Consider the following 143312-nt stretch of genomic DNA (forward strand, 5'->3'; position numbering starts at 1 on the left):
AGATTCCACAAATAAGTGATGTCATATGGTATGTTTTTTTCTTTCTGGCTTACTTCACTTCATAAGAGAGTCTCTAGCTCCATCCATGTTGCTGTAAATGGCATTGTTTTGTCTTTTTTGTAGCTGAGTAATATTCCATTGTATATATATGTACCACATCTTCTTACTCCATTCATCTGTCGATGGACATTTAGCTTGTTTCCGTGTATTGGCTATTGCGAATCGTGCTGCAATGAACATAAGGGTGCATGTATCTTTTTCGATGAAACTTTTGTCTGGATATATGCCCAGCAGTGGGATTGCTGGATCATATGGTAGTTCTATATTTAGCTTCCTGAGGTACCTCCATACTGTTTTCCACACCCTCTCCAGCATTTATTATTTGTCATCTTGTTAATGATGGCCATTCTGACATGTGCAAGGTGGTACCTCACTGTAGTTTTGATTAGCATTTCTCTAATAATTAGTGAAATTGAGCACTTTTTCATATGCCTGTTGGCCATCCATATGTCTTCTTTGGAGAAATGTCTATTTAGGTTTTCTGCCCATTTTCAATTGGGTTGTTGTTTTTTGTTGTTGAGTTGCATGAGTTGTTTGTATATTTTGGAGATTAGGCTCTTGTCTGTTGCGTCATTGGCAAAGATTTTCACCCATTCTCTGGGTTGTCTTTTTGTTTTTTTAATGGTTTCCTTTGCTGTGCGAAAGCTTTTGAGTTTGATTAGTTTTCTTAGTTAAGTGCAATAGTGAGAAGGAGGGAATAAATAGAATGAGGAGTTCCACCTGTAACCGACTGTGAACAATCACTTGGGATAGCTCACTACGTTCGGACCAGCCTATGTGCACTTTTAAAAAGCTTTTTTTTTTTTTTTTTTCTTTTCATTTTCAGGGCAGCACCTGCTGCATATGGAAGTTCCTGCGCTAGGGGTCAAATTGGAGCTGCAGCTGCCAGCACTCACCACAGCCACAGCAACTAATATCCCTGTGCCATAGCTTGTGGCAATGTTGGATCCTTAACCCACTGAGTGAGGCTAGGGATGGAACCTGCATCCTCATAGAGAGGCAGGTTCTTTACTTGCTGAACCACAATGGGAACCCCTGAAAAACCTTTTAAAAGTTGAAATACAGTTGAATTACAAAGTTTCACATGTACAACAAAGTAATTCAGTTATACATATTATTACATGCACTTTTAATTAAACCTTTGATTTGGGGGTCATTATAGATTCACAAGTAGTTGTAAGAAACGAGACAGAGCCTGTGGAACATTTATCCAGATTCTCTCAGTAGTAACATCTTGCCAAAGTATAGTACCATATCAGAACCAAGGTCTCTACATTGGCACAGGGGAGGTGCAGAATATTTCCATCCCCACAAGGGTCCCACTTGAGATACTTCTATAGCCACACCCACTTGCTCCTGCCCTGCCCCTTTCCTGACCTCTGGTAACCATTAAACAGTTCTTTATCTCAACAGTTTTGTTATTTTAAGAATGTTATGTAAGTGAAATCATATAGTAATTGGGATTGGCATTTTTCTTTTTTCTTTTCCCTTTTTTTTTTTTTTTGTCTTTTTAGGGCCACATCTGCAGCATATGGAGGTTCCCAGGCTAGGGGTCCAGTGGGAGCTGCAGCTGCCAGCCTATGCCACAGCCACAGCAATGCCAGATCTGAGCCGCACCTGCGACCTACACCACAGCTCACGGCAATGCTGGATCCTTAACCCACTGAGCAAGGCCAGGGATTGAACCTGAAACCTCATGATTCCTAGTTGGATTCATTTCCGCTGTGCCACAACGGGAACTCCGGGATTGGCATTTTTCACTTAGCTGAATTCAGTGGAGATTTCACCCAGGTTGTGTTTATCAACAGTCAGCTCCCTTTTCCTGCTGCCTAGTGTTCTGTAGCAGGGATTACCACGTTCATTTACCTTCACCTACTGAAGGGCACCTGGGTTATTTCCAGTTTGGGGCCATTACAAATACAGCTGCTATGAACATTCATGTACAGGTTTTTGTGTGGACAGAAGTTTTTATTCCTCTGGGATAAATGCCAAGGAGGGCAATTGCTGGATCATATGGTAGTTGCATGTTCATATATATATGTTTTTGTTTTGTTTTGTTTTCTTTAAGGAACCACCAAACTGTTTTCCAGTTGACACCACTTTATACTCCTACCAGCATCATTTGAGGGATCTGGTCTTTCCACATTCTTGCCAGCATTTGTTTTCGTCACTATTTTTTAGGCCATTCTGAGATGCCTGTCAAGATATCTCACTGTGGTTTTAATCTGCATTTCCCTAATGGTGAATGATGTTGAACATCTTTTCATGTGCTTATTTGTCATCTGTATATCCTCTTTGGTGAAATAATCCATTCATGTCTTTTGTTCATTTTTTATTTTGCTTATTTATTTATTTATTTATTTATTTTATTTTCCCACTGTACAGCAAGGGGGTCAGGTTATCCTTACATGTATACATTACAATTACAGTTTTTCCCCCACCCTTTCTTCTGTTGCAACATGAGTATCTAGACATAGTTCTCAATGCTATTCAGCAGGATCTCCTTGTATATCTATTCTAAGTTGTGTCTGATAAGCCCAAGCTCCCGATCCCTCCCACTCCCTCCCCCTCCCATCAGGCAACCACAAGTCTCTTCTCCAAGTCCATGATTTTCTTTTCTGAGGAGATGTTCATTTGTGCTGGATATTAGATTCCAGTTATATATTTATTTATTTTTAAGGCCACACCATGGCATATGGAAGTTCCCAGGCTAGGGGTTGAACTGAAGCTACAGCTGCCAGCCTACGCTATAGCCACAGCAATGCAGGATCCAAGCCACATATGCAACCTACACCAGAGCTCACAGCAACAGCTGGATCCTTAACCCACTGAGTGAAGCCAAGGATCAAATCCGAGTCCTCATGGATACTAGTCGGGTTTGTTAACCACTGAGCTATGATGGGAACTCCTTGTGTACGTATTCTTTTTCAGATTCTTTTCCAATATAGGTTATTACAAGGTACTCAATATAGTTCCCTGTGCTATACAATAGGACCTTGTTGTTTGTCTATTTCATATATAGTGGTTTGTATCTGTTAGTGAATATCCTAATTTATTCCTTCCCCCTTTTCTCCATATGTTTGTTTTCTATGCCTATAGATCTGTTTCTGTTTGGCATATAAGTTCATTTGTATTATTTTTTAAGATTCCATACATAAGTGATATCATATGATATTTGTCTTTCTCTATCTGACTTACTCTTCACTTAGTATGATGATCTTTAGGTCCATGTATGTTGCTGCAAATGGCATTATTTCATTCTTTTTATGGCTGGATAATATTCCATTGTATATATGTACCACATCTTCTTTATCCATTCTTCTGTAGATGGACATTTTGGTTATTTCTATGTCTTGGTTATTGTAAATAGTGCTACAATGAGTGGGGTGCATGTATCTCTTTTTATTCATCTTTTAATTGAATTTTTTTTTAGGGCCACTCCCGCAGCATATGGAGGTTCCCAGGCTAGGGGTCCAGTCAGAGCTACAGCTGTCAGCCTATACCACAGCCACAGCAATGTGGGATCTGAGCCGAGTCTGCCACCTACAGCACAGCTCACCGCAACGCCAGATCCTTAACCCACTGAGCAAGGCCAGGTATTGAACCTGTGGCCTCATGGATGCTAGTTAGATTCATTAACCGCTGAACCACGATGAGAACTCCTGGATTTTTTGTTTTTCTTTACTGTTGCATTTTGAGAATTCTCTGTATATTCTTGATATTAGTCCTTTGTCAGATATATGGCTTGCAAATGTTTTTTCCCAATCTGCAGCTTGTCTTTCCATCCTTTTTTGCAGAGTGGAAGTTTTCAACTTTGATAAAGCCTACCTGATTAATTTTTTTTTTCTTTTAAGGATTGTGCTTTTGGAGTTCCTACTGTGGCACAGTGGGATGGGTGGTGTCTCTGCAGTGCCAGGATGTAAGTTTGATCCCTGGCCTGGTGCAGTGCGTTAATAGATATGTCAGTGCCACAGCTGCAGCATAGGGTTGCAACTGTGCCTCTGATCTGATCCCTGGCCTGAGAACTCCATGTGTGGCAGGGTGGCCAAAAAAGAAAAAAAAAAAAAAAGTGTTCCTTTGCTATCATGTTTAAAAACTCTTCGTTGCGCACTAAGTCCCTAAGATTTTCTATATTTTTCCCTAAAAGTTTAAAAAGTTTATGTGTTACATTTCAGTTCATGACCCAGTTTTGAGTTAAATTAGTATGAGCCATGAGACTTCGGTTAGAGGTTTATTTTTGTCTGTCTTGCCCATGGATGTCCAGCTGCCTTGGCATCATTGTTGTTCCTCTGTTAAATTATTTTCACCCCTTTGTCAGCGATCACTTGGGCCTTGTTACTGTGGGGGAGGGACTGTCCTCTAGACCCCCGCATATGGTCTTCATTGACACTGCTGATGGGAGGCCAAGGTACTGGCCAGTGGGGACAAAGGTCCAGCTCCCATCTTGGCCTTCTCTGACCCCCCACCCCAACTGAAGAGTTGGAGCCCTCCTGTCTTCCTTGGCGATGGCAGACGTCTATACTCACTGCTTAGATTTTTGCTGGGCTTGGCAGGTGGCAATGGGGGTCCTCACAGCTTTTTCTACAGTGTTTGACTAAAAGTGTTTTGACTTGCTAGGCTGCCCCTTTTCCCAGTCCATTGACTCAAGAGAGCAAGCTCTTGTTGGAGCTTTATTTTTTGTCTGTGCTTAGTGGTGTTTTTGAGTCACTAGCTTCTTTAGCTCCAAGTCCAGGACACATGAGGGAAAAGGAAAACCCAGGGAACCCATCAAGTTGTCATTCCTCAGGTCCTGAGGTCCAAAGCTCAACTACCTTTTTCTCTCCACCTTTTAGAGTTTTCTTATGGTTGTTTTGTATGTAATAGCTGAAGTATGCAATTTTATTTAGCAGGAGGAATAGGGAAAAATATATTTAGTCCACCTTTTACCTACATATTTTAATTTAAAATTTTTATTGAAATATAACATGCATGCATAAAAGTCAACAACGTGCAGCTTCATGAACTTTTGCAAAGTGAATGTATCTATGTAACCACTACGCAGATCAAGAAAAAGACTATTATTAGTACCCCGGAAGCCTCCATCATGCCCCCTCCCCACACATCTCTGCTCTCACAAAGGAAAGAACTATTTGGATATTTCGGCAAAAATTGGTTTTGCCCATATTCAAACTTGATTAAGTTGAGTCAAACAATATGTATTCTTTTGCATCTCTGGCTTCTTTCATTAAATATTGGGTTTGTGAAATTCACCCATGGTGTTGCATGTAGTAGCAGCTGATTCATTTTCAGGGTTGTATAGTGTTCCCGTGTGTGAATATATCCTTTTTTTTTTATTATTTTTCAAATGATTTTTATTTTTTCCATTGTAACTGGTTTACAGTGTTGTCAATTTGTACTATACAGCAAAGTGACCCAGTCACACATACATATCTATCTACATTCTTTTTCTCACATGATCCTCCCATGCTTTGTCATAAATGACTAGCTATAGTTCCCAGTGTCATACAGCAGGATCTCATTGCTTATCATTTATTTATCAATGTATTGTAAAGGGACATTTCCGTTGTTTTCAGTATTTGGTTATTACAAATAGGGCTGTTATAAAAATACTTATATTTGCTTTTTGGTGACTATATGTGACCAACATAAATCTATATTTCTTCTGGCTATATGCTTAAGTGTGAAATTGCTGCACCATAGAGTATGTCTCTTTTCAGATTTAGTAGATATGTCCAGCTTTCCAAAGGAGTTGTACCAAGCACCAGTGCTGTATGAGAGTTTCAGTATTTTACATCCTTTCCCATCCTTGATACTGTCAGCTTTTTAGTTTTAGCTATTCTGGTGGATCTGTAGTGGTTTCTTACAGTAGCTTTAATTTGCATTTCTTTGGGGCCCAGGAAGGTGGTTTCTTTCTCTAAGGAGGATTTGCGTTTGTTTATGCCAGGCATTAGGGAATCCTAGCAAACAGTATTCCCCTTAATCTAGTTTCAGAGCCTGGGATGATTAGGAGCTGGGATGAAGTCACTGTGAGAGCAGGTATTCTTGTCGTCCACACCCATGACCAGGCTGCACTTTCTTTGGGTTCTCATCCCAGCACAAGGCTCTCTCCTTTGGTGGGTCCTAGACGCCAGCTTTCTACCCCATTCCCTTGGGGCTAACCAGAACACTACTCAGGCTCTCCGCTGACTTGTCCAGAATTAGTAAATGCTCCCGGGGCAGAAGTGCTCCAAATGTTGGGTACACCTCCCAGGAATCCCATTTTCTCCAAGCTCAAGGCCCACACCTTCTTTACTACTCTGTTCTGTCTTCAGTATCTTCAAGTATGTTTTTAAAAATGGTGCCTAGGAGTTTCGGTCGTGGTGCAGTGGTTAATGAATCCGACTAGAAACCATGAGGTTGCGGGTTTGATCCCTGGCATCGCTCAGTTGCCGTGAGCTGTGGTGTGTAGTTCACAGACGTGGCTCGGAACTGGTATTGCTGTGGCTCTGGCATAGGCCGGTGGCTACAGCTCTGATTCAACCCCTAGCCTGGGAACCTCCATGTGCCTCGTGAGCGGTCCTAGAAAAGGCAAAAAGATAAAAAAAAAAAGTGCCTAGTTTTGTTTTTTTTTTTTCTGTCCCCAATGAATTGCCTAATCTTCTATCAGAAGAGGCACAAGGTTCTTTTTTTATTGCTTCTTGTTCCTTCTTCCTTTTACTGATATTTTCCCTTCTATCTCTGAATATAATCGGTTACATTTATTGTACTTGTTAAACTTGTTTTGTACAGTTGATCTGTCTGTGGTCTGCATTGCATCCAGTTTGTTGTGGTGGTTTTAATCCTCAGGTCTCCCCTGGTTTTGGCCTGTGAGCTCACATGGCCTTTGTGGTTATCAGCAGTCCAGTCAGATAATAATAAGGGATACCATGAGGTCTGTTTTTGTTCCTCTTGTATGAAGGGAGGAGGGGGGATGACCCTGGGAAGGAGAGCCCTGGAGCCAGAATCACTACTCAACTGCCTCTCTTCTGTTTCTCAGAGAAATCTCAATGGTCAGCAATTCTAGATTCTCAGAAAAAAAGCAACACGGACAGATGACAAAGTCTTTAGACAGTGGAATCATCCACTGTCCTTGAAACCATCATCGGCCACCCATGAGGGTTTGAAGGAGTGGATGCCTGGGCGTCTGGGCAGCCTGCATTGGTTTTTATCAGAATCCCAACTCAGCGTGGCTCTGATAACCCCCTGCCACTCCTAAGCAGCCAAGCTGTTGCTGCTGATTCCTCCAGGGTCAAAAGCCACAGGCATTTTCCAGGAAACACTGAAGGGAGAAATGAGTAGAACCTAGCATCTCTCCACTGCGCTTCCCACCTCCGTACCTGTCCCACCCCCCCCACCTCAGACTGCTACTAACTTTTCACATTAATCACCCAGCTTGGTTTCCCAGGGGTTAGTCACAGGGTTTATGTTAGTTCCTCCATCTCACTTCTGTACTTTCTCTACCATTCACTTTTTGGGAAGCAACCAGGGCTCGTTCACTATCTGGCACCTCCTTTTCTCCTCCTTGAACTCCTATCATCATTTTTAAGATCTTCTTCTTTTTCCTCCTTCTTCCTCTTTCTCCTTTTCTCTTTCAACTTTTTAAATTTATTTATTTTGCTTTTGAGGGCCGCACCCACGGCATATTGGAGGCTCTCAGGCTAGGGGTCTAATCAGAGCTGTAGCCACTGACCTACGCCAGAGCCACAGCAACGCCAGATCTGAGCCATGTCTGCAACCTATGCCACAGCTCACAACAATGCCAGATCCTTAACCCACTGAGCAAGGTCAGGGACCAAACCTGCAACCTCATTCCTAGTTGGATTCGTTTCCACTGCGCCACAATGGGAACTCCTCAACTTCAGTTTTGATTGTAGTTTCCTTATCTCGACTTTGTAAATGACTCTGCCAGAGAATATTTATTTATTTGTCTTTTTAGGGCCACACCCGTGGCATATGGAGGTTCCCAGGCTAGGGATCTAATCGGAGCTGGCCTACACCACAGTCACAGCAACGAGGCATCTAAGCCATGTCTGCCACCTACACTACAGCTCATGGCAACGCAGGATCCTGAACCCACTGAGCAAGGCCAAGGATTGAACCCATATCCTCATGGATACTAGTCAGGTTCATTAACCACTGAGCCATGATGGGAGCTCCTGCCAGACAATATTTAAATATTATTTTTACTTCTATGCTCTTCCTCTTGATTTGTTGTGGCTTGTGTTTTTCATGAATCACCTTGATCCAGTCATTCTAGCTGTGAATCACTCATCTGAACAAGAAACTGTTCTTCTCTTCCATCATGTTTTTACTGCGATCCATTGAAGTGGTGCTTCCCGGCTGCTTAACCTCCATTGGAATTTGGGCTGGGGAGTAAATGTGTAAATTGGCAAGTCACATTCTGTGCTGGCTGGCTGGCAGGCCAGAGGGCTAAGCGGTGGGTGGGTTGATAAAAGGTTGTGCTCACAACAACAAAAGTATCAGGCTAATGTTGGAGGAGGTCTAAAGCAGTCCAACTATGGGCAAAAATTCTGCTTCATGGTCTGCTGTAAACTTTGCTGATGACTCTTCAATAAAGAGTGGGTTGGATTAGAAGTTTCAGTTATTGGGGAGATTCGAGGGCTCTGTGTTTAATAGATGCTGTAAGATCCATAGTCTCTGTTGCAAAAATTTTCATATTTTGGACAATTAGGGTAGGAGCTCACAGACCTCCTTATTATGCTCATGAAATGTTATGGTTTCTTGATGAGTGAGAAATGGAATGAGATGAAAAAGGAATCTTAGGAGGAGAGCGCTTCCCATTCTATGGAAGGTCTGAGTTTCAGAGTTATCAGTGACTGGATAAACTGAAAAACTGATTGAATGAACAGATGAATTAATAGAAAGAATATAAGGATCCATGGGAGCTGGAATGGACAAATTTTTGAATGGGTGGCTTTGTGAGTGAATAGATGAATAGATGAATGTCTGGGGGAGTGAATGTATCTATGTATGGATCCATGTAGACAGATGGGTGTTGGAGCAAATGAATGTGGTTAAGTGGATAGATAGGTGGCTGGAAGGATGGTGGGTGGACTGACAGATGGAATAGGGGGAATGTCTGGATAGAAAAATGGCTACATATATATGCACGTAAGTTTGCATCATATGTGTGTGCAGGCAGTGATGAAGAAGTAGGTAGATGGATGTTTGATGGAGGGACGAGGGTAACAGATGGATAGAGACAGGGTACATAAGTGGGAGCAGTGGATAATGAGTGATATGTAAGTGGTTGAGGGCAGTAGATAATGGAAAGATGACAACAGGATAAGCTTTGAAATTAGGCCTGTGTTTGCATCTTGACTTTGTATCCTGGCTATTTGACATCGGGTAAAATCTTTTAATTTCTCTCTAAGCCTTGGGAAATTTTTAAATATTCATGAAAAAATAATTTACAAGTTAGAGTGAAAAGTTTAAAGAGAAATATTGTTGAAAACAAGCACTTTTGAGAATAAAAACATTCAAGAAAATACATGTTATCAGAGAGAGGTAAAGGTCCTACTTGAAGTTACATTTCTATAATTCAAAATGAAGAATTCAGGAGTGGAGGAGCTGTGTCAAGAGCTGGATGAGTTCCCTGATGACCTAGTGGTTTCAGGATTTGGCATTGTTACGGCTGTAGCTCAGGTTCGATCCCTGGCCTGGAAACTTCTGCATGCCATGGCACAGCCAAAAAAAGGAAAGAAAGACTTGGAAACATTTAACTATGAGATGAGATAATACAACACATTTTACAAGTTATAGTTATAAATACTATTATAGTATAAATACAAATTATAATATAATGCTGTGTATGTAAAAATATTAATAACACAATATACGATGATGTGAGAGAGGGGAAAGGAAGCCTCTGGATCTGATGACCTCAGCTTTCATATCAGGGAGTCAAATAATAATGCCTACATTGAAGTATGGAATGTAAAAACCATTACTCTCATCTCAATGGAATGGAGATTCCAAATCTCTTTCTGTGATTATAGAAAGATCTTTTGCAGAAAAACTCACTTGAGGTGAATACACATTTATTTGAAATTTTATAATTCTTTCATGTTCCTTTGATTTCTTTTTCAGGTTTTAACTGCAAATGAATTGAAGTACAATAATATTTTGAATGATGTATAAAAACAATCACATATTTATTAAAATATTTCAGTATATCTACACTTGTTCTTAGCCAAAAGGCTGAGAAATGATAAAATATTTCAATATATCTAGTTAGCTTTTCTGGAATACATGCATGAAAAGATGTCTAGAATGATACCATCCTACTGTAAATACTAATTATTTATGAGCAGTGGCATTTGAATTTTTTAACCTCTACACAGTGCTTGAATAATTTATAAATATGCATTCTTTTTACAAAACTCAAACTGGTTTTCCTTCATATAAAAGAGAAAACATTTTTAAATTATTTCTCTCCTTATTCAAACCTTGTCATCATTACCTTAAGTAGTTTATTTGTAGGAATGTTCTGTACCATCTCTTTTTTTGGGGGGGGATTTTTCTAGGGCCCCATCCTTAGCATATGGAGATTCCCAGGCTAGAGGTTGAATTGGAAGTGCAGCTGCTGGCCTATGCCACAGCCACTACAACATGGGATTTGAGCTGTGTCTGCAACCCTCACCACAGCTCACAGCAATGCCAGATCTTTAACCCACTGAGCGAGGCCAGGGATCAAATCTGCATCCTCATGGATGCTAGCTAGTCAGATTCATTTCCGCTGAGCCACGACAGAACTCCTAAGTTTAACTCTAGGCTTACTGTTAATTCTCTTTGGAATGTAACCCTTAATCTCAAGACATCCAAACTGCTATGCTTGTTTTATTTTGTAAGTTTGTTAGAGAAAAGTGTTGTTATTAAGATACTCGTTATAAATTTTTTGCAGACTATATTTGTGGTATGAAAATGAATTTGCTCACAACCCTTTGACAAGCAATTCTTGACTGTGTCCCTCTGACCTTGTTATAATTAATCTGAGAGCCTGTAAACTAAGTAGTCTCCAGGGAATAAGAAATGTAATGGTAAGCTTTCTTTTCTAAGAATATTTATGCATAGTGACTTTAAAATAAAACATAGAATCTCTTCCGTGACAATCGTGAAGTCGCAGGGCATGGTGGGACAGGACGCCCAGATCCCAGGCATAGGGCTTCATGGGGTGGTGGGTGCTGTGTGCACACAGCAAATCCCCTACCAGCCCACAGCTGAGAGGAGGCTGATTATGCTTTACAAATGTTAAGTTGTATATAGAAAAGAAATGCCTACCTGAAAACCAAAATTTTAGACACTTTGTCAAGAGGAAGTTTTCTTTAAGAGTTTAGCATTCTGGCTGAGGTGTGGTATACTAGCTTCCTTTGGCTACTGGAAGGAATTTGTTCCTTTGGTCAGAATTTGTTCTAACTGATAGAAAACAAGAGAAATTTATCCTGACAATTCTAGAGGCTGAAATAGGATCACTGGGCTGAAATTAAGAGCGCTCCCTCTGGAGGCTGTAGGGAGAATCCATTCCTTGCCTCTTCTAGCCTTTGGTGGCTGCCAGCATCCCTCGTCTTCTGGCCGCTGCAGTCTGGTTCCTGCCTCCGTGGTCCATTGCCTTCTCCTCTTCTAGGTATGAAGTTCCCCTTCCTCTCTCTTAGAAGGACAAGTGATTGCCTTAGGGTCCACCCAGGTGACCTGGGATAATCTCCCCATGTGAAGATCCTTAATTACAACTGAAAAGTCTTTGCTATAAAAAGTAACAGGTTCTGGGGATCAGGGCAAGGATATATGTTTGGGGCCACCATTTAGCCTCCCACAAATTGTACAACTGAGAAAGAGCTAGCAAAGTTTTCCTCTTCTCACACTGTATAAATTAAGGCTTCCATCTGAAAGCTGTGAACGTGTGAATTTACTCCGATCTGAATCGTGAAGCCCCAACCTGGGAGGTTTCCATCACTGCCCCAGACCAAGGCAGAGGCCAGGCTCCCCTTAATACTCCCCTGGCGCCCACCGACCTCTCTTCCTGAGGTCTCTCTGCAGCTAGAGGATGAAGCCTTAGAGAATTCGCCCACGCAGGTGGTCTGAGTGCTTGTTGAGGGTTTGCTGTTTGGGATCCTGCATGAGGACAGGAAGGCAGACGTTTTTTGGGTTTTTTGTTTGTTTGTTTTTACAGTTTCCTCATTATTAAAACTTTCCCAAACCATTTTACAGATGAGTTAATTGAGGCATTCAGAATATAAGTAAAAAGGAGTCTCCTGGTGGCCTAGTGGTTAGGGATCCAGTGTTGTCATTGCTGTGGCTTGGTTTTGGTCCCTGGCCTGGGAACCTCCACATGCCATGAACACAGCCAAAAACCCTCCAACAAAAACAAAAACAAAACCCCAAAACCAGGCGGTAAATAATAAGCAAAATTATACAGTGGATTATATTAATTAAGTCTAGGCAGTCTGGCTTCAGAGTTCAAACTATGAAGTTTCAAATCAACCTTCCTTCCTTCCTTCCTTCCTTCCTTCCTTTCTTCCTTTCTTTCTTTCTTAATGGCTGCACCTGCAGCATATGGAAGTTCCTGGGCTAGGGGTCCAGTCTGAACTGCAGCTGCTGGCCTATGCCACAGCCACAGCAACACTGGATCTGAGCCATGTCTGTGACCTGTGCTACAGCTCACATCAATGCCAGATCCTTAACCCACTGATTGAACCCACATCTCATGGAGAGTAGCTGGGTTCTTAGCCCGCTGAGCCACAGTTGGAACTCCTGTGTTTTTATATCCTCTATTTGATAGATAAGGAAACGGAGACCCCAGGTCCACAACCACAGAGCTAGTCCATGCCAGTGCCCGCACCTGATTTGAACCTGAGAAGTCTTGTCATGGTAAGCAGCTTCATTTGACCCTCCTGCTATGAGTCTCAATTTCTTCATCCGTCAAAAGGGGCCTCCTTCACCCACAGATGGTGGCTCTATGGGCTTGTTTTCGCAGGAGTCAGTTCTGACCACACGAGTCTCTTTCCTTTTCCTAACTGCCCCCCGACCCCCTGGGGTGTTCATTCACATTGAAACAATGGGCCTACAGTTTATGAGCCAGAACCTAAAGGCCGCACTTGCTGTATGAGTGTTAGGATGCGTCACCCCTCTCTGGTTGTGTGCCCTCTGCTTTGCACCCCAGGACATCCCCAAATTTGATGAAGTCCTGGCAGCATGTGTGGGTTGAGAGGGCCTCCTAGCACCCCTTGGCTGCACTCAGCTTCGTTTTTCTTTTGTTAACCTGAAAGATTTCACGTGGGTCAGAGCTTCCCCACCCCCACCCCCCTTTAAGATTATGTTAAACTCTGACTTTGTCCAAATGAGTTTACTTCCACTTTCAAGTTTTAAGCAATCATATTTTCAACGTATATATTGTATTTTTTAATAATATGACGACCAAGATTTTTATCATGTTAATTTTTCAGCATAGTTGTTCAAAATAATGTAATCCTTAAAATGATGCGTATTGTTACACTATTATTAGCTTGGCTTTGATAAAATCAATATCCATTTCATTGTTAAAAGTATTTTTGTAAATAAAGTAGCTGCGAACCTTTTTTAATTCATGTGACAATGAGGATACAACACATCATCAGCTAGCTTGGGACGCGCCACCTCACTGGCTCTTCAGAGACAGCCCCATGATTGTGCCCCATTTTGCTGACACAGAAAAAGGAACTGAGGCTCAGCCTAAGGTGGTGCTATGGGTCTGAAACAGGATTTCAGGGAGACGCAGTGTTCCTGAAAGGTGGGAAAGGGGCTAAGAGCAGAGCCCTTAATTTCACAAAACGAGTGTCAGCGGAACCAAGACAAGGGAAACTTAGTGGTATAGCTCCGTTACAGGGTTATAACTCTGTTGCTTTTTTTTTTTAGGGCCACACCTGTGGCATATGGAGGTTCCCAGGCTAGGGGTCCAATTGGAGCTGCAGCTGCCAGCCTACACCACAGCCACAGCAACACTGGATCTAAGCTCCATCTGCGACACATGCTACAGCTTGTGGTGATGCCGGAGCCTTAACCCACTGAGCAAGGCCAGGAATAGAACCCGCATCCTCAGGAACACTGTCAGGTCTTAACCCGCTGAGTCACAACAGGAACTCCTCTGTTCCTTTTTAAATTGTGAACGGTGTTCCCCACAGACTCCCGCAGTGAGGCGGGAGGGGAGAAGAGGGTGTATCTCTGCAGATCCTCTCACAGCACGTGTGAATCAGGCTCGCATGAGGTTATCCATCCAAAGACGTGGCATAAGATTCAGAGGTACCCAGATAGACAGTACAGGGATTTATAGATTCCTGACTCATTGCCTTGACAACCAGACGGTTGGTGAACATTTTGTTCTGTCCCTCTGCCCTTCCCGTGCCCCTGAGGACTGCCCGTCAGCAATCACATACAAAGCCCAGTGACAGAGTGTGATTTTTAAATTCTAAAATGTGTGTAAGCATACTAAATGAGTTAAGAAAATTCATGGAGAGAGGACTGGACTTTATAAAAAAAAAAAAAGTTTTTTCTTGAAATTTTATCTTGTGAGTATAAAATTAAACTATGTATTAATAATGAAGCTCCCATTTGACAAGTAAATATTGTGCTCTGACAGGAGAGAACAAATATATGCAGATATTTGGGGGTAAAGAGCTATTAAGGAGAACATCTTAAGTTCCAGATGAATTTTGAAGAATAAAGATTAAAATTTATTATAATTTATGCTGAATGTTAAAAGTGATAATCCTATTTTTCTCACATAATATGTTCTCTTCCCTATCAGACAGTGCAGACTGAGAAAGCGAGGAATAAAAAAGTCACTTCTTTCCTTTATTAAGTTAAAAAAGTCAGACTTTTGGCTTGAAGCCATCTCTGTCTAAAGTAAGTGGCAGGGCAGGTGGTCCCTTGTAACATGATAAAATCGGTCCTCATTTTTATTTTTATTTTTTTACTTTTTGTCTTTTTAGGGCCGTACCACAGCACATGGAGGTTCCCAGGCTAGGGGCTGAATCGGAGCTGTAGCCACTGGCCTACACCACAGCCACAGCAATGTGGGATCTGAGCCATGTCTGCGACCCACACCACAGCTCATGGCAATGCTGGATCCTTAACCCACTGAGCAAGGCCAGGGACGGAACCCTCATCCTCATGGGTGCTAGTCAGGTTCGTTAACCACTGAGCCACAGTGGGAACTCCTGGCCCTCATTTTTTAAAAATCATAAATATAAAGGTAAACTGGTGAAAATACTTTACAACTGGAAATACTTTCAATACAAGGACCATCTATTTAAAAAGATAGTAACATGTTATCATACAATAAAACCATGAATTTTTTTTCTTTAGGCCACCCTGCGGCACATGGAGTTCCCAGGGCAGGGATCAGATCTGAGCCGCAGTTGCGACTTACAGCAACACCTGATGATCTTTAACCACTGTGCCGGGCCAGGGATTGAACCTGTGACCAGGTACTGCAAAAATGCCACCCACCCTATTGTGCCACAGTGGGAACTCCTGAAACCATGAGCGTTGATTTTAATCTAAAATTTACTCAAAACTTGGAGTTCCCTTTTTGGCTTAGCGGTTAACGAACCTAACTAGGATCCATGAGGACGTGGTTTCGATCCCTGGCCTTGCTCAGTGGGTTGAGGATCTGGCATTGCTGTGAGCTGTGGTGCAGGTCGCAGATGCGGCTTGGATCCCAATTGCTGTGGCTGTGGCATAGGCTGGTGACTACAGCTCTGATTGGACCCCTCGCCTTGGAACCTCCACATGCCGTGGATGTGGCCCTAAAATAGCAATAAATAAATAAATAAAATAAGAATTTACTTAAAACTCCTACTTTAATAAACCTTTGGAAAATCAAATCTTAGGTGTGAGTTTTGCATTAAGGATGATTGTGTTTCATCCCTGGGGCAATAGTGCAGTTACAATGGTGCCCAACAGAGATGCATGCAGGCCATTTTGGCACTTTATCCTGTGAACTGTAATACCTAGAAGCACAAAACTAGGGCTCAAGGAATTATCACTAAACAATGAACCCTCAGGAGTTCAAGAAGTAGAACATTGTTACAATCACAGCTGTCTTCTTCCTGCCCTTCCCAGTTACTAAGCCTTCCTTTCTTCCCAAACCTACCACTTTACTGACATATCAGGGCAGTTTCGTTTGCCTGATTCTGGAATCTTTGAGTGTAAATTCTTTAGTGTTCCAATTTTTCACTCAAAGAAGTGTTTGTAAGATTCATCCGTGATGCTGTGATGACTACATTTGTTGTGTATGTATCGTATATGCAGGTGTGTGCTTGTGTATGTGTATGGTGTGGTTTCCATATGGGGCTATTATAAGCGACATTGTTATGAAACATCTTGCCCATGTCTATTGCACACAGGCAGTGTTTCTGTGGGTAAATGCCTAGGAGCGAGTATTCTGGGTCAGATGATATGCATGTGTTCAGCTTCAGAAGGAAATGCCAAAATGCTTTCAAAATTATTACAGCAATTTATACTCCTGCCAGCAACATGTTTTTATTCTTGTCAACACTTAGTATCATCAGGCTTTTGTTTGTTTGTTTGTTTGCCTTTTCCAGGGCCGTTTCCTGTGGCACATGGAGGTTCCCAGGCTTGGGGTCGAATCGGAGCTGTAGCCACCGGCTTGTGCCAGCGCCACAGCAACTCGGGATCCGAGCTGTGTCTGCGACTTATACCACAGCTCACGGCAACACCAGATCGTTAACCCACTGAGCAAGGCCAGGGATTAAACCCGCAACCTCATGGTTCCTAGTCGGATTCGTTAACCACTGTGCCACAATGGGAACTCCTCATGAGGCTTTTTAACTTTGGCCATTCTGGTGGAGATGTAGTAGAATTATGTTGTAGTTTGAATTTTTATTTCCTGAATGACTAATGATATTAAGTACATCTTAATATATTTATTGGCCATTTGGATATCCTCTTTTGGGAAGCATATGTTCAAGTCCTTTGCCCCTTTCTCTGTCGGTGCATCTTTTTCTTGTTTACATGCATAGGAGTTTTATGTACAGATTCTGGATACAAGTGTTTTATCAATACATGCTGGAAATCTCTTTCTGTTCTCTGTGGCTTGCTGTTTCATTATTTTAATGGTACCTTTGATGAAAAGAAGTATTAATTTTCATGTAGTTCAATTTATCCATCTTCTTTATGGTTAGTGCTACTTGTACCCTACATAGGACATAATTACTGGGGTCTTCCACTTCCATTTCAACGTGGGAAACAGGCATTTTCTTTTGCAGTTACACATACACATCTCCTTTGATCTAGCAATTTTTACTCCTAGGTTTTTTCCCCAAGAGAAATGAAAACATAGATCCATAAAAAGGTGTGTGCACAAATGTTCATAGCAGGAAAAAAAAAAACTGTAAACAACCTAAATGCCCAGGTGAATGAACAAATCACCGTCTACTCATCCAGCAGAATACTAACCAGCAATAAAAAGGAATGAACTATTACGTATTCACAACCACACGCATGAATCTCAGAAATATTATGCTAAGCCAAAGAAGCCTGACACAGAAGAATATGTATGGTGTGATCCCATTTATATGAAATTCTAGAACAGGTCAAGTTATCTGTAGAAATAAAGCATATTAGTGATGGTTGGCATGAGGAGGGGGGATGGGCTAGGGAGGTGAGGGTAGTATTGACTGCACAGAGGTGTCAAAAGCTTTTCTGGTGGTCATGGAAACATTCCCACATCTGGATTAAAACAGTGGTTGCATGCTTGTATTCACTGGTCAAAACTCACGGAACTGTCAGTAGGCTTAAAATTAATGCTTTCTGTGGTATGCAAATTATATGTTAATAAAGTTGATTTTTTAAAAATATATTATTTTCTATTATCTCCAAGTTTTTGGTCTAAATCACTAGAAGGCTGGAGTGCCATTAAATGAGATGGGAAAGTCAGCAAAAGGTGGTTTGGGGAGAGAGCTGGGAGTTCAGTTCGGACTTCCTTCCCCAGAGGGCCCGGGACGCCACCTGCAGTCACCACCATCCCTCACAGCTTCTGCCTGGCACTCACCTACCTGGTGGTTATTTCTCAAACACAGCCTTTCACTTCTCCTGGCCCCAGTCCTGGACTGGTCCTTTCCAACAGTTACCTGAATTTCTAGTGTTTTAGATTGACTCTTTAAGACTGTGGCTATGTCTGAAAATTTAAACACCCACAGGGGCTAAGCAGGTGATTTGGGGACCACAACAACCCTAAGAGTAAAGGGACCACTTGAAAGGGTGGGCTCTACTCAGCTCCAGTCCCTTTTGGTGGGGCTCGAATGCTGGCTTGTCCAAGAAAAAATTCAAGATTCAAACTGTCCCAATATTTGCAGCTAATTTAAAAACACAAGTGTCGGAGTTCCTGTTGTGGCTTAGCAGGTTAAGAACCTGACATAGTATCTGTGAGGATGAGGGTTCGATTCCTGGCCTTGCTCAGTGGGTTAAGGATTCAGTGTTGCCACAAGCAGCAGCGTAAGTGACATATTAAGCTCGGAACTGGCGTGGCTGTGGCTGCAGGCTTGTAACTGCAGCTCCTGTTCAGTCCCTAGCTGGGGAATTTGCATATACCATAGGAGTGGCAGTAAAAATAAAAATTAAAAAAAATTTAAAAATAAAAGCGCAAATGTCATGTGGGCCAATTAGAGCCCATGTGTCGAGCCCAGAGACAGCCATTTCCCAACATCTGCTTTATAACAAGGCACATTTCGGTGCAGGGACAAGCCCTGGCAGCTCTCATGCTAATCCTCAGCACTCTGGGCAGCTCAGCTGGCACTGGTGAGCCTGTGGGTACCTGGGAGGCTTCTGCTGCCCACTGGTCCTGCCCCCTGCCCTGCCCCACTGCAGCATCTCAGTTCTGACCTTCTCCAGCACCACTGCCCCCAGCAGTCACAAAGACAAGAAGGAGGCCTCCTTCCTAAAAACCTGCCTTTGCAGCCAGGGTCCCTTAACCAAGTGTACATGCAGCCCAGCAGCCTTTAAACCTAGAAATCTGCTTGCATCTTGCCTCTTAAAAAGTGGCTTCCCATTACCCACAGGCAGCATTCAGCCACTGAAGGAGGTATACACGGAACTCTCCTCCAGTAAAGGCTGCCTTCCGCTACACTCGGCTTCTAGCCACTTGTAACTGTGCTACCCAGCCCCTGTCCTCCAGGCAAGCACATCTCAAGCTTTCTCACCTCTGACTCTTTACTGCTGTTCCCTCTGCCCAGAACACCTTTATTCTAAGGCCACCCATTCAACAAACTTACTCCTATCCTTCAAGATTCAGCTGGACTTCACCTCCTCTATGCCTGATCCCCACTCACTGGAGAACTGGCCTCTGTCACCTTCGTGATACCTCCACATACCCTCTTCTCCCCCTGCATGCCTACTCAGGCCTCTGTCTTGTCTGCTTGCCCTTCTCCCTGGTACTATTGAACTTGTAATTGATTACTGGCCAATCACAACCATCCAGTTTGTGCGCCTTCTTGGTTATGTCTGTCTTCCTTCCCAAGTTGTCAGTTCCATGGGGGGAGAGGTTCTGTCTGTCTTGTTCAGGCACAAGCCTGGTGCCCAGCTCTTGCCTGAGGCCCAAGTTTGCTACAGGATGGGCAACTGGACACTCCCCAAGATGGACAAGGGCCCTGATACAGACATAGGTTTCTCTCTGATGCCAGCTCCTGTCTCAAAGCAAAGCCCCCAAGAGGTGCTCCAGGAACCTGAGGGAGGGGGGAAGGGAGCTTACCTGAACGCCACAGAAAGGTGGTTCCCAGGCAGCGGTGATGTGGGGAGAGTGTGACCCCACGCAGCGGGCTAGGGTGCCCGCCCTGCCCACGAGGTGGAAGAAGCTGTATCTGTGCTCACGGGCCCTCTCGGTGCTTTCTGGTAGCTTTTCTCTACTTTCCTCTTTCTTTAATGTGTTTATGCCACCTTGGTTCTGAAAATACAGATAAACAGACTAAACGTTGCTTTACTGCGGGGCGCGAGAAGGAAATCTCAAGACCACGCGGGGCGGGGGACCACGGGCAGGTGCCAGCGGGATCAGACTCCCGGGGCTCCCGAATGGCCATCGGGGATGCACGCTGGGAGCGGGGTGGGCAAGAGGAGCCCGGCTGGCCCCGGGGGTGCCGGGGAGGGGACGCTGGGCTGCTGGAGGAACGCAGAGCCGAGTAACGGGCGCCCCTGGGCCTGACGCTCAGTCAGGACGCAGGGCTGGTACCCCTATGTCTCTCGGACGGTCGGGGCCTGGTGTCTCCAGCGTTTCACCGGAGGGCTCCAGCGAGCGAGCGACGCCCTCTAGTGGCCATCTGCCTCTCTGCCTGGCTCGGGTGGCCCCAGCGAGGGCGGCTCTGCAAACCCCAGCGCCTGCCCACTGCCGCCTTTGGTGGAAAGAGAAAAAAAGGCCCTGACCACGGTCCGCTCCTCAAGTTCCTCATAAGAACATGGCATGATAATTGCATCTCACTGGGCTGTGGTGACGATTAAAGGTGCAAACGCACGTGATGCTCTTCGGGCAGTGGTTAGGTGCTCGACACACCTGAGCTGTAGAAACGCTGGGCTGCAGGAATCCTTCTGGAATCTGGCTGTGCACGGAGAGGTGGCTGGGGTCAAGAAGCGAGAAGAGATCAGCGTGAAACCTGCCTCGGTCTTTCTCAGTGGGGACGCAAGGGAGAGCTTTGGTCTCATCTGGACGCACTGGTTCCTCTTCTGTAAGCGCTGTGGTGAGGTGTAAAGAAGCCCAAAGCTTAAACAAATGTTGGGCCCCATCTGGGATCTCTGAGGTCACGTTTATGGATTTGGTGTCTGTAGAAGGGGATGCCTGGCCTAAGGCATACTGATGGACCATGACGTGAGCAACACACTGGGAGCCTGAATGGATGCTCCTTTAAACCAGCTGCCTCATTCTGCCCCAAGACTCAGCCTTTCTGACTCCCAGCCCCAGGCCTGGGGTTTTAGGGCACAGATGGGGAGAGAGAGGAGGGGAGAGGGGAGGGAGGGAATAGAGTGGCTTCCACCTCACCCTGTGCAGGGGCCTCCATGGAGCTCTGGTCAAGAGGGAGGCTGCAAATAGGAGGTTCCAACAAGCACCAGACTGGGGGCTCCCTGTGATGTGTTGGGTGGGCCGTGTGGGCTGGAAGTACAAAGAGGACCACTCCCGGAGAGATGGCAGGGCCCATCCAGAAGCCCCTTCCCAGGGCAGACAGAGTCCAGGTGGGGACCCGAGCTAGGAGGACCTTCCTGGGATGGGTTGGCTGGGGCTCTGAGGCTCTCCTCCAGGCCTGGGTGGAAAGAGGTGGGCACAGGCACTGACCTAGGAGCCTGCTGTAAGTCCACCCTCCAGAGCCTCCAGGAACCTCTAAGCCCAGACCTGACCGCCTCTCCAGAGATTCTCTCTGCTCTCCTTGATGCCATCTGTGTCCAGTGAGTTCTCAGGACTGGCACAGATTTTCCCACTTCCTGACCTCTGCCTGGAATGTCTTCTCCTGCACCTCTTGGGGTACCTTGAAATCCAGTCCACTCCATGAGGATGGATCAAGCCCCTTCTCTGACCTCTCTGCTGAATGACCACGCAGTGTTTGGACTTCGTTAAGGTCTTAATCTCGCTCCTAATTATGTGTCCTTGAAGAGTAAGCATCATTTATGTGTCATCAGATACAAAGGGAATATGTAAATGAATAACAGCTGGGAGGGGCCTCCTGTTCTCCATCTGGAGGGTAAGACTGGTTGTATTGGCTTCCTTAGAGCTGGTGGAAGCTGTGGGTGAGATTCCTCCCCTGGGGATCGGCTCAGCCTCACCGCCTCTTCCAGGCCCTTCTCTTTGGCTCCGCCACAAGACCCTTTGCGCCAGCAAGTCCCTCCCATCTCAGGAGAACCTGCGTGTCCTCTGCCACTACTCCATCTCTGCTTCCTCTGAGCCAGCCTTCCCCTCACTTCCCCGTTCCTCTGCAAACTGCAGACAGGCTGCTCAGCCTTGCCTGGAAATCATCTCCTCAGCTCTGGGGACCCAGCATTGATGCTGCCTCCTTTGGAGAACGTCTCCTGGCTCCTCCCCCCTCCTCCATCTGACAGTGTTGGCTTAAGTGTCTGATGAACATCTATGTCCATCCTGGTTCTCCCTGGTGATGGAGGAGGCTTGAGCTTGTCCCTGTTGGTTTTCTGCCTCTTCTGAAGTCACAGACGTTTTCTCTTTCCCCATCCCTGTGGCCGTACGGCAGGGACACCGACTAGTTCTGGCCAGTGGGCTGGGAGCAGAGGGGAAGCATGTTACCTCTGGACCAAAACGTTTGCTTATCAGTGCATGGCCTTCAAGGACTCCCTGGGCCTGCCTCGCCCATCATGACATGGATGGATGGAGCCACCCCTTGGAGGTCACTGCCCCAGAGAGTCACCCAGACCCACAGTGGACTTTAGGTGAGCAAGACACGAACTCCTGCTGTGTCATGTGACAGACTGGTGAGGTTTGTTACCATAGCACAGCCATGCCTGTCCTGACTGAGCTTCCAGTTAAAAGAGTTTGTTAAATGAATGGATGGCTTTGTGAGCTGCAAAGATCTGCACATATTCTAGGTATTGTTGTTGTCATCAAGCTGTAGCAGGTGCCCCAGGGGTGGGCGCAGGGACTTCAGCAAGCTGCAGTGACACCTGCGTAGCATGGTAACAACACTGCAGGGGTAGGGAGGGGGGTAGAGAGTGGATAAATGGGCAGGGTGTGTCATGGGAGAAAAACTTTCTCTCACTTACGGTTTGCCAAGGGCTTGCCCAGGACCTGTTTACATATTTAATCTCTGATGAAAGGTTATGATGAATTCTGTGCTGTTGGCAGGAGAAAAACATTTCTCCCAGGTATTTATTTCCTATGGTTGTAAAAGGAGGTATGTCTCTCTTGGATTCACAGGGGTTTTTGTTTGTTTTTTCCTCTTTGGCTCTGTCTCTGTCTCTGTCTCTGTCTCTGTCTCTCTCTCTCACACACACACACACACACACACACACACACACACACACACACAGAGCCCCTGCCAATTTCTCTGGGAATCTGTGATATAATATTTTCATATCAATTTGATACTGTCTGGAGTCAGTCTCAGATGAACTGTATCTCTCCATCTTTGAAAGCCATTGAAGAAAATCACCATTTGGCTTTGCTTCCTGAGCAAGACTCTGCTAACCCATCAGCAGGTGGGGGTGTCTCCTTGAAGGGCTGTCTGTGTGCCGCTCTCTCAGGGCCTTTTCTGCTGAATGCCTTTTCCTCTTTGTCCCTTTTCTCCGTGACTCTCCTTTAACTCCTGCTGCTATGGGGCTGACCCAGCCCTGGTACATGAACAGTTGTAATGTTCTTGTTATTTGAATAGAAATATTACCTGGTTCTCTCCACCTCCACTACCCTTGGTAGATTCCCCCGCCTCCCTTCCGTGCGTCAGTGAACTTCTGTGGGAACAGAGGGGCCTCCCCCAATTTCAGAATGACTCAGAAGGGGAGGTGGAGCAGACAGAGAGGGCTGGCCAGTTGTTATTTGCATAAAGTTGACCATAATGGTTACGTCCTTGAGGTCAGATTCCTCATTTTCAAATGGGGCCTAAGATTGGTCTGGCCTCCAGCACGGGGCTATGGGAAAGCTCAGCCCGGAGGGCGCTGGCTCAAAGGATACTGTGGAGCTATGGCGTTGAATGCTCACTGCATTTCCCCACTCCTGTGCCAAGAAGCTCCAAGGAAGGATGGGATTATAAAGGTTCCCGCAGACCCTTCCCTTCCTGGCTTTTTTGTTCCACCCTTGAAGGACTGCGAGAGGAAGTGGAGCAGAGGGGTGGGCTTCCTAGGACTGGTTGGAGCTCAGGAGGTGGCTCTAGTCCTGGGATCTGGCTTCTGCACGATTTCCAGGCTCAGGGCGAGGCAGGGCTGTCAGGGTGCTTCGGACTGGGAAGGGACCCAAGACCCACAATGGCAGGACCCAAGGGCCTGTAGGTGGCTCTGGGAGCCAGACCCAAGGCTGGCTGCTGTTGCATTTCCATCCAGCCCGCAGCAGGAGGCTTGAGGTCAGACACAACGGATGTAAAGGAATGACTGTTTCATGTTTTGCACTCTCAAGCTTGCAGAGGTAGAAGTCCATCCCAGGACCAGTAAGGATCTAGTATAAATGTAGGCTCTTGCATCACCTGCCATGCCCACTAGCCCCTGACTGCAGCCACCCAGGACATCTCATTCACTTTGTTCTCTTCCACTCACGTTTAAACTGACCAGAAACCTATTGAGAGTCTGCTTTTCAGTGGTCTAAGCACCAGTGGGTGCCCCATAGCTCTGAGGACCCACCACACAGGGTTTGACAACCATCCACATCAGCCCTGCACGAGGGGCCAGTTAAAAATGCCACTCCTGGCCTCCCCCATCCCCATTTAAACTGTCTCTGGGGCTGGGTGGAGAGGGTTGGGAATGTGCATTTATGAGAGTCTAACACTCAAGGCAGCTTGTCCAGCTTTGCTCCAGAAGTGAAATGAAGGTGACACCATTATCATCCCTGCTGGCAGGTTTGCTGTGGGAGCAACAGTACCAGCTGTGACCAAGGGATCAGTAATGATTTTGGCATTAGTTCTCTTCTGGGTTATGGACTTATTTGTATCCAATCCCACTTCTGCAGATAAACTCAAGGGGAGTCCCCTGGTGGTCTAGTGGTTAAGGATATAGCATCGTCAGTGTTATGGCTCAGGTTCGATCCCTGGCCCAGGAACCTCCACCTGCCATGCATGTGGCAAAGAAACACAAAACACAAAAGCAAAACCTCAAGGGCAGGGATCAGGCCTCCTGAGAGCCCAGCACTATAGGGCCTTGATAGTTACCTGCAGAGCTTCACTGAAGGGATAACAGGCGCCTGCTGCCTGCCCTGTACCAGGAAGGTGGGTTGAGAGTGGCATCACCTGCCATCCCCATGGCCATGGGCCCCCAAAGGTTGGGGCAAGGCCACCTCCTCTTCCCCGAAGGCCCAGGTTCTGGCCTGCTCTCTGACAGATATACATGACAACACACATTCATGACCAAGTTACATCGATAGCAAAATTATAATATATTAATAGCAATATCATAATAGAATAAAGGTTTAGGAGGGCAACCATCTTCCATAATCTGAAGGTTGACATTCATTGTTCACGAGCTCAGCTGAAGACAGTGCCTTCAGAATTCGGTTAAATTGCAGCAAGAAGGACCAGGGTTAGTTGCAGGAAATCATTTTCTAAGCAGGACCATTTTAAAGGCTGAAACTTGCCCCTGAGGTTGCATGGAGCCATCCTTCCTGAGTGAGATCCAAGGACACAGAACCAGTGGCTTTGGAATCAGGCTGTCTGTAACAGTGGCTTTCACAAAGACTTCGGTCTCGTGGCAGTGGGGCCTTTCCGGAGGTGGTTTCTGGAAGGGTCTACCAAAGGGAGCAGCACTCAAGAGATCCATATGTGACCACGGCCAGCGCTCACCTGCTCCAGAGGACATGGCAAGTCAGCTCTTTGTCTGGCAAAGGCCAGGAGCAGGCTCAGTCTGGTAGGGCGTGGACGGTCAAGGTCCCGTTGACAGTGTCCGGGTTCTTGCTGTGCATCCCTTGCACTGTCCAGCAGGCTCCACTCTGGGAGGGGGCCTTACTGTGGATGGAGCGGGGGTAGGCGAGACCACAGGCGAGCTCGGGGAAAACCATGCCCTAGTGCTGCCTTGCACAAAGTCGGTCTCCAAAAAATAAGATATTTGTGGATAAAGGCCTCCTTTGTTGGCTTCTGTCTTTGAACCTCCACCGCACAGCAGCAGCACCTCTCAGCCCCAGCCCAGGAGAGGCGCCCACCTCCCTGGAGGTGGTGAGAAGAGGTTGAGAAAATGTGGATGAACTCAAGTCTATTTGAAACAGGAACGTCAACCTCTCAAGCTTCTGCTTGCTGGGCTGCAGGTGGCTGCGCGGCTTGGTGGATTTTGACATTCCCTACCTAGGCTTCTTCACTGGTCTTGCTGACATCCCCGACTGCTTCTTTACACTGCGATGTTCAGGCTAAAAGGCGAGACGGGAAGCCCGTGTGAAGCCACCTCATCTGCGCCCGTAGGGGTGTGTGTGTGTGTGTGTGTGTGTGTGTGTGTGTGTGTCTGCAGCGGGAAGGGAGGTCTTCCCACCCCTGAGAGGTGAGGTGTCTGGCCTTCGTGCTGTGGGGTGGAGGCGGGGGCTGGGAATCACAGCCTGCCTCAGGTTCTCACCACCGTGCGCAGCTTTCTCCGTTTGAGATGTGCCCCTGGAAAGACAGAGATGAACGTGCGCAGACCCGTGTCCAGAAGGGTCTAGAGTTCATGTGAACAGCGTTGGGACGGTCCATCCCTGGGGACTGGTCCCAGCTCTGGTGCCTGAGTGTGGGTGATGGAGAAGGGACCAGCTGGCCATACTTCCCAAAGTGGCCTCTTGGGGCAGGAAGTGAGGATCGGAGGGGAAGGGAGCCAGACCCTCCTGGGCTCAGAGGAGGCGCAGAGGGGGCCGAGCCCAGATGTGTAGGGGGCTGCAACCAGGCTCTCTGTCCCTAGCCCCCTCCCTTCTCCTCTGACAGATACCCGAGGTCTCCTCAGTTAGAAAACCACTCCCTGAGGGCTCGGGGACAGGGGCTGCCTCCGTGAGCGTCCCCACTGTGCCAGATGAGCCTGGGCCTGTGGGGACCCCTCCCAAGGTGCCAGGGAAGATCCCACCTCCAGCTCTGTGCCCACCCGGCCCTAAGGGTCTGTGGAGGGCTCTGGGAGGAGGGGACAGGGAGGCAAATGGCGATGGGCTTTTCTTCCTACTTAAGAAACAAAAAGGAGATGCCGTGTTAACATTAGTAATATGGGCGGGTGTGGGAGCAGGTCTGCTCTCGGGGCCGGGTGGTGGCTGAGGTCGAGGGTCAGATGAGGCCGGCGGCCTTCTCCTGCACATTGTACTCCTTGTTCTTCTTCACCCGCCAGCTGGTGAAGAGGAGCAGCAGCGTGCCCAGAGCCTTGTAGCCCACCTGCAGGCCCAGGTACCTGTGGGGCGGGGGACAGGACCCGTGAGGGGTGTGGTGGCTCTGTGGCCTGTGTCTCACATCATCATCACAGTGGCCCAGGCCATGTGTCTTTACCACTCAGGCCCCCCGGGTGGGGACCACTTCCTTATTCCTTTTATCCACTGGACTATACAACTCTGAGGGAGTAGGCAGGAACAGACCTGAGACTCCCCATCCAGTGCTCCTCCTCCCTATCCAGGTGCCACCTCCCGCCCTGAGAGGCCCACACACTGCAGCACAGCTTCCTGGAGGGTCCTGCCCACACAGCATGGCCAGAAGGAGAGGGAACCTCTTCACACCCCTCCCCCAGCCCTCTATGTCACTCCCACCCTGTTTCCAGCTCCCTCCAGCCCCCTCCAGCCCCCTCCCCCAACTGTTTCCATCTGTGGCTGGATGGGTACAGAATTCAGTAGCACTGCAGCTGGGCTCCGACCCATCCGCCCTTGGCCTCTGCCAGGAGTCGCGATGGGCCACCCCTTTCCAAGCAGGGGAAGGCTGGCCTAGCATCACTGTTCCATGGCTTCTGCCTCTCCCTCCGACAAACCTCTTTCTGCTGTTGTCCCTCCCAAGGGCCAGCAGGGACCACAGATGGGAGCCATGTCAGAGCATCTGCTGGGTCTTGTTACCTGGATGGTTCTCTATGAGCCCCAACGTGCCTGTCACTGGTGGCCCCGCTCCCTGCCCATGGCTGCACCCCCGGGTCCTCCCCCTGCAAGGCCTGACAGCCCCACAGTTGCCACTGGAGCAGATGACCACCCTCTGCTGGGGCCTGGGGCCTGGCTGTTGTGCGGGCCCTCACCTGTCTCGGAGAGCGTCATTGTCGTAGTAAGCACAGGCCCCCCGCCTCCCCGAGCACTGGGAGCTCCACCGGATGCAGGAGTAGTCGATGGTGAGGCCGTAGAGGGCTGGAGATGGCAGCCAGGCTGGCATCATTAGGAAGAGAGTTCAGAGAGCTCAGGTCACATGGAGCTGCCCGCAGAGGTGCCCGACAGGGTGGGGAGCAGAGCTCCCCAGCGCCCCCGTGCGGCCCACACACATGAGAACAGCTTTTGCCCCATCCCCCGGAACCAGGGGAAGCAGAAGAGCCTTCCTTGGAGCCTGAATTACCCTTTCACTAGAGGCTTAGAAGAGAACAGGAAGCCGAGGCATCCTTTCAGGGCAGAGTGAGTCACAGATGTCACCTCGTGCCAGCTTGGACAGATAACACAGTTCCCACACTTGGGATTGGCCTCAAGTGGAGATGTGCTGGGCTCCATGAGGTGGCCTGGAAGCTCTCTAGGACACCAATTCCTCACGCCCTCACAGCCACCCAGAGGTGGGTGGGTGCCCTCATTATAATGGGGAGGAAGGTGGGCTTGGCTGGCTCACCATTGCATAGCATAGAAGGGTCAGGGCTGGACTCTGAACCCTCGTTTTCTGAGGTTCAAATCTCATGTTCTTCCACGACACCAAGCTTCCCTGTTGGCTTAGACAACATCCCCAACACCCTGGCTGTTCAGAGCCTCTGCCCCAAGCCCCTTGATCTTCCTGGCAGCTGAGTGGCGAGAAATGGTCCAGCAGGGGTCCTGCCCTATGACTGCTGACTATGTGGACCTGCCCCGTATCCTTAGCTACAGTTCTAGGCAGTTGCTGGACTGGGGAGGGGCTTGGACAGATCCACACCCAGGCCAGACCACTCTGTTCTCAGAACCACCGAAAACAGCCTTCCAGTGTCTGTTTAGGGCCCTTAAGCTGCTTCTGGAGGGAAGAAAGAGGCAATTTTCTTGCAGCTCTGCCCAGAAGCGGAAATCTTCAAGAATCTGCCTCTCTATTCAGACCAGCTCACTCCCGAATGTCCAGGTGAGCGGGGGATGGAAACTGGTCACAAGGACTGACCTTCCTGAAAGATGTTCCCTGAATAGAAATGAAGTCCAGACAAATTTCCAAACTCAGTCCCAGTGGGTGGTTTAAAACTTGCCATGTCCTTTTTTTTCTACCCAGGGTAGACTTGCATTCTCAGGTGACAAATGGTTCCCTCCAGCCTGGGTTTTCTATCTGCGGCCCCACATTGAGTGGTCTGAACTCAGATGAAAAAAACAAAGGAGCAGGTGCTTTAAGCCACAAGAGAGGAGTTGTTTTCACAGTGGTTGGAAGAAACAGGGCAGGGCTTTCCAGAGTCCATCCTGGCTGCTGTTGGGCTGGGCAGAATGTGAGGCTTCCTTCCCAGGGGAGGTTTCACGGCAAGTTACAAATGATATGTTATAAAAGGAATGGCACTATGATGACGACCGTGCCTCTGTCACCAGGGTGGGGTAACCCCAGCACCCTGTGTCCTCTGTGCTTATAACATAGGCCAGAGGAGCAGGGTCTGAAGGGGGGCTTCTGGGACCAAGACTGAGAAACCCCACTGAAAAAGCTGGTTCGGTCCTCATCATCCCAGGCCTCACCCAATCTTTGGGGGAGTGCCCCGCAGAGGCTCCCGCCCGGCAGGCCCCAAGAGAGACATCACCCCCACACCCCAACAGGACCATGGCAGCTGCCACAGGGCGAAATGCAGCCCAGACTCTTGGGTGATAACGCACTGAGGGCTCTGCAGGGATTTCAGCATTTAAGGCCAGAAAGCGCAGCTGGATCGCAACTGAAGCCCTTCCACTGCAGTCACCATATTCCCAGCTGCACTGCGTGCCCCCGGGTCCTCAATAAATCTGTCCTCTGTTGGAACCAGTCCCTTTACTTCATGTACCTGCCACTGCAAGGGTCTCCCTATTAGTGTCCTGTGTTTCATCTAATGGTTGGAGGTGTCCAGAAGGGACAGTCTAGTGTGAGCAGTCTGGGAAAGGGCCTGGAATGTCCCTGCGCCCGGGGAGGGCAGGTGTTCCCTGCTGCCCGCAGGCTGCTTGCCCTCCTGAGGCCACTTCTGACCACGGTGCACAGTCCCTTCCTCCGTGGCTCTGGGCTGCTTGACAGCAGGGTTTGCCGGCAGAGGGCCCCGCTTTGCTGACTAGAGGCAGGAGGAGTGGATTTTGTAAAATGGAAGGGAAGCCAGGGCTGAGCTCCGCTGCTGTTCTGGCTGGGACAGGAATGCAAAGTTTTGTTCCTACAGTGAATTCTTGGAGAGAGAGATGAAAAAAATACCTGCCTTCAGTGTTCTATTAGGTATTCTCAGCTGTGCCCACTTTTCCTTTTTCTTACATAATTCAGTTTGGAATTAATGCCATAGACAGAATCTTTCCTAACCTCAAGCGGCAGGGAAACCACCCATACGGGGTTTGCTGTCTGTGGTTGTGTTGATGACGTGCAGCTTTTCTTTACAAGAGAGATGAGGCAGGGCTTCCCCCGTCACCACCCTGCACCCCACAGCCCTCCAGTTCCCCCTCACCTGGGGCCACTCCGACACTTACCCAGCAGACGCATCAGCAAGAACTGTACCCCGATGGCAAATGACTTTTCCTCCTGGTTCACCACACTGAGAAGGCAAACAGGAAATCAGCAGCAGGAGGACTTCCCTTCCCTCCCGCAGCTAGCCTCAGGGCACATCAGAACTTGCCCTCGTGTGGCCTGACCGGGTTCACCTGGGACCCTGTGCTCCTGTTGTTCCTCTCAGTGCTTCTCAAGGCATGACCACTGGCCCAGAAGCAGCAGCTTCCCTTGGGAACTTGCGAGAAATGCACAGTCTCAGGCCTCACCTCAGACACAGAGTCATACTCTGGAGGTCGGGCCCAGCGATCAGTGTTGTGGGAAGCCCTCCAGGAGATTCTGCGCACATGCAGGTTTGAGAAGCACTGGTCTCTAGGATTTTCAGGGCTGCCCAGAGCCCCCTTCAAGAGGTAGAGGGCAGAGTGTCTGGAGGCAGAGAGGATGCTGAAGGCCATGTTTACGGCAGCAGGTCTGACCAACTCCCATGGTATCTTCCAGCAATAGAAGACAGCCCTGGAGTTCCCATTATGGCTCAGCGGTAAGGAACCCAACTAGTAGCCATGAACATGAGGGTTCGATCTCTGGCCTCACTTAGTGGGTTAAGGATCCGGTGTTGCCCTGAGCTGTGGTGTAGGCTGCAGATGCAGCTTGGATCCAGTGTTGCTGTGGCTGTGACTGGCAGCCACAGCTCCGATTCAACACCTAGCCTGGGAACCTCCATATGCTGCAGGTGTGGTGCTAAAAATATGGGGGAAAAAAAAAGGAAAAAAAGAAAGAAAGAAAGAAAAAAGACTGCCCTGAGGCAATGTGCGATTAGGGCCCCTGGGCTGTCCGATCTGGTATACAACTAAAAGAATCTTCTAGTGGGTGCTGGCTTCTTGGGCATATGACCCAGGTGGCCAGGGCCCCACACTCAGAAAAGCCTTGTGTTTTTCTTTAAGGCTCTGCTGTGGCTACCCTGAAATTCATAATGAGTTTGAAACCGGGAGCCTTGCATTTCCATTTTGCATTGGGTCCTGCAAATCATGCAGCCAGGCCTGCCTCCACCCTTCTCCCTTCCAGAGGAGGAAGGGGCCTGGCTGAGGAAGGAAGTTCAGAGAGGGAGGAGGGAGGCTGTCTGGAGGAGGGACTGCCAGCTGGGCGTGGAGCAGAGATACCGCCATTCATGAGGTGGGGAGCCATGAGGTGGGCAGCAGGCTTCCCCGTGCCCTGGGCACCCATGCTCCTGGCTGGGTGCCAGTGGGTGTGCTGAGGGGACAGCAAGGAAGGGAACTCAGAAGCAATCCCCAGGTCTCCACACACCTTTTGTTTTTCTTCCACAATTCTGCCAGCAAACTACAAAGCGACCATCTTTCAGCTAATCTGAGGGATGGAACAGGGGTAGAGGGGCACCTACTGGGATTCCCTCCCATGGAAAATGCCTTGGATCTCAATGTAGTGGATGCTCCTTTGTTGCCCAGAGATCCTTCAAGGGTCTAATCCCTAACAGATGCTTCTGTGTCTTGGTCCTTATCCCTGGGCAGACCCTTGGATTCTCAACTAATTGGGACCTGGGAAACCCCGATTTGGCTTCTGATGGAGAGCTTGAGCCCCTTCTGGTCTCTGCCCCTTTGGCCCTGAATTAATGCTGCCTCTCTGACCACTCTCTTTTCCTGACACATTTTCAGCAAACCTTCACTCCCCGCCTGTATGCCTATGCCTGTTTGGGGGCCAGGACTGATACAAATAAGGCCTGGCTCACTCACAAAGTCATCTTGAGGCCTCTCCTTCTCCACAATACACAGCATCCATACTTTCATCTCTCCCAGTGGGATTTATCTTTAAACCCTTTTGGGATACTGGGGCCTCTTCTCCATTTTCACACCAGCCCCTGACCAACCTTGGAAGGGAGAGATTTTCTAGAGACGCCCATCCCGTGGTTGGACAGGAGTCCTCTGGGAGGTGACAGGAATGCCCTTCCCTCGCACTCAGAGATCTCCCTAGAAGATTTCCTTATCCTATTCCCTCTCTTCATCATGGCCACTCTCACACCTTTCTCAGGATTACAGGGTCCACCCTGGCCCAGCTGACCTGCATGCAAGCAGGGAACTCCACTCAGGGGGCCTTGGATGAAGGCACAAGTAGTTGGAAGGCATGGATGGGGAGCGGCAAAGGAGAGGGAGGCAGTGGTGTTGGGAAGGCAGTCAGTTTTGAGCATCTCTACACATTTCTGCAGAACATGCTAAGAAGGCAGGGTTATGACTGCTCGCGTCTTGGGCCATCTCTCAGGGTTGTGGTAGCAACGAGCAACCTTGAGACAGGAGGTAAAAACCTTCTAGACCAGTAGCAGGCTTGATCTATAGAAGCAGTGGCTCTCCCATGCTCAGCATTCCTCAGCTGTGACCTACGCCCACTGCAGGTGAAACATATACCTGGGCCCCTCCATGTCACCCAGGAGGACTTGGTGGGCAAGGATAATGATGCAACACGAGGCTCATACTGCTTGCTGTGCTTTGCCTTTGACCCAGAAGTCTGCAAGCATCCTTGTGAAACAGTAACAGACATAGGAGCTTGGTAGGTGGCAAAGCTAACCTTTAAATGGATAAAATCCCAGACCTTTCGTCATCTCCTAGGCTTCTGGGGAAAATAGGTCATGGGCACCTAGTTAGCTGTTAATAATAATTTGGTTAATAGGGATCATTAACCAATATGCAAAGCACCCTGTATTTACAAAGCAATTTACCATATACCCCTGACACCAGTTCTTCAACATCAGTATCATTAACCCCTTTTCAGAGCAAACTGAGACTCTGTGAAGACAGCAACACCCAAAGACCTTCAGCCAGTACACAGTGGAGCTGGGCGTTTGACCCTGACCCCGGGCTTCCAAATCCTGTGTTTTTCCCTCTGCTTGCACGCAGGTGAAGACAGGAGGGAGGCAGGCAGGGGGTGAGTTATGTGAACTCGGTTGAAACCTGATTTTCTCTTTTGCAGAGAGTGAGGTAAAGAGAGGCTCATTCCCTGTCCAAACCTCAGGGGCACCTCAGTGTCACCTCAGTGCCGCTGTAATGGGACATCTCTGCCCTCCTGACTCACCTTTCCCTTCTGACCTGGCTCCAAGCACACTGGCTTTCCTTATTTGCATCCTTGCTGTGGCCCTCATTCTGTCTCGAGAACTCTCCTCATGTTCCTTCCTCAATTTTGTGTATCCAGCTGAATTCTCCTCCTCTTGGGACTTAAAGATAAGTGAATCTATAGGCCTCCCTGCAGCGTGGAGCCAGGCAGCCTGGCTTGGTCATGCAGCTCAGCCACATTAGCTCCGCCCTCCTTGTGCAGGTGCAGGATAGAGGGGCAGGGACGTGTGACACGGAATAAGGCCACAGCAAGGGGCTCCGCACAGGCCTGGCACAGGCAGTGCTCTGCTCCGGTGCCTCAGTCTTAGCTTCCTGTATCACCCCAAGAACATTGCACGTTCATGGCCCAAGGATGCTGAGGGCTGGGAGAGGCGGGGGAGCCGAGGAGGAAAGCAGGGGAAGGAGAGTCTCACTCACCGCAGTACCATCATGTAGAGTGGGTTGTGGGAGACGCAGGCTATGAGGGCCACGAAGGAGATCAGGAAGATGGCTGGGAGCAGAAAGTGGGCGCAGGGGATGGGACACGGGCCCGTCTTTGCTGAAGCTGATGCCCCACTCACACAGCTGCAGTTCAGGTAGGTCTTGGAAGGAAAGGGAGGAGAACAGGAGAAACCTGTGTTAATGTTTCACCCCCCACACACTTCAAACGCTTGCCCCAGCTCTTGCCCCTCTGCCCTCCCTGGAGAGCTGGTGATGCTGGATGCGGAGGCTAGAGAGGAGACCAGATGGGGTTTCAAGGTGCCCCATGGATCCCACCTCTGACCATGGTTTGGGCAACAGACACCATCTTCACCAAACCCAGTTGTCCAGCATGGGCTGTGCTCCTCCTGTAGTTACACCCAGGTCGGGATGGGATATGTAGGATTCCAGCTGATAGGGCTCTTCTCTGGGCCAGGCTACCTTGAGCCCAGCAGCAGTGGCTTTGTGGGCTGATGTTTTTGCTATTCGTGTGTTTATTGCGGGGATGTTCAAGGAAGATAAAAATAGGAGATCGGGAGTTCCCTGGTGGCCTAGTGGTTAAGGACCCAGCATCGTCACTGCTGTGGCTCAGATCACTACTGTGGTATCAGTTCAATCCCAGGTCTCAGAACTTCTTCAAGCCACAGGCACAGCCAAAAAAGGGGAAGATATAGCAGTAGGAACACAGTGGGATCCACTGAACTTTCTGCCTGAGAGGAATCCCTACTGTTGGTGAAGGTGTCTGTCTCAAGTCTGTGAATCCACATGACTCAACACAACTCACTTTGTTGGCCACTGCCTATGTTACCTTCCTTCTCACAATGTCTGATGGACCAGCCTATGATCACTTAAGTGTTGAAGCAGTTATAGGGCTAATATTGGAACTAATGAGCTGATATGCTTCCTTCTACTGGGCATTGGAACTACATACCCTCTTTACTTGGGCTGCTGGGAAGCTCATAATTAAGTTATATACAATGCTGCTGCTACTTCCCTCAGTATGGGTTTTTAAAACCATAGATATTTTTCTTTATAATTTGCTTTTTTTTTTCTTGATAGTATGCTAATGGTTTTGGTCTTGATGTGCTTTGTTACTGGAAACTTGTCAAGATTATTTCTGGAAATAGATGAGTCAGAGGTAAGTAAATAGAGATATGAAAACCACAGAAACCACCACAGGCTCCTCCAACTAGAAGGCAACGGAGGGAGCATCTTGTCCAGGTTCTCTGTCCTCCCACTGACTAAGAACCACACTCCTCTGCCTGCAGAGGTGGCTGTGGAAGCAGCCTTGCCCTATCCTTTCAGGGGATGATGGTAAATGAGGGCCAGACTTGTCCGTGCCCTCTGCACAGGCTTAAAGGCATAAGAGGCTTTCTACTCCGAGGGCATCCTCAGGGCAACTGCACAGACTTCTCAGTACTCTTAGAAAAGAAAAACATCCAAATCTTAAGCCTGGCCCCTGTCTTCTCCCCAGCCAGGCAGATGTAATCTCCTCTGGCCACACCAGCCCTGGTCTTTTTCCACTCTGGCTCATTCATGCCCTGGGGTCTTGCACTTGTGTTCCTTCACCTGCGTCGCTTCCCTCCCTGGTCTCCAGAGTGTTGTCTTCTTCTGGTGGCTCGGTTCTAAAGTCACCTTTTCAGGGAGCCCCCAGGCACACTCCATCCCACTAAGAATTTTCCTGGCATGAGTTACTTTCTAAAACTCCCTGTGCATTTATTTGGTAGAATGCAAACTCAAGAGAGCAGGGACCTTGGCTAATGGGTTCCCAGGTGAATTCCCAGCACCCACGGCTATGTCTGGGGTTCGCTAAGTATTTTTCGAATAACAGCACAAATGGCTTGAGTTGGTTTGCTGCTGGCTGACCCTAGATGGCCAAGAGCCGTAGTGTTCAGAGTGCTGGCCGGGACCTAGCCAAGTGAGCATGGTGAATGTGGGCCAGTCGCCAGGAGACACCTGACCTTGCACAGACACACCCCAGGCTGAGGTCGGACCCAGGGTTTTAGTCCCAGATCTGCCCCTAAATAGCTGCAGGCTTCAGGCCAGTTGTGTGGCCACACCCAGGAGGGTCACGAGGGGTTGAACCAAATGCCCTCCATCACCTTTTCCGGCTCTAACCTTCCAGGTCCACATCACAGAGGCCGCCCCCCCTCCATTTATCTGGGCCAGTCCATGTGGCTTTGCAACATGGCCAAGGCTCAGGACCCAGACGTGCCCTTTAGGCTCCACCAGGGTGAGACTGGCAGGCTTCAGCGGAAGGAGTGCTGCTCTGAGCATTGTTAGGCTTCAGGAACGTGAGTTGGTTGGACCTCGGCCAATCTTTCATTGACTTTGGTCTGCAGGCATCTGGTCCTGACCTTATGAACAGGCGGTGGAGAGAAGGTAGGTGTGTCCAGAATGCTGGGAATGACAGGGGTGGAGCCCATCCACCGAGACCCTGGGCTCCTTCTGCCCTTACCAGTTGCTTAGAGGCTATAGAGCTGACATTGATGTCACTGCAGCCGGCGTGGCAGGGGGAGAGGTACTCAACCCCATTGTCTCCGCAAACCGGGTGGAAGAGGGAATCTGGGCACGAGCAGTCCTTGCGGCAGGCGAGAGGCTGTGGATGTATAGAACTTGATGTGCTGCCAGCAAAACAGGAAGTGGGAATCAAACAAAGCAAGACCAAAGGAAAACCTCTCCACTCCAGCCCAGCGTGAGTTCCCCGCCTGGCTAGTGTGCCTGTGCGGCTCTGTTTGTCTTGGGCTGGTGCCACCCAGGGATCTGAATTATGTCTGCTGGAGCCAGCGGAGAATTTCAAGCTGGCTGGTGCTCATGAAGCTGGCCAGTGCTGCTTCTTCTGCCAGTGGATCCCAAACCTACCAACCGGTCATTGGAAAGGCTTGGTTGGGAAACTTCCCACTGCAGGAGGGGTCAAGACAACCAACCTATCGGAACACTGATGAGAGAGATGGCAAATGCTACAGGAAAGTCACAGGCAATAGTCCCCTTGCCTTCTCTTTCATCTGGGCTCAGGCCGGGGCCCCTCGAGGCAATCCAGGGTCTAGATGGCCCCTGCCTCTGGGTCTATACAGCCCTTTCCCAGGTCGCTCCATCCCCCTGAGCAAGGGATTTCACTGGCTAATCTCTCCAATCTCACCATCCTCCGTATCTAATATTCATGATCTTCTTTGGGGAGGGTTGGGATGAACCACAGTTCAGAGTTTTGCTAAAATCATTATACTAATGCACGTTAACTGTAACGGATCATCTCTCATGTGCCAGGCACTGTGCCTGAGGGCTTTTCATGCACTGTTATCACAGTACGTCTACAATTCATGATGCTCCTTTTATGGATGGGAAGCTTGAATATTAGAGAAGTTAAGTGATTTTGCTCAACGAATAAGAGCAGTGCCAGAATGGGGACCAATCTGAGGCCAAAGCCCTGTGCTAAACTCCCAGCACAGCCTTCTCGGCCTCTCAATCCACTGTCACGAGAGCAGAATAAACCGGGGTGGGGGAGGGGGTCCCCATCCTGAGTGACATTCCCTTCCTTCATGCCCACCAGAGACATAAAGAGAAAGACAGAGAAAACACCAAAGCTGAAAAGTATGGCATCTCCAGGTGTTGCAACCTCACTGGGCAAAATCTAAAGGAAGAGGTGTTGAAAGGTGACTCCCAGGAAAAAAAGCAAATGCTTCTTGCTCAGCACCTCCCCTCACGGGCCTCAAAGTCCTTCCTGAACATGAAGCCAGACTTAGAACCTAAAACCACGTGGTTTTATGCAAATCGACAGGTATACTTCACCTGCCCTCTTCCTCACCTGCCCTAATTTTTCAAGTCTGCCATCACGTTCATTGTTCTTTTCCAGATCTTTTCAATCTCCGTTCCTCATCTTTCTTCGGCAGCTCACTGAGACTCTGTAATTCTAGCCGGTACAGAGCTCATGATAAAACATAGCTTATTTCCTGATTCCTGAGCCTCACACCCCTACAGATTATCCTGAAACCAAACTGATTCGTTTTGGGTGTTTCTTTTTTTTTTTTTTTTGTCTTTTTTGCTATTTCTTTGGGCCGCTCCCGCGGCATATGGAGGTTCCCAGGCTAGGGGTTGAATCGGAGCTGTAGCCACTGGCCTACGCCAGAGCCACAGCAACGCAGGATCCGAACCACGTCTGCAACCTACACCACAGCTCACGGCAACGCCAGATCGTTAACCCACTGAGCAAGGGCAGGGACCGAACCCGCAACCTCATGGTTCCTAGTCGGATTCGTTAACCACTGCACCACGACGGGAACTCCCGTTTTGGGTGTTTCTTAAAAAACAGAACCCTACCCCTGATGGCTGGAGGCCCACTTGGACCCTCTGACTTCTTCTGATAATTGAACATAGTATTCAAAATCTGATTTTCTCAGTTGCCACATAAGAGAACAGATGAACAAGGGCAAAGGAGAGAGGACAGTTGAGGAAGCAGGTAAGAAGGTGTCTGGCAGCCACATCCAGGCTCTGGCCTTAGCAAAGAGCACTTCCTCACCCCTCCTGCCCATTACCTGGGAGGGTAGACCTCAGCCACCTTGGGAGTGGAGCAGCCCATGAAGAACAGAGGGGCACAGAGGATCATGGAGATGGTGATGATGGTGGCAGCCACTCGGGGAATGGTTTGCAGGGAGAAAACGAAACGCTTCATGAGGATTCCTCCAAACAGCATTCCCAAGGCCGCGGCCGGGAGGTTCACAGCACCTGTAGACAGACATGCTGGTCTGGGTGCACAGGCCTCCGAGTGTGTGCAGGCCACACATTGAGCTGGACCCCAGAGAAGGGGCATGGCATCCTGAAGGGACAGTCACTGGGTTTAACTGCAATAGTCACAGATAACCTTAACTGAGCATTTACTGTTTACCAGGTATAATCACAGAGTTATCCTGATATGGAGGAGTAAGGGGAGCTCTTACTGCCAGTGGGATGTGGGTTAAGTGTGCATTTATTAAGCACCTTTCATTACCTGGCCCCTCAGTCCAACCTTACAATGACTGCATGGGGTTAGCCAGGCACTGATGGTGCCACCTGCCTATATGCTAGTCAGAGGCCAAAGGCTAGAGGGGTGAGGTCACAGCCAAGGGCCACACAAAAGGTCAAAGGTCACACCCTGACCACCTTGCCACCTCCACAGGACCAAGGTCACTTCACCTGTGAACTGGGCCCCATAATCCACTTGGGTACTTAGTGGGACCACATCAGTGCTTCTCAAACTCAGTTGCAAAACACACCCATGCTGGATGCTGGGCTCCACCCACAGATTCTGCTTTCATTGATTGAGGGTGGGCCTGGGTGTCTGTGTTTCTTAAAGCTCTCCAGGGGAGCCTAAGGTGCAGCGGGGGTTGAGAATTATTGGGCCACATACTCTTTACCCAGGTAAATGTCTTTAAGTCCTTGGAGAAGGAGGGAAAACCCAGGAGGCATCTTGTCTCGCCCCCAGTTCAGTCCTCTGTTGCCCCTGATGGTGTCTGGGCCTTTGGGAGGCAGTCAGGCTTTCAGCCCCTCTGAGGGGAGGAAGTCAGCCCCCAGCCTCCACCCACTCCTGCCTGGAATGATAGGCGACCGAGAAAACTGCCAAGAATATTTTAGGTTGCCGACCAGGAAAAATGTCCTTAAAATTCTTTCTCTTGGGCAAGAACCCTCTGGCTCCTGTCTGTGTCCGGTCTGGCTGCACCTGTCCTTGGGTGGGCGGCGGGAGAGCCTGGCGGCGGCAGCAGCAGCACCCTGGGGACTCACCGATGAGGAAGTTGGCATAGGCCGCCGAGGCGCCATACTGCTTCTCGAGGAACTTGTTGAGGAAGGTGGAGAGGCCGGCAATGACAGAGGAGAAGGTGCACTGGGCCAGGACCACCAGCATGAAGAGCGGGTTCATCAGGAGCCGCAGGAAGATGCGGGGGAACCCTGTGAACAGACCGCCCTCAGGGCCGGGCCTTGGGGCAGTGGTCACAGGGGTCTGTGACGCTGGCCGCTGCCCTTCCTCCCCCCGGGGCAGAAGCCAGGCCCCAAGCTGTTCAGGGGCCAGCTGGGGACACACAGCACTCAGGCTCCCCTCCGTGTGCTCATGGGCTGAATGAAATGAGGACAGGCCTGGAAGAAATCGGGCGAAGGGTGACTATACATGTGAAGGGAGGGAGGCAGACATGGGCCAGACAGTGGGGGTGGGGTTGCCTCGGCCTGAATTTGGGTTGCCTGGTATCTGCAAAGTAGCCGTCACCGGGGCCCCTGGCAGAAGCCCTCATGAGGGATGGGCCCATTTTAGACCACCTGCTCTTACTGCCCCTCACCACACCCAATGCCACACGGGCTGGGCTACCCCGACCGCCCGGCCCCAGGCCAGCCCACCCAGGGCCGCCGGGCCACTCAGTTACGTTTAATGAAATCCACCAGGGAGCTCCTTGGCTTGGCCTCCTCCATCTTCCTTGCCTCGTCCGCCATGGCAGGGGTCCTCTGAGGGCAGCAAAGGGGGTGGATGTTAATGGTCCAGGTTCCCCGAAGCCACCATCTTCCTTGGGCCCCTGATCCTTCTGGTCTTAGTGGCCCAGGGCTGGGCAGTGGTCAGCCACCCCCGGTGTGTGTGGGACTGTGTCCAAAGCAACTATCACTTTTATGTCAGGGATCTGGTGCTTTGGCCGCCAACCAGAACGCATCTGTGCCAGGGCCTCCCCTGGGCAGATTATTGTACATCTCACTGTTGACTGATGCCAAAAGGCATCTGAGTGGGTCTCAGCCCTTGTCTGTCTGTCATGGCTACACATCTTCCCTGTCCTCAGATTCCAGGAGCCGAGGGCTTCTGGGACATTAGGGTCCACAGTGACCTCTGTTTCCAGCTCTCTCTTTCGAGCTTCTCTAAGGAATGCCTGCCTCCTTTTGGCCCCTTGAGTCCTGCTCCAGGCTCTGACCTGGTCTTAGCCTGCACTCTCTGTGCATCCCCCTCAATGAACTCACCCACCACTTCTGCACTTGTCAGCCGCAGCCTGGGGCCCCTAGCTCTGAGCCACCACACAGACACAAGGCCCCCTGAGTGCCAATGCCACTGGGATCCCCAGGGGACTCATCAATAGACCCAGGAGCTCCCATTCATTTAGTGCTTCCTCCACAGTGGGCACAGTGCCCAGCATTCCAAGTGCATTGTCCCTTCCTCATAGCCTCCTTCTGAGATTAGGTACTCCATCTCGGGTATTTTAAAAGAATTAAAAAATTTTTATTTTCGGGTCATACCCATAGCACGTGAAGGAAGTTCCTGGGCAAGGGATCAAACCCACACCACAGAAGTGACAACACTGGATCCTTAACTGCTAAGCCGCCAGGGAAGTCTATCTCCCATGTTTTAAAGCAGAGGAGGAGTTCCCCGGTGGCTCGGGGGGTAAGGACCTGGCATTGTCACTGCGTGGCTCTGGTTACTGCCATGGTGCAGGTTTGATCCCTGGCCTGGGTGCAGCCAAAAAGGGGCGGGGGGCAGAGGAAGCTTAGGAGCAAGGAAACTTGCTTGCCTAAGATCCCTCAGCTAGTTTATAAGTAGCAGAGCTGGATTCAGACTCAGATCTGCCTGAACCCAAACCACCATGATGTGCTGCCAACCTCTGAAATTCTTCCCCAAGACAAGCTGAGCACCTCCCCACCTAGCTGGGCCTAGATCTCACACGCCTCACTGTCAGTCATCCAGCTCTGCCTCTGGTTCTCAACCTTGCCACAGACTTTAGCCCCTCTGCTCCTCCAATCCAGCTCACTGCTGAGTCCTTCTCAGCAGCCCATCCAAGAACATTGACTCCTGCCCTTGGCTCAGCTACTGGGCAGCCCTGGTCCTCAGCTGCACCCCCATCTCTACACACATGACTTCCCGACTCCCCAACCTTTCCCTTGACCTATCTGCCACAATGCCACCAGAGCAGTCACCAGTCACTGCAGTGCCTCAGAACAAGCTTTAGACCCTTCACCCTAATGTCAAGATCCCCACCCAGATTTCTCCTCCCTGTTTTCCACTTGTATCTCTTCCTCATTTCTTTCTCCAATAGATATGAGTGAAAGATGCATGGCAGGTCAGTCTGCTCCAATATGCTCCACTCTCAGCCCACCCTCACACCCTGCAGCACTAGGAATCCCCTTCTTACTCAGTCCTTTAGGATTAGACATGACTGGCTCCATTCAGTGCAAAAGTCAACTGTGCCGGGCCACATCTTTGCCTTTTATTGGCTCTTATTTTTTATTCTTTTTCTTTTTTGACCACCCCACGGCATATGGCGTTCCCAGGCTAGGGATCAGATCTGAGCCATGGTTGTGAACTACCTCACAGCTGCGGCAAGGTTGGATCCTTAACCCACTGTGCTGGGGCCAGGATCAAACCTGTGTCCCAGTACTGCAGAGATGTCACTGATCCCATTGTGCGACAGTGGGAACTCTGCCGCCTAATTCTTTATCCCCCTTTATTATTTATTTATTTTGGGTCTTCCGTTCTTTTAGGGACTCACCTGCGGCATACGGAGGTTCCCAGGCTCAGGGTCTAATCTGGCCAGCCTACGCCACAGCCACAGCCGCACCAGATCCGAGCCGCATTTGTGATCTACACCACAGCTCAAGGCAACACCGGATCCTTAACCCACTGATCGAGGCCAGGGGTCAAACCTGCAACCTCATGGTTCCTAGTCGGATTTGTTTCCGCTGCTCCGCGATGGGAACGCCCCTCTTTATCCCCCTTTAGATGAACTCAGTGTTTCCCAAACTACATTCCCTGGAGCCCTTCCAATCCCTGAGATGCTAACATGGTGAGGGAACACTGAGGAGATGCCATCTTTTGGAACATTACCAGCACTCTCACCTCTCGACGCCTTTGAGGAATCCTGCATTATGTTTAGATTTCACCCAGAATTCACTTAACTTGCTGCAACTTCTCAGCTCTGTTTATCTTCTACCCCTACCTCCTTTTTTGAACTCTCATAATAGGGACAATTGTGGGTTCTCAGAAGCTTACCTCCATCCCTCTGGACATCGCTCGAGGAAAGAAAAAAAAGGGGAAAGAGGAGACAACCAAGGAGGCCGAGGAAATGAGCAGGCCCAGCCACCAGGCTCCTATCCACCGAGGGTCTCCAGGGCTTAAGTTAACCGTAGCTGGAAAGAAAGCAAAGGACGGAAGTGTTTGTTGATTGAATGCTCGACCTGACCCTCCTGGAAAGAGACCCTCTGATCAGGGGGGATTTCTCCCCATAATGGAGAAGAGGTAAGCCATGAACTGGCACCTTGGTCATGATAACATTCCCTCTCCAGGCTATTTTAGGTCTTCCCAGAGAATGGAGGCCACTGGGAGGATCAGGGAGGTTCATCTCAGCTCCTCCAAGGTCAAGGCTGGCAAGCACCGTTTCATCAGTCAATTTCAAACCTATGTCCTTGTGGTATCCAAACCTTCCCTCTTAATCATTAAATGCTACTGCCTCCCAATTTTATTGATTCCTAAGAAAGGAAGCCTCATAACCCTCAGATGCTCAAAAAACCAATCATCCACAGAGTGGGTTTCCAGGCCTCGAAGGAGATGCTTTGTCCCGGCAAGTTTCCCTTCCACATTTAAGGGTATGCCGTTGTTTCTCTTTGTAAAGAAGCTACATGGGCATGGGAGGAGGGAGCCGATAGCAGAACGGCCCTCAGCCCAACACTGTCCTGGGCACTGTCCCTGGTGGCCTGGGAGCTCAGTTGCTGGTCTCTTTGGGCAACTAAGAGGCAGAACTCGGCACAGAAAGTGCCAGTCAGGGGCAAAGATGACTTGACCCTGAGCAAACAGCTCCCCCAGCTTCGCCCTTTTGTTTGAAGTACAGGTGGATGACACTGAGCAGATGACAGTGGTCAGACAGTCCCGGGGACAGGGGTCTGTGGGCTCTGGCAGCATGACTGGGTTTAAGTCCTGCCTACACTCTTTGTGAGACAGGCAGGCTCTGATTTGTATGCTGGGCATGGGGAGGAGGCAGTGTGATTTCTGAGGTTTCTGAGGGTCTGGCTGTGAGAACTTACCTACCACCCACACACTCCCCATGCGTTCCCCCTCTTGGCTTGGTCCAGGTGGTTTCCTGCTCCTGGGAAGGCCCTGCCCATCACCCCCTGTGGGATTCCTACCCACATGACACACAGACTGCAGACATCACCTCCCTGGGAGGCCCTCCCTCATCACCTCATGCAGGAGGGCTCTTCCTACCTTGGAACTGCCAAAGCTCTTTGCTGGTCCCTCTCTTTCACAGTGCCAGCCCTCCTTGCCTTCTGGGAGGTGGAGGGTGTAGGACAACCTTAAAACAGCCATACCACCCTTGCAGGATCCAACCTAGGCTGGCTCCCTGAATGGTTAACTCACTATGTGTGTTCTTGTCTATGGACTACATTTCCTCATCCTAAGACACACAGTGGCTTAATCCATATCATTTTTTTTGGAAGAGCTCACTCCTGTCAATTTCAATAGCTATCAGGCATGTTCTAAACATTAGAACAACTCTATTTCACTGCCATTAACCCCATTTTACAGATGAGGAAACTGAGGCACAGAAAGATGAAGCTATGTGCCCAAGATCACTCAGCCAGTAAGAGATAGAACCAGGATTAGACACAGATTGTTCATGACCTGTGCCCACATGGTTAACCCTGATGTTATACCATTTGGAAGAGGGTCATAATCCATGTGTATATTTTATGTGGTGCTTCATCTTTTCTCCAAAAGAGCTCTTCTTAAAAAATTTTTAAAAATCAAAACTATCTTAGAATTAAAGAATTATAGAGCAATTTTTAATACCACCACCATGATGGGTAGTTGTGGTAGCAACACCTGAGGCCCTGCCCCGTGTCTCAAGGTTTCCTGCTGCATGTCTTGAGGGCAGAAAGTATGTTTTCTTCAGCAGTGCATCCCTCAGTGTCCAGCATGGGCCCTGGTTAGAGGAGGTGCGTGCTGTCTGCTCTCGCTGCCTCACAACTGCAGCAGTGAGCAAGTGAATGGTGGGGGAGGCAGGGTCACAAGGAGCATTTATTGATTTTTTAATTTATTTATATTTTTTTGCTTTTTAGGGCTGCACCAGGGGCATATGGAGATTCCCAGTCTAGGGGCTGAACCAGAGCTGCAGCTGCTGGTCTACACCACAGCCAGAGCAACACAGGATCTGAGCCACACCTGCAAACTACACCACAGCTCATGGCAACAGCGGATCCTTAGCCCACTGAGCGAGGCCAGGGATCAAACCTACATCCTCATGGATACTAGTCGGGCTCATTTCCACTGAACCACAAAGGGAACTCCCGGGGGCAGTGAGCATTTAAAGTTGGAGCCTCATCCTCTGCCCTGATCGTCTGGGAGTTGGGGAGGCTGCTTCAAGGGACCAGTGGTGGGATGAGCGTCCCTGCACACACTCACCTGTGTCCACCCTGCCGTAGTCCACAAAGATCTGCAGCATGACCGAGCCCAGCAGGTAGCCGAAAGCCGGTCCGAATACAGAGATGGCAAATAAGATGGCTGGAAAGGGGAGAGAGAAAGGAGCCTGAGGGGGATGGGCAGGGTGGCCGCACCGGGCTCTTTCCTCCCTGAGGGATTCCTGAGAGATCACCTCCTCTGTCCCCTTGCCTTAAACCAAGGCCAGAGCCACTCAAGATCCTGAGACATGAAGAACCAAAGCTGTTTCTCCTCCAGCCAGATACCAGAGACATCTGCTTGCTGTGTGTGTGGGGGGGGAATGGCTTCCTGGGCATTTACAGGTTCTGCCCAGTCACATGCAGTGGTGAAGCTCCCTGCAGGTACGATGTGGCAGGCCTGGTGGGAGCTTGTGGGGCCACAGAACCTGTGGGCGTGGTCTGTTTGGTCTGGGGCTGGGCCCTGGGAATGCTCAGTGTAGCTTATTCCAAGGGAAGGATTTGAGTAGTCAGATGGTCATCGGCTATGTCTGCTCTGCATGCGCTTCTTTGAGGCCAACTTGTCTCTAAGTGGCCGGCTCAGAAGATCCATGGGCCCCACCTGTGCCAGGACTGGATGGCAGCAGGGGCTCCTGCAGGTTGACGAGCTGCCCTGTGTCGGGCCCAGGGCCAAGGGGCCACATACATCCCTCAGGTGCTCCCCTGCTCCCAGTGCAGAGAGACTGTGAGCCCCATCCTGCTGGCGAGGGGTGGGGGCCTGGGCTCAGCCTCATGCCCAGGATCACACAGCTGTGGATCCTGGAGCCGGCACTCAAACCAGGTGTGTCAGATCCCCAAACCTCTGCACGCACTGGCTGGGCCACGTCAGGACCTGACCCCGCCCTGCAGCCCCTTCAAGCCCGACTCACAGATGTACAGGGGCGAGTTGTTGGGCTCTGAGAAGTCATCCACATAGGAGATTCCAAACGGCTGGATGGGCACCGTGCCAATGCCTGCCAGCAGCTGGGCCACCACCATGAGACCCCACACGCTGCTGGTCTCCTTCCGGGAGTCCTGGATGCTGCTGTGGCACTTGCTGGGGGGCAGGCCCTGCCAGTGTTTCTGACAGAGCTCAGCCTGGAGGCGGCTGCTGTTCCCTGCAATGAGAGAGTGGGTGCTGTTACCTCACCCCACCCCGGGAGCCTGGCTGCAGCAGCTGGCCTCCAGACCTGGCCTTCCTCCCAGTCCTTCTGGGAGTGGCTCTGGAATAAAGGGCAGTGGAGTGTGGGCTCCCTGCTCTGATGGGGGCAGCCCCTATGGGGTGGGACATCCATTCCTTCTCCTCTCTGGGTACAGGCAGGGGGCTGGGCAGGGAGGGATCAGTGTCTTCCTCTGTGGAGACCAGGCCACCCAGCTGGGAAAGGCAGAGCTGGGATCAACACCCAGGCTTGTGGGCCTTCAGCCCCCCTGTGTGCAGCCTCAGGCTCAGGCCCCCAAGGGGTGGTTCCCTTTAGCAGGACAAAGGTCATTCTGTCCCACAGAAGACAGTGTTACCCCCAGACTGGGATGCTCCCCTGAGGTTGTGGCACCCAGAGCCCTTGCTCCTGGATAAGCCTGGCTCTCGAAGATGTTGCATGTCCTTACCAAACCTGGGCAGCTCCTAAAGATCAAGAACTTGATCAAGAACTTGAAGGGACTTTGAGACCCTCTGGTTCAACTCCTCATGCTACAGGTAGAGGGCTGAGGTTGCCCTTGTGTGAGGGCCCCAGAGGCCCCAGGGTGGCCTGTGGGCACCAGTGCCTGTGGCTTTGGGGACCTGGCTAGGCTGGACTGCCACTCCGAAGCCACTGTTTTCAATTTGGCCAACACTGAACAATCAGCATTGTCAGCTCTCCAAGGCCTTGAGGGCCCTGGAGAACTCCTTTTCATGAGGTGCCTTCTTTTCCAGCCTTATGGAGGTGATGGAAACTGCTGACGTCACTGATCCCACTCCATGGGGTTCAGCTTCATTTTCATTTGTGGTCCTCCCAGAGAGGGCAGAGCTCTGAGCTGGGAGGACCTCGGAGTCCCATGGAGAGAGAAAATAAGGGCCGTGGATGAGGCTTGCCCATCATCACACTGGACTCTGCCCAGTGCTGTTGAGCTCAGGGCTGCTCTGGACAGTGGGGCCTGGGAGGGGTCTGCCTTCCTCATGGTCCCCTCTCCTCACCCAGAAACACGTGCTTCGTCCAGCCTGGCCCCTCATCTCCTATCCTCCACACTGATGTTTGCATAGGATACATGTGAAAACTGCTGGCCCAGGGGCTCCCCCATGCATCAGGAAGGCCTCTCCCAGGAAAGGCAAAGGGGCCAAGATGCCTGTCTGCTCAAGGTCATCCAGATCTGACACCAGCTCTGTGCTCAGGGAAGCTGTGGGCAGCCAGGCCAGCGGCCAGCCCTGGACTTTGGTTAGTGTCCCTCTGTACCCTCCTCCTCCTCCCACCCCACACGCACTATCCCACATTTCAATGCAGGGTTCGGTTAGAGAGTGGTCCAGCCAAACAGGGAAACAGGAGGCAGCCTCTTAGAATTAGATTGGGGCTGTAGCCTCAGTGACACAGAAAGTCAGCTGTAACATCTTGTAGACTCAAAAGACAAGGAGTAGTTTGGCGAAGAGTGTGATCCTTAATTTGTGCAGCCTCATCGAACAGGCAGAGAAAGTGTGGAAGACCATGGCTCTCTCACGGTGATGGGACTGTGCTGTGACTTTGTGTGTGTGTCTGTGTGTGCGTGTTTGCCTCAGTATACTTTCTAATTCTTGTGTAATGAGCACATGATGTTTCTGAAATAAAGCAGCCATAAAAGCTTTTAAATTAAAACTATTTTTTCATTAAAAAATGTAGCTCCAGGGAGTTCCCGTAGTGGCGCAGTGGTTAACGAATCCGACTAGGAACCATGAGGTTTCGGGTTTGGTCCCTGCCCTTGCTCAGTGGGTTAACGATCCGGTGTTGCCGTGAGCTGTGGTGTAGGTTGCAGACGTGGCTCGGATCCTGCGTTGCTGTGGCTGTGGCGTAGGCCGGTGGCTACAGCTCCGATTAGACCCCTAGCCTGGGAACCTCCATATGCCGCGGGAGCGGCCCAAGAAATAGCTAAAAAGACAAAAAAAAAAAAAAAAAAAATGTAGCTCCAGTTGAACAATGTCTTTCCCATTTGTTATTTCTTTGTTCCATAGCTGTTGCCCTAGGCCTACAAAAGTATGCAGCACGCTGGGGCTGAGTTTCTCTGCCCATCCCACCTCCTCCACCGTCTCTCCCTGGTGGGGTGTTAACTCTTTCTCTGATGTACACACTCTACTGTAGAGACCCAAGTCCCAGGGCCAGAATTTTTAAACTTCCATTCACTGCACCGGCAGACGCTGCCAAGGCTATGACATACATTGCGTCCTACGCACAGAGGTGACTGGGCCAGAGCTGGTATTTGAACCCATGTATGCCTGACTCAAAGTCCTTAATGAAATCAGGTCTGAAATGGCAGCTTTGAAAAGACAACACACATTTTATAGGGATAGAAGAGCCAGGCCTGGGGAGATTCTGCTAGTTACATTCAAACTCATGAGCCCTCTAACCTCTGTAGGTGGCTGGGAAGTTTCGCCTACTTCCTCCCAGGCAGAGGTGTCCTGGAAAGGGGCTGGCTGCTGGTTGGGAGTGTTGCTGAAATCTCAGACAAGGAGATGAAACAAACACACAGTATCAAGAGTTAAGACATGGATTTTGGTGAAATAAGCCAGACACAGAAAGACAAATACTGTACGATCTCACTTATAGGTGGAATCTCAAATAGTCGAACACATAGAAGCAGAATAGAATGGTGGTTGCCAGGGGGCTTTGAGGGTGAAACAGGGAGGTGGTGATCAAGGGTATAAGTTTCAGTTATGTCAGATAAGTTTTGGAGATCTACTACTAGAAAGCATGGTGGGGGGCATAAAGATAAAAATACACATTGCATACTTAAAATTTACCAAGAGGGAAGTTCCTATTGTGGCTCAGTGGTTAACAAATCTGACTAGGAACCATGAGGTTGCAGGTTTGATCCCTGGCCTCACTCAGTGAGTTAAGGTCCTGGTGTTGCTGTGAGCTGTGGTGTAGGTTGCCAGCTCGGCTCAGATCCCGTGTTGCTGTGACTCTGGTGTAGGCCGGTGGCTACAGCTCCCATCAGACCCCCAGCCTGAGAACCTCCATATGCCTCGGGCACAGCCCTAGCAAAAAACAAAAATAATAATAATAACAATTTACCAAGAGGGTAGATTTTAAGTATTCTTAAAACACAAACACACACAAATAATAAAGGGACAGGAGGAAACTTTGGGACATGATGGATATGTCTGTAGCCTTGATGGTGGTGACGATGTCACAGTTATATACCCATCCTCAAACTCATAGTTTTATACATTAATATACAGATTTTTACATATTAACCATATCTCACTCAAGGCATTTAAAACAAAGGAAAGATAAGCTGTGTGGCCTTAAGCAATTTCTCAACCTCTCTGAGCCTGTTTCCCTGTAGGAAGAAACCGTAAGGTGACTGGATAGGGAGCATCCCTATGGGGCATTAAAGGGCTGAAAGGCAATGATTTCAGAAAGCATAGTAGGCATGAAAAGTTGGACCAGCTGGTCAGTCAGTGTGGCTGATGGCCATGCCTGCCTCCCTCTAGGAAGGCCAGTGTGGCTCAGTGATGGTGCAAGAGCCTGATTCTCAGGAAGATAGATCACTTAGGTCTGAAGGCCCAAAACTGTGACACCTTCCTGCTGAGAAAGAGACCTCAGGATAGCCCACCCCTCACTTCACTCAGGGCCGCTTTCACCAACACTGGCCTGTGTCCAACACTCAGAGATAGGGCTGTGGTGCTGGCAGACTCAGACCCATCCCCAGGGGAGACCCAGGTGGCTGTGGGCAGGCAAGACCCGCAGATGTTGGAAGGGCTGGACTGGGAGCCTGGGACCCAGATTCTAGTCCCGAATCTTGACTCCCCATGTCAGTGACCTTGACTTTGAAAGACCTCAGAGGACTCTGAGAAGGGGCCATGCACTGCAGAGGGTGGGCAGTTGCCAGAGAGCCAGGCAGGCAGAATGTCAGGCTCACAGCTCACGGTGCACTGGGTGTGGGGGCCACACAGGACACCCGAGCAGATGAACATTTACACGCTATGGGCTGTGCTGGTCTTTAGAAAAAGACCCCACTAGGCTTCTCGAGCCCACATAGGCATGTTCAGGACTGAGGGCAGAGCAGACTGCCTGGCCTGAGAACCCTCTGACTCGCACTGCCAACTGGCCAAGTGCAGCCGTGCGGTCATTCAAACAATTGGCACGCACGCCCTGCTCACTTCCCTCTGCCAACTTTGAGTTGACGCACGTCTAAAGGGCTCATAAATACAGAAGCTGCTGCCAAGTTCTCAAATGGGTATTGCTTTTCAGAAGAGTCAAATAAATTGTGAGTAGGTTTCATTCAAGGAAATGAGCCAGGTTTGAAATTCCCTAAAACTGTGAGCAGCTGTTACTTGCCAATGTGCTTGGCTGAGCTGCCGGTCTCTGACTAGGTGTGACAGCAGCTCCCTGTCACATGTTGTGCTGTTGGCTATAGGGAGGCAGGGTTAGGGCTCCCTTATGTGCGAGAGTGGCGTAACGGTCACCCAAAGGCAAATGACCTCACGGGGAAAGAGGTGCAAAGACTGGCCCCTGCTGCCAGCGCAGCTGCTGAGGGACCACACCCAGGCTGGTCAGCTCATCACAGGGAGAGCCGAGATGCTGCGTCCTGGAAAGACACCTGGAGCAAATTCCATTCACTTTCATTTGTTCAGTTACTGGGCTGAAAGTGACTCTGCTGGGGTGCCTGAGACAGGTGCAGGTGCTGCCCTGCCAAACCCTTCTGTCTGCTGTGATGTACACACCATCAGAGAAGCAGCCACAACCCTGTCTGGTCAACTCAAAACCACAGTGAGATATCACTTCACACCCATCAAAAACCAGAAAAAACGTGTTGGGTGAGACATGGAGAAATTAGAACCTTTGTGCATTGCTGGTAAGAAAGTAAAATGGTACAGCCATTGTGGAAACCAGGATGGAAGTTCTCCAAAACGCTAGAAATAGAACTACCGTATTCTCCAGAATTTACAGTTCTGGATATTTACCCTAAAGATTTGAAAGCTGGGACTTAAACAGCTATTTGTACACCAGTCTTCACAACAGGATTATTCACAATAGCCAAAAGGTGGAAACAACCCAAATGTCCGTCGAGGGATGAATGGATAAACAAGGTGATATATGCATACAGTTGAATTCTGACACATACTACTTAGAAAATGAATGAACCTTGAAGATACGGTGCTAATTGAAATCAGCCTGACCCAGAAGCACAAAAGTTGCATGATTCCATTGATAGGAAGACCTGGAATAGACAAATTCATAGAGACTGAAAGTAGAATGGTGGTGCCAGGCAGGGGCTGGGGGAAGAGGGGATGGGGCCTTAGTGATTAGTGGATAGTTTCAGTTGGGACATGAAAAAGATCTGGAGATGGATGGTGATAATGGTTATACAACAGTGTGAAGGTACTTAATGCCATGGAATTGGACATATTCAAATGGAAAATTTGTTATGTTTATTTCACCACCATAAAAGAATATATAGCCTGGTATCCACTGAGCTGGGAAAGGATCGTGGGCCAGGGAGCACATGGGGGAGCACCAAACTCAGTGTCTCCTGGAGAGAGGGTTTGGGAAGGATTCCTGGAGAAAGTGGCCTCTGGGCTGAGAAGAATCCACAGGAGGAGACAGAAGGGAAGGAGGGGAGCAGCTCAGAGGTTCGGTGGGGTTGGTAAAGCAAACACATCCAGGATGAGCCTGGCCGTTCCTGGAGGGTTGGTGTGTCCCTCCAAGGGGCCTGGACCACAGCCCAAGGGTGAAGTGCGAAGATCATGAGAGTGCAGTTCACACTGGATCAACTTGCACCACTTTGCAAGGCTGCATGCAAAGAGCGGAATCGACCCAGTCGACAGCTACTTGGGCAGTAAAACAGGACAGGCGAGGCTGCACGTTGCACAAGAGGCAGGCAGGGCGTTCTGGTCCACACCACAGCTGTGCACGTGGGGATGCCCAGCCCACAGCCAGTGTGTGTAAGGGACACAAGGGGGAGCAGGAGCCTGAGAAACAAAAAGGGGCAGAGAGTAAGTGTTTCTCTTTTCTGGATTCTAGTTCTTGATTGTGCTGATTCTTACTATTTTCCTCAAGTCACATTTATTAGAACATTGTTGCCAGCTTGGCTGGCAAAATTGTTTTTTGTGGGCCATTCGATGGCCATCGAGGATCATAAAGATGTTGACTGGCTTGTTAAGTCTTTACATGGCACATTGCACGGTGCACTGATGCCACAAACACCTTCATGAAATTTCACCTCGTGAAGTGTTCAGGAGGCAGACCTCTCTGGGGATCTTTCAATGGTATCACCAACTTCTAGAATGTCAGATTACATGTCAGAAACTGCCTTTATTAAAAACGTGTATTTTAAAAATAATCAACTGGCTCCCGTGAAATCCAAGTCTACTATGTTCCTCTTTTGCATTTCAAATTGACTCCAGATCTCCCAACAAATTCTCTTTTCCTTATGCCAGCCCTAAATGGGGTCAAATCCACCAGGCCAGGCTCTGACACAGGGGAAAGGGGAAGGGCCCTTAAATCTACTTGGGTGCACTGCCTTCAAGAAGGGAAGCAGCAGCTGGCTGGCTGGTGTGGATGCTGGGTGCCTTGGACACAGGAAGAGCAGGGCGTGACAATGGGTAAGACCCGATGCTGCCTGGCTTGATGTGGAGACAGGTGTTTTTGTCAGAGACGGACAGAGGGTGGGCTACCCAAGAACCCAGGCCTGGGACTCTCTGCAGAAGGTGGCCGTGGCCAGCTCACTCTGGGGAGGACAGAGTCTTCTAGAATTTAGGCTCCTCTCTTAAAAAGAAGAAGGGGAGTTCCACTGTGGCTCAGTGGTAACAAACCCAACTAGTATCCATGAGGACGAAGTTGGATCCCTGGTCTCGCTCCATGGGTTAAGGATCCGGTGTTGCCATGAGCTGTGGTGTAGGTCGCAGAAGCAGCTCAGATCCCGAGTCACTGTGATTGTGGTGTAGGCTGGCAGCTGTAGCTCTCACTGGACCCCTAGCCTGGGAACTTCCATATGCCACAGGTACAGCCCTAAAAGATTAAAAAAAAAAAGAAGAAGAAGAAGAAGAAGAAGAAAGACAGTGATGGAGGAGGAGGGAGGGAAAGACCTTGCATTAGGAGTCTTTTAGCAAAGCTGGGGGTCTCAGCTTTCCTAAGCCCACCCCACTGCTCTCCTCCCTGGGTCAGATTCTTTAGCTTCTTTCAGGAGCTTGGCCCCTGTGAAGAAGAAAGAGCTTCCTCTCCCGTTTCTCAGGTGTTCCAGCAAAGGTCCTGTACCCGGGCTTCCTCACTGACCTACAGAAGCTCACCACCCTGCTCCTGCGACCTGCCCACCATGTCAGAGAAACATCTGCCTATCTCAGCCACTGCAAACTTGGCTTGCCTGCCTCCGCCTTGGGGGGCCTGGGAAAGGGAGGTCAGGGAGGGTTCCACAGCTGGCTGTCAGTCTGTTTCTCATCTTCCCTGAGGCCCCCTTCTGGAAGGCTCAGGTTTATCAGAGCACATTCTTCTTCCCACAAGACACCAGAGGTCTGGCTGTGCCAGTTTTCACAGGGCTGTGAGATGCTAACTAGAAACAGGCTGAGACCTCTCCCCTCCACCAGCTACCCCTGCAGCAGCCCAGCTGCACGCCAGTCAACCTTCTGACTCACCCCATAATTCACTTCTGTGGAATCTCAGCTCTAATTTCTGGACAGATTTGGAAAGATAGGGGATGCTGAGGCAGGAAGGTCTACCTCCTAGAATGGTTCCCATGGAGGCAGGACAGATCTAGGCAGACCAAGGTCTGGTTGTTCCATTGTTCTAGGACACGCATTCCAAGTGAGGCCAGGCTGAGGCCAGTGGGAGGCAGTCAAGGGTCTAATAAGAGGTCTTGGCTCAAAGATCCAGCACTGGAGCTGAGAGAGGACCCTAGAACGGTGGAGCAACATAGGAAGGCCATGGTGAATGGGCTTTCCTTGGACTAGTCCTTCTCATCATTCTCGTAGAGGAAAGACAATTCTCCCAGCAGACAGGAGGGAGGCAGTGAAGTCTCCTTCAGGTCATGGTCCTTGAGAGCCACTCATTACCTCCCTGCTCAGAAGGGGACATGGCTTGTGGGTGAGGAAAGCCAAATGCAGAGGAGGTTAGTAAGACCCAAACCTCCGGAGTAATCCATAGGAGAACAATGGGAATGGCGCCGGGGCTTCCAGAGAGTTTTCTGGAAGCGTGGCCAAGGTGCCAAGGCTTTAGGCTATCAGCAAACTCCTGGAATCTCATTCAGAATGTTCCACTTTGAAGGACCTATTTCCTCATCCTCCTAAATTCAGCTGCTCAACAGTTCTTCCCGAAACTCTGACAACGCCCACTGGCAGCCTGGAACAGGCTGTCCCGAACTCACTCATGATTGAGATCTCAAAGTCATTTATAAAGTGGCTTGTTTGCAAATCAGAAGTGACTGGGTCCCCAGTGGAGTTCATGAAGCCTCATTAGTCCATCACGCCCCTGTGATAGTATGTGTTCTCTTCCAACTAGACTAAGCCTCCACTTAGAAAGGGATTTCTATGAGCATATGCATTTTGAATTTCATTTTGGGAAACCAGGAGGCTGTATTCTTTGGCACCAGCATAAACCAACAGAGTTGGAGTTGACAGCTGGATCACATAGTGGAGCAGTGGAAGGAATACCTATTTTGAAATCAGACCAAGCTCATATATATATATATAATATATATTTGTCTTTTTGTCTTTTTCTAGGGCCGCTCCTGCAGCACATGGAGGTTCCCAGACTAGGGGTCCAATTGGAGCTGCAGCCGCCCACCTAAGCCACAGCCACAACAACGCGGAATCCGAGCCGTGTCTGCAACCTACACCACAGCTCACGGCAACACCGGATCCTTAACCCACCGAGCAAGGCCAGGGATCGAACCTGACACCTCATGGTTCCTAGTCAGATTTGTTAACCACTGAGCCACAACGGGAACTCCAGACCAAGTTCAAATCTTGGTCCTACCATTCACTGGTCAGGGAACTCTCAGAACCTCAGTCTCTTCATCTCCAAAACAGATGTAGGTAATAATAATAATACTGAACTTGCAATATTCTTATTCAGATTAAAACTAATGACAACACCATAACCTGAGATGCGGTGGTTGTACAATAGGATCAATTGTCATTCAAAGAAGCCAGAAATTTTGAGACATTTAAATGGATGAGGGATATGGCAGAACCTGGAGACAGGCAATATTGCCCAGGTTTTTAAGAACTTGGAGACTTGGTCCCGAAACCAGTGATCAGTGCTGGTCACCAGGAATGGACGAGTTGCAGGGCAAGAGGGTTGCTTGTAAGAGTTCACATCCATGTAGGGAAAAGAGGGAGCTCAGGGGAGTGAAAGAGGGTTCTTCTGCTCTGCTCTCAAGATTGAGTTTCCAAGATTAGTTCTGAGGCTGAGGCTGGACACCCCTTCCTACATCACCACTCTGGCACTAGAGAGGCCATGGGGAAAGGCTTACATGTACTGCGGAGGCCACGTGACCAACAAGCTGGGCATGAGAGGCCAGGTCCACTGTGCACAGTGCCACAGGCTGGCGAGGGGCTTGCCGCCTCCCACCCTCTTGCACAATAGCCTGCCCTTGAGAAACCGCAGCCTGGCTCAGGAAAGAGGCATCGCCTGGCTCGAATCATCATCTAAATTGTTTTTCAGTGCATAGGAGGAGGGAAGACACATACCTGAGGAAGCAGGATGGTGGCTCAGAGCCATTTACTTTTACCATTCGAAGAAATGCGTGCTTAATTTGCACCCCCAATTGGGAGTGAAGCAGGACATATTGTTCACAGATTTATTAACAGGCTGATGAGGAGCAATTTGAAGGGGGAAAAAAAAAAAAGAGGATTAGCTGTGCCAAAATGAGTTCATCAAGAGCCAGTCATGCCAAACCAACCTCATTTCCTTTGTTAACAGGACTCCCAGACCAGCAGGAAGCCGTAACTTGGTGTTAGTTGACTGGAGGAAGCCTTTTGACAAAGCCTGTCATGATATCCTGACCCACATCCAGATGAGATGCGGACACGTGGCTGAGAGTCCTCTAGGGAGAATGGCTCAAAGCTCGCCCAGTGCAGGCGCCGATGGGCCAGTGCAACCAGGAAGACGGCGGCCCTCCCTGTACACCATGCAACGCCACTGTCCTGGACCTGGGGAGAGCTGAGACCAGCTGACAAAGTGGTGAATGACATGAATGACATGAAGCTGGTAGCAATGGCTAATAAGACAGTCCAGAGGCTGAAAATCTAATATTGGACCCAACGCTCTAAAGAGGGGCTCTGACCGAAGAGAATGAATCTAATGGAGTCGGTTGGGCTGCTGTACTAGAGATTCAGAGCCTGGGTGGTTTACCAACGACAGAATTATTCCTCAAATATCTGGAGGCTGCTTGCCAGTGTGGTGAGAGCCAGGCTGCTGACTCCCTGCTGCATCCTCATGGAGCTGAAAGAACTCTTCTAGGAGCTCGCTGGGCTCTTCTGCAAGGGCCTTGACCCCACCATGAGGCTCCACTCTCATGACCGCCCCTCTTCCAAATACCTGGAATTCCACATTCTCTTTGCTGTTTCCTGTCTTGAGGCCTCCGAGGGGCACATCCCTCTGAGGTTGGAGCCAATCCAAGCCCTGAATCCTGAAGTCCTTTTGTTCCTGAGAGAAAGAAACTGCCCCTGCTGGTTTCCTGCCTCCTGGTGGGTGGCCCATTGCCCATAGGTGCCTTCTGGTTCTCTTGTCAAGCCTTTGGGGCACAGGAGGAATCTGGGCTTGGTGGGCAGCATCAGCCTCCCTCTCCTATCTGTGGTCCTCCATGTGTCCTCTGGGAATCTTCAGGAGCCTGAGGCCCCTGGCTGGAGGCAACAATGGTTCCTTCAACCACAGCCCCAGCAGGGCAGGGATTGGCACACCGCTTCTGTGGGGCTACCCCCCACCCCCTGACAGTTTTCCTGGGGTTTCCAGAGCCACTGGAATAGTGACCTGCCTTTCTTTTCCTCACCCCAGGTGCTCCCCTCCACCCCCTGTCTTGGGTGGGCCCCAGACACACAGTCTGCCAGGGGTCCCCAAGACATGACTGTCCCCAGGGGAGCGGGACACAGCTTGCCCCTCAGGCATCCCCCCACACACCAGACCTGAAGCAGGCCTGTCCTCCCCGCTGCCCCTGACCCATTCCTGAACAAGGGATGTGACCAACAAGCCTCTGGGGGAAGGAGTGTCACGCTCAGTCCCTACTGGGGCCCAGGCAGGAGACCCTGGAGAACAAGGGATCTTACTTCCAGGCCAGCCAAGGGGGACGGTGACTCCCCCACAAAATAGATGTGAAGAGAGCCTGACAGAGGTTACGGTGCTCAGGTCAGCTGCTGGGGCCACTGCTATGGAGTTGCCCGTTCTCCGCGGCCCCCGCTCCTTGCCTGCTTTTCCGCTGATGTGCAGCACAGCGGCCTGGTGCTTTCTGCCACTTCTCCACACACGTTTCTCTTCTTCCCTATACTGCGCACTGAAAATATGTTCCACATCAAGGCTCATTAGCTTTGTTGTTCTCATCCGTTTGGGGCTCTTTTTCCGTCGGTTGACTTAATAACACCCATGTGTTTCGTGATTTTCTCAAACCCCTCTTGTTGTTTTCTCTTCCTTTTCAGGTTAAATAGATCCAACTGGCCAGGCTGTGCAACTCCCGCCCCCGACCGTCCACCCCCCATCCCCCCAACACACACACTCCTCCTACCCCCATACACCCCACCTCCACCCCCCCACCCAACCCTGGCCACGCGTCCCCCTACGTGTATACACCCCTGTCTCTGCCTCCACATCCACACAGACGCCCCACACTCCCCACAACCCCCACCCCCCGGCAGATTTCCTCCCTCGTGCACCTCCCAACCCCACCCTCCTCACCTCCACATTGGTCACCTCCCCTCACCAGGCCACTGCCTACACAGAGAAATGCCTCCCTCCCGCACAGAGCTGCACACAATCCCCCCCCCCACTCCCTTCTCTGCACATGATGTGCCTTTCCCGTCCCCCCACAGCTTCAGAGCTGTGTCCCTCTCGCACCACGGCCGGGGGTTCATCCTGAACAGCCCTGAGCTCATGGTCTCTGAGCTGCTCTCCGAGGCTCAATGGAGTACGGTCTGCTTCAGAGCCCCTGTTCTCCACTGAGGAGGGGCTGCAGTCATGCCAGAGCCTGGGGATCCCCTCCACCCGCCCTGCCTAGGGACACCTCTGAGGTAGGAGTGTGGGTGAGGGTCAAGCAACTTCATGAATAGAGGAGAGCAGGCAATTCTTGCCTTTCTTCCCTTGACTGCTCCAAAAATACAAGTGACTCCCCCCGCCCTGCTTCGCCCTCAGGAAGCCCCCCTTCCTCGAGGATCCATTGTCTGCATGGGGCCGACTTCCCCTGGACTTGGCTGGGAGCTCTCACAGGTTACACCTAGTCCCCCCAGACACTGGTTTCCGAAGACCCTTCTCTTATCTCCCCGGAGAACTGGTCTCGCGTTGGCTTGTTTCCCACCTGCCCAAACCTCTTCGAGTTTTCCAGAAGCCGTCTTAGAGGCTTTGGCTGGGTAGCTAGTCTTTTCTCTAAAGGCGCCAGGCAGATTTCCGGACCCCACTGACATTTAGAAAAATCTAAACATTCATAAATGTCTGCATGGCCTTTTTAAAATTAGCAATTAGTTGTTAAAGGTCTCCGTGATTCCCACAATGTCCAGCCCCTCTTTAATTTTTTTTTTCCTCCCAAAACACATAGTTAGTTTCCATTTCCCATGTTCATTTCTGGAGCAGCTGTGCTCCAGGGGAAGGAATCAGCCATCAACACAGGATAATAGGTCTGGGGGGTCGTGACTGATGAGTAAGATATTTCAAATACCACATCAAGGGCCGGCAAAGAGAAACGTGCTGAGCAGCTAACACAGGCTGAGCACTCCTTCCTCTTAATATTGCCCTCAGAACACGCTGCAAGAGGAGGTATTTATTATTGTTCCCATTTTACAGATAAAGAAACTGAGGTTCAGAAAGGTGAAGTATGAAGTTCCTGTCGTGGCTCAGTGGTTAACGAATCCGACTGGGAACCCTGAGGTTGTGGGTTTGATCCCTGGCCTTGCTCAGTGGGTTAAGGATCCGGCATTGCCATGAGCTGTGGTGTAGGTTGCAGACGTGGCTCAGATCCCGCGTTGCTGTGGCTCTGGCATAGGCTGACGGCTGCAGCTCCGATTAGACCCCTAGCCTGGGAGCCTCCATATGCCTCAGGAGCGGCCCTAGAAAAGGCAAAAAAAGACAAAAAGAAGAAAAAAAAGAAAGGTGAGGTAGAAGCTTGCCTAAGGAGACTTGGCAAGCAAATGGCTGGGCTGGGGTTTGAATGTCCAAGTCTATGCTCTGTCTCTACCCAGCACACCAGGTGGCTCCAACTTGAGAGTCTGGGAATAGAGCAGAGCAGCGGCCTAAGCCTCAGTTGAGAGAAATCCTACGGCCTCACACGCAAGGATGCAGCCAGGACTACACCAAGGGAGGGGCCCTGCTCCCCTGGAGCAGAGGTTGGATATAGATATTCGGTGAGGACCAGAGAGAAGCTGCCTTCAGATGCCCCCAGGATGCCCAGCCCATTGGCCGTGAGCTATTAGACTCTCCTCAGGAAGCAGGCGCTTCCTCATTTGGGACCCTAGTTTACCCAGCATGATACATGTACTGTCTCCACGGCTGCTTTTAAACGCCACTGCTTAATGGTTACTGCACGTGCCAGCCATTCGCTAAATTCGAAGCACATGCCCTTCAGGCCCCGCAGCCCTGCGAGGGAGGTCAGTTTTATAGAGGGAGCAACTGGGACTCAGCTGTGTAGGAAGGGGCCCAGGGCTGTGCCGTTAGGGGGTCTCAAAGCCCAGCCTCAGACCCAGGACCATCCAATGCCAGACCATTCCTAGATTCATGACGCCATTCAGAGTGGCGCAATTAATGAAATTCATTTGTTCCTGATGACCTTGCATAATTCAAAACTAAGTTCTCATAGGAATACACTGGAAGTAAGAGCCGCATTTCAAACTTTTCCCATGAAGTGAGACCTTGGGACTATTTGTATTTGCACGCATTAGCACAGCACATGCCCACACTGCACTGGCACCCACAGCCTCAGTTAGAGCCCACAGATGTGGCTCCTGGACCAAAATCCTCCTCATCCCACCCCCTGGCACCAAGAAGATGCCCTGAAGGTAGCCCAGCCCTGAGCACTTCCAGCTGCTGCTCTGATCCCAGCCAGCATGAGGAAGATTGCATCCTGTTGTTGTGAATAGAATTTACACAACAAAAAAACAATGAAGCTCACTTTCCTGGCCAGCTAGTCCTGCCTGCAGGCCGAGAGGCGAGCTGTGGTCCTTCCCATAGTCCCCTTCCTTCCTCTCTCAGTGGAGGGGGGCTGAGAACACTGAGGCAGAGTGTTTCCCTTGGAGCAGGGACGATGGTGATGGGAAGGACCCAAGTGGCCGACCATCCCTAACAGGGAGCAGAGTGATTGCTTTCAGAGCCCCGCCCGGCTCCAACCACCCTCCACCCTCCATGTGGCTGCTCTTTGCGAAGCAAATGCCCTTGGTATGCAGCCCAGGCCAGGGGGGAGCCAGCTCCCAGGCTAAGCAGGCCACAGTGTGTGGCGCCTGGCAGGATGCCGTCCCCGCAGCCTGTCCCCAGCACCTCAGGCTCCCTTGCTGATTTCATTAGCCTAGTCTTCATGCTGATGGGGAAGGGCAGGGACCATGGGTCTGGAGTAGGTTTGGCACACGGCTCTCTGAAGGTGGCCAGCAGCCCGTGACTCTCCTACAGAGCTAGCCTCTGACTCCTTGTCTAGACAGAAGGGGAGAAAGAGCATGGCAGAACCCCTGGGTTTGGGTCTGTCTTCCTCCTGAGCCTCCTTGAAGCCTTAAATTCTCCAAAGAGATCCAAGGCCACCACAGTGAATTTATGAGACATGACTAGTTCACTAGAGATTACCATGGAGGTGCAGAAAAGACCATAACTCAGCAAGCATCTCATCATTAGATCTCGCTGTCCCTGCTCCACTCTTTTTCCATTCCAGCCACCTACCCCCCCTCACTATAGGTCTCACAACCTATCAAGGAATCCCTCCTAGCATTTCAGTGATTCATCCCTTGGACCCGATCTGCACATGTAACTAAAAAAAAGAGAGAAAAAAAAACCAGGCTGATATTTAAGCAAACAGGAATGTGTTACCCTTCAGTATAGCCCTGGGTGGCCCTTCTATCCTCAGACATCTTCAAATCTAATACCTGGGCCAAGAATAAGCATTTCAGGACTGGGCCTCTCACTTGCTGCACCTACAAAACCACTGCCTCATCTTACATCCCTTAAAACAAATGCAAATTTTTCCCAAGCCAATACCTCATCATAAAATTAGCTGCAAAGCAGCAATGTTCCCAGGGTGCCAAGTAAATGCAAATACGAAACCATTCTTGGGGCTCTTTCCCACCCAGACCACACAACATTTCCACAGGAGGAAACATCCCACTGCTAATGACCCCACTGTCAAACATTACAGAACATAAAGGAAATACTCCACCATGAATAAGGGCAAGCATAAGTGGAATGTGGGAGGATTAGCATTCCCAAAATTTGCGCTAATAAAAACAATCTGAAAGAGACTGAAAAAATACATCTTTTTTTTTTTTTTTTTTTTTTTCCATTTCTAGGGCCGCACCGCAGCATATGGAGGTTCCCAGGCTAGAGGGTCTAATCAGAGCTGAAGCCGCCAGCCTACACCAGAGCCACAGCAATGCCAGATCTGAGCTGCGTCTGTAACCCACACCACAGCTCACAGCAATGCCAGATCCTTAACCCACTGAGTGAGGCCAGGGATTGACCCCGCAACCTCATGGTTCCCAGTCAGATTCATTAACCACTGAGCCACGAAGGGACCTTCTGAAAAAATACATTTTTTAAAATTGAAGAAACCGAAACAAACATAGAAATTAAAAGGAAATACCAAGAAACCATGAAAACAGAGCAGATAGATTTGAAAAACTATCGTAATAACTTTTGAAAATTAGTAAAACATGTAGTCATTCATATTTACAATGTAAAGTATAGGTTAGACATCAGATGAACAGTGCTAGAGAGAGACTAAGTGAACAGAAAGACAGACCTGAGGAAATCTTACAGATGTGGCATAGGTGAACAAAGCAATGGAAATTATGAAAGAGAATTTAAGAGACAAGGAAGCCAGAAATGAAAATGTCACACACACACACACACACACACACACATGAAGTTATAGAGGTAAGAATGGAGAAAACAGGCATATGCAATGCTGGGAACTTCTTTTGGCTGGGGACATTCAGAACTAAAGAAAAATCTTAGTCTTCAAAAGAAACAGCATACTGAAGTTCCAAACAGATAAATAAAAGTTAACCCCTACCAGACACCTTACAAGGAACAGGCAGAACAACAAAGAAGAGAGGAAATCTTAAAGGCAACTAGAGAGGAGAAACAGAATTTCTAGAAAGGAATGGCAATGACACTGATGAAGAAGTCCCAACATCATCAAGAGAAGCCAGAAGCCAGAGGCATGGAAACTTCAAACTGCTGAGAGGAAATAACTGTGAATTGAAAATCCTCTTCATAGCAAAACCATAATTTAAGAACCAGGGGGAGATTCAGACGTTTCCAGACATAGAGCTTTTTCTCACTCCTGGGCCCACCTGAAAGTAATGTTAAATACTATACTTCAAGAAAAAGGAAGTTAAATCAACAAGAGTAGATGAAATGCCAAGAAGCTACAGTGAGCAAAGAAACCAGTAAATTTGTGGGTAAATATAAATACGTATTGACTTATTTGTATATAACAACTATAATGATAATGACCACCGGGGGTGGCAGGGGGAGGTTAAAAACAGGCAGAACTAAAATACTGGTCAACAATTTCATGGAAGATGGGAGATGACAGTGGACATTCAAACATCCTAGGGTCCTTATTCTATTCTTCTGTTGGAGAATAGAGATATTCATCAGCTTTAGAGTTTGTTAGATCATAGTTCAAGGTTAAAATGTAAGGATAATAGTGAAGGATACTCTGTTCATGGATTGGCAGACTCAACTTTATGTCAATTATCCCCAAGTTGACCTATAAATTTAATGCCTATCTAATCAAAATTCCAGAAGGACCTTTTTACATATAAATAAGCTGATTATAAAATTTACATAGAATGACCATCAGATGAGAATAGATAAAACAATTTTTTGGTTGTTGTTTTTGGCCACACCCAAAACATTTGGGAGTTCCCAGGCCAGTGATCAAACCCTCCCCACAGCAGTGACCCAAGCCACTGCAGTGACAATGCCAGGTCCTTAACCTGATGAGCCACATGGGAACTCCAGACAAAACAATTTTGAAACAAAAGAACAGGGTTGGAGGAATCACACTACCCAATTTTAAGACTTCATTATAAAGCTGAAGTAACTAAGATAGTGTGGCAGTGGCAAAGGAACAGACACAGACTAGAACAGAAGAGAAAGTCTAGAAATAGACCCACAAAAAATATGGCCTACTGACTTTTGATAATGATGCAAACAATATTTAATGAAGAAAAGATAGTCTTTTTGACAAACGATGCTCAATTTAACACACACATGCAAAAGGAAGAAAAAGAACCTTATAAAAAACAAACAAACTCAAAATGTAAAAATAAATCTATGACACTTAGAAAAGCACCCCAGAGACAATTTTCCTGACTTGAGATTAAGCAAAGAGTTCTTAACTATGCCCCCAAAGCGCAGGAGGATTGAGTGGATATCTTACAAAGTTGGTAGGGCTGTTTCTGGGGCAGCAGAAACCACTCTGGGCTATGCTGGCTTCTCCCACCATAAAGTTTCCTTGGCTTTTCTCCCCAGAGCCTATCTGAAAGTCAGAGCCCACGGAATTATCTTGAGGTGGGAGTGGAAGGCCACTTACCCACGATGGTCACGGTGTATTGGTACGGCTCGGAGAGGAAGTGCGGGAGGGTGAGGACGAAGGCCCCAGAAGCCAGGAGGAGACCCCCAATGCCAATCAGCCTCGGACGGTGCACGCGGCTGCCAAAGTAGCTGACAAAGATGATGAGGACGGCGTTGCTGATCTGCGGAGAGAGCAGAGGAGCCAAGTGAGACCACAGGCTCTGATCTTACCCACCCACGAATGGGCCTGACTGTACCACCGCAGAGAGGCAAGAAGATACTTGATGTCGCCTAAGGGCCCAACAGAGCTTTGGTGCCAGCTTTCCCAGAGATCCTCGCCCTGGCCCGAGCAGGCAGTTTCAGCTTTCCCCTGTTGTCAGAAACCCTTCCGGGCCTCAGCCTTCTAGACCAGACCAAGGGAAGTATCTAGAGACCATGGAAAGCTCATAGCCTAAATTTCAACGATCTTAAGACCAAATCTGTTAGGGTAACATTTAAGAAAGCTTCCTCTTGTGGCTGGCTCCTCAGAGCAATACACATTCCCAAAAATCTATACATGTATGTGTAACGGGGTCACCTTGCTGTACAGTAGAAAATTGACAGAACACTGTAAACCAGCTATAATGAAAAAACCAAAAACCATTATATAAAAAAAATATACATTCCCTAACCAAACTCCCTAAAGACTCCGATTCTGTAGTCAGAATAACCACCAAGCCATAGGCACAATCTCATTTCATCATATAACAAGTTTCATTTTGCAAACGACAGAATTTGGGCTCAGAATATTAAGTAACTTGCCATGGCCGTGAGGTCAGGAGGTGGCTCAAGTAAGGACTGCCTGAGTTTAAAGTGCCCCATCTTTGTCTTATTTTTGTATTTTTATTTTATTTTTTCTGGCTTTTTAGGGCTGTACCTGTGGCATATGGAGGTTCCCAGTCTAGTAGCTGAATTGGAGCTGCAGCTGCTGGCCTATGCCACAGCTTGCAACAACACTGGATCCTTCACCCACTGAGCAAGGCCAGGGATAGAATTTGCCTCTTCATGGGTATTAGTTGGGCTCGTAACCCACTGAGCCACACTGGGAACTTCCCACTTTTTTTGAATTAAAGTATAGTTAATTTACAATGTCATGTGAGTTTCAGGTGTACAGCACAAAGTGCTCTTTTTTTTTGCCATTTCTTGGGCCGTTCCTGCAGCATATGGAGGGTCCCAGGCTAGGGGTCCAATTGGAGCTGTAGCTGCCGGCCTACACCAGAGCCACAGCAACATGGGATCTGAGCCGAGTCTGTGACCTATACCACAGCTCAAGGCAACGCCGGATCCCTAACCCACTGAGCAAGGCCAGGGATCGAACCCACAACCTCATGGTTCCTAGTCGGATTCGTTAACAATTGAGCCACGATGGGAACTCCACAAAGTGCTCAGTCTTAACCACACTGGTCTACTGCCCCTTGGAGAAGTGGGTTTCTCTCCCAGCAGGTCTGTTCCTAATCTGCTCCGGCCCTCCCTGGCCCTGCTTCCACTTCTGTCAAGGAAGGATGAAGACTGAAGTACCCATAAGTCCCTTCCTGGCTGGAAACACCAGTAACTCCATGTTCCTGGTTCTCCCTGGAATGAGTGCTCTCTGAGTCCCACCCAGAACCAAAGAAGGGAACTGAAGACCCCAGCTTGGGAAGCAGGATCTTAAAAGGTAGAAGGGGTGCTGACACAACTTCAGACCATGACTCCATCCAAAGAGATGGTCCTCTGCCCCAGAGGTAAGTTCACCTGGACCAGAAGAGCCCTGGAGGTTAGCGTTCAGAGGCTCCGCCCCACCCATACTACAGTTTCCTTCTGCCCAAAAAAGCTAGTGCCCTCATCTCAGGAAATAGGGACCAGGGTCTTGTTTCGTGACTCTTGTCAAGATGTCAATGACTCCTCATTGCCAAATCCACTGACCGATTCTCAGTTCTCTTCTCGCTTGATCTCTGGGCACCATTGGATTCAGTTGATCATTTCCCTCTTCCTGAAACACTCCTTTCACAGAGTTTCCACGATAGTACCTTCTCCTAGCTTCCTGCCCCTGCTCCTTCTCAGTCCCCTTGGCTGGGTCCTCCTCATCTCCCTGATCTCTTAAGTCTCAGAACTCAGGCCTCACTCCTCTGCTCTTGTCCTGATGAGCTAGGCCAATCCATGGCTTTCCTAGCTCTGTATGTGCTTCTAATTCCCACAGATCTCTCATTCCTCATTTTCCACCCCCAAACCTGATGTCCCCTCCCCAATCCTCCTCATCTTAGTAAATGGCACTCCTCTTACCAGGGGCTCAAGCAAAATATCTGAGCATCTTCCTCAGCTGCTCTTTCACACCCACACCCAGCCATCAGCAAATCTCATTGGCTGGACCTTTGACAGCCCCCCAGAAGCCTCCATCACCACCTCCATCACCACCTCCATCACCACCCCTGGTCTGAATTTCTGCAGTAGCCTTCTCTCTGTCTCCACTCTTGCCTCAGTGCTGTCTATCTCCAGCCACAGTGGTCGTGCTGAAATGTCAGAACTTATCCCCTCTGCTCAAACCCGATATAGTAAAAATTCAAAGTCTGTCCCAGAGCCTCGGGAGCCCTGTGGAGCCTGTCTGCCGTCCCTGCTACCGTTCTGATCTGCTCCCCTGCCGTCCCCACCCCCTCTCTCCCCTCTAGCCACTCAGCCTCCAGCTGTTCTTTGAACACAGCCCAGGGCCTTTGTACTTGCTGCTCCGTCTTACATGTCTGCGGGCTCCCTTCTCATCTAGCCTACTTTAGATCTCTGCTCAGATCAAACCTTCTCATTTGAAAAAGAAGGGGGCTGGGCTGGGTGAAATGGACAAAAGGGGTCAAAAGTACAAACTTTCGGTTATAAAGGAAATAGCTCCTGGGGATGTGTTGTACAGCATGGCAACTATAGTTAATAATGCTGTACTGCACATTTGAAAGTTGCTAAGAGAGGAGATCTTAAAAGTTCTCATCACAAGAAAAAAAAATTGAACTATAGAGGTACTGGGTGTTGACTTGTTGTGGTGATCATTTTGCAACATATACATATCTTGAACTATTATGTTACACACCCATACAACTAATATAATGTCAAATGTCAATGATAGCTTAATAAAAAGGGAGTTATTTAAACATCATTCTATTTACAATAACTAACAATAAATTATTTAAATTAGGCATATATTTAAATATCATTTAAATAAAGAGTTATTTAAAACATAACTACCAGGTCCCTCTATGACTTTATTTTTCTTCATAGTACTTACTATGATCTGACCATGTTTTATTTATTTCTATAAATCAATGTCATGTTTATCATTAAAATGATACATGAGAAGAATGTATCTGTCTACTCATGCCGATCTCCTCCCACCTACAATGGCATCTGATACATAGGTGGCCCACATTAAATATTTGTTGAATAAAGGGATGAACGAAGGAGCAAATGGCAGGCTTGTCCAAGAAGAGGACACAGCTGCCCAAGAGACCCCTCTTGTGTGGCAAGGAGTAAGAATGGTCTATGATACACAGAGAAAAGGGATGTGAAGGTGTGTGAGGCGGCAGCTTGTCTGATGGGGAAGGTGCTCCAGCTCCTGGTCAGCCGTGGTTCTAGGACACCCCGGAACCAGTACCTCAAAATAAAGCTTTATTCTCATGCTTCTTGGATCTGATTCCCTTTTTGTTTCCCCATTCATTTTGCGTGAAATGATTGCAAAAAAAAAAAAGTCAGCTAAGCTAACTGGGGCTGGCTTTACAAGGTCTGGGGGAGGGATTGGGGGACTCAGGGAGGAAGGTCCAGGGGGAACCCAGGCCCACCTACCTCGCAGCATTCCCCCAGGCCAGCTGGGGCCTGGGCTGGCTTCTTGCAGGGAAGCTGTGCCTCCATAGCTGTTATGGCTTATATTGGCTTAAGGCCTTGCTTCCCTAACTTTTCTTCAGCAGTGGAGTTAGTTTGAAAAAAAAAAACAGTCTAATATTAAAAAAAAAAAAAAAAGAAGCAGCAGCTATTCTAACCAAGGAAAGAAGGGCCTCTACAGACCAGCCCAGGCCTCAGCCTCTCAGTGCTGAGCGGCCCCTAAAACAGCTCTGTGGCCTTCCTGTTAGAGCATCTGAAAGTTATTACACAGCCCATTTGTAATACATCCCCGCCTATCAATGTCACAAACCAAAAGGGCCCAGGGGAAACTGAGGGCGGCCAAATGTTGGCTGACTTCATCTGCTCAGCCCTGGCCACGGCTGGTGGGCAAAGAAAGCCGCTGCTTCACGGGGCAGGTGCCTGATGTCTTCCCTGAAGCTAAGCCCCTTATCCTGCTGCTGGCCTGTGACACCCAGCCCTCATCTCCTCTTCATCTCACCCACTGGACCCCATGAGGCGTGGAGACTGGTCTGCAGCCTGAAGGCCCTGCCCCCTGGAAGCTGGCTGCACGCCCCACGTGTCCAGATTGGCTCACCTCCCTCTCTACCAAGCCAGTCCCTTACTGCTACCTCAAAAGCTGAGAGCCTTGAGCTTGACCTTGAAGCCCCCTCTGAGTGGCTGCCAACCTGGGCCACTTCCCCAACTGCATGACTAGGGCTTGTCTCCCCTTGAACTGAGGCTGGATGAGAGGCCACAGAACTCAATTAGAGGCATAGAGTTGGGGGGCAGCTGCCCTATACACCTGGGGCAAGCCACTGCCCTTGCTGAGCCCTGGTGCCCTCAACTGGCAGGGGGAGAGCAGAGCACCTGCTCTCTGGGCTGGATGAGCAGGTCAGGTGCCTCCAGAGGCTCTCAACTCAGTGCCTGGTGCAGGGCAGACTCAGGGAAATGCACGCAGCTGTCACCATCCCCCATGGGTCCACCCTCCCCCATTCGCTCCTCTGCTCCTCCCAGAGGCCCCTCTCGGACCCTATGATTAGAGTGGTGCACAAGTGGGGTCTGATGGCCCAGACATCCCGCTTACCTCATTCAAGCTGGAAATGAGGCCCGAGGAAGAACTGGAGAGGCCAAAGCGCTTCTCGATGGTGGTGAGGCTGCTCTTGAAGTAGGCGCTGTACAGGAGCTGGCAGAGCTGCAGGAGGCCATGGCAGAGCACGAACACCTGGGGAGCAGACCCAGCTGTGAGGGTCCTGGACCGGGAGCCCTGGCCGCCCACCTCAACCCTCCATTCTGAGGCCTCAAGGCCCAGCACCCTGGCCTGTTCCCTCCCCTGTTAGTCAGGAGCACTGTCTCCATCAGGTGGACCTCAGGTGAAATGCCATCATCTTCAGACCAGTTTCACCCTTGGCATCAGTCAAGGCATGTGAGCCATTCTCTTCATTCCTTCTGTTCTTGTCACATTATCATCAATGGTCCGGGAAAACCAGAGGGGTGGAGAAGCATCCCTGGGGGAAAGGCCTGATTGATCTGCCGTGGCCCAGGGCCTGCAGCACCTAGAATTGCTCTCTGACAGCTCTGCCCTCCCTCCTGTGTCCTCCGAGGGCTGAAGACCACTCTCTAGCCCATTCACGTCACTCCTAGGGGCACAAACAAGTGGCGGGGGTGGGGGAGGTCAGCCGGGTCCACTCCTTTGGATCCATTCCCCACTCCTCTCTCCCTCCCAGTGAGGCTCCAGGATGGGCTCTCAAACTAGCTGGTTTCCACGAACATTCCAAAGCCTGTTGCCACCTCTTATGGGGGTATTTGCGATGGTGCTGGTTCCTCCCCAGGATGATGGTAAGTGCCTTGTCCCGTGGGTAGGAGTAAGTATGACAAGTAAATGTGCTTTCTGTGGTTGACAGGGATAGATACACAGCAAGGAGGGTAGAGAGGGTTGTGGCATCTGGGCTCTTGGCTGTTGGCTCAGAGCCCAGAGCCCTAAATCCAGAGCCCCCTGGAGGTGCCCCTTCTGGAGACTACACTCTTCCTCCAGGGAAGGGTGGGGTGCCATTATGTTTCATAGTCTGCCAAGGCTCTTCCCTTAATTGAAGGGCTGGCACCTCAGGGGAGCAACTGGGGCTCCACCTCCATTTCCGTTTCCTCATAAAGCCAAGCCAACCCCTCCACGGGGCCCCGCTCCTGGCTGTGGGATGGGAACTGACATCCCCTCTCTACCTGCCAAGGCAAGCCTTTGTGAGGCCCGGGAGCAGCCTGTGCTACCCGCCCCTGCATCTAAATCCAAAAAGGTCATCACTAAACCAAGCACCTCTCCAAACTGTCTCCCCCAAGCCCGCGGGGCCAAGGAAGCCTGTCCACCTGGAGGCAGGGGCAGCCCTCCAGCCTTGGCTGCCTAGGGAGGCTCATTTCACATTGGAATTCTTAATCATTTGTATAAAGGTACTTTTATTTTTTTGGCTGCGACCATGGCATGTGGAGGTTCTCAGGCCAGGGATCAAACCCACATCACAGCAGTAACCCAAGCCGCTGCAGTGACAATGCTGGATCCTCCAACCCTCTGCAGCACAAGAGAACTCCATGTGCTAAAAGTGCTTTTGAACATGATCTAGTCTGTCTTATGAATGGGGAAACTGAAAGCCAGAGAGGGAGAGGGGGGAATCCTAGTGCCCAACAGTTGGGGAAACCAGGGGCCCAAGAGGGTGACAATGGGCTATGGTAGATCTGTGGTATGAGAGGCAAACCCAGAACTGGTCCCCTCCAGCATCTCAAGAGCCTGGCCCCAAGTCCATGCTGCCTGCTACACCCAGGACAGAGGCAATTTCACCTCAGATGCCTTGCCAGATCCTCTTCTTCTGACCATTCCCTAAAAGCTAATGCCCCCGAAACGCTGTCTGGAATCCCCTTCTCTGAACAAGGTACCCTTTCTGCACACATTTATTGGAAATCCCATTTGTGGTGCCCGCATCTCAGATGCTCATCCAGAACTTCCCCCAGAGCTTTGATGCTCAAGTCCCTCCCACTGCATGCGGGACGTGTCCACCTGGACCTTCTCAGACTGCTCAAACTTGGGTTCCATGTCCTCCCCCACAAACCTCTACTGTTTTTCCTTCATTCCCCCTCACTGCACTCAGTTCCCTAAGCCAGAAACCTAGAATCTTCCTGGATGCCTGCTTCTTATCACTGGCATGTGGCACCACTGCTAAGCCCTGTGATTTTTGTTTTGGCACCTCTCGCATTTGACCTGCCCAGGTTATGCCTTGTCTCAGGCCCTTTCTTCTTTCCCCCAGATTCTTTGGAACAGCCTCTCAAAGATCTCCTGTCTGCCCCCTTCAAACCTTCAATCTCAGCCCTCCAGAAAGAGCCTTCTCAAACACAAGTGTGATCAAGTTTCACCCAAATGAACCCCTCTCCCTGGCTCCCCATTTCCTGCAAGATAAAAGCCAGTGCCCTTGGTATGGTACCCAAGATGCTACAGGTCCTAGACCCTGCCCACCTCTTTGGCCCCATACCCTGCCATGGTGGATCATACTTTACAAAGATGCTACCCCAACATCTCCTGTCCCACATACACTTCTTACAATGTGACGGTGACATTCATTCATCAAGGAGTGGGGTCTGTGTTCCCTCCCCTTCAATCTGGACAAATCTTAATGACTTGCTTCTAATGAAGAGAAGGAAGCAGAAGTAATGCTCTGTGATCTCTGAGGCCTGACAGTCAATAAGGAATCCCCATGGCTCTTTCTCTTCAGGGGCTCTTAGAACCCAGACATCACCTTGAAGGAAAGCCCTGTCTTCCCTATTCATGGGGAGGCTACATGGTGGTGTTAACAGCTGACAACTCCAGTTACACGTTTTGCTGGCAACCAGCATCAACTGTCAGACATGTTCCTGGGAGAACCTTCAGAAGATTCCAGCTTCAGCCTTCATTGCTAAGTGGAGCAGAAGTGAACTATCCATCAACACTTCTATAGATGACAGACTTGTGAGCAAACTAAATGTTGCCATTGTTTTAGCACTAGGTTTAGGGCTGCTTCCTCATCCAGCACTGGAGCAGGAACACCTTGCCCTTCAAACTTCATCAAGGTCAGTCACCCTACCCCACAGTACACATTCACTGTCTGTGTCTTTGCTCAGAATCATCTCCCCCATCTTTGACTGGATACCCTTCAGTGGCCTCCTTGCCCAGCACAGGGCTCAGGTCTGTGTCTAGTTCAAGGCAGAGCTTCTAAAAATCCCAGCTTCCCATGCTGACTTCTACACAGAGGCAGCTTGATGGCTTGGCACATGGCCGGCCGGCTGACATTTAGGGCAGCAGCCAGCAGAGGAGTGAGGGCTCTCATAACAGCTTGCGGGAGAGATAGGAAGGGCTGGACCAAAGTCCAGGGCAGTGGGGAGGCGGGGAAGGACCCGGTCAGAGGCTCCGGCAGAGCGTGAGTTGACAAAGCTATCTCTGATTTGAGATGGAAGGGAGGGGCAGAGTTTCCAGCCTGAGGGCCAGGAAGGGGGCAAGGCCATGTGTGGATATGGGGGCCCAGGAGGAGTGGCGATGGAGAGGGAGGATGATTCAGGTCTGGAACACCCAAGTTTCTGAGCACAGAGCTCAGGAAAGACCAGTCTCCCTCTAACCAAATTAATAATAAATTAAGGGGAGTGACTCATCTCTACCAAATTCCCGCCCAGTCTCATAAGAGGAAGGTGAGGATAGTAGGAGAAAAAAAGCCCTCAGATCTTTTCCTGAAAGATATGCCTTTGCTCTTGCCAGTAAATACAAAACTCCCTTCGGATAAGTGGAAGACTCCGCCTAGAGCCAGCTGGCGCCTTTGCTCATCCCACACCCCCCACAGAGCCAACTGCACCACCAGCTCTTGACCACAGCAGCCCCGTCGGGTCGGGGTGCCTTATGGATGTCCCCAGAGAAGTGCTGGTGTGTATCTGGGCCGCTAGGTACCAGTGGATCCAGCACATGAAGAGGAATGAGATCCGTGGCTGAAGGGGAGGGAAAGGTGGGCAGAAGGTGCCAGGAGAAGAGAAAGAAGCGGATGGATGTTCCAGTAGAGCTCTGTGGCCAGGGCCACTCAGAGTATCAGCCATCTGGTCCCACCTACTGAGCTTATGTGGACAGGACCCAGGCTGCTCGATCTTACCAAGAACCCACTCCACAGCCAGCATGACGTGGAGCAGCAAACACTGGACACACACAGGACAAATAGAAATTCAACCCTTGTGAGAACATGGGGCTTCTGAGCATAAGTGGATGAAATAGAGGGAGAAGGCTGCAGCCCACCTTCTACCACCAGAGTGTTATAGGATTTGATGGTTTGGGTTTGGGAGTCAAAGAAGCCAAGGTTCACTTCCTGACTCTATAAGAAATGGTATGACCTTCAGCTACGTATTTGACCCTTGGACAGCAGTCTCCCCACTAGTAAACCAAAGCTGCGATAATACCTGATCCTGCTGCCTTGTGAGGCTTGCACGAGAGAGACTGTGTTTAAAGACCTGGCACCCTGCCTGGCCCACAATGAGTGCTCCACATTCTGGAGGGATATTTAATAAGCCCAGGCTTCCTCCACTCCCTCCACTCACCCAAGTAATTGAACCTCTCTGTTGCTTTCAAGTCTCCTGTGGCATGAAAACTCTAGGACAGAATTTCCCACAGCACGTTACACAGAACACCAGTTGCTTGAGGTGCTCCAAATTGAAAGGGTTCCCAGAAGAAAAAAGTTTGGAAATCTTTGCATGCCACAAGCCTCCCTTGTGACTATTTACAATTCACATTAGCATATTAAAGTCTCTAAGAAAACCTTCAGTAAAGATGGCTTAACTTTGTTTTACCCAACTTTCTCCATAGCTGCTTTAGCCATGGAACCCCCTCTTCCCCTACACACACACACACAGACACACACACACACACTAACCGACATTAGCATTCTACAGAATGCACTTTAGGGAAAGATTCCATGTCCCCCTTTCCCCCCTGCTTAGCTCTGCTTAGCTTTATTGTAATTTGCAGACACTGCATTTTTTAACAAACTCAAGGTCTGTGCCAAATCTGCATCAAACAAGTCTATCAGGAGTTGCCACTGTAGCACAGTGGAAACGAACCCGACTAGTATCCATGCGATTGTGGATTCAACCTCTGGCCCTGCTCAGTGGGTTGAGAATCCGACGCTGCCATGAGCTGTGGTGTAGGTCACAGGCGTGGCTCAGATCTGGCATTGCTGGGGCTGTGGTATAACTCCAATTCAACCCCCAGCCTGGGAACCTCCATATGCTGCGGGTATGGCTCTAAAAAGCAAAAAACAAAACAAAACAAGTCTATCAGCACCATTTTTCCCACCAGCATTTGCTCACTTTGTGTCTCTGTATCACGTTTTGGTAATTCTTAGTCTTTCAAACTTTTTTGTTATTACTATATTTGTTATGGTGACTTGTGATCAGTCATTTTTCGTTTGTTTGTTTGTTTGTTTGGGGTTTTTCTGCCCGCACCCACGGCATGTGGAAGTTCCCAGGCCAGGGACTGAACCTTTGCCACAGCAGTGACAAGGCTGGATTCTTAACTTGCTGAGCCACCAGGGAATTCTTCCATGTCTCTTTTACAACCAGTTTATGGTAGAATTCAAGTCTTGAGATTTCTTCGCAAAAGGAAAAGGAAATAAAGATATATTACATGGGCATGTTATCTTTTTAAAAATAGCATGAGCGTTTTCTATTTCCTCACTTTTTTCCTTTTTCCTAGCACTTATTATTTCCTAAAACTACAATCATGTAATCGAGTCCTCTCCTATGGACATCTATCCCCACCAGAATGCAGACTTCACAGAGGAAAGACGACGTGTGGTTTCTAAGATGCCACATCCCCGTGGTATGGAACAATGCTTGGTCCTTAATTGGGGCTCAATCATTGCCAAGTGAATGAATATGTCTTTTAATAGTCTAACTAATGAACCCTTGTCCAAAATATATATCCATCAGAGTGGCCGTTTGGGACGCTGCAGATTTGTTCCAATGATCAGTCCTCAATCATTGTAAATTCCCCCTTCAGCATTGCCTTGAATTAGTCCATAAGCCACGAAATTTACAAGACACAAAATATCATTGGTCAGCTTAGTTGCCCCACTTCTTTACTTGGATTGGCTTTAAATTATTTTTGGATATTTCTAAACCATACTAAAAAGTTAGATTTGCATTGATGTATCGAGAGGCTTTCTGGGGTGGGAGAAATGTTTTATATTTTGACTGTGGTGGTATTTACACAGGTGTATGTCTTTGTCAAAACTCATCCATCATTTAAAACCAGCGCACTGTCTTACACGTAAACCATACTTCAATAAAGTTGATTTAAGGAAAATTTAATTTTAAAAAGATTTGCAACCAGCAGGGCACTCAAAATAATGTTCTGGAGGCTTTGAAGGGAATTCCACAGATAGCTTTAAAAGATACCAGGAGCCCTGGCAATATCGTTGGAATAGACCTGTTTATTTAAGGAGCTCACTTTGAAACTTCAAAACCAATGTAAATATCTAAGTGTGTGGGTGTGGGTGTGTGCGCACATGTGCTCAAACTATACATGACTCTAGGCACATCTTGTAGAAGGAAGCTCAAAGGGAAAACTAACGCTGGAGGAACAACATTCTTGCAGGGTGTGGTGGGAAGGAAACTCTAAAGCTTCTAACTCTTCATGTTCACAGCTCTATTCTTTTTCCAATCTTAACAAACATGAAGAGGAAGTTTGGAGAGGAGGGAAGCAGGGAAATTGGAGTGGTCATGAAGATCTTTCTTCTGATAAAGAGGACTCTTTTTACCACTTTTGCCAAAGAGCTGAGACAGGCTGAAAAGATGCTGAGATGTCAAGTGAAGGTCCAGCGTGGGGCCCCATGCCCCAGCCAAGCCTCAGAGCTGTAAGAAAATAAGTAAGTCATCAGACCATAAAGGGTAAACCAGTAGGAGAAGGAGTGAAACCCTCACAGCTCAGGATGAATGAGAAGAGGTTAAAGTCTAGCCTAGCCATGGTTTCCTCTGCTCCGTTCATGACCCTCTTTCCCAAAGTAAACATTAGAACTATGATCTGAGGCACCCAATTAGAGCTATAGGAACACAGGGCAGAAGTTCTGAAGTGTGATTCCCACGGGGCTATTACCTGCTTAACCACTGATTCAGCTGTCAGGTGACTCTGATTTTGTCCACATGCATCCTGTGGAAGGCAAAATTCTAGAAAATTCACCTGGTGCCTAAGGTCCCCTAGGATGGGATGTCTCAGAGATAGTTTAAGACACTGAGGGATGGGATCCTGCTATGTAGCACAGGGAACTATATCTAGTCACTTGTGATGGAGCATGATGGAAGATAATGTGAGAAAAAGAACATATATATATATGCGTGACTGGGTCACTTTGCTGAAATTGACAGAACATTGTAAATCAACTATAATAATAATAATAAAAAAAAAAAGATGCTGAGGGAGCCCAGGAGTGGGAAGAGAGGCATCAGGAGCAGGAGATGAGGCTGGATTGGAACACAGGCGGTTACCTCCCAGTTTAGAATAATGCTTCGATCCAAAAACGACAGCTGTCAGCAGTCTAAATGGAACTATTCTTCAGAAGGAAGGAAAAGGAAGGAGGGAGAGAAGGAAGAAGGAGAAGAAAGACAAAAGAAGAGCTCAGTGGAGCCTGATCCTCAGCCTCTGCAGCAGTCCGGGGAGAGCTCAGAGGAGGGATGAGGGCCACTCTCAGTTCTCCTGAGGGAGAGGAGACCCCGAGGTGCTGCATGCTTTAGCTCCTCCAACCTCTGCGGGTCAAAATCTGGCCCCAGAGTCCATGTGGTTCCTCCCTGCTCTGGGCTGGAGCGGACTGCAGCCCAGACAGGCAGGAATAGCCTGGGGCTTGCACATCCCCAGAGCTTCCCAGCCACGCCAATACCCCAGCTGGGTTTGAGCCATACTGGCATTCAGAAGCTCCTTTTCATGGTCAACTGGAATCCCTCCTACAGAATCAATATCCACTTCCATTTATTTTCAAGTCTTTATTTCTTTTTCTTTATTTTGAAAAAAATGTACCACATGCACGGGTTTTAAAAACATCAAGTAACACAGAAGGGCTCTGAACGACAAGGCCAGCCCTGCACCCAGCTGGAGCCCTCGGCCAGTTCTGCAGTTCAGGGACGACCACTGTCCCTGCTGATTACATCCACACATCACAAAATAATATGCTTGTTCTGCCATTTCCTGATTACTTCAGACCGCATGCTGTGACAGGAGAGGATTTAGCCCACTTATTGCTACATCTCCCAACCTGCTCCCTATTCCTCCCAACTTTTGTTTCTTAAGTTGTTAAAAAAAAAAAAATTCTTTTTTTCTCCCAATGGATTGTTTTTTATTTTACTTTTTTCTTTTCCTTATTTGGCCACCCCATGGCATACGGCATTCCCAGGCCAGGGATCAGATCCAAGCTGCAGTTGCAACCTATGCCATAGCCTCTGCTGGACCAAGTGTGGAACCTACACCCCAGTGCTCTAGAGACCCTGCCGGTCCTTTGGCACCACAGTGGGAACTCCCTTCTCAGCTTTTAATAGTTCTATCAGTATTTGTATCTTGAGTGGGTTGCTTCACTTTGTGGCAAGCAAGCTGGGAGCCAGGAGAGGGGCTTCACCCCTGGGCGAGCACACAGCTGCACAAACTGATGGTCTCCAGGTTCCCCAGGGGAAAGGGTTGCATCGACCCCTCAGGTTCAGCTCCACTTGTCACTTCTGCCTTTGCCATACCTGGCCACTCTGAATCTGCTGCTCTCCAGGGCTGTGCCAAGTCCCAAGTCCAAGGCCTCCCCCACTGACAGCCCTATGTCTGCCCTTAACAGTTCCCCCTCTTCTACTCTATTTCACCCATCAACATTCCCAACTGTTTGCCATCTTGCTGAAATTATTGGGATGTTTCATCCACTCGTGATCTCTCTTCCTTTCTTTTTTCTGTTGTTGGTTTTCACCATTTTTGAATTCATTGCTCTCATCATGAAATGTTGGGAATGAAGGAAGATAAAGATGTCTGCCATCTTTAATTATTAACCTAGCCTACCTCCTGATGCTAAGTCTAGCAAACAAACTAATACTTCTCAATTGGGGTGCGGGGAGGAGTATGTACTTGTCAGTGGGCTAAGTAGTCAAACCAAAAAGTGTACCCAGACCCTTACCCACAAACCTCCCTCTCCCACCCCTCAGTTCACGCATGCATCCTTTTTTTTTTTTTTTCTTTTTAGGGCCACACCTGAGATATATGGAAGATCCCAGGCTAGGGGTCAAATCAGAGTTGCAGCTGACAGCCTGCACCACAGCCAAAGCAATGCTGGATATGAACTGCATCTGAAACTTATGCCACAGCTTGTGGCAACACCAGATCCTTAACCCACTGAGTGGGGCCAGGGATCAAACCACCATCCTCATGGATACTTGTCAGGTTCTTAACCTGGTGAGCCACAATGGGAACTCCACTCCTGCATCCTGACACTCATTTATTTTTATTTTTATTTTTTATTTTTTGTCTTTCTGTCTTTTTTTAGGGCCGCACCTACAACATATGAAGGTTCCTAAGCTAGGGGTGCAATTGGAGCTGTAGCAGCCGGCCTACACCACAGCTCATGGCAATGCAGGTTCCGAGCCATGTCTGCGACCTACACCACAGCTCATGGCAATGCTGGATCCTTAACCCACTGAGTGAGGCCGGGGATCGAACCTGCGTCCTCACGGATGCCAGTCAGGTTTGTTAACCGCTGAGCCACAACGGGAACTCCCTGACACCTCATTTATTTGATGAGAATCTTCCAAAGTAGTTGCTGTGTCTCCAACAGAAGGCACATGATTGGAGGACAGTGCTGGCTCTGGCATCTACCCATCTCTGCTATTTTTTTAGTTTTTTTGTCTTTTTAGGGCCGTACCCGCAGCATATGGAGGTTCCCAAGCTAGGGGTTGAATCAGAGCTACAGCTACGGGCCTACACCACAGCCACAGCAATGCCAGATCCTTAACCCACTGAATGAGGCCAGGGATTGAACCTGCATCCTCATGGATACTAGTCATGTTTGTTAACCACTGAGCCACGATGGAAACTCCCATCTCCACTATTTAAGAAATATTTAATTTCTATTTTTTCAGTGTCTCTCCTCTTATAGCCCATTCTTAGTCCTGGTTAAAAAAGTTCAGGTAAGACCTGGGAGGTGGGGCTCAGGTCTCAAAAGGCCCTCATGCAATGGGGGCAAAGAAGGAAACTCAGAAAGGGTGACCCCCAGCTGTTTCCCAATGCCCTCAGAGGCACAGCCCCTGAAAGGGGAGGAAAGTCTGTGGGTTGGCTCCTCTGGGGTCCCTCAGGGCTAGAAGGGAGAGGGGATCCTTCTCCCCGTCCTGTCAAAAGAAGAAGGAAGCAAAGCAAAGGCATGTTCTGCAGGGAAGGCCTCCTTCAACCAATCGGCCCGCTTATCCCACCCACACCTTCAGCAGGATGTGATCTTGGACCCAAACCATGGCCTGGTGGCCCCAAAGGGCCTTGTCTTTCAAGAGGTGATTCAGAAAATCAAGGATGTTGCCATGCAGGAAGAATGCTTGTACAAGATAAAGTTCAGAGATTCAAAATAGCCAGCCTTGGGTCTAAGTTGGTGGTAGTCACAGTCGCAGGAAGAGAAGGTATCTTTAGGGTTAATTGGTATTAGTATGAATCAGAAAAAGGCTTTGGTGAGGCACAGTCCTTCTATGTGGGAAAAGAATTTGAAAGAGAATGGATATGTGTATAGGTATGACTGAATATGCATAACTTTGTTGTACAACAGAAATTATCACAACCTTGTCAATCAACTATACTTCAATAAAACTTAAAAAAACAAAAAAAAAGACACATCTCTGGGGTCCTGAAAGTATAAAAATTAGAACAATCTGAAAGGAAAAAACACAGATTTCCCTCACAGCTTCCTTGTTCCTAAAGAGGGAAGTGGCCAGGCTGGAGAGCTGGGCCTGGGGTCCTTCCTGGGATGCGGGAGGCCAGCTGAACCAGACTCCTGACAGGGCCTCTACCAAGTGTAATTTTTCCTTCCAGCGCCCCTGGCCAACATCTACTGTCTACACAGTGACCTTACTGTCTGGCAGGGTTCTCCTAGCACAAACAAGGAAGGCCATCTCTGAGGTCTTTGGGAGCTGCTCCAGGGAGAGCTGAAGCCTCAGTGGAGGCCAGGAGGTGATCAGAAACCACAACAGGCCCAGAGGCCCATGGTACGGAAGTGAACTCTTCCGGGGGTCACACTGCTGGGGCGGAGGGGGCAGTGGGGCGGCGGGGGGCACTGGCCAAAGTATCTCTGGGAGCCAGGTCTTTTTCTTTCTTTTTTTTTTTTTTTTTTTGCTTCTTAGGTCCACACCCACAGCATGTGGAAGCTGCCAGGCTAGGGGTGGAATCGGAGCTGCAGCTGCGGGCCTATACCACAGCCACAACAACTCGGGATCCAAGCCGCGTTTGCGACCTACACCACAGCTCACAGCAATGCTGGATCCCCAACCCACGAGCAAGGCCAGGGATCGAACCAGCCCTAGTGGATACTAGTTGGATTCATTTCCGCTGCACCACAACAGGAACGCCCTGGGGAGCCAGGTTTTAAAGGTTAGACCGTTTTTTAGTTTAGTCTACTCAGTTTGTATAAAATCTCACCTGAAGGCCTCCAGGTAAGGGATTATTGAATTGGACACTGGAAGTCCCAATCTGCCCAATTCAGTAGTTTTCGCTGTTATCCTGAGATAGAAGAGGCCTTTGATAAGACCAGACCTGAGGCCCTCGGATGTATAAAGATCAGAACTATCTGTAGAGAACCACGCGCATTTCCATAGCAGCATCCTTGCTGGAAGGGACGTGGGCACATAAAAGGGAGGCAGATGGGCTTTCTAGTCCTAATACCACTAATCGTCAAACACTCTGGGCTGTGGCTGTTGAGTTGTTTTGTTTCTCGTGGTGCCTGTCTGAAGCTCAGCCCCCAGGGATGAGGAAGGCAGATGGACTGACCCGCTGGCCCTTGTGAGGGAAGATGAAAGAGCAAAGGGTGAGAGACCGCCCAAGGTGACCAGAACCTGCGGTTTGGGCTTTAGAAATCTTAGATTAAAAGAAAATTCTGGAAGAGATGAAACATGAGTGCATGAGACTAGATGAGTTTATCAGATTAGCTAGAAGCATAATGCTCAAGGTTTCCCAGAAAAATAAAACTTTGAAACAAAATGATCATTGACATTTATGTAAAACTATGTGTCCAAATTCTTCTTCAGAAATTCCCAAAGTCACTCCTTTTTTTTTTTTAAAGTCAGAAAAACTTTCCTTCATGGAAAACATAGGCCATTTGTGTTTTTTGGAAGTTGGCACAAGAATTTGTTAGGTGAAATAAGGAGCCATTAAGGAAACTGCTTTGAATCCATTTGTGGCAAGAAAAGAATTTTAATATGGAAATGTCACCTACTTCATATTCTTCCTATTCTTTGTGCAACAGGATGAGATGTTAGTATTTTCCCTCACCTCCCTGAAGGCTTTGCCCATTAAGCCCTTCCCTTCCTGTCCTCAAGGGAGGGGAAGTTTCAAAGTGAGAGAGAGTAGGGTGTGGGGACGTGGTGTCAGAAGAGCCCAGGACCCTGGAAGCTCATGAGGAAGGAGGGACCCTGTTGCCCAGGAAGGCTGCCTTGTGGCCACAGGGAAGAACCACGGGGCTATTTTCCTCACATCATCTTGATTGTTTACTGATTAATTTCTGTCTTCTCCTTTGCGGTCCCTTGTATCTTCTGCATCCAGCTGACTACCTGGCACATAATGAATGGTCAATAAATATGTGCTGCATATAATGTCATATGATATCACTTATAGGTGGAATCTAAAATACAACACAAATGAACCTATCTACAAAATAGAAACAGGAGTTCCCATCGTGGCTCAGCGGTAATGAACACGACTAGGATCCATGAGAAAGTGGGTTCAATCCCTGGCCTCCCTCGCTGGGTTAAGAATCTCGCATTGCCATGAGCTGTTGGTGTAGGTCGAAGGCACGGCTCGGATCCCCAGTTGCTGTGGCTGTGGTGTAGCTCCAATTAGACCCCCAGCCTGGGAACTTCCATATGCCTCAGGTCTGGCCCTAAAAAGTAAAAACAAACAAAAACCCCATAGAAACAGACTCACAAACACAGAGATTAGACTTGTGATGGCTAGTGCAGAAGGGGGAGGGATGGACTGGGAGTTTGGGGTTAGCAGATGTTTGCGTTATATGTTATATTGTACATGGAAGGGATAAACAGCAAGGTCCTACTATATAGCACATGGAACTATAGTCAATATCCTGAAATAAATCATAAGGGCAAAGAATATGAAAAAGGATGTATAGTTATGCATAACTGAATCATTTTGTTATACAGCAGACATTAACACCTTGTAAATCAACTATACTTCAATCTTTTTTTTAAAAAAATTAAGTATTAAGAGCACACACACGAAAAAATTTGCTGCATAAAGTGAATCCTCTGAGAGGCAAGAATGATTCCTCCGGTTTATGCCTGAGGAAACCGAGGTTCAGGGACGCTTACAAAATTGTCTCAGATCACATAGTTGGTAGCAACTGACGGACCGAGTCACGCCATCATTCTGCTCCACCCTGCTGCCCAATTTTCTGAGGTTGGGCAAATAAGACATCACTTAAAATGTTTTCACCAAGACTGCCAGGTAGCTAAGTGCCAAAGCCAGCAGACTCTCCAACAACGGCTTTACCTAAGTCATGATGCATCTGACACTGTTTCCGTTCACCACCTGTGATGTCACTGCCGTCCCTAAGCTCTCACAGTTTCTCTAAGAGTTCATCCTTGTGGGAGCCCTTTTCTGCCTCTCCAACCGGTGTGGGTAATGTCTGGATTCTCTCCTCGGCCCTTTTGCCCGTCTCTCTCCACACACTTGCCCTGGGCATCCTACCCATCTACCCAAAAGGTCATTCTTGGCCAGAGCCTCCAGTCCCTAACTAGGGTGGAGACCTCCCTCTTCACCGCCCTGCTTTCCACACATTTCAACTTTGACTCCCAATGATCAATATCTGAAATTTAAGCCCAAACCAATTCCAGGTCTCTCCCCCAACCTCCACCCCGATGCTTCAACCTCCAAACCAAGGCTCGAATCCACACCTTGTCTCCACTTCCACTACTGTCCTTCATCCAGGCACTGTCGGGTCCCACCTGGTCACTAACACAATTTCCTACCCTTTGCACAAGCCCACGCCTTCTTGCTTCTGATCCATTCTTTAACCAGCAGCCAGATGATCGTTTAGGAAACTTTATGGAAGTATGACGTTCACCAAAAATGGCACGACTAATAAGGGTACATCTTGATAAAGCATCACACACCGAAAACACATGAGGGACCAGACTGAGAAAGAGAACTTTGTCAGCTTCCTAGAAGAGCTCCGGTGTCCCCTCGGTCACTACCTCCTCCCGGCCCCTAGCAGCATAGGTTAGTTTGTCTGGTTTGTAGTTTATACAAACATGACCACAGCGTGTGTCAATGTGATCATCTGAAAATGGAGACCAGAGCCTGTCATGACCCTGTGAGAAAATCCTCCTGTGGATTTCCCCCACCTCAAACCAAAATTAGGCCAATCACCCCAGCCTATAGGGCCCTTCCAGCTCCAGCTGCCATCCACCTCTGGTCTCGCCGAGCTTCCTGCCACAATGGCTCCTCCTCAGGTGCTAGGCTACCTACACTCCGTCTGGTGTAGTAAGTAGTTAAAATGTGTAGCTGGATGGAAAACACACGGCCCATGTGGGATGATGTGTTGCCTCAGAGCCTTTGGGAGTGGGGGCCGTTCTCTCTGTAGGGGTTGGGAGGCATCTTCATTCCCACCCTCTCCCTTGGTTAGCTTCTATCCACCTATGATACGGTGACAAAGAATGTCCCTCGTGTTATGCCTCCTCCATTGTTCCTTCATGGCACTGAGCCCAGACTGCAATTTACAACCACCTTGAGTGTTTGGGGCCCTGTGGCAGTCCTGGCACCCAGCACCCAGCTGTCATCAGCCAGCGGGGTAGAGGAGGGAAATGACCTGGAAGCACTGCTGCAGTCCTCTAAGCAAATACCTGATGATGAAAAATCAGTGGGAAAGACGGAATTTCAGCAAATGACATCCCGGCTACGTAGCAACCCAGAAGCCATGAGTAAGAGGACATAAAATTATCAAAGTACACCGTGAATTCTTTGAAGCAACAGGGTTTTCTTTTTTTCCTTCTGTTGTACCCATTTCTCCTCCAAGGAAATAAATCAGTTCCTTAGCGAACCCTTGTAGATTCTTTCAGGAATGGTACCCAGGACAGCTATGCAACAGAGCTCCCAAATGCCTGCAATTGGAGGAACAAAACCCTGGACTCCTCTTGGCCCTCTTCACCTCTTGGCCCTGCCAGGTTTTCTAGCAGACAAGAGACTAGAGACTCACGCTGAGCAGCGACAGGGCTGGGTTCCTGGGTATCCCCCTCACTGTCCTGAGGGGGCAGCCTGGTGAGGGATCCAAGGTTCCATTGGGGAACAGTGGGTGCCCTGATGGGACAAGGAAGGGGTCCTTGCCCAGGGAAGCCTGCCTGGCACCTGCGCCCACCCCTTCAGAGGCTGCTGCTGCATTCCTGATAAACCACAGCACACCCGGCCTGATCAAAGCCACTGCAGAAGTCTGAGAACCAAGCTTTAAGAAACCATAACAGAGTCAAGGACAGCAGACGCCTGAGACGAGGGCGTGTGTGCAGAGACATCACAATGCTGCGTGCGTCTGCTTGTCATCAGGCTGGCCCCTCTCGCTGTTCTGATGTCAGAGTCCCCCCTGAGGCTATACTGTCCCTGAGTGGCACACACGCAGCAGAGAGGCATGCTTGCCGCCACCCCACTGTGTGTACTCACAGAGGCAAGGACTCCCCTCAACAGGCCTGTCACTGGCAGGAGGCTCTTTCCATCCTGTTCGCCCTGGCTTCCCCCACCTGCCAGGTGCCCAACATTCACCACCACGGCTGTTTTCACAGGTGCTCTTTTCTTTCCGAGACCCCATAATTCCAAAAGTGATGGTGGCTCCCTAAAAACTGTCCCAAGTAGGGCGGGCCCTCGGCAGGTGGGATAAGCTGTTGGGAGTAGATCGCCCTACACAGGACGATTGCCACACTTCGCGGGCATGTCCTTCCTCCACTTTTCTGGCAGCAAGGAGGACAGCAGGAGGAAAGGGCTTTGCCCAACATTCAAACCTCTCCATCCTGTCAGATGCCTCAAGAGGACAAAATGTCCTTCCTAAATGCTGAGTTATGAGTGCAAACCCAGATCCCAGCCCTTGACCTCCTGGAGATGCCCCCTGGAGGGGCGTGGACCCTGGTGGTCTCAGGTCCCCACAGACCGATGACAGTCAAAAGACCAAGGACTACACCACCTGCAGGTGACAGGCAGGGAAGCCGGGATATCTGTGGCCGCCATGTCCCATGAGCCCTCACTTCATCTCCCCACAAGCCTCCCCTCCTCCCTCAGCCCCTCAGGTGGTCCCCCAGAATCTTTGTTATGATCTCACCTCTCTTTCTCTCCACCCTGCTCCCTCTGCCTCTGCCAAGGACAGTCTCTATCACCCATGCTGCCTCAGCCTCTTTGCTGGGTATCACGGGCTGAACTGTGTCTTTAAAAAGATATGTCAAAGACCTAACCCCTGGGACCTGTGAATGCGACATTATTTGGAAAGAGGGTCTCTGCAGATATAATCAAGTTATGGTGGGGTCGTGCTGGCATAGGGCAGGCCTTAATCCGAGGTCTTTGGGAGAAGAGCAAATCTGGACCCTAGAGAAGAGACACAGGACCCTGGAGGCAGAGAAGGGAGTGATGTGGCCACAAGCCAAGGACCCAGAGATTTCTGGCAGTCACTAGTAGCACACCTGCAACTCCCTTGGTCCTCTTCCCCTCAGTTCAGTGACAGAATCTTGTCCCTCTGGCCCAGATGTCCTCAGCAGACCCTACCAGAAACCTGGTTCACCTCTCCTGGGCCCACCGCCTTCCCTCCTCCACCTTCAGGGAAAGTCTAAGCTTACCTGCTCTGCAGGTGAGTGAGGAAGCAGGTTGCTTTATTTTGTAATTGTTCAAGTCCCTCAGAATTCACCCAGCTATGTTCTTAAATCCTCTATTCCTCACTACTGTCCTCTGTGGACAAACACTTGGACAGCCAACCACCGAGGCCACCTGCGCTGGCCACCCATTTCCTGCCTCGACCCCCTCCCCCGTCATCCTGGATTTGATTGCCTCTAGGCCCCACTCCCCTACCCTGGGTGCCCCCTTCTTCTGCCTTCTAGCTACTCCTGGAGGATATCCATCCAGAACCTGGAGGGTCCTGACTGCTCATGGCCCAGGAGAGTGTTCCCCAAATGCACGGACTTCCCCGCCGTGTGAACAAATAATTACTGGAAACCTGTGTGCAGTGGAGGAGGCCTACCTTCTTCTCTCCACAGGCTGAAACTGTTTTCCCTCCTTCCTCTGGAAGCTGTCGGCTGCTGGCAAATCCTTTTTTTTTTTTTTTAATTTTAATGATTTTTTTTTTCCATTAAGGCTGGTTTACAGTGTTCTGTCAATCTTCTACTGTACAGATTCTCACCAGTAGCAGAGAGTGGGTCTGTAGCATCTCTCCACCAGCCTGAGAACATCGATTCACCTGTTTTTCTGGACCTTATGTAAGACAGAGCTCCAGATGGGATTGGCTTTTCCATACTTGCTCTAAACCTGAGTCTGCAGCATGCATACCTGCTAGAGGCCTCCTCCCTTTGCTCAGCTGGCTCAGGGAGGCAGCAGACCCTGTCACACTGAACCTGGGTCCTTGAATGTGGGGTCCCAGCTCCTTGTGCCTGCTGCCCTATGCCTAGAACACTCTCCTTCCCCCTCCTTCCCTCCTGCTAGCCTGACTCCCCTGTCAAGCTCTGTTTAAACATCACTTCTCCAGGAAGTCTTCCTGGTATCTTATTTAGGCTACTCCCTTGCTGACACATATTCCCACAGGAGCCTGCAGCCCCCTCTCTCTGCGACACCATCACACTTGTGATTGCAGGGCAGTCATGGTTATATAGGGATCTGCTTCCAAAGACCTTAGTTCAAAATACACACCAGTCAAGACTTCCCCTTCATTGAATGCTGTGTCTCCCTCTGGCAAAGGTGCAGACACAGATTCCAATTCTCTTGGCCTGTTAGCTCTGACAGGTGTAATTGCGGGGTGTGTGTGTGTGTGTGTGTGTGTGTGTGTGGTGCAGGGGGCACATTATTGCTAATTTTTCCCAGAAAGAACATCTAAAGTAATGCAATAAGCAAATATTTATTGAATATCATTATGGGCCAAGCCTATTCCAGGGGAGACCAAGGGCCAAGTGGGGCTAGACCCCCAGGAGCCGTTTGTTAATAAGATAAATTATGGAGACACAGTACTAGCAGCTACTCTCAAGGCCACACGGCACATGCTGGAGGCACAATACAAGAAAGGGTTCCAGAGGCACTCAGAAAAAAGAGGGGCAGGGCGAGGCCTCTGGAAAAAGTGGGGTTGGACCTAGGTCTTTGAGGATGAAGAGAAGGTCCGAAAGTGGAGAGGAAAAAAAGGGGCCATCTCAGGCCCAGGAGCAAGACAAGGAGTGGAAAAACACAAGTGTGATTACGGGTCAGGAAACGATCTGGTTCATCTGAGAAAGTGCTGGCTAAGTGAGAGGAGCAAAACCAAGACAAGCCAGAGGATCAGTGTCTGAAAGGAGCCATAGAATTTTATCTCTCTCTGGCCATCACCGACGACTTCTGAGCAGGGATAATGCATGTCAAACATTTTTAGAAAGGTTAACCTGTAACAGAGGAGAATGAAGACAGACTGGAGGCAGGGAGGCCAATGAAAGGTCTTGGGACAAAGTCAAAGAGGCCTCTTGTCAGGGGTGGCATGCACCAGGGGACATCAGCAGGAGAGAAGGTCATGACCTGATGATGAAGGAGAGGTGGGGATGCCAAGTGAGCATCTTAAAGATGCTCAGGAAAAGGAAAGAGAAACAAGGAGTTCAAAACACGAGGGGGACCAGGGTGGGTGGTAGGAGGCAGAGGACGGCTGTGGGGCTGGGACAGACCCAACTGGACATCTGGGGAGCCACGCCTGGTTTCAGGCTAGCCAGCAAGTGCCTTTAGGGAAAGAGATCCTTGCTTCTGACAGCTGTTGAATCCCATACCCAAGAAGGAAGGAGAAGATCCCTTATGGGCCATCTGGAATGCAAAGACCAATCACCAAATTAAATGGTGACTCTTAAAATAAATCCCTCTAGGGTTTATGTCAGCACTCTTTTGAGCAAGACCACAGCTGTGGGAAGACATATTGTGCCATCATCTCTGTTACCTTTTGCTCCTTCTCCCTGAGGCCAGAGCCTCAAACCTTGTTAGACTCCACAGAGCTTCAAGTCACCAGCTGTAAGATAGAGGGTTTGCCTGCAACAGAGCCCCAGGGATATTGCCTAACAGAACTTCAAGGAGGACCAGTGGACCTTTGATGAGGCTCCCTGAGACATGTGACTTCTGACTTGAAAGATAAAGAATCTGGAGGCTGACATAGGCTATTTGATTTCTAATAACACATATGATCCATGTCCAGTCTTTTTTTTTTTTTTTTTTTTTTTTTTTTTTTTTTTTTTTGTCTTCTTTTAGGGTTGTACCAGCAGCATATGGAAGTTCCCAGGCTAGGGGTCCAATCGGAAGCCAGCCTATAGCACAGCCACAGCAACACAGGATCTGGGCCACATCTGTGATCTACACCACAGCTCATGACAATGTCAGATCCTTAACCCACTGATTGAGGTCAGGGATTGAAGCCTCATCCTCATGCATACTGATAGGGTTCATTATCCCTGAGCCACGACTGGAACTCCACGTCCAGTCTTTTGTCTAGTCTTTAAATGAGTAGGAGCCTGCCCATCAGGCCCCCTTCTCTGGGAGTGGGCAGCTTTGTCACTGAAGGCTGCATCAGGATGCAAGTGGCCAGGTCATCTTCTTGGTCTTCTGTGCACAGTGGCCTGCAGCATCTTTGTCCCAAGTAGCCTCTATTCCAGCCCTACTCTCTCCATCATGTCAACTTATTTCTGGACTTTTCTGAACTGAAGGCTGTTCCTTCCATCGTCCCACCTCATGGATTTTCCTACCTGCCTCCCAAGATGTTCCCCTGTCCTCCGCTCTGTGTGCCTTCCTCCTCCTCCACTCCTCTGATCAGCAAGGATGGGGAGGAGGGAGAAGCATTTGACAGGCCTGGAGAGGGAAAGGTAGAAGAAACTGGGTGGGATCCAGAAAAGAAAAGTTCCAGTCAGCCCTGAAAATGCCCAAAGCCTTTCTTGGAAAAAGTTTCCCCAGGTCCCAGTGTTGGTGTAAGAGAGGAAAGGAAACTGTTACAGGAGAGGTCAAGGCAAGAGGACGAGCAAGGCATGCTAGCCTCCTTCCCATCAGAAAGCCACATTTAGATACAAGCCACCAGAACATCCTTCCCTCTGCGCCCTCCCACCTCCGCTCTGCGGGACCCCAGGGATTGACCAGGGGAGTGGACCACAGTGATCTCCACGGTTGCCAGGAGGGGTCATTCAGGACGTCAAGGTCTTCTCTGTGCCATGAAATGTCCAATCTAAACACAGGAAATGAGGGCAGGAGAGGGAGCAAGGGGGAAAGCAAGCCAATTTCTCAAATTCCCTGTTTACCTACAGTATTTAACTTTCAGCTATAAATATCATTAGTTAGATCACCCCTGACCTCGGCCTCTGAAAACACTGGCCATTTCCAAATTACCTGTGGGACGAAAGAGATGGAAAGGGAACTCAGCCTAGCACAGCAAGCCTCGGTGCCCAGAGCTCCCCTGGAGGTTCTCTGAATTCCGACCCGTGTCCTCCATGCTTTTCAAGGCCAAGAAGGCTCTATCCGCCCTCCTTTCTCCCCCAGGAGCTCTGGGAGTCCAGTCGAGGATGCTCCCCAAAGTTCCATCAATTACAGCTCCACGATAGAGACTCATGTTCCCCGACAACCATTTCAGTTTCATGTGATTACTTCCTGTCAGTCACTTTAATGAATACCCTGGGGACAAGAATGTCCCAGCCACCGCAGTGACCTCTGCTTGTGAATCGGTGCTCTGATACGTGACTGGCCTCAGAGCAGAGGTTCTCCAACTCCACAGTGCATCAGGATGGCCTGGAAAGTTTGCTGAAACAGCATACCAGGCCCTGCCTCTGGATCCAGTGGATCTGAGACTGGGCATAAAAATTTGCCTTTCTTTTTTTTTCCTTTCCTTTTTTTAGGGCTGCACCCACAGCATATGGAGATTCCCAGGCTAGGGGCCAAATCGAAGCTGTACCCACTGGCCTATGCCACAGCCACAGCAATGCCAGATCTGAGCCATGTCTGTGACCTATACCACAGCTCACGGCAACGCCGGATCCTTTTCGAGGCCATGGATCAAACCCGTGTCCTCATGGATACCAGTCAGCTTCGTGACCTCTGAGCCACAAGGGAACTCCCAGAATTTGCATTTTTGACAAGCTCCCATGTGATACTGACGCTGCTGGTACAGGGACCACACTTTGGGAACTGCAGGGCTCAGACTTAAGGAGCTCCCCCTAAACGCTAACCCAATTCCTTTCTTCCAGGCACCTCTTTCCTGGACACAAGGCCCAACCTCTGCAAACCCATTACAAAGGGATGGGGGTACAACTGAGACACACCCTTGACTTCTCTGACTCCCCTTAGCCATCTGCCCATCTGGGTATGGGGTCTGCTCACACAGTGGGGGGGTCCATCCACGCTGTCAGGTGGGCAGGGAGCGCCCCACAGCCAGCTCTGACAGTGCATTTCCGTCCACCTTTCAACTCCTTTGAACATCCCCGCTGTCTCCCCTGGAGCTCTGGAAGGCAAGTGCAAGAGAATGTGGTTTCATCATCCACACCCGGCCTGTCTGGCTGGCCCCTTTACCTGGAGGTTTCAAGATTCCTGCACGAAATCCTCAATAAGCAGCTTTCCATGGGGAAAGATGAGCTAAGCAAATACTTGATGCCTACCAGCCACAGCCCTAGGAGCAGCAGACGTGAGCTCACCCACCTATCCAATGCCACTGCCCATTCATGTCTGCAGCCCGGGGGGCTGTAACCGTAGCTGCAGGGCACAGAACAGATACTTGTGGGCAGCATAGGAAGTGGCAGCCAGAGGCTGGCGATATGCTGGGCATCTGCTCTGTGTAGGGAGAGAAGCATCCCGGAACAAAGGATTTTCAAACTGGGAAGAAGAGGGTGGATGCCCCATTTCAGGCCTCCTTGCAGAAGCTGGCCCCTAAGTACACCTTCCTCCCCTCAGTGACTTCAGCAAAGGGTCTCCGGCCCCTGCACCCCTCTTTTTGGAGGCCTATTGTGCAGGTGTGCTCACTGCTCCAGGAGCCCTCTCTTACTGCTGCTGCCACATTCTGTCCTGTACTTGTCCTGAATGCCACTGCCCTAGGATCCAGTGACAGTGGTTTTTTTTGTTCATTTTTCTTTTTTTAGGGCCACACTTGCGGCATATGGAAGTTCCTGGGCTAGGGGTGGAATGGTAGCTGCAGCTGCCAGCATACACTGCAGCCACAGCAACGCCAGATCCGAGCCGCATCTTTGACCTATGCTGTAACTTGCAGTAACACCGGATCCTTAACCTGCTGAGCCAGGGATCCAACCCGCATCCTCATCCTTAACCTGCTGAGAAAAAATGGGAACTCGTCGTGACAGTGTTTTTGATGTGTCAGTTGGGTTAGGCTACAGCCCCCAGTTATTCAATCAAACACCAATCTAGGTGTTGGCTGTGAAAGAAGTTTGCCACTGTAATTAAAATACATAATGAGCTGACTTTAAAGAAAATTATCCAAGAAAATCTGGCTGGGCCTGATTCAATTCATTAAGAAGGCCTTAAAGGCAGGCGAGGGAGGGAGAGAGAGATTCCCCTGAAGAGTTTGACCAAATGCCCATGATCATCCTTTCCTGACTTCCTGCCCTGTGAATTTTGGATTTGCTTATTCAGCCCCTAAATAATATACACCACTTCCTTGAAATAAATCTCTTAGTGCATATACATATACACATACATGTGTGTGTGTTTGTATCTTTTATTGGCCCTGGTTTGATCAAACCCTGAAATAGATGAATAATGGCCTCCCCAGTGCCTGTGTCCTAAATGCTCAGAACACGTGACTACATTGCCTGACCTGGCCAAAGGAACTTGACAAGTGTGCCTGAACTGAGATGCTTAGAATAAGGAGATTATCCCGGATCATATGAGTGGGCTAAGTGTAATCACAAGGATCATTATAAGAAGGAGACAGGAGAGTCAGAGTCAGAAAAAAAAAAAAAAAGTGAGAGGGAGAGAGATTTCAAGATGCTGAGCTGCTCACCCTGAGGACAGAGGAAGGGGCCACAAGCCACAGACTGTCAGTGGCTTTGAGAAGCCAGGAAAGGCAAGGAAACAGGTTCTCCACTAAAGCCTCCAGGAGGAGCACAGCCCTACTGACACCTCGATTTTAGGTCCTCCAGAACTGGAAGACAGTAAACCTGTGTTGTTCTAAGCCACTAGGTTTACGGTGATTTGTTACAGCAGCAGTAGGACACGAACACAAACTCTGGTTCCTATGGCCCTCCCCTCCTTCCCCAGCATCAGCGCCCTCATTCCACAGCTTCTTTTCCTTCAGCAGGACCACCCCCACCCCTTTTCCACGTCTCCTGGGGTCTGTTCTCCTTTCCACAGAAGTCTCAGGGGTCTTGTCTGCTCGCCACCCCCTCCTGAGAACAGTGCCCCACCTTGTTGTAGAAAAGGGTACCTGTTCAACCACATGGTTCTGAAAGAAGCCCCCAGAGACCCTGCCCTGCCCCAGGGCACATGGCCCAGCTGAACCACTGACAGTCTTGTTGGTCTAATTACTAATTCTTTTTTTTTTTTTTTTTTTTGTCTTTTGTCTTTTTGTCTGTTGTTGTTGTTGTTGCTATTTCTTGGGCCGCTCCCGCGGCATATGGAGGTTCCCAGGCTAGGGGTTGAGTCGGAGCTGTAGCCACTGGCCTACGCCAGAGCCACAGCAACGCGGGATCCGAGCCGCGTCTGCAACCTACACCACAGCTCACGGCAACGCCGGATCGTTAACCCACTGAGCAAGGGCAGGGACCGAACCCGCAACCTCATGGTTCCTAGTCGGATTCGTTAACCACTGCGCCACGACGGGAACTCCTTTTTTTTTTTTTTTTTTTTTTTTTTTTTTGGTCTTTTGTCTTTTTGTCTGTTGTTGTTTTTGTTAATTACTAATTCTTTTAGGTAATATGTAATTTCGCTCTAGTAGCTCTAAAAATTTTTCTGTCTTTACTGTTCTGCAGTTCTGGTATGATACGCATAGGTGTAGTTTTAAAAATAAATTCCTGTCAGACTTATTGTGCTTTCTTATTTTGAGGTAACTTTTTTTTTTTTTTTTTTTTTTTGTCTTTTTAGGGTCATACCCATGGCATATGGAAGTTCCCAGGCTAGGGGTCTAATCAGAGCTGCAGCTGCTGGCCTACACCACAGCCACAGCAACGCAGGATCTGAGCTGTGTCTGCAACCTACACCTCAGTCACGGCAATGCTGGATCCTTAACCCACTGATGGAGGCCAGGGATTGAACCTGCATCCTCATGGATACTAGTCAGATTCATTAAGGCTGAGCCATAACAGGAACACCTCCATATGTCTTATTAATTCTGGAAATTCTCTTTCATTTTTTCCATATTACCTATCACCTATCCATCCTGTTCTCTCCTTGGTGCTCATTTCAGGCTTGTATTGGACTTTATTTTTATTGTTTCCATGTCTCTTAACTTGCCTTTCATAGTTTCCACTTCTTTATTTCTCTGTGCTGCATGCAGGTGACTTCTTCAACCCCATCTTCCACATCTGTGCAGATGCCACAGATTTCAAACTTGGCGATTATCTGTTAAGTAACCATTCATTGCATCTAATCTGCTATTTAGCCTTTCACTGAATTTCCACTATTTAACCATTCACTGAATTTCTGTCTTTCATTTCTAGAATCCCTATGTATTTCTCAAATCTGCCTCATTTTTCATGGCATCTGTATTTCATCTTACACTTCCTTAAACATTTTAATAGACATTTGTAGTCTCTTTCAAAAAGTCCCATTATCTCAAAGTCTTTAAATCTCAAAATCTTCCTCATTGATACATCTATTGCTTATAGTGGGTTATTTCCTTGTGTAACTATTTATTGCAGGCCTCACTTCCGTGGGCATTGTTTTCACTTGGGGATTCCGGTTGGTCTGGATTGTAGAAGTATCCCTCCGGAGAGGTGTTACTCTTGTGTTTACCACATGGCAAAGAGTTATCACCAGGCCAGAACCAAATTTTATGCTAATTTATTTATTAGAAATTTCCATACCACAGGGATAGTAAACATTCTATGTCCAATTCCATGTGGCAGAGACTTGGGATTCTGATTCCTCACAGGAATCATCTCACTCAGAGGTTCTGTTAGAGACAAGCTTCTTTGTTGTTCCTGGAGTGGTGGCCAGAGTTTTACTGCTTCCCTTTACACCAAGGAGCCCAGCTTCATGCATGAGTCTCTGTGCCACTTCCCCAAGTCATCTTTGGTGCCTGTGTGACTGCTAACACCCAGTTTCCATTAGGAGTTTCTTAAGGGCTTCTTTACACAGTTTTCCCCCAACCCCTGCCGCAGGGTCAGCTGGTACGGTCACTGTTTGGGTATCCAACTCATGTGTCATCTCTTGCCCCTGAAGATTTCACTTTCTTTCTTGCAAGCTCAGCTCTGTATTGAAATATTTGGTGGTGTTCTATTTTATGCAGCATCTCTCGGTATTTGTAGTAGGAGGGTTCCATGTTATGTAAACTTGTCATATTGATGAAAACCACAACTCACTATAGTTCTTTATGATCCATCTTATCCCAACTAACCAGAGCCTTTGGACATGAGAACCCTGTCGGATTCACAGTCGTGTTCCCCATGCAGAGATTACAGAGCAGAAGCAGGAAGGTGACTTGTTAGCGTTCGGAGTCCATGGCCCCAGATGCATTGAGCAGACTTCAGTTCTGGATCTACGCCCTCTTTCCTCACAAAACCCAGTTCTTTTCCCTGTAATTTGATACATCTTTTAACTCTGCATTTGTTTGTGCATCTGCCCACTGTTTATGCCTCTCGCGAGGGCTTGGCCCTCTCCATTTTGTCCACCGTTGTACCTCTAATGCTTGATGGTAGGTAGACAAGAATTACGTGTTGCATGAATAAATCAATAAGTGCGTCTCAGGCAGCCTCCCTGACACCATTCCCAACCTCAAAGTTCTGAAACCCTTGCTGTCTATGACATTAGCAGAACTGCTGCCTTGCAAACAGTGGGTCACCAAATGACTCAAGGTTCACCAAAATGACGTCATGAAAGCCCACCTGAGGATGTCGCCACATCTTCTCCGGTGTAAAACTCCAGGCTCAGACCAGACTCCAGGCAGCCCTTAGCAGACACAGTCCCAGCCTCCGTCCTCATCGCCTCCCCCGCAGGCTCACACTTCCTATATGGCACAAAGCCCATCAGGTACACTCACTTCCCTAAGATGTTTGGCCAACCCTCAGGGCTGGATTCCCAAGGTCTGAGCCAGCCCTTGGGAATGGGCACCAGAATAGCAGAGAGACTTTCCTGGGCAGAAATACCTCTCCATCTTCCGAGAAAAGAAAATGTTCCATAGTTTGGCTTCTCTTTAATTAAAGAGTTATGGTTATGTGGCTTCAGCTCATCACTGAGGAGCCATTAGACTCAAATGAAATAACAGATGTAAAAATGCAGTGGGAACGGTGATGGGCACAGGACAGTCCTTCCTAAAGCTCCATCCCCTGGCTGGTCTCCTGGCTGCATCCTTGGTCCATCCTCAGGGACCTGGAGACGCCCCCTCCCACCTCACACCTCATCTCATATCCCTCAGTGAGGGATCTTGCCGCCTGCGGCCGAGGTGGGTGCAGGGGTCACCACAGACCTGAGCACTGTTTAACCAATATTTTTTTTTCTAGTTATAAATGCAGGACATGCTTATTGGGGAAGTATGGAAAACATACAGAGAGTCACAAAGAAGAAAAGCGAAACCATGTTATAGGCTGCCCATAGAGACCCCTCTTTAGGTCTACCCTCTTCCAGACTTGTGACTTGTAAAAACTGGATCATCTCCACATCCGATTGCCCATCCTGCCACCTCTGCTTTACACTGGAGAACGAACCCTCCCCCCGAGTGGAAACTATTTGCAATAAAACTTTAAAAAACGACTTGTAAAGATTTCATAGATGGACGTCCCATGATTTATTTACTGCCTCTCCAGTAGCTAGATATACAAGTTGTTTCCTCATGAAAAGTTTCTGAGCAGATGACTTACATGATAAAACATTTCTCAGCAGACTGGGTTTTCATTTACTTGTTCAGGAAGTGTTTCTAAGCCATTTAGTTGGCCGCACCCACTCCACACCGGGTCCCTGGTCCAAACGTCGGCGCACTGTCCAGCTGGAGCATCGGCTTTGCCTCATGACCGTGGGTCATGCCTTATGAATGTGCAGCAAGAGAGGAAAACTTAGAAGGGCTTTCAAAGCCACCAGTGTCAAACTGAACTTGGGGAAATAAAACAATATAAACAAGCAGCCCTGCTGTCTGTCGGTATGGCATCCAAAGTAGCAGAGCCCTGGGTTTGGCTGGCTGTGGTGTGCAGTGGGACCCGGGGAGCAGCCGCAGAGGATGGGGTCTTATGAGAGCATCCCTGAATCCCAGCTCTTTCATTCCCTGATGTGGCAATACCCACCATCTTCCTGTCAGTTTCCTCCCCTACACAACACAGACAACAGGCACCCTGCAGCATAGAGAGAGTTTCTAAAGCACCTGACCTTGTTATTTCACTAAATTTGGCACATATGGGTCCCTCCCACAACCCAATGCACAATTAAATGCCCACATGCTTCATATATTTTACCACACACGTGTCCTAATAAAACAGATTCGTCTTTGTAAAGATAGTACAGAAAAAAAATGTGTTGGTGCTGAGGGTGGGAACTCTAAATATTTGTGACTTTAAGATAAACCAAAACAGGCTTGATTAGCACTTGTCCCTACTTCTTGTTAACCGTACATGTTTAGGTATAACATTTACCCGCTGAGCCAGTGGGCCTGCGCCTTGCTGGGACACTGCAGGAGAAACCTGGAGGGCAGCTTCCTGACCGCAAGAGCCGGTTGAAAATGAAGTGGCAGCTAGAAAGTCCTGAAGTTCACTATCCAAGTCAGTGACAAGGTCCAGGGCTAGAGACGGCCCGCTAGACAAGGCTCCCTCTCCACTAATTTGGCTCCACCAGTCTGGGTGTGTGGGATGTGGGGGTGCAGCCTGGGGTACAGGGGGTCAGGAGCCCTCTGTAAGGGTCTCTGCTGGGCCCTCTGGTGATAAAGTCGGGGAACTGGTCCCCAGTGAGCCCCTTGACTACTTGCTCCAGAGAGATGTTGTCCAGCGAGGCTGGAGGATGGACCTAACGACCTGTCCAGGGCTCTTCAAGGCTGGGCACAGACACTCCATGGATGCTCCCGAAGTCAGGGGGCAGTGAGGGTTGAGTTGAGAAGACAGCAGGATGGGGGTGAGAAGGAAGACTGTGAGGGTAGGGGTGGGAGGGGGCAGGCCTGGAGCTCCTGAGGGCATAAGAAGCTTGCAGGGCCTGATGGGGTGGGGGCTCTGTCAAGGGAAGGTCTCCTCTGGTCCCAGGAAACCCACCAGCCTCCCCTTCATGAGTGACAACCAGAACCCATGAGGAAACCCGTGTGAACTGGGACAACAAGCGTCAGGGGCCACACCTGGCCCTCAGCACTGCCTGCCTTCAGATCCCAGCCCAGCTTTTAGAGGGAGGTAGCCTGGCTTTCTGTTTCAACCCAGCCAGAGGGACTAGTGAGAGAGGGGAGACCACTTTCTAGCAGAAAGAGTGAGGAGAGGAACCAGGAAGAGGGGGGTCTGCTAGCTTCCCTTTGGGGGCCGTCCGCAGAAGGGTGGGGCAGCCTCAGCTCAACACAGGGGAGACCGGTCAAAAGCCTAGGGTGCTGAACCTGTCTTGTGATGTGGTGAGTTCCCCATCACTGGGGCTATGCAAGACTGGCAAGAGGATTCCTGCCTCTTTGAGCACATGAGCTTCCCCGTCACTCTCATTTCTGAAATTCAGTAGTTCTATAAGCCAGGGGCACCATGGCTCAGTTTTATCATTATTAGTGTGGATTATACACAATGAGGAGTTAAAAACACCACACAGATCATGATGGCAATGAAGACAGTCTGGGCAGGAGGAGGTCAAGAGGGAGAAATGGCCCCTGTCACTCGTGTTCTCCCTGAAGCTTCCTGTTCCTTCTTATCAAGGGTCCTTGGGGCTCATTTCCACTCCTGGGCACCATCCCTTACCTTCCATAGTCCATGGATGGCAGTTCATTCTTGTAAATGTCACAGCAAGGGAGGCAGTAGGGTGACCAATCCATCCCAATCCACCCAGAACTCTTCCAGTTTTAAAACTGAAAGTCCTCGGTCCCAGGACTAATCTCCGTCCTGGGCAAATGGAAGCAGGGGGTCCCTCTGGGAAGCAGGGCCCTACAGTGCATTGTTTCTTGGAATCAACATGAATGATTCCACTCTTAGGAGTCATTTCCTCTTAGGGCGCCGAGTGTGCACAGTGAAGCCTGGGGAAGAGCCTCCCACGGCAGACACAGACACGCAGCGAAGGCTGAGGAACAGCTCCTGCGCCAGCACTCTGCTCCTGCCACTTCCCTCAAATGCACCGTGACTCAAAGGCATAGCCAAACAATTACAAAAGGGCCTGAAGCACAGGCAGGAATGACTTGTAAAACAGACTGGGAATGTGGTCCGTTCAATCCCATCCTGCAATCTGTGGCAGCCAGTTGGGCAGGATCAGCGTGACTCTGGAAGCCTGCTGCCCTGCATCCCCAACCTCCCCCCATTACTCCCTTACCCTGGACTCACAGGGGCCATACCGCCTTCTCTAGCCAGCTTCTCTCCTGGGGTGCCCCCAGGTGCAGCCCAGGAATTGTCTGTCATCCACACCCTGCCCCTGTTCCGCTTCGGTTGTCTCAGTACCATGCCCTCTACGCCCAACAAGCTGACTGGGTGAATTAACCAGATGAACGCGTTCTGACTTGAGGTGAGTTGCATCGTTTTCTAAACTCACTTAAGTTTCACCTGGGAGTCACATCCGGGAGATGAGGGCTAGACACAACATAGCTTCCTGGAGCATCACTGTCCCTCCAAGATTTGGAGGAACATACACTTTGTGATTTGAAGACACAAAGATCTATTGTTGAGGAAAATAGAAACTTCGCCTGATTCTCGGGTAAACATAAAATGCCACAGAACTGTAGCATTCACGGGAAGTCAAGCCAAATCTCGAGACACCTCCCTTCATTTCCTTGTCCTGCCTCGACGTGGAGACCCAATCACCCGCTTCTAGAATCCAGGGCATCTTGGTGGGGCGGATTGGCAAATACCAGCTTACGGTAGCCCTCCCTGATACCATCTGCATTCTAACTGAAGCCGTCTCTTCAGGCCAGCATCTCCCAGAGGTGATGGACAGAGCATCCTTCAGAACAGAAATAGGTACGGCTGATGTTTGGGTGGACAAGGTGAAATGCCCAGGTTCCTTTAGAATTTGGGTGTACACTGAACTTACAGAAAGAGTGAGTCTGCCCACATTTCTAGAGGCAGGGGGCAACCCTGAGGGGGTCAGTGCCAGTACTGACCAGACTGAGTGTCCCAAAGGTTGCAAATCTTGAAGTTACTGCCCAGGGCTGGCGCCTCCCCCGCCCCCGCAAGCTAGCGTCTCCACAGCATCTCCACCCAACAAGGCCATGACGAGGCTGGGAAGGTGGCTCTGGAAGCAGGCTGCTCACTGGAGTGGGCCATCCCACCCACCCCACAGTGAGGCTTGAGACTCCCAGCCTTGGTTTCATTCCCACCCTGATCAAATTTAATCTGTTCTGTTCCAGGGAATCAAGATCCTTTAAACCAAGAGAGCTGGAATTGATTGACGACAAGCTGGCTGGCCCGTCCCCTCTACTCTCGCCAGGTTTCAGGGCCGGTCTCCAGGCAAAGCTCAGACTCAACTGGCCTTGTTCCTGGTCTCATGTCAATCTACAACTTGACAGCATGAGATAGGAATCTGAGAAACTGAAAGGACCTCAGAGATCACTGAGCTCAGGCCCAAATGTCCATAGATGGGAGAATCCATAACTGAGAGGCATTCTGTGGCTAGGGTGAGTAGGGGCTAGGAGTGCGATGACCCTGGTGGGAATTTCTGCTTTGGGATTTACTGGATACATGGTCTTGGATGTGCCTCGATTTCAAGGACGAAATGGAGATGTTGATGCCTCTCTTGCAGGGCTGTCACTGAGAACAGAAAACAGCTTAGGAACAGAGACTGAAAAATCAAATTCAAGGGAAAAGACAACCATTCAGCTATGGCCAGAAGGAAAGCTAGAGCAAAAAAAGACCCCAGATCCTGGAGCTCCCGTCATGGCTCAGCAGAAATGAATCTGACTAGCATCCATGAGGACGCAGGTTTGATCCCTGGCCTTGTTCAGTGGGTTAAGGATCCGGTGTTGCTGTGAGCTGTGATGTAGGTCACAGACAAGGCTTGGATCCCAAGTTGCTGTGGCTGTGGCTTAGGCGAGCGGCTACAGCTCCGATTAGACCTCTAGCCTGGGATCCTCCATAGGCTGTGGGTGCGGTCCTTAAAAAAAGACAAAAGAAAAGGAAAAAGACCTAAGATCCCATCCAGTTATTAAAAGCAACCTTTGAATCTCTCATAAAATCTTCCAAAAGGGCAAAGTGGAAGGGAAACCGAAGGGGTTATAAGATTTGGAAACCATATCATTACAGAATAACAATCTAGTTTTACCTGATATTAAAACTTGCTGTTTAGCTATAGTAACCAAGATGTTGTAGTATTGGAGATGATATATACACATACATCAGTGAAGCGTGACAGAAAACCCAGAAAAGACCCACACAAGTATGGCTGACAGATCTTCAACAAAGGTGCAAAGGCAGTTCAACAGAGAAAGGACAGTCTTTTCAACCACAGGTACTAGAACAACTGCATAATCACAGGCAGAAACAATGAACCTTGACCCAAACCTCGCACCCATACAAAAATTAACTCCGAATGGATCACAGATTTAAATGTACAGCTATAAAACAGGATTTCTCCTTTAGGAATTAAAATTTGGTGAAGAGGTTTTAGATAAGACACCAAAAGCAGGATACAGACAATTCAAAATTGATAAATTGAACTTTATCAAAATCAAAACTTTTTTTTTCTTCCCTGTGAAAGGTCCTATTAAACAGTTGGAAAGATAAGCTATAGACTGGGAGAGAATATTTCCAAACCACATGCCCAGCAAAGGACTTGTATCTCATATATATAAAGAACTCTCAAGACAATAGTTTAAAAATCTAGTTAGAAAATGGACAAAATATATGAACCGACATTTCAATGAAGAGGATATACACCTGGCAAATGAGCACATAAAAAGATGCTCAATATCACAGCTATTAGAGAAATGCAAAGTAAAACCATGAAGAAAGGTCACTACACACCCATTAGAGGAGCTAAACTAAAAAGCAGTAACACCACCAACTGCTGGCAAAGATGTAGAGAAACTGAATCTCTCATACTTGGCTGGTGTGAAGGTAGAATGTTATGGCCACTGTGGACAACAGTTTGGCAGTTTCTTTAAAAAAAAATCTACATGCAACTACCATACCAGCCAGCAAATGAACTCCTTGGCATTAACTCCAGAGAAATAAGAATTTATGTCCACGCAAAAACCTGTACATGATCATTTGTGGCAGCTTTATTTGTAATAGCCCTAAACTGGAAACAATCCAAATATCCTTCAATGGGTAAATGGCTAGACAGTCACAAAACATCCATGCTGTGCAGTAAAAAGGAACAAACTATTTTTTTTTTTTTTTGGTCTTTTTTTGCCATTTCTTGGGCCGCTCCCACGGCATATGGAGGTTCCCAGGCTAGGGGTCGAATCGGAGCTGTAGCCGCCAGCCTACGCCAGAGCCACAGCAACGCGGGATCCGAGCCGCGTCTGCGACCTACACCACAGCTCACGGCAACGCTGGATCGTTAACCCACTGAGCAAGGGCAGGGACCGAACCCGCAACCTCATGGTTCCTAGTCGGATTCGTTAACCACTGCGCCACGACGGGAACTCCAGGAACAAACTATTGATTCATGGAACAGCTTGGATAGATCTCAAGGACATTAGGCTGAATGAAAAAGTCAGTCGTAATAGGTCACATATTGCATGACTCCATTCATACAATGTTCTCAAAATGACAAAATTGCAGCACTAAAGAAAGACTTAGGGAGAGCAGCAAAATCTCTGTGCCATGGGATAGTTCTGTCTTGAAGTGGTGGGATGATCCAATGGCCTGGACCTCTACTCACACACCATCATCAAGTCAGCGTCCTGCTTTTGGTACTACACTGTAGCTCTGTAAGAAGAAACCTGTGGGAGGAACTGGGCAAAGGGTACACGGAATCTCTCAGCACTATATTCCCTATGAATCTATGATTATTTCAAAATAAGTCCCTCTTCCATCTGTTCTGTGGCAGCACAGGTTACAAACGCATCACCAGGAGACGAAAATGAAAGCCAGGAAGGGCTCTGAGCACAGTCACAGGATGAGTGGCCTTCAACCCCCACCCCACCCCACCCTACCCATTCTCATTGCCCTTCTTCCCCATCCCCGCAAACACACACAAACAGGGCAAGGTGGGCCTTCTCAGGGACAGACAACCCTGAGAACAGAATAAATGCTGTTCTCAGTGTCAGAGAAACACCCTGGGGAGGAGCGGGCGTATCTTAAATCACAGGGTTGGTGAAGGAATTTTTTGGCCCAGGGGAGTCCCTTGAAAGTGCCTCCCCAAGCATGGATGGCAGGTCGATGAGATACAGCACTTTCCTCCGGAAATTAAGGCGTTAAGCCCAAGATGCTGCCTCATGATTGGCAGTCAGGGGCCTCAGGAAGCTATGGACAAAGCACCTCTCCCTTAGTTAGGGGCCTCCCTCCCAGGTCAGAGGTCACCAGGGCCATTCAGGCCAAGTTGGCAGATGTCCTTAATCCTTTCTTTCCACTGTTCCTCCCCAGTTTTCCACCCCCCCCCCCCCGACTGGCTATCCATTATTTCACTACCCTGGGGCCCTGGGTGTGTGAGTTTCTGAAATTTGGGCAGCAGTTACCAGTCAACCACTCTTTCTATAAGATAACCTCAGTTTGGCCCCAAGAGATTCATTTTAAGAAGAAACAGATCTCTCTGAGGTTGCCAGGATAAGTTAGCCACAACGGCTCTCCCTACCTCCCCCCACCCCTGCTCCCATCATCACTGAATGAATCTGTTTTTAATTTAGAGTTTGGGAGTTCTGGATGCTGAAATGCTCCCTCTGACAAAGACTGGTGAGCAGGTCCTCTACTTCGCAGGAATCCTGGAAGCCAGAGGCAAGCAAGACTGTCTCTAGATTAAATAAGATTTTTTAAAATTTTCTTTATATATATATTTTTTTTCCACTGTACAGCATGGTGACCCAGTTACACGTATACGTATACATTCTTTTTTCTCACATTACGTGTTCCATCATAATTGACTAGACAGAGTTCCCAGTGCTACATAGCAGGATCCCATTGCTGATCCATCCCAAAGGCAACATTCTGCATCTATTTACCCCAAGCTCCCAGTTGCTCCCACTCCCCCCCCTTCCCCCTCGGCAACCACAAGTCTATTCTCCAAGTCCATGATTTTCTTTTCTGTGGAAAGGTTCCTTTGTGCCATATATTAAATTCCAGATATAAGTGATATCATATGGTATTTGTCTTTCTCTTTCTGACTGACTTCACTTAGTATGAGAGCTTCTAGTTCCATCCATGTTGCTACAAATGGCATTATTTTGTTCTTTTTTATGGTCGAGTAGCATTCCATCGTGTATATATACCACATCTTCCTAATCCAATCATTTGTCAATGGACATTTGGGTTGTTTCCATGTCTTAGCTATTGTGAATAGAGCTGCAATGAACATGCAGGTGCATGTGTCTTTTTTAAGTAGAGTTTTGTCCGGATATATGCCCAAGAGTGGGGTTGCTGGGTCATATGGTAGTTCTATGTATAGTTTTCTAAGATATATGATTGTATTTACTCCTGTAAAAACTCACCCCAGAGCACGATAGACACCCAGCTCTTGAGATGAGATTAGGAAGAATGAAAAGGTCTGAGCCTGCTAAGCGTTTGGGTGCATCTGCGCTGCAGTCACAGCAGCGGCCCCTGGTCACGGCTGAGATTTGTGTATCACCAGGGCCTGGAGAAAGCCCTGACCACTCAAAGAGGCATCTCCCCATGTGCAAACCCAGAGCTGCCCAGCACCGTGTGATGGAGAGGGCCGGGGTCTGACTCCGGAGGATCTCTTTCCTGGTTCCTCTACACTCCACCCTTTCTGTACCAAAGGACCAGCCTCAGGAAGCCTTGTTTTCCTCATTATTAACAGGGACAGTAATGACATGCAGTTGATAAAGTAATGAAAACTACATATGGGTAAAACATTTCCAAGAGTTCCCAGTACATTCAGACATACCCCTTACTGTTAGCTACTATTACCACTTTTGGACAGTATTATTAACTGTAGTTCCTCCTTTTTTTTTTTTTTTTTTTTAGGGCCACACCCACAGCATGTGGAGGTTCCCACACTAGGGGTCCAATCAGAGCTACAGCTGCTGGCCTACACCACAGTCACAGCAACTCGGGATCTGAGCCACGTCTTCAACCTACACCACAGCTCACGGCAACGCTGGATCCTTAACCCACTGAGCGAGGCCAGGGATCGAACCCGCAACCTCATGGTTCCTACTTGGATGCGTTTACCACTGCACCACAAGGGGAACTCCAACTGCAGTTCCTCCTAACTATTAACTGTGCCTCATGAAATGAGGTGTAATTGGTGGAATAACTGATTCTAAGTTACGTTTGATGTGCAGTCTTGTTTGGTGAGGCAAGAACTGACCCCACAGTGATGCTGATTCCAAGGAGCACAGCATGGTTTACTAAGCCCTTTCCTACACCTCACTCCATATAATCATTACAGAGGTTCCCTACCCCGACCCTGGGAGGTGGGAATTGTTCATGTTACCAGGCTTTTTCACACAAGGAGGATTAGGAACTCCTCCCTGTGTTGCCTAGTTAATAAGAGGATGTCATGGGGCTTGGCTCTGAGTCCCCACACTTCATCCACTTTCTCTAAGCCACATAGTATGTGGGGGTCTGAAGGAATGTCGTAAAGCTGATTGGTTAGTCTGTTCCAGCAACGAGGAACCTAGAAAAGTGATGGGTCTTCATGTTGGGTGTGCCCTGTCCCTTCCACGTCACACCTGTCACAAAACATGTGCAGTCCATACACGACCAGGAGGGTGCAGGGCAGCCACTGGACCTGTCATTGGGAGCAGGAAATTGCTCATCAAACAGAAAGGCCCCCAGAAGCCAGCATTGTCCCCTGGAAGAAAAGACTTCAGGGAGTTTGAAGGATGGAATTCCAGACCCTAGATCTGTCTTGAGATATCCAGTCTCCTACCTGGTTTCAGGCTGATAAGTGAAGCTAAGTGCAAGTCACTCCCAACTATGGTCTCAGAATCACTATGGATCAACGGAAGCAATGATGAAAAGAATCTGGTTTTTAGAGTTGAGAAAGACTCTTAACTGGTATGAACCTTCAGAAGATGGATTGGCCCGGGGCCGATGCCTCAGGCTGGTGTGGCTAAATCATCAACATGTGATAAATTATCTTATTCTGATAGATCTTCAAAGAAAGTACTGCCTTAAACTCATTTATTTTAGGGACTTAGGGTGGATGGATCAGTCTTACTTGGGGCTACCCTCACTGTCAGCTGTTCCTCTAATTCCAAGAATAGTGAAAACAGAGGGAGTTGCCCTTGCTCTGGTTCCCTCCTGGCCCCTTCTTTTCAGACCACCCAACTGTTGCCCCTACCCTTTCCTCCCAATTCCGAATTTATAAATACCAAATGGTCCACAATTCTCTGCTCAGACTTATTTAAATTCTTTTAAATAGTGGGACCAAAACCACACACACAGTGAATGTTCTCATCATGGTCTGGCCAAAAGTGAAGAGATTTGAGAATTATTTTAAACTATCTCAAAATTTCTGTGTCTTATTTATACCTAACCATGGAATCAATTAAGCCTTTATTTAGTGTAGTGTGGGGAAAGGGCAGAAGCAGGAGTCGGGGTCCCAGCTCCACTGCTAACAATATGCGCAAATCCTTAGATGGGCTCCACTGTGACCTCCAGATCAATTTCTTTTGGACACATCTAAACATCCCACAGAGACATCCTCCCTTTGTATGATCTGGGTTCCCCTCAATTGCACCACTGGAGGTGTTCACGAAGTCCCATCTGATTGTATACGGCTGGAAACAACCTCTCTGCACCATAACACCTACCCAGAGACCAAGGAGCCCTCATGGGCTCTGCAACCTTCCACATCCTCACCACAGTTGCATTCCTCAGTTGCTTCTGCCCCCCAAGAAGAGGCAAAAGAGCCTGAGCATGGATTCAACCATTCCTCTTGGACCTGTGAGGGGGCAGAGAGCACGCCTGACCCCATGGGAAGTAAAACATCCTTACCACACAACTGCCTACGCCTATCTTTTCTTCACTGTTACCCATGATTTGTCAGACAAGGATCATCTGCCTCAACTTTACTGAACAGACTCTGAAAGCCGCTTCTTTCCTGGGGCCAGTTCTGGACTGGGAAAAGCTGGTCCAAGAGCTGCAGCGTTGGTTGCCAGCCTAGGGGGAATTCTCAACATTGCTCTAGGCAGCAGAGCCCACGTGTTACTGCCCCTGGGGAAGACGAAAGCCTGGGGAAGACCAGCTCTTCTGTCACCCATCCAGGATGAGCTGGGCTCTGATTCCCATTTCGGAAGGATCGAGTCTTGTCTCTTACAAGGCGCCAGACCAGGGCACGTCCAAGCCCATTCCCTTAACGAAGTAACTACACACAGGAGACAAAAAGATACCCCTGAGATGTTCTTTTTCAATCAAAGAACAGGACAGTTCCCTAGGCTAGTGAGTGCCAAGACTATCTGAGTAGAGTTGGCCCAATAAGTAGGTACTTGCACTGCCCTGTTTCCTACCCTGACAGGGGAGTGTGAGCGCGCGCGCACACACACGCGCTCTCGCGCTCTCTCTCTCTCTCTCTCTCTCTCTCTCACACACACACACACACACACACACGCAATTACATACGCCAAGCAGGCGCTCGCCTGTCCAGGCACCCCTTTGCCCACCCTGCGGGGCCCGTGGGGATGGGTCCCAGAGCGGGACGCGGGAGGGAGCCCGCGCCCCCAGCACCTCGCGGACGCCCACGGCACCCCGCTGAGGGTGCACCCGCGCGGTTCAGGCCGGGACAGCCCGGGTTCTCCACTCACCTTAATGTTGCTGAAGATAGAGCGGGGACAGCGGCTGGCTCGGCCCGCAGAGGCGCCGCTGCTCTGGCGTGCGCTGGGCTCAGGCAGGAGCCCCATGGTGGCGGCAGCGCCGGGCCCGGGATGAGAGGCCGGGCGAGCGGGGCTGGGGCTCCTGGGCCGGGGCGGGCGGCCAGAGGGTGGCGGGCGCGGCGCTGGTGGCCGGAGGAGGCACGCAGCGCGAAGACTGAGTGCGAGGGTGCGCGCCCAGAAGTTTTATAAGTGGCCGCTGCTGCCGCCGCCGATGATGAAATGCGCTCTCCCTCCTCCCTCCTTCCCTCCGGTGTCAAAGGCGCTGTGAGCCCCCGCCCGGCCGCCACCCCCTCAGACAGGTGTGACGCGGCGGCCGGCTGCGCTTGACCTCGTTCCGGCCGGGGTTGTCTCCGTGCCTGCAACCCGGCTGGGACCCGCGAGGCTCGACTGCCCCGGGAGAAGGTCCCGCCCGCCGGAGGGTGGGGGTGGGTGGGGGCGGGGGTGGCGGGCCCGGGGAGGGGGAGGTCTGCAGGAGGGGGCGGGAGGCTGCAGAGCGTGTGGGTGCCCCGAGCGCTGGCGCAGAGGGGCGGGGTGCCGCTGGCTGGCAGGCTCGAAGGGACGGGAGAAGGAATCTGCAGGGCTACGGGGACCGGAGGAGACAGGAGGGGGAGCGATGGGCGCTGGAGGGGCCAACGGGAGCCGGGGGCGTTGGGGGGGGGGTGCTGGAGAGGAGCCGGCGTTTGTGAAGGGAGGGGAAGCCTCTGCGCTCCTCCCGACGCTCTCGGGAAGATTTACGGAGCCGGTCTCTGCTTGTTTGCACTCGCCGAAAACCTGGGCTCTCGGTTCCGGTGATGGCTCTGAGACTTGCCGCCGAGGCTCTGTTTGTGCCGAGGACTGATTTATATTTAAACTGCTCTTTGCGCCCGGAGAGGGGCCGGGTAACAAAGGTGGAGAGGTGGGGGCCACCCCGGGCTGGGCTCGAACTCTCTGGACCTGAGCCAAGTTAAACTGGAGGTGCTGTCGAGTGTCAGCATGGCTGGGTCTGGCCTAGGGTGTTGCGGGGAGGGCGGGGGGTGGGGGTGGGGTGGGGAGGAGGGGTAAGGGAGTAGGCCAGGAACAAAAGGGATGCACCCCACTGATCTCCTGTCAGGCCTAGAATAGAAGAGACCCTTATTTCTTTCCCAAAAAAATTTTTCCACCAGACTGTAGTGCAGAAAAGAGAAAGAAGGTGAGACTTTCAAGAGAAGGATAAGTTTCTGCCAAAATCAGCTGAAACAAGGAATGCAGTTCTGGAGGTATTTTTCCAGCTCTTTAATTCCTGCAGTTCTCTGCAGAAACTCTTGAAGCCCCCACCTCTCCAGCTACTTCCAGGCAAAGATGCCCCTCACTTTCTGGGAAGCTTTGGATAAGACAGGGGCCACAGGACAGATGGACCAGGTAGGTTTCTTATTTCTACCCAAGGCCTGATGCCTTTCTGGGCATCTCTCTTATGTCTAGGGGCTTCTCCTTTCTCCCTGTGACCCAAGGACCATGGACGTGGAGTGCAGGAGGAAAAGCCATTGGACAGTGGGTGGCCTCCGGCCACTTCACTCACCCACAGATAGAGGGGTATCCAGAGTCCTGCTGCAGCCCCAGATCCAAATTAGGCATGAAACTTGTCACTAGTATGCCGTCTTAGAGAAGTTGCAGCACAAGAACGCCTGCCCCCACAGACCCCCCAATGCACACTGGGCACTGGGCTGTGACAGCCATGGTTACAGCCAGGCGTTCTGCATCAGGGATTCTGCTGGCCTCCCCAGGGATAAATCCAAAGAAGCCCAGGATTAGTCTAAGTTATTGGTTCTGTCACAATCTGGATTTTACAGGTCATGATGAAGTCAACCAAAAAGAGTGATTGGAAGCCGCGTAGCAAATAAGTGATGGAGTTGGAACCTGAACCCAGCTTTGTTGACTCCAAAGCCCCAGACTTGTAGCACTCTGTCCTTTGAAAAGTTACCTATTCTACCAGCTTGATTTCACAAGTAAATCCAAGCAGAGACCAGAGAATGCCCAAGCCAAGGTCACGATCATGGTAAGGTCACCATGGCTGGAGCCTCTTCCTCAAATGCTGCCATGAGGCCTTACCGTTTTCCTCTGATAGAATCCCAGGGAGGGTCAGCCTCTCTAACCCTCACCTCATCCTGCTCCATTCACCTTGCCGCTGCCCACTCTCAGGACTAGCCTTCTCTGTAAAGGAAAGGCTTCGTGTCCACAGATGGTTATCTGCCATCATCTGCCTTTTCTAGGAGGAGTGCAGCTAAATGTAATGGAGACTCAACCAAATTGGGGCTTCTGTGAAATTTATTTGTCTTTCATAGTAAGAAGCCACTTGTAGACAGCCCAGGGGTCGTGACCTAGGTCCTTTCAAGATTCCTTAGTGTGTAGGTGCTTGTCCTCATGGCTGGCTCATCCCCACAAGTGGGGGCTCCACCGCCAGCCTTCTCTCCTAGTTCCAGGGAGGAAATGGAAGACAGGAAACAGGAAGGAGCCGTGCTCACAGGGAAGCAAATCACTCCTGTGCCTGCTCAGCTACTGTTCCTTAAGTCTTGTTGGTCCAAACTGGATCACTTGTTTATTCATGTGAAAGCGGCTAAGAAATGTTGTTAATACAGTGGCTGCCTCCGTTCAGTGTCTGCACAGAGTAACACATTTCCGTAAAAGAGCACCCCCAGGGTCTGTTCCCAAGGCTCTTCCCAGATCCTTTGAAGTCACCCAATACTTCTCAGCACTGGGAAAACAAAGCACAAGGACAGTGCCTGATGTCAAAGACTGTGATCTCACGGTGGGGATGGAGGAGAGCAGTTGTGCACACCTGCTACCGGAGCACTGAGGAGGGGTCCTAATTCATCCTGGGCCAGCACGAAGACTTCCTGAAGGAGGTGACGTTCCAGTGGAGCCCTAAGGACCAGAAGGATTAGGGGGACTAGGGTGAAGGAAGTGATTTCAGTCTGGCTGGAGCATGAGACTTGGGGACAGTGGCGGGCCAGTGTGTGATGAAAAGGTTGCAACACTGAGAGATGTGCAGTGAGGTGTAGGTCTTATCCCCAAAGTAATGGAGAGCCTTTGAAGGCTGGTTTGCATTCTGGCAGCTGGGTCTGAGTGCAGCGGGACAGTCTGTGGAAGGAATCCCAGGAGCTCTGTGGCAGTGGGGATGGTTCTGGGAAGGAGAGAAAGGCCCAAGAGGTGTCGAAAGGAGATGGCAGCCAGGTGACAGTGAGGGAGGTGTTAGGGATCACTCTTGGGGTCTGAACTGGGCAACCTGCATTGGTGATGCCAACTGCTGGCAGAGGGGACCCAGAAGGGGCAGCAACAACTGCGGGAACGGGGTGCATCCTCCCAGGCTGGTTTTGAGTTCACACTGCCTGGGGCACACGCAGGCAAGATGCCCAGCAGGCAGATTGGTACAAGGGTACCGTGCCCAGGGTGGATGCTGGGCTAGAGATCAGGGTCTGGACATCTCATGTGGAGGCAGTGGGCATCTCAAGAACAGACGAGTCTCCCAGAGAGAATGGTGGAGAAAGAGGTCGAGGACCAGCTCCAGCAACATCCAGGTGGCTCAGGGCATAAAGCCAGCAAAGGAGACAGAGGGAAGCCAGTGCAGAGGGAAGTGAACAGACTGGGAGTGTCTGCTGATAGAGTCCGGAGTAGTGTTTCAAGGAGGAAGAGGTCAGGAACATGCCTAGGATGCTGAGGAGGGAAATTAAGATCTGAGAATTGGCAGTAGGCTGGCACCTAGGACCTTGGCAGGAGTATATCCGGTGGGTGATGTGAGCAGAGGTCTGACTACATGGGCTGAGGAGGAGCCAGAAGGGAGAAAGGCAAACAGCGGCCAACAGTAACTTGCCCCAGGGGTGCAAAGGGAAGGAGAAAGATAAAGGAGCTAGAAGCTTGGGCTTTCTTCTCAGCCTTCTCTCGCTTCCTCTCCTTCCAAAACTGAAGCAGTTAGATGTTCTTCTCCAGGGTTTTGCTCATGATGTGGCCCTGTCCCCGCTGCCTGCCTCATATAGCTTGGCTCCTATTTTCCAAGGGCAGCTCCTGTGATTACCTGTTCTGGGCCCCTATAACAACAGTATCTCTTGTCACTCGGGAAACTCGAGGTCATTATGCCCATTTTACAGATGAACAAATGGAGGCTTGGGCTCTTCCTTAATACACACTGAGTGCTCCTGCCTCTTTTATCACAGATCGCAGTGTTGCTGAGGGCATAGACGCTATAATCAGATGTCAACACCATTACCCTTCATATCAGCTGTGTTACCTGCTTAACCCCTTGACTCCTCTGTGCCTTCTCTTTAAGGTGTCTTTTTTTTTTTTTTTTTTTTTTTGGTGTTTTTTTTTTTAGCCTTTTCTAGGACCACTCCCGCAGCATATGGAGGTTCCCAGGCTAGGGGTAGAATCAGACCTGTAGCCACTGGCCTACGCCAGAGCCACAGCAACGCGGGATCCGAGCTGCGTCTGTGACCTGTACCACAGCTCACAGAAACACTGGATCCTTAACCCACTGAGCAAGGCCAGGGATTGAACCTGCAACCCCATGGTTCCTAGTCAGATTCGTTAACCACTGAGCCATGACGGGAACTCCTCTTTTTCCTTTTTTTCTTTTTTTTTTTTTTTTTTTTTTTTTGCTTTTTAGAGCTTCACCTACAGCACATGGAAGTTCCTAAGCTAGAGCTCAGATCGGAGCTGCAGCTGCTGGCCACAGCCACACCACAGCAACGCAGGATCCAAGCTGCATCTGCGACCTATGCCACTGGATCCCAAACCCATTGAGCAAGGCCAGGGATTGAACCCGCATCCTCGTGGATACTAGTCGGATTCATTTCTGCTGGACCATAATGGGAACTCCTAAGTTGTCTTAAGAGACACGATTATGAGTATGCACGAGGTGGTGCCTAGAGTTCCTGATTCTTGGTGCGGGAGCTGCTGTTGCTCTGCGGTTGGGGGGAATCAATGGTGGTAAGTGTACCTGTGTACCTTCCTCCAAGTCAGCTGTGAACTCCTTGGGTTAATTCTCCTCGTGGTTCTTTGTTCATTCTCTGTGTCCCTCATTTGGCCTGGCATATTTTGTTCCTTAAAAATGTTTTTTAAATGGAGTTGAGCTGAAATAAACTCCAAAAAAACCCATTGCTCCTGAGACTGCTGAGCCTTCACTGTCTTTGTCAACCCCCTGACAGCCTGCATTCCAGGCTCCTCCTTTCTGCCCCCTGGAGGCTTCTGTCGTCAGCCTTGTCGTCACTGGTGGCTGGCCAGGGGCCCTTTGGTGTGTTTATCAGTCCCCGGGCCACACCCACCGCTCCTGCAGCAGCTGATGAAGGTCTGTTGACAGTTTGGACTCAAGTGTGGTCATGGGTTAACTCTGACCACTGAGCTCCTTGTGTGTTGAGGTGGTGGGGGTGGAGGGTACCTCTGCAGCCAAGTGTCCCCCCACTTTGTCAGTGTCACTGGTGGGGCAGCCTGTTCCCCTGTGAGCCACCCTGGCCACTAGTTTATATTCTTATTGAACAAACACGCAGTGTTGACTGTCCTTGCCAGGCCCTGGCACAATGCAGATTCATTAAATCCTCGCCCTAATAAAAGGGCTTCCTTTTATTAGTGCCATGTCGCATTTGGAGAAACTGAGGCACAGAGAGGTTAAAATAACTTGCTCAAGGCCATACTGTAGCTAGTAGGTGGCTGGACCAGGATTCAAATCCCAGTTGCCTGGTGCAGAGTCTCAGCTCCTGGGGTCTCCTGCTCACAGAGACAGAGCTGTAGTGGGTGGGCAGGCCACTCCCTTCAGGAGTCAGAAGCCCATCCCTGCCCCTTTGGCACTGCGTGGGCAGCAGCAACACCCAGCCTGGAGGACTCTCCGTGAATGGGGGTCTGAGCACAGCCTGGGACGGCCAGGACCCTCCTAGATCCAGCTCTGGGGTTGACTTTGCCCTTCTCGCTTCCAGAAAATGCAGCGAGGAGAGGGAGGGGCAGGGTGTCCTGCTGCTGGGACCCCCACTGCCTTCATGCTCCCTGGGGTAACAGTGAGCACTCGGGGCGGGGCACACAGATGGGATGTCTGCTTTTCCGGGGAAGCCAACGCCTCCCACATCCGCCCCCTCAGCAGCCTCCCCGCCTGAGCAGGAGCCGCAGCCCAGCCCCTTCCTCTGTGCTCGCCCTGCCCAAGCACAGGTTGTCCGGAGCAGTGCTTATCAAAGCCCGTCCTCCTGTGTGATTATCAGCCAGCCCTGCAGGGCTCAGACTTCACCTGGACCTCCTGATCCTGCTGGGGTCACGTCACACACATTCAGGGAGCACCTGCAGCGTCCTCAGCAGTGTGAGAGCCCGGGGACCCGGGAATCCTGTCATTTGGATGTTGCCAAGTAACCAGAAAACCAATGCTTTGTCTCTTTGCCATGAAGCTTGTTTTTCAGCTGTCTGTTAATCTTTATAGTCTTTCAAAAATAATTTAACTGTTTGAATTCTACTCCACCCATCATGCCACACCACTATTAAAACTTTACTGAGTTTTCTATTTTTTGCTATTTCTTTCCCATCAGCATGTTTTTCCTTAGAAAAACCATAGCATAACATATGTCTCCTACTTTTTACAATAAGCATTGTTCCACGATGAGAGGGGCTCGTCACCAGGTCTGTGAACGGCTGCGTGGACCACCCGGGGTTATTTAAACCATCTGCTGCCTTTGAATATTGGAGGTGTCTCTCACTTTTGTCTTTTACACACAGGAACCTGATGGATAACTTTTTTGCAAATAGCTCTTTGCCTTAGGACTGATTGTCAGCAGTGTATTTTGAATACCTCTAGATATTTTTTTCTGTAATAATCAAAATCACTCCCTGTGCTGCATTTCTACCACTTAGGCCCCTTCTTCCTCACCTGCGACACCCCTCCTGGCCCCTATAGGGGAAGGCTGGCACCCCGGGGGATATGACCTGACTCACTGCTCTAAAGCCCACCTAGGCCTTGGGGACTCCTGGGGTCTTGTCTCCAACAGCCCAGACAGAGCCCTGGAACTGAGAGCCAACTCAGGGCTCATCCAAGGATGCCATGCACTGTGACTGCCTCGATCAGAAACTCTGTCCCCCACCCCCAGTTCTGGAGAAGGAACTGTGGGTCAGAGGCTGGCATGGGCAGCTTCTCAGAGAGGGGACCCCTCATCCATATAGTCACGGTGCAAAGGACCTCTTGTTCTTTCCCTGCTCTTTCGCTTACTGGCTGTGTCACGTAAGGGAAGTTGCTCAACCTCTCTCTCCAGCACTTACCTCTCAGAGCTGTGTGAGGGGTGAGCTGGACTCATAAGCCCTCCTTAGTGGTTACCGTGGTTACCGTTGTTGTTTTCTCCTTACTCAGCAGTCCTCTGTGATGGCCCTGGTTCCCTCCTCAGCTTGTTCCCTTCTTCTCTCCTTAGGAGGCCTACTTTCTCCTGGCAGAGCCTGGGAGACACTTAATCCAGCCCCTTCTAGGGAAGCTGAGTCTGGGGGGCTGTCACCTTTCACTCCAGACCAGAGGTGGTTGAAGGCATGAGGGCTGAGTGGGGTGGTAGAAGGCAGGGCCCAAGCCTGAGCATCTCTAAGGAAGCTTAACTTGAGCCCCATCCTTCCTTAATGTTGGGGATAGAGCTGGGGGTCCAGGAGGGGAACTGCAGGATTCAGCCTCTTCCCAGGGCCCCCGAGATTTCCCCTGTGTGTGCACTGATGTTGCTGGATATCCCAGTTCCAGCCTTGGAATTCTACCCTCTTGCCCCAGAGCCCAAGGCCTGGGCCCTGTCCTGGTAGCAGCAACACACACACACACACACACACACACACACACACCCCTGGGCATTTCCTACTTAGAGGTCCCCTCCCTTCCTCACCTTTCCCTCTCCTTCAGTCTTCACACCTGTCCACAGCAGGGTCAGCCCACGGAAGCCCCAAAGGCTAGGGGAGAGGGGCGCGAAGAGCACCCTTTCCATCTCCTAAAGTTCCCACATGGCCCAGATGACGTTGGTTCTCCCTCCAGGGCACCTGGACCCTGCTCTGCACTCTGCCTCCCAGGCTCTGGGTCAAGGTCTGATCTTGTGATCCCACCTGACCCACCTCCTTCTGGAAGGAATCTGATTTTTCGTCAGTCTTGTTTCTTGACCCACATCTCCTCCTCCTATATTTATCCAGGTCTGTGGCCTCCTCACCAGAAAGGCCTCCAGCTCCCTGTTTCCTTCCCTCCCACCCTCCACGGCTCCCATGAGTATCCTGAAGCCTACTTCTCTCTCCCCCGAGGACAGGGAATGGGTCCTGCCTGGCTGCGCACACCCTTTCCGGCGCTGTTTGGACTGACCCCATATCAGGTGGATTGTGAGCCTTCCGGGCAGGGACCAAGTACAAACATACATGTAGATAGCAGGATGCCACCGGGGAGACAGAACAGGAGCCCAGCTGTCAGCAGAGCCGGCCCCTCCCCACCAGGGCCCGAACAACCAGAGGGGACCTGCTTATCACACAGGCCTTAATTCCCAACTGCTGCCCAGCTCCCAGCCAGTGATTCTGCCATAGTCACCCATTCTGCTGCTCTGTCCCCTGCCTGCCCCTGAGCCTGCCCCAGCTTTCCCAGGAAGCATCAGCTCCGCCCTATCAGCTATAAGCTTCAGGGCCTTGCCAGCTCTGTGGGGCTCTTCGCCTGGGCTGGGGTCCCTCACACGCCCTGGGCCATGCTCACGGTGCACTGAGTCACCTGATGAGGTCACTGGAAGCCAGGCCTCCTCCCTGTTCACGGGTCACCCCGAGGGAGCGCCTGGGGGTGTGGCCCCATTGCTGGGAAATCGGGAAGAGAATGTTGACAGCTTCCCTGTGCAGCCAGCAGAGGAGGGGGATGGGGGAGGGCGAGGCGGGGGGATTCGAACCCAAGGCTCCTTCACACTGAGGTATGGTGAGGATTCCTGCTCAGAGAATTGTAGTAGAAATGATGGCCAGTGAGGTGAACATTTGCTGCTTGTCCCTCCCCAAACCCATTCCACTCCTGGTGGAAACACCTGACCTTCCTTTGGCTATGAGGTTAGATGGGCTGACTGCACTGGGGCAGGAGGGCAGGGACCTGGCCCTCTGCTGAGCCATGAGGACAGCGTGCACTCCCCCAGGAGTGCCAATAATGTGGGCGCCTCATCCCCTCCCCGCCCTGCTGCTCGGGGGTCTGGGGCATTCTGGGAGAATCTGTCCTAGGATGTGACCACCGGAGGACTGGAATATGGAACACAGGTCACTGAGACCTGTGTCTTTCAGGCTCCGGGGCCCTGGGTCATGGCAGCTGGACTTTGCAATTCTATGAGCCAATTTTAGTTCTCTTAAGCTGGATTTCCTGTTGCTGGCATGTAAAGAGCTCTGAAGAGTCCAATAAACCAATGTTTGATGACATCGGGCAGTTCCCAGAGTGGCCTCAGAGTCAAAGCTGCTTTGATAGGCGAGTCTGATCATCATTACTCTCCTTTCAAAGAAGAGGAATGAAGGTGAGAGGTGAGTGTGGCCTGGCACCCGGGTCTTCTGGACACAGATCTTGTCCTTCTGCTGGGTCTCACCTGCCAAGGAGCCACGAATGGTGTGCTGGAGTTGGGCCCTGGCGGCTGAAGACGCAAGGGCAGAGGCAGGACTGCCCAGAGCCTCTGGGAGATGACCAAGCTGCAGAGGCTCTGAAAACATGTGGAGAAACAGCTCCGTGGGTGTACATGGCCACTAAAGATCATGCTCACGGAGAATCTGTAATAATGAGGAAAACACTACATCATGATGGCAACTAAAAAATAGGACAAATTTATAGATTACACACATACACATATACTTAATACTTGCAATTATGTTTTTCAAAAAGCTGGTGCAGGGAGTTCCCTGGTGGGCTATTGGTTATGGATCCAGCATCGTCCCTGCTGTAGTTCTGGTTCAATGCCTGGCCCAGGAACTTCTGAAAGCCATGGGTGAGGCCAAGGGGAAAAAAAGCTGGTGCATAGAATTTTTTTAAGACTAAAAGAAAATATAGCAAAATTTTAATAAAAATGATATTTCCATGGTAGGAATATGAGTTTTTCAAATTTCATTTTTTCTACGTCTTTCTCATTTCTACAATAAATTTACATTATAAAGAAGCAAATGCAATAAGCTTTATAAAAAACAAAGGAAGGAAGGAATCACTTGATCGCATAGCAGTTTTTCTTTTCTTTCTTTTTTTTTTTTTGTCTCTTTGTCTTTTTAGGGCCACACCCACAGCATATGGATGTTCCCAGGCTAGGGGTCCAATCAGAGCTGCAGCTGCTGGCCTACGCCAGAGCCACAGCAATGCGGGATCTGAGCTGCTTCTGTGAACTATACCACAGCTCACAGCAATGCCGGGTCCTTAACCCACTGATCGAGTCCAGGGATCGAACTCACATCCTCATGGATGCTAGTCAGGTTCATTAACCACTGAGCCACGACAGAAACTCCGCAGTTTTTCATAAGTACCATTTTCAGGATTGAAATTAAATCAATCCCTTATCTGGAAGTCATCTGGGAGGCTGCTCCTGGTCCACCCCTACCTTGACCACTCTCCCTGGCACTCACTTTCTAGTCACTGACAACAGCTGAAATTCACACGCATTCTATTTCCTTCTATGTGAGCTTGGCTACTTGGAGCCTTCACATCACACAGCCTAAGGGGCTGCTGCAGGGCGGTGGCCCCCCTCACGGTAAACTCCAGCCCCACAGAAGCCTATAGGGAGCTCTGGGCACTGTCTCCCTTGGGGAGAAAACTGAGATCTGGCAAGGCTGAGAATTTGCCCTCCGTCCCAGGGCTGGTGAGGGGCAGAGCTGGAAATTGAAAGGCAACCCAACTGACTCCAAAGTCCACGCCACTGGCTGTGCTGTGACGTGGCCTCTATTCTAAAACCTTCCTGGGTCACTTGCTTATTTGTCCCTTTCACAAATATTTACTGAGCACCCACTATGCCCATGACACAATTCTTATTCACAAAGGAGACACAGAGGAAATCTGAGGCCCTAGAACATCCCAGCGGCTCATCATGCAGCCCAGCGATCTCCAGGGGAGCGTGTGCAGCCTGTGGGGGTGCAGGACCGTCCTTTGTGCAGGGTGGGAATATATCACAGCTTCTATTTATAGCTGTATTCTGTCCAATAATTTTCCATTTCTATTTTTGGGCATTTACAATATGCATTATATATAGATATCACGACATCCATATAAAATAGATGTGACGAATTGGTCTAGAATCAGAAAAGACAATTTTGCTTCTATGTCCGTGTACGTGAAAGTGTGTCTCAGGATAATCAGGCAAGGCTTGTGGAGAAGGTGAGAGCTGCACTAGGATGGGCTTTATCCAGGCAGAGTGAGAGAAGAGGCCATCAAAGTAACAAGAGGACCTCACCAACCACAACTCTGTGGAGGTGCATCCAGCCTAACTCAGGGGATGGGTTTTCAGTCCCCTCATCTCTGCCTCCTCCCTCAGACTTGGAGCCTGCAGAGTGGAGGTTTGTCCCCCTGCCATTCAGTTATGCCCGCCCAATCCAGGGACAGGGCCCAAACTCAAGGTCTTTGGAGCCAGATCCTCTGCCTCCTCCACCCTCAACATCCCCCCCCCACCCCGCCAACATGCTGCTTCCCAGACCCAATTGCTCCTGTGGTCCTTCTAGCCCAGCCCAGCCCACCGTGAACCCTGGGTCTGTGGTCCCCATCCCCCACCTCCTCAGCCTCTGCCCCTCGGCTTCCTCCACTGTGTCTCCTGGAACTGGCTGCCCTCAGGGCCCACTCCCCTGCGCCCTCTGCTCATTCTCTAACACCCAGGCCCAGGCAGTGGCTGCAGGGCTGGCTGGAGGCTTGCTACTGGATCCCTGAGGCTACTTCCAAGCCTCTGCTTCTTAAGCCCTGCCTCCTGAAAGGCTCTGACATCTAGCCCAGGCCCCCTCAGCCCCTTCCTCATTTGTGCCTCCCCACCCCACCTATTTCTACTTCTTTCCATCCTAGAACCCAGAGAATTCCCTGAAGTGCTGTCCCTCACCTTGACCCAGAGTGACCAACTCTCAGACTGTGCCCTGAGTCCATCTCCTTCTGCTTTCTTGCGCAGCGATTTGCTCCTTTGAACCTCCTCCATCTCCACTGCAAATTCAACTCTCTCTCTCTCCCTGTCTTCTGAATCTCTTCCTTCAATAAATCTGCTTGTGTTTCCATGTTTCCCCACATTAATGACAGAGCAACCGACCACCCCTTAGCTTCCTCTTGCCACCGTCCTGTTTTTTATCCTCTTTTATGGTCAAGCTACCTGAGGTTGTCTCTAGCTTTCTCATTTATCATTCATGGCTCAACCCACAGTAGATTAGCCTGGGGATCTCACCATCACAATGGATTACTCTTGTGAGTTCCCACTGTGGCTCAGTGGAAATGAATCCACTAGTATCCATGAGAATGGGGGTTTGAGCCCCAGCCTCGCTCAGTGGGTCGAGGATCCAGCATTGCTGTGAGCTGTGGTGTAGGTCCCAGATGCGGCTCAGATACCGAGTTGCTGTGGTTGTGGCATAGGTCAGTGGCAGTAGCTCCCAATTGACCCCTAGCCTGGGAACTTCCATATGCTGAGGGTACACCCCTAAGTAAAAAGCAAAAACAAACAAACAAGCAAACAACCACAAAGGATTGCTCTTGACAGGATCACCAGGGGCCTTGTTAATTTATTCCCTGACACCTGGGTTCTGCTCCTGGCAGGATCTCCACAGTCTCACATATGCCCCCATGGAAGCTTAGTTTATAAGCTCCCCCCACCCCCCATTTCTCTTGCCCCCATTTGTGCTGCTTCTCAGGCTCCCTAGGGCACCCCCATGGTACAGAGCCCCTGGGAGCTTCTAATGCAGCAAGTCTGGGAGAGGCCAAGAATTTGCATTTCTTATGTGTTCCTGCTGCTGCTGGTCCACAAATTATGCTTTGAGAACCACCACTTTAGAGGTGGATATAGCAGGCTCAGGCCAAAGTGGGAACCAAGCTCAGGGAAGGTTCTGGCCCCCCTTGGGCTCTGCTCACAATGGTGAGGCCCTTGACATTGGTTCAGACCCACTCTTGGCTCATTTTCCAACTTACTCTTTTTTCTTTTTATGGCCACACCTGTGGCATATGGAAGCTCCTGGGCTAGAGGTCGAATCAGAGCTGCAACTGCGGCTGACGCCACAGCCAGGGCAACACCAGATCTTAGCCGCATCTGCAACCTATGCCACAGCTTACAGCAACACTGCACCCTTAACCCACTGAGTCGGGCCAGGGATCCAACCCGAATCCTCATGGAGACAAAAGTCCGGTCCTTAACTCGCTGAGCCACAATGGGAACTCCTTTCAACTTACTCTTGGTCATTGTTGCTATGTCTGGAGAACAGAAAATAGGTACTAATGGTCATTAATGGTGCTCAAGGCTGAGGTAAGTGGCGGTGACCTTCAGAGAGTGCTCTGCCTGCTCCTGGGTTAGACTCAGACCTTCCCTTCTTATGGCTGCACTTTCTCTGTGCCCCATCCTTTGTGTTTGAAAAGCACACAAAGCCATGCTTCCACAAAGACCTTGAAAAAATTATCTAATAGTTGCATTCAGAATTCTTTCTGTTTCCTCTAAGGCCCCTCTGAGCTCCCTCCCCAGCATCCACTTCTGGGCTGAGAGTCAGAGGATCCTCCACTCGGGGTGGGGGTTGGCGGGGGAGGGAAGGACCCCCCTGAAGAGAAAACAGAGTGAACACGTTTCTTTTGCAGGAGCGTGAAGACAGCCCTGACACAGGCCAGCCTCGCTCCCCAGGGGCTGAGCCTCAGAGCCGCCTGGCTCCTTCCTCTCTGCCCTCTGTCTGCACGAGGGGCTAAATAAGCAGCCTTTACCTTGAGCCCCTGCCAAGGGTCTGCCCTGTTTCCCACAGCCGGCAAGGGCTGATCCTATCTGCCCAGGAAGGAGGGGCTTCTGGTGCTTCTGTGCTCGTGAATGTACGAAGCCGCTGAGGGGGTGTGGGGGGAGTTTCTTTGCGTGAAGCCTAAGAATGTTGGATGCTTTCTTTGATAAATACTGTAATAACGTAGGACTCACTTCCTTACCAAGACCCAGATATGACTCAATCATTGAAAACAGCTACACTTTAATACAGCCTGTGGAGCAGTGCCTGGATCCCTGCCTGGCACTCAGAAGATGCTCAATAAATATTTGTTGAGTGAATGAATGCATTCACTCCAGGATAATCTGTCCATTCCAGAAGATCTGACGTGATCCTGGCTCCTCTCATCCAAACTGAGTTTTTCCTGTTTCTTCTAATCCTTCCTTTTTAAAAGTTCTCAGATGGGGCATAAAACAAATCCTCTTTCATCCTGCCAGGGAACATGGAGCAGTCATGTGCAACCCATGCACACATGAAAATCCCAGGCCATAGGCTCCCTGACCGTTCAGCCAGCCCAGCCCTGCTTCCATGGACCCTACTCCAGAAGGAGCCCCTGACCGCCTTCTGATGACCCCCCAACAGGTTGTAAGAGTGACTTCCCTTCTCTGATGATTTAAAGCTCTGGGACTCTGCAGGAGCCTGTGTCCTCTGGTCGCTTTGCAGGCGTCCCTCCCGTTGAAGATCCTTCATGAAGTGGTACCTCTCCACCCCCTAACCCTGTCACCCGCTGCTCCCAGGCATCAGGAGATCTGGGATCTAAAAGGAGGACCAAAGAACAAAGAAAGGCCAGAGATGGGAGTCAGGGGTCAATAAAAGGCAGATGAAAGATGTGTTTAAAGAATTGATTTGGTCGCCAACTTGTAAAATGGACTTGCTTTTTGGAGCCAAGTGTTGGGAAGATCACGCCCAGCTCCGCTTCTTTTCATGCCTATTCCCCGTGTTGATTGCGCTCTCAATGCCAAAACCTCGCGAATGCGGGCATAGCCCTCTCTGTAAGGACGTCACAGTCTCCCTGAGCAGACAACGCTATCTTCATCGAAACAACTACACAATGTGACAGTGGGGCTGAGGAAAGCAGACTACCCCGTGCCACTGCATAATAAAGATATTGGTGAGTTTGGTAGCACATTTTTCTAGTTTGTGTTAGGAAAAAATTAAAACCACGAACAAAAGTGCTAAAGTTTGTGCAGCTAAAGTCATGGCAAGTATGTACCATGGAACTTGCTCCTTTCCTTGGGCAGTATTGCCTCAGGACCCCAGCCCTAGAAGACCCCGCAGGCAGCAGGGCTCATGCTGGATGGGCTTGGGCAGCATGTGGCCCAAAGTCAGAGCCCCAGGTTTCCCTCTCTGGGCTTGGATGCCTAAGTGACTTCTTGGAACAGAACCCCTGAAGCAGAGAGAGCAGGAAGACTGTTCATCCGTCAGCCGAGGCCAGGGTCTGCCGCCCTCCCATCCTGGCCCTTCGCCTCCACAAATAAAAGACAGAGTGACTCCTCTCTCCTCCCTTGTTCTGTCAACATCTGATGCAGCTCGTGACCTGGCATCTTTAGGGAAACCACAAAGAGAAGAAATAAGAGTCAACCTGCCAGGGATTTCACCCCAGACTGATGTCGAGGGAAATGTGTGGGCCACCCCCTTGAAGCTGGGGAATGGAAAGGAACCCAGCCCTTAACTCCTCCTGGGGGCTGACTTGATCCCTGTGCAGGGAAGCAGGGCAGAGTGTGGTGCAGAAGCCATCTTCTCGAGCAATCATCCCCGAGCATTTCACAAGTATATGAGTAAACAAATGTGACCCTTTGTAGGAAAAATGAATAAGATTAATTAATCTCAGGTTTCCAATACTGGCTACTTTTCAATAAATGTTGATTCTACTTGCATATCTCCAATTCACAGAGTGTTACTAAGAAGGTTTGGAAACGCTATTAAAGATGAAGAATAGAGAAACCCTCTTTATTATTTAACTTACAGAAGCAAACAGCGGTGTCATTACTTGGATCCTGTCCAGCTCTGAGCTCGTGTGGGCCTCAGTCACAGAGATGTTCACGGCATCTTTCGTGCCCGACCGACTGGATGCTGAGCTGGAGGCTCTTGTCAAGCTGCCTTCTGCCTCTACAAGTGCTTTCAGGCTTCTGTAACAGAATACCACAGCCCGGGGGGCTTGTAAGCAACAGAAATGTTTCTCACATTTCTGGAGGCTGGAAGTCCAAGATCAAGATGCCGGCAGACTCAGCGTCGGTTTCCTGGTTCACAGACAGCGTCTCCTTGCTGTGTCCTCACAGGCAGAAGGGGCAAAGGAGCTCTCTGGGGTCTTTCTTATAAGGACACTAATCTCATACTCGAGGGCTCCACCTCATGACCTCATCTGCTCCTAAAAGTCCCACCTCCAAATACCATCACCTGGGGGGTTAAGTTTCAACATAGGTATTTGAGGGACATAAACATTCAGCAATTGGAGAAAGGAGAAAGCAAGAGAGATGGTGAAAACATAAACCACAGCACTGCATGTCTGGTGACCAGTCTAAACTGATGCACTTGAGTGACCTCTGAGGGGCTGAAGGTCTGGGCATCAGTGAGATTGCCTAGAGGGTGTGTGTACTTTCTAGAACCTGAGAGAGCGGCATTATGCCAGGAGAGGCCAGTGCCTGCCCTCCTGTATAGATCATTGACAAACCTCAGTTCTTTACTGTGAGTTCCAAGCTGCTTGTAGAGTCTCTGACACCGCCTGGGACACACCAGTGGATGCAGGTGCCAGGTTAAAGTCCTTAGATAAGATACAGGATGCCCAGGTCAATTTGAATTTTCAACAAACAACATTTTTTTTTCGCATGGGACATGCTTACACTAACAAATTTTTCATTGTTTACTGGAAATTCACATCGAACTGGGTGCCCTGTATTTTTATTTGCAAAATCTAGCAACCCTACACTAGGTGGCCAAGGGCCGTTTCTGGACCAGGTCAGGGTGCTGGTGACAAGCATCCAGCTTGGCCAGGCCTCCTGAGACGCTCAGATGGGGGGGTTCCCCAGGGTCAGGTGACAGCAAAGCCATTCTTGGGTGTCCTCCCAGAAAATGGGGCCGTTTGATGCATTCTACAAGCAAGGGTCCTCGTGCATTTCATCTCAGACACACCAAACATGTCAGTGGGGTAAAAATAAACAATAGCCAAATATAATGTGCAGACTGAGGGTGACAAACTGAATCAAGATGCTTGATATCGTTATTGTTTCTCTCTTTTTCTTTGAGATCACAGATGCCAAAAGTTTAAGGGGAAGAGTTCCTGTCATGACTCAGCAGAAATGAATCTGACTACTATCCCTGAGGGTGCGGGTTCGATCCTTGACCTTGGGCAGTGGGTTAAGGATCCAGCATTGCCATGAGCTGTGGTGTAGGTCGAAGATGAGGCTCAGATCCTGCACTGCTGTGGCTGTGGCTTAGGCCTGAAGCTACAGCTCTGATTAGACCCCTAGCTTGGGAACCTCCACATGCCACAGGTTCAGCCCTAAAAAGCAAAAAAAAAAAAAAGAAAGAAAGAGAGAAAGTAAAGAAAAGAAAAGCAAAAAAAAAAAAAAGAAAAAGAAAAAGAAAGAAAAAAGTTTAAGGGGAGAAGGACTTAAAAGAGATATCTCTCTATTAACTTTCTCTGTGAATTGGGAAAAGACTATCATTATTGGATTTGAAATGCAAAACATACCTGCTTCAGCCTGAGGAATGTCAAGGATCCACCAGGACACATCTTGTTAACACAAAGTCGTAACATAGATGGAGACCTCGGAGATGATGGGAGAAGGACGCAGGAGAGCAAGCCTCTGGCAGAGCTGGACCACCTTGCAGTGGCCAGGAGAGGTGGGCAGCCAGCCTGCAAGCAAGCAGTGTTTTGGGGAAGGTGAGTATTTCCTAAGGATGCACAGTATCTGCGGGTGCACGTGGTGGCCTAGGGGTTGTGTGTGTGTGTGTGTGTTGTTGTTGTTGTTGTTGTTGGGGGCACTCTGGAGAATTCAGAGCCCAGATGACTATCCACCAGAGCCCCAGGCCCTGGGAGGGCAATGGGCAAGGGCTAGTCAGGCACAGCCCAAGTGGGAGGAGACATGGGGGCTGGAGGTTGGCCACCAGGAGAGAAATTGGGGTCAGCTCAGGGCCTGTCCCACAGAAGGGACCCTCCTGGGAGTGGGGGACCTGTCTGAAGGGTTGGAGATTAGGGCTGAGAAGCCCAGATTTATCACCTGGGAAAAGTCTTGAAGGGACCCCAGGGCCTGTTGGGTGACTGTGGCCCCAGTGGGAGTGGTTGGGACCTGCCTGGCACCTGATCGGGCCGGAGGGCACAGTGAGGGCAGTAACAGAGTGATCACAGGGGAAAGTGCCCCGAGTGGCCTAGGTGGATAGAGGTGTAGGGAGCCTGTCTGACTTAGACTGTTAGCACATAGGTCAGGGTTTAGCTCCTGCCTCTACCTGCTGTTGGCCAATCATCCAGGTGTCTTTCTTTTTGTTTTTTTCTTTTTAGGGCCACTCCCGCGGCATATGGAGTTTCCAGGCTAGGGGTCCAATTGGAGCTATAGCTGCTGGCCTGCACCACAGCCATAGCAACGCTGGATCCAAGCCACATCTGCGGCCTATATCACAGCTCAAAGCAACACTGGATCCTTAACACACTGAGTGAGGCCGGGGACCAACCAGGTGTCTTTCACCCACACCGGGGTCCCCCACCAGGCACCATCTCTGTGTTACTTTGAACAAACCATGCCTCCTTTCAGGCGTGGGTTCTCAGCAGCACAAGGAATCCCATTCTATGTGCTTCAGGAAGTCACAGCCTCTCTCGTCAGGTCGGCCGGGCTGGCCCAGCACAGCTGTTGCTACAGACCAGGCAGGTTCCTGCACCTCCATGCAGGATGGCCTCATTGGTACCTGAGCTGGCACCCACCTCCCTCACTGTTCCACCTTCCTCGGCCTTTACTCAAGGGAGCCTGAAAGTGAAAACAACAGGAAGAAAAGTGAAACTGGCCTCTCCCCTCCCTGGGGCATAAGGGCAGAGCAGCAGAGGCCCAAGTGGCAGAGGCAAAGGTCACTTTGTCTCCCTTGAAATGAAAACCCAAAGAAACCTTTGGCACTTCCTCATTCCTGTCTCCCATCACCAGTTCCTGGACGGCTTGGGCTGTCATGACAGCCCTGTCAGCCAGGTGACCAGTGACTGCCCCACCCCCACCCCATCCCGCCCTGGGGCCGGCTGAGCCGTTGAAGACAGAAGGTCGTTCCCCAACATGCTGGCCATGCATAAAGTCACACACAGGCTTGGGTATGCACGGCCGTCCGCACACAGGGCCGTGCTCACACCTGTTCACGTTATCCATTCTCAGGGCCCCCTGCAGCTCTTCCCAAACATGAGCCTCAACATACCCCTTCTACAGCTCTGCCCTCAAACGCCCGTCGTGGCATGAGTGCATTTGCGTGCATAGACATAGGACAGCCTGGACTCTGGCGTATCCACCCTCCCTGCATGTGTTCATGCCCAGCACACACACACACACACACACACACAAGTGCACAGCCTCCCTGCTGATGGCCATCAAGCTCCTGGAGCTTGGTCAGGGCAGGGACACCAGCTTCCTCCCTCCACTCCAGTCTTGGAGTGGCTTCCACCACCTTCCTGAGCTCAACCAGCTGGGCAGGGCCCCATAGCTGCATCTTGTTGTGTTTGCACTGACCCAAAGGGCACTTGAGACCCAGCCCTTCAAGGGCCAAGCCACTGCCTGCCAGCTGCTTTTCCCACATGTTTAACACAGAGTGAGCACTGGAGGAACTAGGCGTCTCGGCCACCTGGGCTCCTGGGCAAATAGAAATGTTTCTTTTTATTTCCATGTTAGAGAGATTTCCAAGCTGCCAGAAACACAGACACATTCAAGTTCCTTGGGGTGATGGCCGTTTGTTGGAAAGGAAGAAAGGAAGCCAGAGAGTGATACAGAGCAGGACCTCAGCAGTGTCCTGCAGTCAAGATGTGGGTTTGGGTTTAACACTAAGAACACTGAGCACTCATTGAGCACCTGCCCCGCCTGCGTCCCGGTCAGGGCACTAGATGCCCAGTGTGTGTTATCGTGTGACTTCACGGCAGCCTTCTGGAATACTTCCCATCCCTGTCCACTTGAGGAGGAGGACGGTGAGGCTGAGAGGGCCTGTGACCCACCTGACGTCCTACTGCTAGTAAGCGCACAGCTGGGATGCAAGCCCACGCCGTCGGGGCCCCACCCATGTGCCCGGGAGACCAGCCCGCCAAGGTGACCACTCATCCTGCTGCTCCCGGATGACTGGAGGCTGGCATCTGTGGCTCTCACCTCGGCGGACCTCCCTTTCTCTCAAGATGACTTCCCCACACCTCTGCATGGCTGTCTGTCCCTCTGCTTCTTGCTCTGCGTGTCCCAATTCCAAACTCCCTGAGACAGGAACCTCTCTGAGTGTGGAACTGCTCTGAATGCAAAGCCAGAAAAGCACTGGCCAGACTGGACCAACATCTGGCTCCTTTCTTTCCCACCAGCCAGCAGCTGCCTAGGGTGGGATGCTCAGCTGTGGTCAGGACAGCCAGTCACTCTCTGAGCCCCCAGGGGTGGGACATCCCTCTACTGACCACCAGTTGTCCCCTGTGGTTTCAAATGCTGTTATTGGAAATTTGTCCGAACATATTTTCCTGACTTTGTAAGATTCATCTAGTGAGCATAATTGAATATCTCCAAAAATTAGTCAGGATTTTATGATTCCTGGGGCATCCTCCTGAATTCCAACTGCATCAGGCGCCGAAGGAGGAGGTGTGGAGGGCTAATGTGTGGTGACAACCTGGAAACTCCCTAAACATCTTTTAAAACATTCCTGATGGGTTATTTGCCTTCACGTTAATGTGGAGGCCACAACGAGGAGGAAATTCCCTGGCAGTGAGTTCAGGCATTTTGGTATCAGCTGCAGAGGCAGGCAGACCCCCTGGAAGAGGCGGCTTCCTTCCCCGGGTACCTTCCAGCCCAGGCTGCAGAGGGCTGCCTACACCCAGAGGCTTCTGGGGATGTCTGGGCTTGTGGGGCCCAGGCCAGCCTTGGTCATCTGCCTCCCCGCTGCCAGAGGATGGGAGGTGGGGTCTCAGGTCACTCAGCCCATAGCACTTACAGGCAAGGGTTGCTAATCCACCCTTGGAACTGTCAGGAAAAGGCCATTTCAATTTGATCCATTGCACTAATGGATTAGAGGCCACAGACCTCAGCAACAGCCTGTTGTCCAGCTTCTGTCAGAAAACATCCATATTTATGAAGAAGCATGAAGGAAGGAGCAAAAAATCCCAAACCCTTCCCTGAGAATAATTGAGTGGAACAGAATGTTCACACCCAAAATTACGGTCTGGACCCCGGCCCCCATTCAACGTCAAACAGGATTCCCTGCGGATCTGAAACCCTACATGCCAGCAGCTACCGTGCAGGCCAGGCTTTCAGAGGACAGCCAGCCTGGGGACTGTGCCGGAGCTGACTGAGTGGGGTTGACCTTCTGAGTCTCCTTCAGCCCCAGTGGCCCTTTGGCTCGAGGCTATGGGGCTGGAATTCAACCTCTCTCCCCACGGGCCGGGGCGTGGGCTCCTGTTTCCCTAAGTCCAATGAGGAGATGGCCTCAGACCACGAGCTGCCCTGTGACACACGACAAGAGACCAATGCTCACAGTTATGCCTAGCTTTTTTTAAAAAGAGTGTATGTGGGTGGCCTGGGTTAGGCCAAGAAAAATCCTTGTTTTGCTCATGTTCCCCCTTACTCTGCAGAAGAAATAGGAGGCTTTCTACCAAGGTTTCACAGGATTCATACCCCAGCATCTGGCTTGGGAACTCTTCCAGGAGGGTCCACCTTCACAGAGTTGTTAGGTGGGTCTCATGCCCCTGGCTCTTAGCCTGTGTTGTTGATGGAAGCAATTTAAAGTGGTGTGTGGCCTGAGAGGGGATCAGGGCAGGGTGGTTCTTGGGGAGGCAAGTGGACCCACCGAATGTCATGGCTAAATAGACCCAGCGCAGGAGAGGAGGGTCTGGAGATGGGCTGCCCACTGCCACCGCCCCCCACCACCTGAAAGTGATCCCTGAGAGGCAAGAGGATGGCCCAGAGGCGGCTCTCCAGAGCCCTGCATTCTCCAGGGAAGGATCTGAGACGCTGCTGCCCAGAGGCAATCACGAGCAGGTCTCCCAACCTGACAGCCCAGCGCCCCAGATGGGGTCTTGGAGCAGGTGAGGGATGAAAGGGGGGGCACAGGGCCCTGGGCCTGTTCCCGCCCTTTCCAGAGAGAACAGCCTCCCTCTCTCCTTGGACTGCCAATGGGAAAAAAAGTGAGCGGAATCAGTGTGACCAAGACCCTCCCAGACACCCCCTCCTCGTGGAACCTTGACAGGGTGTGTCCCTCTGCATCTTTACCCGGAGACAGCCCCATGGTGCCAACAGAACTCCCCTTGAAAGACTCGGTATTCCCCTGAGACACCTAGCTGGACAACTCCGGGACCCAGGGAGGCAAGGGGTGAGCACAGGGCCCCGGGGGACTGACGTCTGGGGTCAGTGTGTGCTCGGGGAGGATGCTTCTCAGCAGGAGAGGAGGCAAGCTCTCGGTTCTGGTGGCTTCCTTACGTTCCGTGAATCTCACTCAGACCTACCTTCTTAGTTTCCTGCATCAGCAGTCCCACAGTCCCGCAGGCGAGGGGGCTTCCATGACAGAAACTTATCATCTCACAGTTCTGGAGGCTAGAAATCCAAGGTCAAGGTGTCAGCAGAGGTGGTTTCCTCCGAGGCATCTCTCCTTGGCTTGTAGATGTCCTGTCTTCTCCTCATGTCATCACATGGTCTTCTCTGTATGCGTATCCATGTCCCAAATTCCCCTTCTTATAAGACACCAGCCATATAGGATTAGAGTGACCCTAGTGACCTCACTTTAACTGAATTACCTCTTCACAGACCCTACCTCTAAGTGCGGTCGCATTACGAGAGAAGGAGTTCAACATGTGATGAGGGCAAGATGCGGTCTAGCCCATAACAGCTGTGAAAGCAACAAGCATCCTATCCAGGATGCAGCTGGGCCCACCCCCATTAGGGCAATCCCATGTTGCCCATAAACTATTTCACATGGCCTTCCTCCTTTAATTCTTAAAAGTCCCCTGAAGTCAGCAGAGAAGACATCCTTGTCTCATTTCACAGATGAGAAAATGTCTGAAGAGGTGAAGTGAGAGTTCCCTTTGTGGTTCGGTGGTAACAAACCCGACTGGTATCTATGAGGATGCGGGTTCGATCCCTGGTCTCGCTCAGTGGGTTAAAGAAGATCTGACATTGCTGTGGCTGTGGTATAGACCAGTGGCTACAGCTCTGATTCAACCCGTAGCCTGGGAACTTCCACATACCACGAGTGCAGCACTAAAAAGACAAAAAAAAAAAAAAAAAAAAAAAAAAAGAGGAGATCCCTTCGTGGCTCAGTGGTTAACGAATCCGACTAGGAACCATGAGGTTGCAGGTCCGATCCCTGGCCTTGCTAGTGGGTTAAGGATCCGGCGTTGCCGTGAGCTGTGGTATAGGTTGCGGACTCGGCTCGGATCCTGCGCTGCTGTGGCAGTGGCGTAGGCCGGTGGCTGCAGCTCCAATTCGACCCCTAGCCTGGGAACCTCCATATGCCGCGGGAGCAGCCCTAGAAAAGGCAAAAAGATGAAAAAAAAAAAAAAAAAGAGGTAAAGAGGTGACGTTGGTGGCCCTGAGCCCCCTGCCAGGAAGTAAGCAAGCTGGGCTGAGACTGGGCCCAAAACATTTCCCTCCAAGGAAGCAAGAAAATATTTCTTCTGAAAAGAATCAAGTTTGCACTCACTTGTTCTACTATCCTATTTAATGAACTAGAACTTTATCTCATAACATTTATTTGCTAAATAAGTCACTTCTCCCCGCAGCTGGCTCTCATCTGGCCACTGTGAGCCAGGCGCTCTGCAAGGCCCCTCATGTGTAATACATCAAAAAATAAATCACATTTTGTAGATGAGAAAAAGGAGGCTTAATTTGCAGCAACATGGATGCAACTAGAGAGTCTCATACTAAGTGAAATAAACAGAAAGAGAAAGACAAATACCATACGATATTACTTATATGTGGAATCTAAAATATAGCACAAATGAACCTATCTACAAAACAGAAACAGATTCACAGATATAGAGGGCAGACTTGTGGTTGCCAAGTGGGGCAGGGGTCAGGGGTGGACTGGGAGTTTGGGGTTAGAACATGCAAACTATTACATTTAGAATGGATAAGCAATGAGGTCCTACTGTATAGCACAGAGAATTATACCCAGTCTCTTGGGATAGAACAGGATGGAAGGTAATATGAGAAAAAAAATGTGTGTGTGTGTGTGTGTGTGTGTGTGTAAAACTGGTTCACTTTGCTGTACAGCAGAAATTGGACAACATTGTAAATCAGCTGTACTTTAATAAAAAAATAGTAATTTCAAGAAAAAAATTGAAAAGAAAATGGAAGCTTAAGGAAGTAAAACTGAGCAGCCAGTCAGCGCTGGAGGGGTGCACTGAACCCTGATAAGGACAAGTCACAAGCCCTTGTCTTTCCAGAGTAATGGCCCTCATCACATTCATTTATTCAGCAAGTGTTTATCAGGGGCCTGCTCTCTGCCAGGCACCGGGCTGTTCTTGGGGATGAACGGGATTCACCGCTTACAAAGGAGACTGACCCCTGGCCTTTTGAAGTTAGAGTCTTCCAGAGGGAAACAAACAATAAATTAATAAATAAGTTAATTGTGTTATATGTAAGTGCTGTGGAAAAAAGAAACAGAGCAAGAAGGGGTGATCAGGAATGCTGGGCTGGGGAGGAGAAGCTGCCATACCGGGAAGGCGTCCTGGAGCACAGACTCAAGGGAAAGAAGAGGTTAGAGTATGAGGATGCCTGGAGAAGAGGGCTCCAGGCAGAGAGAACCAGTGCAAAGGCCCTGAGCCAGAAGGGCGCCTGGTCCTGTGACTGGGCGGGCAGAAGGAGGGTGCAGAGGGAAAATCAGAGTGAAATAGGGCTGGCTGGATCAGGCTTCCAGGCCACTTGAGGACCTGGGCTTGGCTCTCAGAAGTGGGACCATCTGCAGGGCTCTGAGCAAAGGCGGGCGGAGCATGGTCTGATGACATTCTAGTAGGATTGCTGCTGATGTGCTGAGAACAGATGGCGAGGGAACAGAGAAGAAACAGAGACACTAGCTAAGAGACTTCTGAAGGAATCCAGACAGTGGCCTGGACAAGGTGGTCCTGATGCCGAAAGGGCCAGGCTCTGCTGCTGTGGCTGCTGTTTCTCCCTCTCCCTGTCTCCTCCTCCTCCTTTTTGGAAAGTCTATGGAAAGGGGCTGACTGCGTTCTAGTCCTGGTGTTCCCAGTGAGCAGCTCTGAGGCAGAAAAAGCCACTTCCATGCTCAGAGTATCAGCTTTCTCCTTGAGAAAATGGGGTAAAGCGGGATTAGTGAGGCCAGCCTCACAGGGCTGTTGGTGAGTGCCCCCTCACAGGGCTGATGGATGGAGGAGGGGGAGGTGCACTTAGCAGGGAATAGATGCTCGATCCTGCCTGGGCCTGTCCAGGTCCCTCCAGGGCCTGAACCCTGTCTCAGATGGAGGCTCTGAGCCCTTGTCCTCCTGCCCCAAATGGGAGCCCTCGGAGCACACAGGTCTCAGGGGTGGGTGCAGCCTTCAGTGAGGCCCCAAAGGCAGAGCCCGAGGTCATGGGGGGACCAGCTCAGTGAGGTCCAGGAACCCAGGGATTAGCTTCATGTCTTCCAACTCTCAGAGGAGGGGGCTGTGGGTGAGCACTGGATTAGGAGTCTAGGAGCCTGCACTTCTTTCTTCTTTAAAATAATTGAGATATAATTGATATACAACTAGATTCATTTTGGATGAACAACGTAATAATTGCATACATTGCGAATGGTCACTGCGGTAAGTCTTGTTAACAGCAACCTGCATTTGCAGCATCAGCTCTGCCAGGTTCCAGCTCTGCGTACTTGAGAGACAACGACTCCCTGGATCTCAGTTCCTCCATCCCTCAGACATGGGTCTTGGCAAAACTTCTGTGCTGCTCCGGCTTTCTGACGGTTTTCTGGGCCTGAGAGGAGCCTGGGGAGCTGTGGAGTGGCGGGGTTACTCACTTCCTTCTTTTCCTATGACTTGGCCCTGATTCCTGGCATCCAGCTCTCTCTAAGCAAGCACTTGGTCTGAGCCACTTCTGCAGGCAGAGCTGGTGAGCTGAGCCAGGGTCAGAAAAGTGCTGGGACGAACCTGGGCCACATGGCCTCATGCCTTCCACACAAGAAGGGCACTGCTTCTGAAGGACATGTGTGTTTCGGGGAGGCGGGGGGGGGGGTGGTCACGGTGGATGAGCAATCAGATGGTCCAGCTGGAAGTCCCTGAGAGGCCCCCACCTTACAGCTGGGGAAGCTGAGGCTAAGAGAGGGGGAGGGACTTGTCCCGGGTCTCACAGAGGTCACTGGAAACATCTGTTTGTTTTACTAAACAACAGCTTTATCAAAGTGCAAGTGGCTTATTAAACGCCACATGAAGGACCCGGGTGAATGAGTGCTAATGTCCAAACACACCCATCACCCCATCGCCACAGACGGGCTACTTAACCTTCCAGTCATCCCCAGACGTTTCCTTGTGTGCCTTTGTCCCGTCACCCTTGCTGACACTGCAGGCAACCTCGGGCCTGCTTTCTGTCCCTATTGATTAATTTTGGGTGTCTATATGAAGGCAAGATGGACAGGACTGGTTGGCAGGGTGTGGGCCGTGAGAGAAAGAGGGGCCTCCAGGATTATGGCCAAAGACCAGGAGGCCTGAGCCGCTGTCCTTGGAGGTGAGGTGGGGGCCAGGGGAGGTTGGTGCTCCTAGGATCGGGGGTAGTTGGCCCTAGGAGCCCAGGGTTTCAGAGACTCTGGGCTGGAGACCTACAGAGAAGGATTGACAGCCAGTGACCGGCACTACCTCCAAGGAGCGAGTGTTGGCGGGGCCCTGGTCTCCCACCAAGGTCTCAGTCTGAGCTGGTTCTTCTAGAAAATGTCTGCTCCCCTCCAGGGCTCAGGCCTCCCAGAGCCCAGGAAAGGGGGCCTTTTGAGGGCAGAGCATCATTCCATCTGCCCAGTGCCTGGTCCCTGGGAAAAGCTGGGTTCATGTTTGTTCAACAACCAGGCTGGGAGGGCAAGGAAACCTCTCCTCACCTCTGCAGTGTGTGCAGGAACCTGTTTCTTCCCAGCACATGAGTCACAGGAGCAGGGTTAGTGACCCTTCACCACCGCTGGAGGGCGAGTGCCCAGACAGTGATGAACGCTTCCCGTGGGCCTCACCTCTGGCCCATGATTCTGCAAAGAAGGAAAAAGCAAGATGACATTTGACTTGCCTTTCAAGAACATTCTCTCAGCTGACCTCCCAATAACCCCATCATTTAGGTCCCTACTTTGCAGATGAGGAAAGCGGGGCTCCAGAGAAGAGACAGGATGGGGTCCAAACCCCCTGCCTTTGAGTCCACTGCTGCCTCCTGCAAGGAGGAAGTTCTTTTGTAAGACGGGACTTTTGGTGGCCCTGGGTGGCATGAAGGCATGAGGGCATCTGCTTCTGGCCATCCTCTGCAGGGCACTGTCCCGTCCACAAGGCTCTCCTCTCTCTGCAGACCTGTGGTAAGACACTGTGTCCTGTTTGGACTAGCTGTCCTCCCATCTCGCTGCCCAGCCCCATGCCTTAGTATCCCGTCCATGTGAGCCCACACTCCCTGACCCCACCCTGTCTTAAAGGACCTGCTCTGGGCCATGCCCACTTCCTTACACCCCAAGTGCCTGCAAGGCCTCATGACAGTAACTTCTAGAAATCCCAACCCTACTAGAACATTTAACTCACCCAATAAACACAGTTGGGCAGCTCCTACTGTGTCTGGCCCGGCACACAAGAGGCGGGCACTGTCCTTACCCTCCTGTGACTGGAAAGGGGAGGTCAGTGGGTCCACCTCAGGTCATTAACTTTGACCTTGAGGCTTGCTCTGGAGGAAAAGGCCAGGGCATGGGACAGAGGGACCAGCCATCCCCGGATCCACAAAGATGTTCCGGGAAAGGGAGAGGAGAGCTGGGGCTGAAGGATGAGTAGAATCACTGGGGGAAGATGGAGGAGAGATTGCTCCAGGCGGAGGAGGGAGCTGGCCAAGCTGTGAGGGACAGAGAAGGCCCGTGTACCTTGATGGGGGACATCAGGCAGGACCACTGGGGACATCCAGACAGGAGGTGGGACCAGAAGCACTGTGTCTTATCCACCAGCAGAGATGCACGCCCTTCTCTCAGAAGGCTCAATGGCTGGGGCCCAGGCCCTAGGAGCAGGCAGGGGCCTGGGGCCTTGTAGCACCTGGGGAGGGAGGCTCCCAGGTCATTTCCTGCTCAACAGAAGCCAAGCAAAGCTCCAAGAGCTTTGCCCAGCAGAGGGGAGGCTGTCAGTCCCCACACCCTGCCCTTTGCCGGCTCTGTGCAGCCCAGGGGGGGAGGCCCAAGCCTTCCTTCTGCTGTGAGTTTCCAACTGAGGCAGAAAGGCCAGGCCCTGGAATGTGCTTACCTCTGCCTTCTGCAAGGCCCAGGAGCTAAGGCCCATTCTTCCCAGCACCAAATCCTGCTGAAGTATGGGCATGGCCCAGCACTGGGCAGGGCCAGGCAGGAGGGACATTTCTCCTAGGATGGTTCCCAGAAGGGCCTTGGCTCCCCAGAGCCTCCTTCACCCTCCCCAGCATCCTTCCCTGATGAAGAGAGGAAGGCCTCTGAGGCCGGGGTCAGCACTGCACGCCAGCCAGTACTGGCTCAGGGTTTCCTGGGCAGGGCCCTGCCCCAGCCTGTGAAAGCTGGCAGTCCCAGAGCACCTTTCAGGAAACCTCACATTTGGTTTTGGAAACCACTCCCGTTGCATAGGAAGAGAGCACACGTGGCCTGTGTAGAATTCAACGGGTGATGGGTAGGAGAGGGGGCTACCAGGCAGGGCCTGGGTGTGGAAAGGAACGCAAGCTAAAAGGAAGTCCACCCTCACCCTCCCCAAGCCTCAGTGGCCTCAGCTGTGAAATGGAAAACACAGCTGCTCTACTAGGGCCAAAGAAAGTGTTTGGGGGCCACAGGAAGCTGCACAGGTGAGACTCTTTTCAGGCTCAGGTCATCCTAGGAGAGGACACTGAGGTAGCCAGTGGCAATTGTCAATGTGGAGCAGAGAAGCTGCTAGACTGGGGTTCTCTGCTGCCTGAGGGCACAGCAAGACCCTCAGAATGAGGCGTCAGGCAAGGTCTGAAGACGTTCTCAGCATCCTTGATTCTGAAATCCAGAGCCCTGGGATTCTTTTCCCAGATAAACTGAGCTCTGAACTCCTGCACAGGCCAAGATGCGGGCTTGCCCTGGGGATGCTGGTTCCTCTGAGAATTTTTGACGGCAGAGGGGGAATACACACATGCATATTCTTGGGGTGCAGAGACTCCCTTGGGTGTGAGGATCCCGGCATAAGGGCTCTGGAGGTGGGCATGCTGGAGTATTAGGCTGGGAGTCGAGAACGAAGCAGGAGCCCTCACCGGGCAGCTCCCACAGCCCTCTGCATTCCTTGTGTGTCTGTCTTCCAGAAGCCTTCCTGTGGCCAGTGAGTTCTCAAAGCCTTGGACCATGCTTTATTCCCCTTGGAACCCACAGTGTGTGCCACAGAGCAGGGCCTCTGTACATCTCTTGGGAAAATGAGCAGCATAAACTCGATAAACTCTCAAGTCTCCTCTACCTTTGTCTCTAGAACCTGGCACAGCATTTGCATACAGCTGGTGCTAAATAAGTGTCCTGAAGCTGATCATTTTTTCCCCAAATACCCTGCCCCGCAGTCAATATGGATGGCTCGACCTTTCCCAAGCGTGCCTCCTGTTCTCCAGCCTCCCCGCCCTTGTTCCTTCTGCAGCACGTCTCCCTAGACTGAAGTTCTGAGCATCCTCTGTGGGCCTGCATTCCCAAGATGCCTTCTCTGACCAGCCGGACCCCAACCCAGCGCCACCCAAACACCTCCAAGGACTTGCCTCATCCTACAAGGGACTGCCCCACTCTCAACACTCCCACACCCCAGCTCCAACCCTTTCCCCAGGCTTTACCCCATCCCACCACCGGACAGGGGGTCTGTGCCACCAGATGGACATGCATCGGCTCTCCCGGTGGGCCAGGCGCACACCAGCACATGCTCCCTCACCCCTGCACCCTTTCTCGAGGGACACCAGGTTGGATGATAAAGTGTGAGGCTCCGGACAAGTCACCCTCCTCCACCAGAAAGAAGCAATCGTTGTACAGCTCCCTGAGCCGGTGGCCAAGACACCTGGGCAATGACATTGGAAAAGTCACTGGCAGGGTCTCAGATTCCCATCTGAAGTGAGGAGTTGGACCCCCTGCCTCTCAGCACCAGAACCTTGATGCGTTGAAAGTGCCCAGTAGTGTCACGAGATCGAAATTCCCCCCCAGTGACTGGAGGAGGAGAGGAGGTGCTCAGGCACCGGGGCTGCACCCCTGCTCTCCAGGCCTGGGGCCCCCCGTCCACCCAGGCCAGCCCCCCTCCTTCCCAGAGCTGCCTGGGGAGCCAAGGATACGGCCAGAGGGTGGTTGTCAGGCCCCTGGTCCTGTTGGCTGCATTTTGCTGTGTGGCAAGTCCTGGCCTGTGGTCAGCTTGTCCCACCACAGCCGAAGCAGATTTTGCAGGAGTGAGCCCTGAAATCAGCTCCCAATTTCAGAGGAGGGAGAACGAATTTATTCCAGGGAAGGACAATTTTTTCTGGAACATTAAAGCCAGCTGTTGTTTCTGAGGCCTGCAGGGGGGGTCCCCACCCCATCACCCCAGGGTGGCTGGTGCCCCCAACCTTGGGACCTGGGTGAGACATGCTCCGCCCTTCCCTCCCACCAGCCCCCTCTCCCTTCCAACCAGCAGCACTTCCGCTGGGATTCTCCACCTTGGACTTGCTCCCGGGAATTTCTGGAAGCAATGAATGGTGCAAACAGATTGTTTTCATTATGATTATTCTGGATTTAACCTCCTGGCCCTGCGTCACCAAAAACTGGGGGTTCTTTCCTAGAACCGCGTGGGATGAGAGGCCTTTCTTTCCCTCTGCTCACTCCCTGAATCAGTTTTATTTGTCTTCCCTCAATTCTGGAGCCTCTCCTGAGCCAGCCCCAGTCTTCCACATGCTCCCCCCCCAACCTCATGCAGGCTTTGTCTGATGAGGCCTCAGGGTCTTGGGGCAGCAGACAGGCCCTTTGAACCTGCCCTCCCACCCAGCCTGCAGCCTCATCAAATCCTGGCCTCTCTCTGCAGCCGCTTCCCTGTGTGAAACCAGCAGCTCTGAACATGCCTCCAGAAGGCTTAGGGGTTCTGTCAACTTGTGGTCTGAAAGTTTTTAATATGAAGATTTTCCTATACCTCAAAATTGTAATGAAAAACAACACACCCACACAAATGTGTTACATACAAATTTTAGTATGTTGAAAACTACCCACACATTAACTTGGGCTGAGGCATGAACTTGTTTTCTGTGCAGATCTCAGAACAAAACTTTTATTTAACTAAAGGTGGTCCTAGGAGGATCAAGAGAGCTGATTTAGGAGTTCCCATCGTGGCGCAGTGGTTAACAAATCCGACTAGGAACCATGAGGTTGCGGGTTCGGTCCCTGCACTTGCTCAGTGGGTTAACAATCCGGCGTTGCCGTGGGCTGTGGTGTAGGTTGCAGACACAGCTCGAATCCCGCGTTGCTGTGGCTCTGGCGTAGGCTGGCGGCTACAGCTCCGATTCGACCCCTAGCCTGGGAACCTTCATATGCCGCGGAAGCGGCCCAAGAAATAGCAAAAAAAGACCAAAAAAGAGAGCTGATTTAAAAGAAGAAGAAAAAGAGCACTTTTAACAATTGCAAATACTAGATTTCCTGATCTTACTCAATTGAAATAGACAAGAGTGGTTCTCAACTGGGGGGATTTTATCCCCCAGGGGACACCTGACAATATCTGCAGACAGTTTTGATTTTCACAAGTGAAGGGAGTGTTACTACTGGCATCTAGTGGGTGGAAGCTGGGGATGCTGGTAAACATCCTACAGTGCGCAGGACGCCCCCACCATAAAGAAGCATCTGCCCTGCATGTCAGTAGCACTGAGGTTGAGGAACTCTGATGAAGGGAAGGCACTGAGGGCTAGGTTGGCGTAAGACTCTCACTGATTCTCATAACCCTGGGTTTCACGTGGTTGTGTTGATCAAAACTGCTGTATTGTTCTCCCCAACTGTTGTTAAGTCGACACTACAGATAGGAAGGCACCAAATGAAGTTATGCTTAATAAAACACAGTTTCCTTGGGATTCCAGGTAAGTTTTTTTTTTTTTTTTTTTTTTTAATGGCCACAGGCATATGGAAGTTCCCAGGCCAGGGATTGAATCCGAGTCGCGGCTGTGACCTGTGATCCTTTAACCCACTGCACTGGCCAGGGATCAAACCCACATTTCTGCAGTGACCTGAGCCACTGCAGTCAGATTCTTAACCCACGGTACCACAGTGGGAACTCTAGGTAATATTCGTTAAATAGAAAAATCTGTAGCCACAAAAGCCGGCGTCCAGCTGGAATCTGTTCATCGCACAGCACAGACTGACTCTCCAGCTCTGGCCCTTTCCATTTAGTCCCCCTCTTGGCTGCAGGAGAGACACAGTCCCCTCTGGTGTTCTCAGCTTTTAGAGAAGGGGGTTTACCCTGCTAGTGGAAGGTGGGCGCCACAGGAGCAGGGGGTTAGCTGCTTTGTGCCTGGCACAAGTGGGTGCTTGTTAAAAACTCATCAAATGAAAGCAACATGTAATCCAAAGGTCTTGGAGGGCCTGGAGGTTCCCCCTGAGCCCTGGGGAGGGGAGGAAAGTGGTGGGGGGCAGTGCTGGTGGCCCCTGCCTTGTGCTGCCCTGCTGCTCTTGGTTGAGCTGCTCATATTGCCCCTGAGGAAGTCCTGAACCCCCGTTCCCAGGAGACTGACTCCTTTAAAGGAGCCGCTGGCATCCCAGGCATATCTCCCTCCCCCAAGTCCTGTGGACGGGAGTATCTGTCTAGACACAGCCTGGAGAGGCCCCAGTCTTCCCATTCATCTTTAAAAGCTCCCCCTAGCTTCCCATGCACACCCTGGGGAGGCTTGCTTGGTGGGGTCGGGGGGGGGGGCAGTTGGGCTGGTGCTCAGAGGCATATTCGTTTACGGACTCAAAACTAAGAGAGATTTCCAAAGTGCTGTCCCTTCCCAGGGCACAGGACAGGGTCCCGGGGAGTCATTGACTGGGTCCACCTGGGCCATCCGAAGTCACCTGGGTGACCAGGTGCCGGGGCTGCAGGCTGATGGTGCAGCAGCCCCTCCCTCAACAAGCCATGCTCTTTGTTCACTGGAACCTCCCCAGGCACCTGCAACGTGCGGGACAGTGTGAGCCCCGTGAGCCCTCAGGGTTCACCCTGCTGAAGGTCATGACTTACTGCTGTAGGGAAGAGCTTTGTAAGATCCAAGCCCCCAAAGGTGAGTATCTCAGCCCGGTATGGTTAGCACCCCAGCAGAAGCCACTTCTCTACTCTTGCCCACGTGGGGACACTAGGGAACAATGATGACTGGGTCAGGGGCCCTGGCCAGGGTAGTGGACTTAGCACAGGTCCTGGCTTTATTAGGCCATGATCTCCCGAAGGGTAGGGACTTTGTCCTGTTCATCCTTGGACTCCCAGAGCAGGTCTGCAAGTGTTGCAAGGCCCTGTAGCCAATGCCCCACCCACCATGCACTGGACCACAGGCCGCTGTCACCATGCAGACTCTTTTGCTGGGCCATGAGGGCTCCCACCCTGGCCCCACTACACCTAGTCTGTGTGACCCAAGGCACGTTGCCTTTTCCTCAATGGAGAGCTGGCACCTCGGAACCACCTACCCCATTTACCGATTTTGAGATTAGATTGTATAATCCAGGCCAAGGGTTTAGAATGGTGCCAGACCTGCAGGAAGCCCTCCGCTGACATTAGCCACCGCTATCATTATATTCCTGCAGAATCTGGCAGCCTGCACATCAGAACCAGCCCCTGGAGGAGGCCTCTTTTCCTCCGGACTCCTGGGTCTTTGTCTGGCTTCACAGCCCAGCCCTGACATGGCTTCTTCACGGAGGAGCAGAAAGTGCCCCCACCATGCAGGGGGCAGCCTCTTGGGCGGTAGTGCTGTGTGGCCAGAACAAAGCCCCAAGCACAGTGTCCAGAGACTCAGACACTTGAGGGTCTTCCCAGCCCCAAACGTACAGATGCAGAGATGCACAAAGTCCCCCTACTTCCTCACCCAAAGCCGGAGCCCTGCCTGGGAGGCTGGAGGGGTTCCAGGCTCAGCCCTGACCTCTAACTTAGGAGAAGAGCCTCCTTACAGACGCTATTCAATTTGCAGAGACTTTGGAGGAGGAGAGGGGGTGTCCCGGCCAGGACACCAAGGGGAAAGGGCGTTGTTTACATTTCTGCAGACTCTATTGTTTCAGAGGACACAGCGGCCACTTCCCACAACAATGGCGGGATGGGGTCAGAATTCCTCACGTCTTGCAGGCCGTCCTGGCTGGGCTGTTTGTTTACCAAAAAAAGTCATCATTTTATCAAAATTATTTACTAAAAGCCATATTCCAGTATCAAATTTGAGAACTTTGGTCTAAATATGACCAATGGGTTTACTTGCTATAGAAGGTGTTCCGACAAAGACCTGACGGGTGTTGGAGAGAAAATAGCGGCCCCGTGAAAGGCTGGCGGTGCAGCCGCCCTGCCCCAAGGGCCTGAAGGGGAGCAGGACTTTGTCTTCCTCAAGCCTGTGGCTAACCCCGAAAGTTCTGATAATGAGGAAGAAACTGAAGGAAGGCCCTTGTGGAGAGGGCTGGTTCTCCTGAGCCAGACAGCGAGGTTGAGGGGCGCTCCTTAGTTTTGTCCTGGACACCCCAGGGCCCGCCGCCTTCCCCATCTCCACCTTCCAGGGGCTCCTGACAAACACGGGTGCCTCTCCCTCCTACAACTGCTGACCTTCCTTCTGCATCTGCCCAGAACTGGACCACCTCCCATGGCCTCCATGGTGGCTGCCCGGCCCAAGCACCGTCTCCTACTGGGTCACTCTTGTGGCTCCTCCTGGGTCTCCCTGTCTCTGCTTTCACCCCTCTATCATCTACTGGCTAGAGAACCATCTTTTTTTTTTTTTTTTTTTTTTTTTTTTTTTTTTTTTTTTTCTGGCCATGCCTGTGGCATGAGGTTCTTGGGCCAGGGATCAAACTCATGCCATGGCAGCAACCCAGGCTACAACAGTGACAATGCCAGATCCTAGTCCACCAGGGAAC

General features: G+C 50.2%; 1 protein-coding gene across 3 annotated transcripts; it reads right to left on the reverse strand.

Moving 5' to 3' along the window:
* Positions 1-25123: 25123 nt before the first annotated feature.
* SLCO2A1 (solute carrier organic anion transporter family member 2A1) lies at positions 25124-108110 on the reverse strand. Of its 3 annotated transcripts, NM_001123195.2 has the most exon segments (14): positions 26976-27096; positions 27916-28039; positions 30497-30561; positions 34043-34206; positions 36543-36708; positions 38614-38803; positions 39836-40000; positions 40468-40546; positions 43065-43201; positions 45471-45569; positions 46372-46599; positions 64580-64742; positions 69515-69652; positions 108015-108110. In NM_001123195.2, coding segments are annotated over 14 exon segments (1935 nt in total).
* Between the last annotated feature and the right edge of the window lie 35202 nt (positions 108111-143312).

Source organism: Sus scrofa, chromosome 13, assembly GCF_054392235.1.
Source record: "Sus scrofa isolate SSC_HxYL_T2T_F1_AM1 chromosome 13, Sscrofa_HxYL_maternal_Yorkshire_Landrace_v2.0, whole genome shotgun sequence".
NCBI lineage: Eukaryota > Metazoa > Chordata > Mammalia > Artiodactyla > Suidae > Sus > Sus scrofa.

What these genes read in the sequence shown, in the direction of transcription:
- SLCO2A1 (XM_084986524.1), bottom strand. Translation starts at nt 56,361, where the DNA reads ATGGCTCTGAGCCACCATCCTGCTTCCTCAG. An exon ending in CAACTCGCCCCTGTACATCT is followed by an intron (nt 45,570 to 46,371) that starts GTGAGTCGGGCT and finishes TCCCCTTTCCAG; the next exon opens with CCATCTTATTTGCCATCTCT. An exon ending in AATGACGCTCTCCGAGACAG is followed by an intron (nt 27,097 to 27,915) that starts GTGAGGGCCCGC and finishes CCCGCCCCACAG; the next exon opens with GTACCTGGGCCTGCAGGTGG.